The sequence below is a fragment of the Cavia porcellus genome, unplaced genomic scaffold (assembly GCF_034190915.1).
Source record: "Cavia porcellus strain 051 isolate PalLab524CR breed Dunkin Hartley unplaced genomic scaffold, mCavPor4.1 scaffold_3, whole genome shotgun sequence".
Classification (NCBI taxonomy): domain Eukaryota; kingdom Metazoa; phylum Chordata; class Mammalia; order Rodentia; family Caviidae; genus Cavia; species Cavia porcellus.
In genome coordinates this window covers 8,938,027-9,070,180 of record NW_026947486.1, presented here as the reverse complement: position 1 = coordinate 9,070,180, position 132,154 = coordinate 8,938,027, and the positions used below count along the sequence as shown (strand labels likewise).

At 37.8% G+C, this 132,154-nt stretch overlaps 1 protein-coding gene across 2 annotated transcripts; it reads left to right on the top strand.

The window, feature by feature from the left end:
• Nucleotides 1–24,331: 24,331 nt before the first annotated feature.
• On the top strand, nucleotides 24,332–130,426 carry Srpx (sushi repeat containing protein X-linked). 2 transcript variants are annotated; one of them, XM_003469341.5, is made up of 10 exons: nucleotides 24,332–24,572; nucleotides 101,386–101,445; nucleotides 104,768–104,959; nucleotides 106,289–106,465; nucleotides 114,540–114,666; nucleotides 118,427–118,548; nucleotides 119,237–119,416; nucleotides 121,873–122,006; nucleotides 124,342–124,463; nucleotides 129,892–130,426. In XM_003469341.5, exons 1-10 carry the CDS (start codon nucleotides 24,479–24,481, stop codon nucleotides 130,073–130,075), a joined length of 1,392 nt encoding a protein of 463 aa, XP_003469389.3. In that variant the 5' UTR covers nucleotides 24,332–24,478; the 3' UTR covers nucleotides 130,076–130,426. The 2 variants fall into 2 exon arrangements, with proteins under 2 accessions (XP_003469389.3, XP_063101767.1); XM_063245697.1 differs by lacking the exon at nucleotides 101,386–101,445.
• The last annotated feature ends 1,728 nt before the right edge of the window (nucleotides 130,427–132,154 follow it).

Below are 132,154 nucleotides of genomic sequence, written 5' to 3'. Positions count from 1 at the left end.
TTTAGTTTCTTTTGTCACGTGTGTTGTCACAACAGTGGGAAGCTGACTAATACAGTGTGAGATGTCAGACAATGCAATATGATGTACATATTGTTGCTGATATACTGGCTAACTCAGTTGATAAGGAACAGCATCCAGGCCCAAGGATTTCTTTGTTACTTTCTGACCTTCAGTTTCTTTGAGTCACATGCATGTGCAGCTCCATGACAAAAGATGCCAATGTCAAGAAGCCATCCAGGTTATTGAAGATAATTTATTTTTGTCATCATCCACCTCATGTCCAACTGTTCTTTCTATTGGCCATGTTCTCTACAGTGACTTTTTTTTTTTATTTAAAGAAAAGGAAACGAAAAAAAAATACATGGAGATAAAAAAAAGGGTAGAAATAATACAAAATTACAGACAAACAAAAGGTAAGAAATTGCCGGTTGATAAGTTACAAATTGTCATCTTCGAAATAGCTGTTCAGGTTATAGAATTAAAGTATTTAGAATGACATTCAAAAAAGTGACCCTACAAACCATTCTGCTCTATGATCGAACAAAAGCTCAGTAATGTGATTATCAGTCCTACACATTTGTTTTACATCTCAAAGAGGGTAAGATTAACCATATCAAAACAGAACAGAACATTTAAAAAAAAAACAATTTAAAGAAATACAGATTTCAAAGCAAGTCCACTGGAGATCTTCATTATCTAACTGTCTCTAGCTTCTTACAAATAGTTGTCCCTATCTTCACCCACTTTATATACTTATTGCAAATTATAGAACTAATCAAATCATTACAGGATGATGAAGTCTTTTTAGGTCCTCAAGTTCCAAATTAGGGAAGACAATAGCAACTACCATCGCATCTCTCATTCTCTTTGTGATAGCCGTCCCCATCTCTGCATATGCTGAAGTTGAACTGAAGAAACCAGTCCAATGTCATTCTAATCAGCAAACAATAGATTGCTAGTATTTATATTATAATGCTACAAAATAAGCCTCGGGTTTCTCAGCGTCTCTTCCTCAGAGTATTTGTTCCTTACATCTTGCATTATATAATCTGTTCCCATAAATAATTTAAGAAAAAAAAAACCCAAGTGTGAATTTCTACCTATATATCTATCCTCTCTGTATTATAGGGAAAACCAAGTCATAGCAAGACAGCAGAACAATTTCCTAGAAAAACATGCAATGGATAAGACATATAAAACTACAATATAAATGATCTTCCGTAGCTACTATGTTTACTCTTGTTATTTTCAATAGATTTGTCCACAACACTGGCTTATTATAGTTAAACATACTATTACCTATTTTTATAAAAACTTAGCTTTGACTGCATTGTAGAATTTGAGAGCTGTTACTGATTCATACCAGTATGGATATCCTTTACATCTTGTCATGCTCAGAGTAGTTTCCTCTACTTTTAGGGTTGATTCTAACAAGCATACCAATTTCAAATAGAATCAGTCAAGGCCAACCAATAGTCTTATGATTCAGATACAATTAAGATCAGTCATAGTAAGACAATGTAAGTAATACAGGATTTCAGCCTAAGTCAATAGGAAAGTAAGGATAGTTACCATGGTATAACCTGCTATTTTTGGTTCTAGAGGTCTGTGTCCTCAAATCTGACATGAGTGGACATACCTGAACAAATTTAATTCAATCTAAATATGGCACTAGGACTACTGTGTCTTTTAAATCATTATACACCATTAGCAATGACCTCTGCTTTTTTTTAAATATAGTTTCAGAGCTGTCTATACTAAAGACTAGCTTACCGTCTCTGCCTCATGTCTGCTACTCCACTTTTCTGCTATAATTTGTCCACCTTATTCCCTCATTCCATTGTCTGCCCCGTTCACTGAGGCCTCTCTGCCACTGTTGCTGGAATCCTGATATCTCTTCCTCTCTTTCTCTGTAATGTCCTTCAGTGCTCTCTGTAGGGTTGGATTGGTGGCCACGAACTCCCACAGTTCCTCCTTGTCTTGAAAGTATCTTATTTCTTCATTAAGTTTTAGAGAGAGTTTTGACGGATATATGAACTTTGGTTGCATATTTTTTTTCCTTCAGGACTTGGAATATTTCTCCCCACTCCCTTCTTGACTTAAGAGTTTGTGTTGATAAGTCTGCTGTTATTTTGATAGATTTCCCGTTATAGGTAACCTGCATCTTTTCTCTGGCTGCTTTTAATATTCTGGTTTTTTTGGTGGATTTCTGGGATCTCAATTATTATATGTCTAGGCGTAGATCTGTTTTGGTTGTAGGTAGCTGGTGTTCTGTATGCTTCTTTTATCTGGATATCATTTCTTTTTGCTATACATGGGAAATTTTGCTTTAATATATCTGTGAATATTTTTTGTATTTCATTTTTGGATGTTCCTGCTTCCTCACTCACATTCTTTATTCTTAGGTTATGTATCTTTTTGTCATCTTCCAGTTTTAGAATTGCTTTTTTCTGGTTCCTTGTTATTTTTAAGAGGCTTTTTCTTTCACGTTCATATGCCCTAAATCTCTCTTCAAGTTTCAGAAGGCTGTCTTTAGTTTCTGTCAAGGCATTTTGCCAATGTTCAATGGGGTTTTTAGTTTCCTGATATTCTCTTTGGATCTGTTTCATGTATTCTAAGTTATGCTTAAATTCTTCTTCAGATGCTTCTCTTTCTTTTCTGATTTCCTCAGTTCTTCCATCTGTGTTCTCTTGGGCGGGGCTTGTCATTTCTTTAATTAATTTCTTTATATCTTGCCTCACTTGGATCAGGAGTACAGCTTTAAATTCCTCTGTGAGATCATGTAGGTACTTTTTAATTTCGGCTTATGCTGTGTTGAGTAGTGGATGGTTGCTGTGCTTGTTCTCTTCAGTGTTTAGTTCTCCTGGGCTTATTTTCTCCTGTTGAGCAGCTGGAGATTTTTTTTTTTAAATTTTTATCTCTTGTCATGTTTCTGGTTTCTTTCAGACTGTCCTGGAGTTCTCTGGCCCTCTCTGAATTGCTTAGGGCCTTTCAGAAGCGTGCTGGCTTGAGTTTTTGCTGTCCTCCCCAATTTACTGTTATCTGGGGTAGGCTGGGATGCAGGGGCTGTACAGTTAGTTCATAAATTAGGCTGTACTTTCTGGTTGTCACTGAGTTGTGACTATTTTGTATCCGCTTATTGGGCCCCAAGCAGAGGCTTGGTTTAGCCCCAGTAGCTCCTGCCAGTTCTCTTTGTACCAGAAGCAGCTGAGTAACGTCACTATGGCACAGGGTTCTGCCCAAATCCCAGCCGTTCTCTTCCAAACCTCTCTGTGACAGGAGCACCAGAATAGCAGATCCGCCCAAAACCAAGATGTCTCCCACTAAGTTCTCTGTGTGGAGCTGAAGCCAGCAAGTAATCAGGCTCTGCCAGGATTCAAGATGTCTTCCACCAGCCCTCCCTACAGGGGGACCTGGTGATGTCACCACGCTGCAGTTTCTGCCGCCAGGCTAAAATGTCTGCACCAGACTCTGTGTTATTGATTTCCCCGTGGTGGCGGGCCAGCTGTTCTCTGGCCAACCCCAGCAGCCGCGGGGTTCCCAGTACTCACCAGAGTCCAGTGCACGTCCTCATTCCGGGACCACCGCACACCAAGCTGCCCACCTTTCCCGCACTCCCAGCACAGCGCGAAACGGTGCACAGCGTGGGCTCCCGGCACAGCGCTGAACGGTCAGGTATCTGTGCACCGTTTAAATTTGAAACGCCAGAGCTTTGTACATCCGCTCTGGTGCAGCGGTGCAGTCCTGGCTGCTACTTGGAGTCCCGGCCCGGGTCTCAATTTCCCGCAGTCCCCAAATGCAACTCAGCTTTTCCTGCTGGGTCCACGGGTCAGTTTGTTGATTTAAAGGCACGGGATTTGCAGCCTCCCGTTATCAGCGTTTAAGGTCTCAGCGCGACTTTAAACCCTCCAGCTGTACCGTCTTGGTTAATAAGAATCGCTATTGATTTGTCTGGCCCTCTCCATGTTGTCATTTTTTAGCTTCTAGTATGAATTCTCCAGAGAGACTCTTTGCTAGATCCCCTAGCAAGCCGCCATTTTGACCAACTCCCTCTCTACAGTGACTTTAGCTTTATCATACAGAAGCAACAGCTCACATTTCCTCACTGGACTCCACAAGCAGATAAGATCAAATCTTCATCATAATTCTAAATTCCATATCATTTATAGTGGTTCCACTTTCCTTATTAAAACTTAATTGATAACCTAATTCATACAATGATATCAAAGGCTTATGCATTTAGATCTGGAATGACTCCCCTCCAACCCTCATGCATTCAAAGGTGGGGTATGCAGCAGGTGGATGGATTTGTTGGGGACACCTTACTTATTAGTAAATTCATACACCAGTGAGTTCAGCAGCTAAGGGTGCTGTTTGGAAGTGATGCCTACTTTGAGGTGGTGGATCAAAGGTATATCTCCCTCTCCAACCTCCTCCCTTCTTTCTCTGCTTATTGGCCACTGTGATGTGAGCAGCTTTCCTCTCCCAGGGCCTTTCCATCATGCCGATTCTGTTTGAGCTAAACATGGACTGAAATTTCTGGAACTGTTAACCAAAATAAACCTCTTCTGTAAGTTGTGGATTTTGGATATTTTGTTCCAGTGATGAGGAAAGTGACTAAGATACAAATTCACCTCTGATCCAATGGCTTATCATAGTAAGTTTTATTTTGAGCTCAGGATATAAGGCTGTGAGACCCAGTATATGCAGGTCAGCAAGGTGGGTGTTGGGGGTTGCTCTGATTCACATAGTGGCCCAGTAACCTAGACTGATAGAGTTGCTAACATCTCAACACTCAAACTTCATGATTGTTGAAGCAGAGAAAGAGAAGGACTAGAGGGCTCTAAAATTGTTTTGTTTAAAAATGACAAGTGTTACCTCTTTAAGACCTTTGGCTAAATGATCCCATTTGTCTGTAAAGGGACAAAAGTGTGGGGAAACATGTGAATAGCCAATGTAAAGTAAAAATCTTGGGCACAGGCCATACTTCTGTTCACCAAATATCCCATTACTTCTATTTGCCCTGTAGGGGATGCAATTGCTCTCCCACCATGATCCCTTTCACTAGGCAAGTGCACACATCCTCCAGATATTGTGAGTACTGATCAGTAATTCAGATGTTTTTACTTCTGGAATGTTGCCTTTGACCAAAAGGAAGCCACCATGAACAAAAAATAATTCTCTGTTCCTGAAGGTGAACTTCAACTTATAACTCAATGTCAGTGTCACTGGGTTTCAAACGCCATCTCCATTACTCCAAGGTGGAAATAATACTAGTGCTCCAGAACTGTTTCATATATCAAGTTGAAGATTTTTTACCCTACTCCCATATTTTTGCTTAAATATTTTCCTGCTTTTTGTTCCTTCACTAAGTTCTTTTATCTAGAGAAGATTCCCCTAATTCATCACTTAAACAAAAATTTTAGCTTTTATTTCTAGGAAACCTCATCCAAATATCTCCACTCATAAAACAACATGTAACATTCCCCAAAGAAGACCAAACATAGTCTTGAATTCTTAATCAATACATTTAATCTGCACCTATAGGCAGTGTGTGGGAAAATTTACATTGGGGTAGATCTTAAAAGTAGACAGATTTTCTTGGCCTTTCCCTCCAACACACACATAATATACAGTGCTATAAATAATCACTCCCAACTGAATGATTTCATTCATTTTCTTTCATTCTGTTCCTTGCTATACCTAGGTTAGATTTGAAGGATGCATATGCCCTCCTCATATTGATACACCTTTCTCCACTGCCCAGAGAAGACAGGGGATCCACAGATAGTTTGTTTTTTTTTTTAAAATATGTTATTAAGAATTAAAGATTACATATTTTCAAGGTCCGTGGTTTTTTTTTTTACATCTTAAAAACACAGATGGTCATTTTATTTTTTGTTGTTTTACCCAGACTTAAGACTACTTTAAGAGTGCAAATCTCTTAAAAACTTATACCCGTTAATAGATGTACGTATAAAGAGAATGTGGTATATCCATGCAATGCAATATTATTCATCTAGAAAAGTAATGAAATAATACCCCAAAATGCAATGTGAACTACAAGAAGATTATACGTAATGACAGTTTAAACTCAGATGCAAGAATTTAAAGATTGATTCTGCTTGTATATAAATAAGCAAATATGCAGAGGCAGAAAGTAGATTAGTGGTTTCTACAGTTGATACAAAGGAAAAAATGGGAAATGACTGCTAACTGTACATATACTATTTCTTTTTGGGGTGACCAAAGTGTTTTGTTACTGGTGTTATTAGTACAATTTTGGAAATGTACCGAAAACCAGTAAATTATACACCTTAATAATGTCCCAAAACGTTATTATAATGCCTAATATATGAATATTGTCAATTCCATGTAGTGGCCACATGCATAGTTCTTTTGACAAAAAAAGCTTAACAGATCTGACACATTTTTTGCTGTTTGGTTAATTCTTTTTCTCTCAATTTAATAGTGAAGAAATCTAGAAGAGTACAGAGAAAGGTCATAATTTTAATTATATTGTCTTCAACTAATTTTATACAAGTGAGTTTTATTGAGAGTCATACCTTTGATATGATTTTTACTTAATAGCACTTTTAAAAAATTACTTTATTGAGGAGTAACTGAATTACAATATGCAGAAAATATTTAAAGTATGACAAGTTTTAACATGTTTTTATTTACCATCACCATACTTAATATAATGAGCATATCCTTCAGTCCCAACAATTTACTTATACCTCTTTGTACTTACTGTTTCTATTGTATTTCTCTTCATCCTCTCCCCTTTTAATCAGTAAAAGTTTTGCCATTATAGGTTAATTTGTATGTTTTGGAATTTATATAAATGGAATAATACACTATATGCTCTTTTTGCCTAACTTTATTCAGAGATCATAATTATTCTGAGTGGAATAACTTGATCATATGGTAAATGTGTGGTCAATTTTTCAAGAAACTGCTTTTTTGGTTGTATCATTTGATATTACTGCTAACAAGGTATGGAAATTTATTTCTATTTCTCTATATTTCCCCTATACTTAATATATATTGTCAAATATATAAAAAGTACCCATTCTAAATGAGTGGAGTGTAGGTATATAGTGTCATCTCATTATAATTTTGAGTTTCCACCATAATGCTAAGCATTGTTTCTATGCTTCTTTGCCATCGGTGTCCTGTTGTGAAATATCTGTTCAAAATTGTTTGGTTTTTATTTTCTTATGACTGGTTTTGGAGTTCTTTATATACACTACATATGTGAATGCTAATATATTCTCTCTTCCTGTGGTTTGTTGTTTAGTTCTCCTAACACTGTCTTTTGAAGACCAAAATTTTCATTTTGACAGAACCCACTTAATACTATTTTTTTTCTTTCATACCAAAGAATATTTGCCTAGTTCAAAGTCACAAAGATTTCCACTTCTGTTTTGTTCTGGATATGGATTGAAATTATTTTTATTTGCATGTGAATGCTTAAGTGCTTAATCATTATAGTATCATTTGATAAAAAGACTAATCTTTTCTCTATTGCCTTTATATCTTTATCAGAAATCATTTGACCTTACATATGTGGATCATTTCTGGGCTTTCTGTTTTTAGGTCTATTTGTCTACCTTTATGTCAGTACCATCCTGTCTTCATTAATGTAGTTTTTGATAAATTTTGAGGTCACAGAATGTTGCTTTTCCAAGTTTTTATTTTTCAGTTGTTTTTCCTGTTCTATGTCCTTGCTCACTTTAAAATCATTCTATTTATTTCCACAGTAAAAAAAAAACCTACTGAGAGTTAGATTTAAATTGGGTTGAAGGTATATATAGGTATATATATAGAGAGATCAGTTTAAGAACTGGTATCTTAAAAATATTGTGTCTTATCATGAATGAACTTTAATTTCTCTCAACAGTATTTTTTTACTATGCTGATCTTTTGCAAGAGTTACTTGTCTTACTTTCTCATTGCTGAGACAAAATACCTGACATCCAACATTAAAGGAAGAATGGTTTATTTCAGCTCACAATTTGTAGAAGTTTTAGTCCATAGTTGGCTGGCTCCAGGGCAGGGTTTCATGGCCAGGGGGCATGACAGAGGAGAAACAGTTCATGGTATGGCAGTCAAAAGGCAGTCATCAGCTACCTTCCTTCTGTTCCTTTTTATTCCATCCAGGATACAAGCCCACTTATTGGTACCACTCAAACCTAGGGTGGAGTTTCCATTATTCACACCTTTAATCCCAGTATCACACCCTTAATCTCAGTTACACACCCTAAATCCAGCCCCACCTCTGGCCCTATCTAACTGCATGAGGCTTTGGGGGTACATCTAGATACAAACATAACATTCCATAAATCTTTCCTATAATGGATAATATGACAAAGGTATTATTTTAAAAATATGGATTTCTACACATAGAGCTCACTTATTAATTCTAACCACCACTTTTTAGATTTCATTGAGTTTTCTACATAGCCAATCATGCCACCTTTGAATAGTCAGTTTTACTTTTATGTTTTTAGTCTGAATATATCTTATTTCCTTTTTGCCTGATTTTTCCAGCTGGAACTTCCAGTGCAAAACTGCCTGGAAGTGGCAAGAGTGGACATACTGATCTTAAAGGGAAATTATTCCATCTTTACCACTACGTATATTAACTGTGGTTGTTTTGTAATGCTCTTTATCAGGTTGAAGAAGTTTCTTTTTAGACTAAATTTGATGAAAATTTTACATTGAAGTAGACATTGAGTTTTATCAAATGCTGGTTCTGCACCTTTTAAGATGATAATGTACTTTTTCTTTTTTTATTTGTTAATGTGATGTCATGGTTTATGTTTGTGTCCCCCAGGCCTCATGAGTTTGCATTGTTCATATGTGATGGTTCATTGTATAGTGCTTGGATTGATGGTGTCAGTGCTCCACCCACATAGGGGTGGAGCCAGGATGTGATGTAATGGCAGGAAGAAGGTGTGTTTTTCTCTTTGCTGGGTTGAGCTTGCTGTTGGCGGCCGCCATGAACTGCAGCCCAGCCATGCCTGCCTGTCTTGGAGCCAACTGAGTGTGGACTGAAACCTCCAAAAACTGTAAGAAATAAACCTTTCCTTTCCCAACTTTGGACTTCAGGTATTTTGTCTCAGTGATGAGCAAAAAGTAACTAAGACATGTGATAAATTATATTGCTTGAAATTTGAATGTTAAAACTAGTTTCTGTTTCTAGGATAAACTCCATTTCATCATGATGAATTATGTTTTTATATTATATATTTCTTGATTCAATTTGGTAAAATTTAAACAATTTTTGCATCTATTTCCATGAGGAAAATTTGCCATAATTCTTTCTCGCTCTCTCTTTTGTAATGTCTTTCTTATTTTGTTCTCAGAATTATTCTGGGCTCCTAGAATGAGTAGGGATATATTCCTCTTTGGTTTTCTCTAAAGGTTCATGGGAATTAGTATGAATTCTTCATTAGGTGTTAGGTAGAATTAATGAAAGAAGTTGAGTGGGCCTGGTGTTGTCTCTGTGGAAAGGCTTTTTACAACATGAGTTTAGTTGTTCAATGCCTAAGCCTAGGAATGGTATGTGACATTTTCCATGGCCAAAACCAATCACACTGTTGCATAAAGGCTAGGAAATTAGAGAAGCATAGGTTCTTTCTGAAAAGGCATAGAAAATTATGGGCACATGAAGAATTGATCAAATTTTTCTTTGAAGTCTTTAGCTTTAGCTGCAAATAATTTGGCTGTAATTTTCCTTTCCAGCTGCCTCTCTCATGTTACCCCTACATTACCATGTTATTCTATCTTGGTGCATAGCACACACACCAACTGCCTTGTTTATGGTCACATTTTTACCTCTGTTTCCATTTTGCAGAATCTGCTTTAATTCTTACCTACTCTGCAATGGTTTACTTTACCCTCTGGTCCACTTTAACTTCTCATCTACCATACTACCCATAGTGTTACTCAGAAGATGCTTGGCATTCACAAAGACCATATAAATCACCAAGACATTCAATGTACATATAAAAATACCACAACTTTTTAATCTATTCCTCAGTTGATGGACACTTAGGTTGTTTCCAAGATCTGACTGTTACAAATTGTGCTGCTATAAACATGGGTGCACATATATCACTGTGGTATGATGTTTTCAATTCTTCTGGGAATATGCCTAGAAGTAGAATAGGTGAGTCAAATGGGACTTACATTCCCAGATTTCTGAGAAATCTCCAGACTGACCTCCACAATAGTTGCACCAGTCTACACTCCCACCAACAGTGCAAAAGAGTTCCTTTTCCCCCACAGCTTCTCCAGCATTTGTTGTTGGTAGTTTTCTTGATCCTGGCCATTCTTTCAGGAGTGAGATGGGATCTCAGTGTGGTTTTAATTTGCATTTCTCTAATGACTAATGATGATGAACATTTTTTTGTGTATTTATTTGCCATTTGTATTTCTTCATCTGAGAATTGTGTATTCATCTCAGATGCCCATTTTGGATGGCATCTTTGAATTTTGGGTGTCTGATTTTTTTAAAAATTCTTAATATGTTTTAGACAGAAGCACTTTGTCTGAGGGACAGTTCATTAAGATTTTTTCCATTTGTGGGTTTTCTTTTCAATGTGCTAGAGATTTCTTTTGACATGCAGAAACTTTTTAATAAGGGGTGATGCTAGTTGTTGATTCAGGGAGGTATTTCCCGTGCGGTTTGAGTCCTGTTCATGAATTCTCTACCTACTCCTATGTCTTCAAGGTTTTTACCCAATTTGTCTTCTAATAGATTTAGTGTTTCTGTTTTAATATTCAGATCTTTGATCCATTTAGATTTTAATTTATTACATGATTATAGGCATGGATCTAGTTTTAGTTTTCGGCATATGGAGAGTCAATTTTTCCAACACCATTTATTAAAGAGACTGTCGTTCTTCCAGTGAACATGTTTGGCCCCTTTATCAAAGATAAAATGGTTGAGTGTGTTTTTAGTTGTGGTTGTATCTTCTAGTCTGTTCCACTGATCTTCGGCTCTGTTTTGGTTCCAGTACCATGTTGATTTTACTACAGTTGCTTTGTAGTATAACTTCAAGTCAGGGATTGTGATACCTCCTGCCTTGCCTTTGCTGCTTAGAACTGTCTTTGCTATTCTAGGTCTCTTCTGGTTCCAGATGAATTTGAGGAATGATTTCTCAAGATCTGTGAGGTATGTTGATGGTATTTTTATTGAGATTGCATTGAATCTGCATAACAGTTTTTGGAGGATGGCCATTTTCACAATATTTATTATTCCTATTCATGAACAAAAGATGTCTTTTCATTTTCTGAGATCCTCTTCAATTTCTTTTTCTCAGTGTATTATAATTTTCCCTATATTGATCTTTCACTTCTTTCATGAGAATAATTCCTAAATATTTAATTTTGGAGGGGAGTATTGATTTTGTATCCAGCTACATTGCTGAATTTATTTATTATATCTAGGAGTCTTTCAATGGAGTTTTGAGGGTCTTCTATGTAGAGTACCATGTCATCCACAATAAGTATCTTAGCCCATTTAGGCTGCTATAACAAAGTATTATAAAGTGATTGGTGGGCTGGGTATTTAGCTCAGTGGCATAAGTGCCTGCTTGGCAAGCACAAGGTTGTGAGTTCGATCCCAGGTACCGATAAAAACAAAAAAGTGAGTGGTGTCTAAACACAGTCATGTCATTTAACCTACAAGTACCAGTAATCAAGGAGTTTTAAGCTAATGTGAGACAGTTTTCTCTGGCTTAGAATGTAGAGCATAATATAATGAAGATGCTGGAGGCACAGGAGTGAATGTAGAGTATATCTTAAGAGGCCACTGATGGAAGTCTGGTTGGGTAGTGATGGGAGGTAACATTGGCTATAGGTTGCAGTGAAGATAATACGATCTCATGTAATAGAATTCATTTGAGATTAAGTTGGATTTACAGTACCAGATCACTCACTCAAGTGATACATTGCTTTGTGTTCTCATTTTAAAAGAAGCATGAGATAAATGGAGAATGTGCCTATATCTTAGATGTTCAAGAATAATAATAATAATTGGACCTGCACCAAGAGAGACTCAGAGAGACAGAGATAAGAGAGGCAGAGATAGGTGAGGACAGAGATACCAAGTGATGTTGGAAAGCTTCAGGCAGCTGCATGAAAATATTACTGTAGATTTCTGACAGTGAAAGCTCAGAAACTCTATTCAGCTCAGTTGCATTCAACTCTTGTAGGTCTTTGTGCAAATCTTGTAACTTTTCTGTGCATCAAAATTTTTGGCTATTTACTAGGTCAGAGAAAGCGGAATCCTTGGAAAACACTTGGAACAAAAAGTTCAACAGGATTCGACTAAATGAAGCATTTGATTAGCTATCAGCATGACACAAACTCAAGAAGGACTAAGGACTATTAACTCATTGTTTCTGAACTTGGACTGTTTTTCATACTTGGCTGCAGCCCTCAAAGTTCTGACCAAAAAGCAGTGTTTCTGCATGTGCTTAATCCTCCCTTAGGACCTCCAAATGACTGAAAATGTTCAACATCCAAAAGAAGTCTTTAGGAAAAGCAGGAGAAAGGTTATGGGCACAGCCATAGGAAAAGAGAGTGTATATTGGGTGTTCACATAGATGAAACAGAGAGGACAGTTAAACAGGGCTGTGTGTTGGCTGTTCTTATAGCTGGAAGCCCTTCTTTACCCTCTAGGACTAAGTTTCTCATCTAAGTCCTGGCAGTGGTGCTGACTTCTTGGTTTGTTACCAGAGAGTAAATGAAAGTTTTCCTTTCCTCCAACATATCCTTCTCTGACTTGAAACATGTGACAAGACTGTTATCTCCAGCAGATGCTTTCTCAATGAATCAGCGTTTTAAAAGACTGAGGTCCCAAAATATACCAAATCATTCATACAATCAACAAGGATTAGGAACAGAGTGAGAAAAAACAATATAAGTAATGGAGCCTTCTGGCAGCCCAAGATATTGGGAATAAAGGTGAAAGGGCCAGATTATCACCTACCTGAACAGGATCCTAATCAGATCCCACTGGACCTAAAACAGTTGTTTTTTTCAGGAGGGTGTTGTCAATATCATAATGAGTGGCATGTTCTGAGGATAGTGTTTATGCAAAAGCCATTCCAATCCAACACCAGTTATACTCCTTTTCAAATGCATAGCCTCAGGGTTACTAATTGATGACTTTCCATTTACCACACTGAACTATTCTTGCTTCAGAAGTGTTCTGGCCTCCTGCTTCTTTGAGGTAGACAAAGTAATGTCACAAGCCAAATTACAATCTAAGGTAAAGTCTTTGAACTTATGGAGCTCCGTGCTTATAAAAAAAAATGATTTAGTTGCAGAATATAACTAGTGCTTCCCCACTTTGTCTCACTTGCTATCTGCCTCTAGTCTGGATGTATTCCTTTGTAAATAGTACATCAGATCCTATGTAGAACAGAAAAAAATCCTTCTCCCTTGAAACTCAGATATTCCCTCAAAATCCAGAAGCTATTTGCTACAACTTCTTTTGGTCTCTCCTGTTTGAATTTATATCCTATTTCCACCTTTCTTTTTCTATAATATTCTTAAGGATATAATCCACTCCAGTACTTCATCTTTCACTTCCATACAAACACTTTGAATATATGTTTTCTCCTCACTTCTACTAAATTTCAAAGGCCTTATATCTACCCAGTTCCACAGTGTCATTCCATCTATCTTGCAATCTTGACATAATTGAAACCAAACATTGGCTCCTCAACTGTTTCAATTCAGCTTCAGCCAGAGAAGAAAAATCAGTAGGGTATGTATTACCTCAAGATAATACAGATTTGTCACAAGCACAGCCTTTATGCAACTGTAAGAGCTGGCTATGAATTCTCTCTATGGCTGTTGACTCTGATGCTTAGGCTGGAATTCAAATCCCACTGGGCAGGCTCTAGGGGAGGAAAGGCAGATTTGAAGCAGGCACATGAAGAACAGGCTGGAACCAATAAGTATGAGATGCAGCCTCATGAGGAAGAATTGGAACTCATGTTATTGCTTGTTGTTTCTCACCTTGGGGAAGAGGTTATACCGCAGAAGTGGGGCTTTTTGTCATAGAGCTAAATGCATACACTTGACCCAGGGCTCTGAGAAAGTGAAGGATCATCAGGAGAAGGCAGAACAGTCATGGGCCCAGTTGTTGTTTCACACCAATGAAGTGAGTCAGCAGATCATGTGTGAGCTACAGAATGGTCAGTGCTTCCCTTCTAGTCTCCAACTCTCCCCCAAATTTCCCCTGTGGCCATCCTAACTGGAAACAAATGAGAGTGGATTCTGAGAAATATAACTCAGCCTAGGCAAGTTGGTCCATTACAAAGCCATTAAAATTCACCCTTAGTCAATTTGGCATCCATGCACACCTCCTTAAAGCATACTTAATCTCTGAAAAAAGATAATACAAAAGACTAACTTCTACCTAACCTAATACAATTATATTTATATGATTACGAATTGCTAACTCCATCTCCAAAAAAGAATACAAAGTTCATTTTTTAAATCGTTGAGTGATATTCACTCTTTTCTAAGCTGATTCATATACTCCTTTGGTATCCTATAACTTACATACTTAAATACTATTATTAAGACATACTGTGTTAGATGCTAAGGTGGTAAGAAAGGGAAGAATTAAAAGATGTCTGGTTACTATAAGTATAAGCATTTTTAAATTAAAATAAATACTAATAACCATTATCCTTATATTTTCAGTGGTCATTGGTCATAATTGATATGTATAAGTAATTCTTTCCTATACCCTACTTTTGTTACTCTTTTTGCTCTCAACAAGTACTTCAACTGGTCATAGATTTTTGCCTAGAATATTGACACAAATCTTTATTCTTGAAGAGTTTGAGAATCTAGAAATTGTGTCTGAATTGAATATTGTTTTCAGTTGCTTTAAATCTAGGTCATAGGAGTATTAAGAGACAAACCTAAAGATTTTCTACATTCCAAATATGCTGCTTGTTATTCCCATTATGTGATAACTGCTATACAGTTTTTCCTTTATGGTCAAGATAAACACCCTAGCCAGGCAGTCATTCTCTTTTCTGCCTGTCAAATCAATGGCATGAGGTACAAAAAATGCCTACACAGCTGTAACAGCTCCATTAAAAAAAGTTATTTTTGGATTCTCTGTTGGAAAATGCCTCTAGTCCAGCAAAGCCTACATCATAGGGAGGGAGCCATGTTTTGTTAACAAATCACTAGAGCTCAAAGAAAGTGGTGGTAGTCTCACTTTGATGTCAAGGCACTTGGATCTGTGAATAATGACTAAAGGAGAAACAGCACCATATATTGACTCTGGACTCAAAAGTTTCTGGGGGTGGGTATTGTCCTGCTCTGAAACATGTGGCCTAGTTCATGCCATGAGCATATCTTCAAAAGGTCACTGCACCTCTATGAAACCAACTACTTTAGGAGAATGAGGAGCATAGTAAAACCAGTATATTCCATGGGCATGGGTCCATTGCTGCACTTTGCTATGAAATGAGTTCTTTGGAAGGAGTGCTCTGTAGAGTGCTATGATTGTTGATGAGGTACTATTTAAGTCCATGCATAGTGGTTTAGGCAAAGGCATTGTGGACAAAAGTCAAACCCATATCCAGTGGAAGTATTCAGGAAGATGATATGAAGTCCTGACCATCAAGGCATCTGCCTCATTTTAACCTTCGGAGATGTCAGAGTAGTACTTTTCTACTTTCTAGTCTTTCTTTCTTTCTTTCTTTTTTTTTTTTTTTGTACCAGGGCTCAAACTCAAGACCTTGTGTTTGCTAAGCAGGCACTTACACTGCCAAACTAAACCCCCGGCCCAACTTTTCTACTTTCAAGTGATACTTTCAGTGTCATGCAGACCCACCTTTAAATCAGGCCTGAGGTTTTCCTCTGCAGTCAGCTTTTCACATGGAACCCCCCATCAGGCCATTGGTATAGGCCAGAAGAATGAAAATGTTGAAGTAGGGGGCATGTGAGCCACTTCATATAACTTACATATGCTTTCAGGGACTGTTAAAGCCTGAATAATATCCAACTCATGACGGACAGCTTGGGTTACACATTCAGTGTCTGCTGAAGCCCAGAAGTAAGTTAAAAGTAGTTTCTGACAAGTAGAGTAGTTATCTGCAGAGGATGGCAGGCTTTACTATAAAATGTACCAGGCCTGGCTTTACTGCTCCTATAGGGACTAGGCAAAGATTCAAAATTCATCTCTTAACTATCACTGATACTTCATGTACTTCAATATCTTCTGGGATTTATGGCCTGAGTGGCAGAGCAACTTCCATGGAAATTTAGACAAAACTTTTTGTTCTGGTCAGAACAAACTGGCCACTCAGAATTAGCATTCATATTCATACAACGCATAACCAAGGAAGAAAACAATGATTCTCTCAATCTGCTTGGGACCTTTCTTTTCCTCTTTTTTCCTTTTATTTTTTGTATATAGTTCCAGGGTTTGAATCCAGGGACTCTGTACTGAGCTACATCTTCAGGTTTTTATTTATTTATTTATTTTTTAATTTTGAGGCAGAATTTTCTACATCTGTAAGTTATCCAGATGGGATTTAAATTTTCAGTTCTTCTGCCTCAGCCTTCCAGAGTACTGGGGCTGTAGTTAGTTTTTATTCTAAAAATCTCTAAACAGTAATCTGATTAGGATGTGTTCAACCTGTGCTTACTCCTCCAATTCAGTAATGTAGGAACCAAATTTTGTTGACACAGTGCAACTCATGTAATCACACCTCTGAGCAGGGTTTGGAGCTGTTGTTCTGGGAAGATAAATCCATGCCTAACTCACAAAGATTAAGGGTTTCCTCATCTTTACTCTTTTCATTCATAATTGCTGTATGTATTAAAGTCTTTCTCTTACAATTTTTATAATATATGTGTATATATATCATACATTTCTTCTGCAACTTAAACTTTTGTTATCTAGTTATTTTATGTATGTAAGAAAATTATCATTATACATTTTCTACTTGTATACTTCACTGATCTGTAGAAAGCAGAATTTCGAGATGGCCTTCATAATGGTTGCCTCTTGATATCATTGTCATGATTATGTTATGTTACATGGCATTAGGCTTGCACATACAATTAAGGTGACTAGAAAGTTGACCTGAAGTTGGAAACTTCTGGGTGGCCCTAACTTAATCAATAGAGGAATTCAGAGAGATTTAAGTGTGACAGAAATTTAGTGCAAGGAAGATTCTCTGCTGCAGAGATGGAAGGGTCCAACAGGCAAGAACCTGGGAGTGGTGTCTACTTACTGACTGTAGTTGTTAATAATTAGCAAGAAAACTAGACTTCAGTTCTGTAACTACAAAGACCTGACTGCCTCATATTTTGCCTGTGTTTAATGTTTGCCATTGGTACCAGAGTCTTTGAATTCCTACAGGGTCTGTAATTCTCTTTTCTTGACTTTGAACTTCTCAAATATTCCTCCTCAGAGACATGTATGGTTTGCTGCTCCTTCACCTGAAATCCACATGCATTGTGCTGTAGTCCTGTTGATATAATGTTAAGCGATAGGGAGGGGAAATGTTCTATGATTAAAGCTTGGTTTCTTAGTATGCCTGTGTCCTTGGGCCATAGCCTCCACAAATCTTAGTTTTTTATTTCCTTTCTTAGGCATGAGACAGAAAGTGGCTAAGAGACTTAGTCAGAAAAATGTTTTTTCTTAGGTGGGACAAGGCTCTGGTGTTCTTTCCTCTCATAGAGTAGCTTTTTATTATGGATAAGACTGAGAAAGTGTGAGCGATTAATCTTACTTACTTTCCCTCTGGAAGGTCAGGAAGTGTCTGGCTTGGACCTTCATCATGAAAATTTGGTCAGATTCTTAAAGGTAAGGCCTTTATGAGTCCTCACTAGGACTCCAGTTACCAATAGTCTTTCATTCTCATTATTTTACACTAAGCTTCCATCACTTTTTCCAAGTTACCATTTAAATTTATGGCTCCAGAATGTCTTCTGCTTCAGATCTTGGCCGTGATTTTCTGGACTTGCCTGTCTTTCCAGATGGAGAATGATGGCAATTTGCCTTAAAAAACGCAGTTCTCTTTTGAGTCGGAGAAAAACCATCAATTTTCAGTTTGCCCAGTTTTTCCTTTTTGTAAAGATGAGAATGATGGATTATAAGCATGTGACAAAATTTCTTGCCTTTGTCCATTTTCTTTCTGGCCTCCAAGTGCTACTTTATGGAAGTATGTTTTTTGAATATTTTCTGTAAAGATCGCATAGATACTTTATGAACTTGTCTTTCCTTTTTCTGTAGTTTACTTTTAAACAGATCTATTTTATTTGAATCTGTAGAGTAAAAACAGTCATTTTTTCTTGTTCTACAGAATTTTTCCATCCTTAGTGCTTGCATTGTTTCATTCTGAATACTTATCCTAGTAAGAAGTCTCTCTAAACAAAAAAATGTAAACAGATACTATTATTACATTAGTTTTTCTTTAATTTTGACCTTGAGGATTCTGACTTTAACCCTCTAGAGCTAGATTTTTAGTAGATATCAGTGAGCTCTAGTACTAGTCCAATTCAACCTATACTTTGGCATTCATTCAACCTGATTGCAATAGATTCATGTCAAATCACCTGGTTCTTCTATTGTTGAGTTTTTGGAAAGTCTAATATAGTGCATAGGTTGTATAGGTATTGTTATGTTTTATATCTATAATGTCCCTCTAAAAGCCTCATGTTTTCACAGGTGGAGCTTTTGGAAGGTGATTGGATCATGTGGTACCATATTCATCAGTGGATTAACCCACTGAAGCATTCTTAATTTAATATGCAGTTAGAAGGTAGGGCCTGATTGGAAGAAATGAGTCACTGGGAGTGTGATCTGGAAACTTATATCTCCCTTTCCAACTCCTCCCAACTCCTGTGCACATTGATGAGAGCAGCTTTCCGCCACCAGACCTTTTCATCATACTGTTACTTCTTGCAGCCAGCTGACCATGGACTAGAAAGATGAACCAAGATAAACCTCTCTTTCTTTAGTTGGCAGAATTGGCTATTTTGTTTCAGCAATGAAGAATTTAGCTAAGAATGTGCCTTATTTGAAAGACTAAATCCAGTATCATTGCACTGCACAAAGTATGGTACCAAAGTTGGTGCTATCCTCCAAATTATTGGTTCTGTCAACCATGAGATAAATGGAAAAACAGAGAATATAACCTTACAGACTATTATAGCAGTATGATAGAATAATTTGGCTTTTTGGGCTCTAATTTTGGGCTTTTATTTTCTGTGTCACATCAATTGAACAGTTTGTCTTATAGATATATTCATTTGAAGAATTTGTCCCTGGATACTTAGAGTAAAAAATACTAAAATAGAAAGTCAAAATATCATATTAGTTAACAGTAAATTGTTCTTCTATATGGATTCTAAAGGAAATAAAATTATTTTCAATGAATTGTGCTCCATTAATTTGGCCAAATATGAGTCATGTCAAAATCCTCTCCTTGTCTTGTACTTTGCTTTTCATAAGTTCTAGTAGGATTCAGTATTTTGATGTATGCCAAGAGGTGCCACAAACAAAAATTGGGATCATCATAGTTAACCTGAGTATGTTGGAATCTAAGGAGAGGGTATATATCATACAGAACCAAAGAATTGGAGAGAATGCTACAACCAGTCTGAATTATATAATACAAAATAGGCAAAGTTTGAACAATATGATTGTCAATATCTTTTAAATAACAAATAACTGGTTGATAGATAGTATCTCTAGTAATAAAAACCCATATTTCCCTCTCCAAAGTGTGGCTGCAGTGATAGTTGATTTTATAGCTAAAATAAGACATTGATTTCCAAGTAAAGAGCTCAACAATCAAGCTGTGTGGGCTGTATTTCAAAGTAGTGCTCATGTCCTTTGTGACAGATACAGTTCACTTAAAAGTCATTGAAACATTTACTTACAACTGCCTCAAATTTATCCTTCTGTATGGAAGAGAAGTATTCCATTGTGTATCAATACCACATTTTCCTTATCTATTCATTTGTTGATGGACATATAGGCTCTTGGCCAGATTTAGCTATTATATGGATGTACCTTGAGACTATAATGTTCAGTGAAATAAATCAGACACATAAATTTAAATATCACATGGTTTCTCTTAGATTATAAATCTAAAATATAAAGAGCAAAATACAGAATAGCTAATACGAAGCAGGAAAATATTTTTCAAATGGGAAGGGAAATGAGATGGAGAGAGTAAAGGAAGGGGAAAATGATTAAAAATGAGAATAAAAGCAAAAATGGAGAGAACTTGTTCAGATGGGAAAGAGATCGAGAGTTGGAGGAAGCAGGGAAAAATGGGAAGAAAAGGATCACAAAATAATATAAGTATGTTATGTACACATACAAGCTCCCTGAAAATAAATATAATCGTCAAATACTACAAAATTTACTAATAAAAATATGTAACAAGTAAGAGTCTATGCCTTCCCTATGCCCATAGGGACAAATTGTTGAGTTGATCCTGTATAATTTGATTTGTTCTTCATTTTATTTCCCTAGTGAGTCATATTTGTTGACTTTCCAAAAGCCTGGATCCATAATGAATTGGAAATGAAATGTTTTTTTAAAAAGTTGAAGATGAAGTGTTTGGATGCTGTTTGCATTCCTGAGTGTCTCCTTGGCTTTTGCTCTATTCCCAACACAGAGTGAGGCACCTCATTTCTTCTTAAATTGTGAGAATATGTGGAAAGGAAAGAACTCAAGAACTGGTTTGAGACGGTAGGAGAATGAGGATGTGTGGGAGGAAGGAATGGGCATATAGAGCGGTTGGCCTTGACTCTTGACTTTCTCAGAATATGGCTGTTCTTCAGTAGTTGGGTGGTTGCCAGGTACTCCTACAAAGATCAGCAAAGAAAATGGGAATAAATCCTGGGAATTCATTTTCTTCCTTCTTCCCCATGGCTCATTGTGTTGTTGAGTTCGACTTCCTCAGCACCACACAGACTGAAAAGATACCTCCATTTGTCCTGCCAGACTTTGTTATCTATAGTCCCTTCGTTTCCATCCGGGCATTTTGCCTAGCACTTAGAAATTCTTTAGGAGGACATGACAGATGCTGTTCACATGCTCTGGAGTTGCCTGGAAGTCTTTCTTGAGGGTAACTTCACTACACTGTCACAGGTAATACTGTGAAGCTACCTTTTCCCTCCTATGTATCTGTGTGGTTGGGTTTTTATGAATCATTTTCAATAGCTTATTTATTCATTTAATTTAAATAGGAAATATTAGGCTGAGGATATGGCTTAGTGGAACAGTACCTGCCTGACAAGCGAGAGGTCCTGAGTTCAATTCCAGGTTCAAAAACAAGCAAAAAAGGAAATTTCATGCTTATACATTTAAACAGTACAAAGAATTGTATAGTAAAAAATGATTACTCTTTCTCTGCCTTCTCCATGCGCTGGTATGGTACTCCATGCTTTCCCCATATATAATTTTGCTCCTTTTTATTTCATTAAACAAAGTATCTTGGGGTACATAGCAGTATGAATGTGTCTTGTTCATATTTTTAATAGTTACATGGTATTCCATCACATTTGAGATGAACACACACAATTACACATCATATAGCTATTCCTTTATTGTATATATGTGCAGAAATGTCAACATCCTTTTACTACCACACATATTGCTAAATAAACATCTTATACATACCCATTTATACAGATGAGCCTGATGGAGGGAGGAGACTACTTGGTTTTTCAGTAATTCTTAGTCTTCTTGTGTGGTTGATTTTCCAAATCTAACATAGGAGATTATATTTGTCCTTGCTATGTTTTTGGGTTTCAAGTCAGCATAGCATATGTACTTCTAGAGACATTTGGAACTTATTTCTTGCCTTCATAGCTTCATATCTGATGCCCAAAGTGTCTTTTTCCCCTAGTTTATACAGTTATGTCAGTCAGGGCAGGAATAAGTTCATAGATTTCTGGTACTTCCTGTGTTCCTTCCTTTCTATCAAAACTCATGAACCTGTATGTTTTTTAAAAATTATGAATCTACTCAACTATCCTATTGTATCAAGATACTGTAGGATAAATTGATAGCCTCTTTTCTTCACTGTTCCTCTGTCTTCATCCTTTCTATCAGAGAAAGTGCCTGAATAACAAATAAATAGTAAATAAATATCTGATTGTTATTGGCTTAGGGAAGTAAGGAGAGTGGCTTTCAACAGCAAGTCTGATGTTTGTTGTAATTCAGACTCATGTGATAAGAGACAGGTAAATGTTCCTCTCAGCCCAGTAGTAGAGTATGTGCAGGCATTTCTGAGGAGACCTTGTTTTATAAGTGACGTAGGAAAAGAAGGCCACTGGACAGGGAAGACTGGATCTAGAATTTAAGGTTACGTTAACCCTTGTTCATAGACCTAGAATAATGGTTTCCAAGTGAAGACATTTTTTTTCCCTGGGGGACATTTGTCATTGAATGGAGACATTGGTTGTTACAAATGAAGAATGGGAATATAGATTACATGGATACTTCTAATGTGTGGAAGAGTGACAGCACTGGCTCTGGAATTGGATGAGAACTGAATCAAATTCAATGGTTAGGTTCAATATTAACCTTATGGGGAAATTTGCTTCAGTTCTTGTCCAATTTGGTTTGTAACCAGAGTTGTGGAAAGAATTAAATCTATGAATGGAGGTCCTACAGTATTGCCTAGGTTGGGAAATTCTAGTAGTGAATTTATCCCATTCTAAAACTTACACCACTGGACAAAGAGGAGCACAAATACGTATCTTGTCAAACCATAGGTCACAACCATAAGAATTCTGATTTCATTGGTCTAAAGCAGTACCTGTGCTGCAGTGGGATGTTTGTATCACTGAAAGCGCTAAAAGATTTACCATCACTGTTTTTGGATAGAGTCTGAATGTTGTATTTTTATGAAACTCTCCTTCATAAATGACTTTACATGTAGACAGGATTGAAAACTCCCTGTAGAATGGTTTGATGAGAGCCACAGAAGAATCTGACCTCCCATTTTTCTTGCAAAGGTGGTTACAGAAGGGTTGGTTACCCTCAGGAAGTAGTACCTGTGGAAAAAAAAATCCCAGGAGATAGAGCTTCCACTGACCTTCACCTCTCCTAGCACGGTAGAGGGTAAGATAGAAGCTCAAACCGGGGCTTCTGTGACAACCCAGACAACCTTCTGCATAAGCAAATTTGGAATCTTCAGGGCAGGTGCTACCATGGGCTTCACCTTAGCTAAGGAACCATATTACCTGCACAAAGGGAAAGGTGCACTGTTACAGTGGATGTAGCCTCTGTCAAGGCACAGGGCTCTCTAAACCCAGAAGTGACTAGATTTAGGCTTCCACTTGCCCTTTCTTCCAGGTATCTTTGGGCAGTGCAGGAGCCCTGACTAGCATTTGCCTCAGATAAGATCTCCCCAGGACACCAAAGGGACACTAAACTCCCCTATGGCTTTACCAAAAATAAAACAGTGAGAGGCTTTCTCAAATGCCTCAAAGAAACCAGATCCATCCTGGGGGCAGCCTTGGAAACCCTATCCTGATGCCAGCATCTAGTCATGCCAGACCACAGGGTGGAGACTCTGGACTGGCCTTGATGCCTTTGGAAGAGCTGAGAACAGCCTAGAAATTGGGGGTATCTGGCTGCAGAAACTCAAGCTGGATCCTTGAGAGTGTGAGTGAGACAGGGAACTCTCTGTACCTTGTGCTGGGAGGAAAAATCCCATCCTAAACCGCAGTAGAGCAGGCATGCACCCAGCGCAGACTTTGATCCATTTCTTTGCAAAAGAGAAACAGAAAACGGGTGCCTGGATAACTGCACACCTTAGGTGACAGTCTCCACTCTGCCCAAACAAAGTGAACTTGAAAATAAATTCTAAGTGTCTTCTGGCCAAAGTGAGCAATAATGAGAGAACTTGGGGGTGGTCATGAAGGTTAAATCCGCGAACACGGCCATAGTATCCGCTGCAGCGGCCTCTCTAGATCTCTAGGTTGCAGCTTCTCTTTCTGTGCGACTCACAGTTTTCTGCACAGATGGAAGCTTTCTAGGGACCCAGGATCTTTGAGGCAGTTGAGTCACCCGTGTGTATATTAGGGCTAAGAGGGTGTGCAAATGGAGCACAGAAAATTACTGTAGGATATTTTGGATTAATGGAGCAAGTCCCTGGCACTTTACGGTCCTGAGAGGGCAGCCCCTTTCCCAGAAGAAGCGCTGGCACAAAAGGAGGGGGTAGATGGGTGGGTCAGAGCCCCGAAATGTGTTGTGTTCCGGGGAGGCAGAGGAAGGAGGCAGGCTCCAGGAGAGAGGGAAGGAGGGAAAAGAGAGAGGAGGAGTTTTCCAGTCCGGCCTTCACCCGCTGGGAGCGCAGCAGCCCCTCAGTCTCCTTGGTCTCCTCCCGCCCCCCTTGAAGTGCGCTGAGCTGCCCAGTGTAGGGAAGCGCAGCAGCTCGCCATGGGGAGCCTGGTACCCCGGGCCCCGTTGCTGCTGCTGTTGCCATTGGTGCTGCTGCTACTGCTCTACGTCCGGCCGAGCCGCGGCTTCCCAGGTAGGAGCCTAAAGTGGGGATTTCACCCTGGCTAAGCACCAGGAACCCCTGGAGCCGCCTCTGTGACCCTTTGCTTGGGATAGAGGGAGGTACCGAAGAACGCCTTTTGTTTACTCTGAATTGGCTTTTCCCAGTCCGAGGGAGTGGGGCTTGAGTCCGGGCACGTTGAAGGCAGGACAGACCATCCCATCACCATGCTTGGGGCACCTTCACGAAGTCCGGAGTCTAAACCCAAGCCCCTTCTCTGTGTCCTAGGTTTCAGGGTTCAAAGTTCAAAACAAGCCCTCATTGACATCAGAGGCTGCAAAGAGTTCGGCTGCACGCTAGTTTGCTACTTTTACCCCATCCGGCATTTTGCCTAGCACCGTTGCTAAGAGCTGGCGTTCTGGACATGGCAGCTTGTTCAGGAAGGAGCCCCTACCTCTCCCGCACAAAGTTCTATGACCCTTGTCCCCATCCCCCCACCTCCGGGGTGGCAGACACAAGTCACAGCAGAGGGACACTGTGGGATGACATGGGCGGAGCCTCCATAGCATCCTCTAACCCCCCCTGCTGGGGATTCTGAGAAAGCCAGAGCCTCTGAGTGAGAGGTGCCAGCTAAGAGTGGTGACATGTGGCTTGCGCCTTGTTAGACCTCAGGAGAGAGGGAGCCTAGAGAGGCTCTGCTGGACAGCGGGTATGGCTTCTTTTTGCTGGAGGGCGTGGTCTCCAGATCTAAGAGTACCCTGGTGTTTATTGGCGCTCTTGTGAATATGGGCAAAACTTTCCTTACAATTGTCCTTTGAAATGCTCTAGCAAAATTCTTCACATTGAAGTATTCAAGGGGAGAAGGGCAACATGCTACACACCCCATGACCTTGGCACAAAGAGGAAATCCACATACGGGCTTTAATTTAGTGTTTAATGAGAAAATGGGCAATGGGAACTATAGGTTGTGCAAATATTTTGGCTTTGTGTTCAGCAGCACTAGGACAGTTTAAATCTAGAGTGTGAGCAAGAACCTTCCGAATTCTGAGGGATTCCCAGATAGTGCGCTGGGGAGATGGAGGAATGGCTGCACGGAGTCCTATGCACCTTTCCCTGATGAATGAATGAATCAGTGAAACGAATGTGTGAATTAATAAACAAGAATGTTTATGTTTTGAGCTGAGGCTTTCACGTGTTCAACTGTTGTGTAGGAACTGACTGGAGACAAAAGGAAAGGGAGACTCTGTCCTCTAGGCAACTGTCATGCCTATTGGGTGTTAGTTCCCTGGCTCCCACTCCCTTTGGCAAGAGTCAGGTTAAAGTGAACCTAGAGAGGAAGAGGAAGTCACTGAGCGGACAAGGAGTAGTTTAGAGGATGTGAGGAAAACAGGTGAGAAGCTAGAGACTTTCAGGCTGATTTGGGAGGTGCTTGTGAGCCACCTCAGAATCACAACTTGTATTTTAAGCTTCCTGAGGCAAGGGACCTCTTTTCTTGTTTCATTGGCCTCCTTTGTCTGCGTCTCTTTTCTCTCAGTTTCTACCCTTGTATAGTATAGCCTGTGGCCAGAGCACAGCCATCCGTAGGATCATAGATTTGCCAGTTTAGGCACTTACTGCTCCTCATATTTTGGGACTTGTCTCTGGTTTTTCCTGGCTCCCTCTGCGGTCTACAGACACCACTCCCACCCCTTGGCGGGGAGCCACCATGCTCCTCCTTGCCTGATTCCTAACCTGCCTGTGGCTCTGCTCAGACTACAGACAGACAGTTGGAGCCCTCTCTTGGCATGTCTTAATGGGATGTCATACAAATGGAGCTGTACTGGGGCAGTGGAAGTCAGAGGTAGGGATTTCATTCCAAGCCAGACATTTTTAGAAGGCTAAGGAGGGAAAACTCTCTAAATCAAAGGATTTGGAGGCAGATCACATCAGCTGAGTTCTCCCTAAGTGTGGGGTGACAGATTTTTAAAGGCCATTGCAGAGGCAATCCCTCAGTAAAACAGGACACTATGTCTCCAGTAAGAGAAAAAGTAAGAGGCCTTGAATCTGAAACTTCTGAACTAGGGAGATAGGGATCTAGGGCCCCATTTGCACCCTGATTATGTAACCATCTGAGCTTTTATAAGCAAATCTGTCAGACTGAGAATAAATCATTCCCCTTCCCACCCATAGAAGGTCTCTGGAGTTCTTCCATTTTGAATTTGATGCAGCTTTTCTGGTCCTGATTTATTCTTTTGCAGCCTAGCAAAGATGCAGTGCATACAAAGGTTCACAAGAAGTATATGGAGAGTTTCTAGCAAGGTTGTTTGTACTTGACTGTATTTGTATGCTTATAAGAGATAGGAGTTTTTATTGATTCTTTTCTCAGACAAATTTTCAAAGCCTTTAACAGCTGAGATGTTGGGAGATCACCCCACCACTTTTTATGAAGGTGAAGACAGAGAATGAATGTGGTGGTCACTAAGAAAGACTTTGGAAATCTTGTTAAGTCTGGAGAAAACTAGGAAAGTAGTGTGACTTCACTGGCCATAAAACCTGGGGAGGATTGTTAAAAGCCAAACCAGACCACATCAGACAAAGCAGTTTTCTGAACTGCCGCATTTGGAGATATGTATTAGGATCCAAGCACCTGGCTCAGGCTATACAATTAAGGTCTCAACAGGAGCAGGCTAGAAATTTCCATTGGGGTTTAAAACACATAATCAGCTGACAGAATTATTATGCCATATAAAAAGAGATATGCTGGGGACAGCAGACCATTTTTTCTGGCATTTTCTTCACTGGTAATGCTTTTAGCACAGCATATTGGTACTACTTCTCACTGTACAGATTTGGGAGCTGAACGAACACCAGAAACCATCATTGAAGCACTGACTTCCAACCGCCCCACCTTATGTCAGTCATTGAAACAATTAAATTACAGTGCTTCTCCTTTAGATTGTTACCATAATGTTTTCACTTCTAGTCTCTTTCATTCTCACTCATCTACATTCCCTGGCCAGATATTGATCTTTTAATTACCTGTCTGTTAGTACTATTTTTATCGTATCACTCCTTTACTCAGAGCACTCTCTCCCTCTTCTCTGAAATCAAAAGTTATCAGTTGGTTTGGGGGAATCACATAGTTTGCTTCTATTCTAATTTTCCAGTTTCCTAAAATCCAGCCAATGTCAACTACCTGTCCTTATAGAATTTTCATTATGTTTTCCATCTTCTTGGGAGATGCAGCTTCCTGTACCTGAAATCCTTCCCGGTGGCCATGTGTTTGTCCAAATTCTGCCCATTTTTCAGGGACACCCTCAGTTTGATGAAACGTCATTTTTTTTCTAGTGCTGGTAATGGAACCCATAGCTTTACTTAGGCTAATCATGTGTTTTCCCAATGAGCTACAACCTCAGACCCTTGAAACCTTTCCTTGATCTGTGAAGAGGGAACCCTTTTGCCTTTCTTTAAAAACCAAAAATCTTCATGGCTCTCTTGTGCATTTATCACACATGCCATACATTATTATAATAATTTATAGGCTCCTCTTACTTAGATCCTTAACCCTTAAAAACAGGAACTGTGCTGCATCTTGCCCTTATTAATATTTCCCACAGTGCCTAGCAGCACACTTAGTGCCAAATAGATATTTGTGCTTAATGATTTAATGGCTTCCTGCAACTCTGATTATAAGTTATTTGACAGAAAAAAAAACCCTGAAACATGTGCACAGGCAAATAGTGCTTTGCACCACCATGAATTTAGCTATGTAGTACTATAACTTGCTGGCTTTTAAATCCATGAACACTCTCTAAGCAATAACCTTCTCTGTTGGGGACTGTAAAATGAGAGACTGATGCAGCCATAAGCTGGAGTTTGCATTTATTATTTTTATTGGCTGCTTTACACCAGGCCCTTCCAAAGTAGTTGAATGGTTTCCTTAGTAAATGCAAACATGTTTGCTACATCTATTCCTCTTTTAGCAAATACAACTAAAATTGGTAATTGAAAGTGAAGGGAGAGTTTAAACAAATGAAGGTTTACTTTTGGCAGGCTATGGAGTAGTATAAAATTTGTAACACCCAAGTTATGATTAAAAATTAAAAACAAACTTTCAAAATAGTGGTATGAATAATCATCTCTCCTGTGTTTCAGTTTGTAGGGAGATTCACAAACCAGCCTCTCACTTCTTGTGTGATTTTTTGACTTAACTTTTGTAGCACATTTTTCTAGGAAAGGACTTAGTGTTTTAAACCTTCTCTTATTCTAGGGTATCAGTTTCTGGCTTCTCTAAGAAAATCTGAGCTCTAGCCAGAGAGTTGCTTTTTAAAGTGGACATGAATGATGAAGTAGTTGTATGTGTATTTATCTCAGGTAGCAAATGTTGTAGTACAAATAAGTTCATGAGCCCTCGGAGTATGGAGGTGCCATGCAGGAGAATTGGACCTGGATATTGAAGGTTTGTGCTGAGGAATGTTGATGTCAAGATGGCAATGCTAAGAGCTCATGGAAGGTTAATTTAGGGAGTCTGTGGACTTCTCTAAGAATGTTTTGAAATTGGAAATGAAAATCTGTGTGAATAACCTTTTTTGGAGGAAGGAGAAAAGATCCTATCCTAATTCAAAATCACTATCCGTTGATTAGAAATTCTATGAAAAAAATGTGCACTTAATGATTGCAAAAATCAGCACACAAAGTAAGGTGAAATGATGAGGGTAATTACCATAGAAAACTTTGAGCCAATGAACAGGTGACCTTTCCAGGTGTAGACAGTGGGACTGTTTCCAGTTTTCCTCATTTAAAAAGCAACATTGGGCTCAATGGTAAAGCTCATACTTAGCATGCCAAAGCCTCTAGGTTCAATTTTGAGCACCCAAAATGAGTAAAAAATAAGTAATACCAAACAAAACAGACATAGTCATCACTTGTAATTGCTTTCAGGTCTGTGTTGGGACTTATTGTACCTTCATTTAGCACAATATCTTGGATTTGGGGAAAGATTTTACGTGTGTATTTGTGGGCTACTTGACAAAAACAAATCATCCTATTTCACATATTTTATAGGATTTAATCAAAATTACCAAGATAATACTTGCCAAAGGAAAAGGAATTTGAGATAGCAAGATATCAACAGAACTTTATAGTACCATGAATAAAGGGGCCAACTGGACAGGCAACAAGTCAAGGCATAGCTAAATGCTGAGGCTTTTGGATATCAAATCACTCTAGGAAACTATTCTAAGATATTTACACACTCCAGGGAAGTTCTAGGGGGTACATTTTAAAAAGATTTCAGGAAAAAGCTTGTGAAATAAAAAGCTTTGGTAGCATTGCTGAGGTCCTGTTTTCCAGATGATAATTGGTTACACGTGGATCTTATGGCCAGATGGCACACTCTGGCCTTTGAAATCTCTTGGGCACTCATTCCTGAGCTGAATGATTCACTCATCCATAATATTTAGCAAACACTGGATACCTCTTTATGGATTGTTCTCCAGGGAGAAGATAAATGAGTTTGAACAAAATGATTTGGATTATCCCAAAGATTTGGTGTTGTAAGTCGCATGTATTGGTTTTCAAGTATTTTTATGAGTAATAGACAAGTCCAAGTATAGAAACTAAGGGCAAACTTTATGACTTGGCCTTGAAATATCAATGCAATAACTTTTCTATCCTGCTCTTACAGTGATCTGTAGTGTGATGGATCACAGGTACTAGAGACTTCTTTTCCCAAATGTCACTGACTATTTGCAATGTCCACCTAGTTGTGCTTAATGAAATGTCTTCAATGTCAGTTGTAACCCAAGGTCCTCTAATGTCTGATGTTGGCCTGCAACTTATTGTGTGTGTGGTTGAGCTGAATGACACTGCCAGTTCCAGGCATCCAAGGATATTCAAAAACACTGGTTAAATTAGGGCCACAGGATTAGAGCCAAGATTTTCGGGTCCATTGTGGAGTGCCGAGGAAGTGGTGGTGTGGCCACATCTCCCACATCCTGAAACTCTGCTATCTGAGTGGCTATTTCTTGTAGAAACTCTTGACAAATGTGATGCCACTGACTCAGCATTTGTCAGACCAAGGGTCTGATTCCTTTCAATACTCAATGTTGAAATTCTGCTTCCACTTAGATTTTAAACTCAACTTTTCCAGGGGTAGAATATCACTGTTTCACTACTGGACACTCATAGGTCCCATGCCCCTATCCATGTAAGCAGGTTATAGGGCCTTGTTCATGTTTGTGCCCTTATGGCCTAGCAGGAACCTGATTTCTGGGCGATTCTAGAAAGTGTGTGTAATGGCATTTGCTCATTCTGTACCTCTGGGTGGCTGTCTGAAGCTGTCTAGATCCCTTCAGGAGTTTCCCTTCTCCATACCTAGACCCCCTTTCATGGGTTGCCTAATTCATGGAAGTGTGAATCCTCAAAGTGAGAGGATGCCTAAGACAGGAATTGTCTCTGCATTTGAGGAAGGAGTCACTGAGGCTCAGCTGGTTGAAGGGATATATTTGGAGTAACACAGGGAAGTATGAGAGCTCAGAGAAGTAAATTTCTTTACTACCACAAGCCTGTGCTTGAATTCAGTTTTGAATAACTAATACAGTTTAGGCACTCTTCCAGGCCCTCTTCCAGGCCCCTTCCAGGCCCCAGGCTTAGACAGGCAAAAATAAATTACATTGCAGCATTCACCGAGTCCCTGTGTGGCGTATAACTCAGCATTGTTATTTATATTGACACTTGATTGTGCTCTCAGGATCTTATATCTAGGTCTGCTTGGGTGTTTCTCTATGGTTCTGAGAAGTGTCTGCTTGCTCTATGGCCAGTCCTTGCTCCCTTTTGAAGACAACAAGGTCCAAAAGCATCTTACCTGATTTGTGATGACATTGTGTCCACTTTATTGAGATATAATTCACATACTACATAACTTAATCACTTAAACTCAGTGGTTTTATTATATCCCTTGAGTTGTGTATCATAACAATTTTAAAACATTTTTGTTATTCCCCTCAAAAGAAAGTCTGTGCCCCTTAGCCATCATTACCCAGTCTCTCATCATCCCTGCCTAATAGAAAACCACTAGTCTGTTTTTTGTCTCTATTTAGATTTTTCATATCCTTGACATTCCATAGCAATGGAATCATACAGAACTTGTCTTTTGGTGTCTGGCTTCTTTTACTTAGCATCATCCTTGCAACGTTCATCCATATTGTAATATGTGTTAATACTTGATTCTGTCTTAATCAAATAATATTTCGTTCTATCAATACACCACACTTTATCCATTCATTAGTTAATAGACATTTGGGTTGTTTCCACTTTAAGACTTTTAGGAATAATGCTGCCATGAAAATTTGAGTATGTTTTTATGTGAACATACAGTTTTATTTCTCTTGAATAAATACCTAGGAATAAAACTAATGGATCATGTAATAATCTTAAGTTGGACCATTTCAGCAAGCACTAGACTGTTTTCCAAGGTGACTGTACCTTTTGACCATAGTTCTAACATCTTGACCTCCTTTTCAACCCTTATATTTTCTGTCTCCTTTACTTAGTGACATTATTTTACCCTAGCTCAATAATAACTTCCACTCAAGGATTGAAGCCAAAGCAGTCTTTTCTGTTGACTGGGACAAGATACTGGCAGGAGTCAGCCAGTGGTGTCTTTCCCCCTCTTACTGCTGGTTTCTGGTCCACTGCCAGCTAATAATACCTCTGAGTGCATAACAAAAGGATGTCTTGCTGGAAACACATATTTCCTTGGGCACAGGGTTTGGCCAGGAGACAGATTTAGGGGTAACTAAGAAATAGAGAAAGGCAGGCCTAATACTGAAGATGTGGAGGGAGTAGGGCATGGGATGGGCTGGAGCTGAGATCCTGCCTGCCTTTTTGGTGGGTGTGAAAGAGGGTGTTATGGTCCAGGAAACTCCCAAACGATCATATATGTAGTCCCACATGTCAGTAGCACAGTCATAATTTGGACAGAACTTTGGACCCCGTATTATTTTTATAGCCTATGACTGTTTAAAAGAAGAATAAAACAAAAATCTGTTCTTGTATGGCAGAAGAATCTTTGCACCTTTGGATTACCTAGAACCAAGTCAAAAATACAGAAGTTCAGGACCTACTCAAAATGTGCTGAATCAGCACCTACATTTTAACAAAATGTCTCTAGTAATTCTTAGTCACAGTGAAATTTGAGTACTGGTTTGATGAATGAGGTCAGCCCTTTTCCGAGACAGGGTGACTTGCCTGTTTATAACTGCCACACAATGGCTTACTTTCTCTTTTCTTTCTTTTCCTGTTGGATTTCCCTCTGTCACTGAATTTGCTGGATTTCCTTTTCAAAGTGTTCAGCATTCCTGAGATAAGTATGTGCAGCCTTTAAGTTTCTGCTCCCTTCCCTAACTCAAAAATAACCCTAAACTTTGTGGAGTTTTTGACTTTATCTCCTTTTAAGTCTCCCTGCCAGGAGTGCAGCCTCTGCCTGAGCTAAACTAGAGCACCAACAATGTACATCTTCAGATTGCTTGGTTGAAGGGCCCTTTCATGGTTTTACCCCATAGTTTACATGGCCCTTATGAGTAACTTCAGATCATTAAGCAAACCAGGTTAATGTAATCAGGGATGCTGTGCCTCTCTAACAAGACTTTGTTGTGGAAATGAGAGTCATTGGATCTGACCAACCTTTAAAGGCACAGGGGCTGCATATATTCTTAGCAGAAACAATGCCACTGAGGTTAGGGAGAAGGCAGCTCCTTAGAGGATGAGTGAGAGCGATGCAGGAGGAGATATGAGGAGAACACACCCAGTCCCTCACATTAACCTCCTCCAAGCTCCACAAATTAGCCAAGACCGGAAAGCTGAAATCTTAATAGACCAAGAGGTTTCCTGGGGGCTCCCTTTGGTTTTTGATTTGGTAGGTCAGGTGTAGGGAATAGTAATCTAGGATAGGTACCTGAAAACTAGCATGAGAAGACCAAATTTGGCCCACTGCTTATTTTTATGTGGTCAGTTGAGCTAAGAATGGTTTTTATCTTTTTACATGTTCGAAAAAATTTCAAAAGAGAATACTATTTTGTGACATATGAAAATTACATAAAATTTAAATTTCCTTGCATTCAGAACACAGCTGTGTTCATTCATTTTTGTATCTTCTATGGTTACTTGGTAATTTGAAAATACAATTGAGTAGTTGTAAGGGGACTTTGCTACTCAAGGTGTGACTTGAGTTTTGGCATCTCCCAAAGGCCTTATAGAAATGTAAAATTTTGAAGAATGCCTCATACCTATGAAGTCAGAATCGACAGGCTTGGTCTTTGGGACTGCTTCTTTACTGTGAAACTCAGCTCAGAGTTATCTTGCAGATGTAGTCTAGTTCAGTGCGCTAACTATAGCTATACTAACACTGTATACTGTATTGTTAATTTCTCTGACATCTGCCATACTCTTAATGTATCGACAATCATCTGGGTACTGTGTTCTCTAGATTTGAAAGTTTTAGCCTCTGAGTATCTTAAGCCTTTTGAAAATTAGGCCCCTTATTTTTCTTGGCATTCTTCAGCTAAGACCTAGTGTACTAATCCAGACTGGAAATGGACTGGTCTTTGCTACCTGCTGAAAAATGTCCTTGGTGCTGCTTGGATTTTTTGGACAGCAGGCTCTGGTCTCCTCAGATCTGTTGCCCTGCCAGGTTGCTGGTACATAGTATGACCCACTGCCAACTACTGCTTCCTATTCCTTTTCTTGAAACATTGTGTCTTAGAGAGATTCATAGATGTTCTATGGGCAACGTGATGCATTGTTATTAAGTTGGGAAATGCTGGGTACTGTGGTTTGAATATGGTTTTTCACCTCCAAAACTTTTATTGAAATTTGATTGTCATTTTAGGAGTGTTAAAAAGTGGGGTTTTAAAGAAGTGATTAGGTTGTTAGAAGGATTAATTTTTTTCATGAGAATACTTGATCTTGCAAGACTGGACTAGTTACTGTGAAAATGTGTTACTATAAAGTGAGGCCACCTTTCTTGTTTTGCCTCTTTATACATGCATATTTACTTGTCCTTTCTCCACCATGAGTTGCAACAGCAGGAGGTCCACACTAGATGCAGTTTTCCAATCTTGGTCTTTCTGGATTCTAAAACCATAAGTCAGAATAATCCTCTTTTCTTTATAAATAACTCAATCTCAGGTGTACAGTTATAGCAACAGAAAACAACCAAAAACACTAAGTTAAGTTTCTTTATTGCAGCATTTTTCAAGGTCATTGATAATGCGATTGTACCTTGTAACCAACAGGAGAGGAAGTCTTAGTTACTTTTCTCTTGTGGCTAAGAAAAAATACTTGACGCCCAAAGTTAGGAGAAGAAAGGTTTATTTAGCTCACAATTTGTAGATGTTTCAGTCATAATCAGCTGGATCCAAGGTAGGATGGCATAACACAGAGGCAACAGTTCAAAGAAGCAGAAGACAGCAAAAGCAACAAGAGCCAAAAAGGGTGGAATGCAAGCCTCTTTTCCTCCCTTCTATTGTAAGCAGGTTACCCCCTTACCCAGGGCTGGTGTGGTACTCACACCATCTCTGTGCCCTTCTCTTGCAAAAGATGAGGATGTTTATAAAATGAGATCCCTAGCCCTCTGCTGAGTTGCTTAGTTAAACTTCTAAACTTTTCAAGTTGACATGATGAACAACATCCTAGAGGTAAGGGCATGTCCTCTACACACTAAGATGTAGAACTGCAGAATTACTACCTTAAGCTTCTAGACTTCTCAAATTAACACAATATATCGGCCATAACAAAGGACAAGGAGGAATAATGAAGATAACAGAATGGTAAAGTGTGCTCATTGTTACCCCATTGTTACTAAGTCAGAAGTGGGCGTGGGGCAAGTTGGGTCCAGCAATCTGTGTCTTAACAGATGTTTCTGATACACACTCAAGCATGAGAATCACAGTTGTAGACATTTACAAATTGCCTTTTTAGATCATCTCATTAGACTAGTATTTCACATTTTTGCTTTAGTGAGGACTTTATTTTTTAAAATTTCAAAGTAGGGCATTTGGGAATATGACATTGAATTTATAAGTTTTTACTGGAAGCGTTGACCACCACAGGCACTGCAGGTTGTAGAGGGCAAGCTTTGGATAGAACATCTGTCCTAAATCTGTCCCCTGAGACAGTTTGTGAGCATAATTGGTTAGAGAAAATTTTCCCAAGTTGAAAATCACTAGCTTTTTGCAGTTGCAAATATATGTTATTCAAACTGTGTCTTTGTGTATGAGAATGTGAGGAAAGCATGAGAACTGCCTTGGGGATGTTTTCTTCTCCTCCTATGCACATTTATTTTTTTCACAATATTTTCTTCTGATTTCTTTACCCCAAAACCGTCTTTCCAGGCCAGCTAAATCCAAACGTCATAAGGAGTGACCCTCCTCTCTAAAGGACTGCAGATGAGAAATTGTGCTGTCCCTAGGTAATGGCTATCAGCACAGAGCCATTGCTCTTTGCTTCTCAGAGCTCAGCTCATTCCCCCTCATTCCAGAGCTTCTCCTTTGCCATTGTCTGTCAGGGCCAGAGGTATCACAGTTTGGGGTGCATGTGAGCACTTTTCCCTATTGACTCTCAGAGGGTTTCTAACTGCTGTGTTGTTGACTCTCAGAGGGTTTCTAATTGCTGTGTTGTTGCTAAATTTAAAAAGTTCCAGAGTCACCTAATCTTGTGGGTGAGATGGGAGGAACCACTAAATTGTACTTCCTCCATGGCTTGGCTTCTGAGAGCAGCAGAGAGGAGTGAGGAATGAGAAAATCACCCTGACTTTGATTTTCATTGAAAATAGATGAGACAATTGAAAAACTTTCATGTTTGTATTTTTGGGGGAAAAAATAGAACTTTTAAATTGTACTTTACTTTTTTTGGCCGTGTGATCTGAATAGTTATGCTTATTTTTAAAATGGCCCATTTGATATTGCAGGTTTGCTGGAACTCTCCTCTGGTAAATGCACTTTAGCAATGCTTTTAAAAAATTACAAAAGCAAAGCATGTATTACTGTGAAAATATTCAAACAGAGGCATAAAAATTTGAAACCATGCCTCCTCCATTTTTCTCTTGACTCCATTCTCCTTTTCTTTTTCTGAAGCTGCCAGTCTTAATAGTTTGATATAAACTTTGTATGTGTGTGATTTTTAAGGAAATTAAAGAGCTAGGGAAGAAATTATTGCTGTATACAACCAAGATGAATCTCACAAATATAATGCAGAGTAAAAGAAAGCTGGAGACAGAAGAGTTCATATGACACTTTCATTAATACAAAGTTCAACAGTGATGTGCAAACTAAACTGGTCCATTGCATTAGAAAGTCAGAATAGCATTGTCACGGAATGGGCAGCAAGTGAGAGGGGATATAGAACCTTCTAAGGTGCTGGAATGTTTTATATCTTGATCTGGGCTGGATTTGGATTGTATTGAGCTGTATGCTTTTAAGATTTATGCACATAATTCTATATGTCTAATTTGAACTGCTCACAAAGATATATATTGAAGGCATGAGTAGGTTTAAGGGGCTTCTGCAACTTTTTTATTTTAGTGAAAAAAATCTTATTCAAACCTTCATGCTTTTACCAGTCTTCTAGAAACATTCAGAATGGGAATATGTGCTAGTGATTTTAGTTGTCAAAATGATGGTGAATGGGCTCTACTGACTTAGTGGACACAGGCTATGAGACACTTACTAGACACTTGTAAAGTGTGGGACAGACATGAACAATAAAGAATTTGCTCCCTCAAAATGCTATCGGTGCCTGCATTAAAAATCCCTGTTTTAAGTGTTTGCAGTGTCCTGTCCTGTATGTGTTCATAATAGATGTACCTTTGAAATAGTTTTGCATAGATTTTTGCTCTGTCTTTGTTTAAATGAAGATGAAGTCACAAAATGGTGAATGGGTAGGTTCTTGATTTGCTTTTACCTTCTAAACAGAATTGTACATAAATGGAATTATGTCATTTTCCAGGAACAGAAGTGATCTGATGGTCCGCAAATGTGAATGTGATACAAGAGAGTTCTTCAGCTCAGTGTCTCTGGCTCACACTCTGTGGTTCTTGGGTATACCACATGGACTTAATGACTTGGTCTGAAGGCTTGGTCTGGCTGCAGCCTCTTTTCCTTTCTTGCATTTTCACTGTGTCCCAGGTGGCCTCTGTGGAGGACACATAAAAGTTAAGAGGACCGTATGCCACGTTGCAAATTGTTTTTGTTCTGCTGTCTGGTTTTAATTTTTAAGGCTAATCCTCTTTTCTGTCTGTTTGTGTTGAATGGAAACAGTCAGACTCCACTGCTTTGGAAATGCCTTTAGTGAAAACAGCAGTTATCATTCGAATATTAAGGAGCCCTGCTTTGAGCTGACTTCCTCAGATTTAAATGCTTGTCATTCTTTTTCTCCAAATTCTAGGCAATGGACAGGGATACACGTTGGAGCTTCATAATATTAAACAATAGTAATAACATTAAACAACAGAAGACTAAATTGGAAAAATACTATTTTTCCTTTAGATCACAGTATTGACTTCATTTATAAAGCTATCCTTTTAACTTTCCTTTTGTTAGCTCTGTAAAATATGGACTCAATTAAAATTTCACAAGCCACATGTTGTCTCCATTCTCTTTGCTAATTAAAGTCAGAGTGCTTGGGGACTGGCAGTGCCTTCCAATCTGCCTAGACTACTGTATTCTTTTTGGACTCTCAGGCAGAAGAGCTTGAATAGAGGATACAAAATTATCCTAGGTGAAGCAGTTGTAGAAGGCAGGCCAATCCTGAGCATTTGTGTGTGGCAGAGATCAATTTCTCACTAGCCATTGCTACTACTGCCACAATTTTCAGGATGAAATTAAGTTAAAATTGACATTTCAGAGTAACCTTAATGGAGAAAGAAGTTACATAAGGGTGATGGTTGAATGCAAGACAGGGTGGGAGAATCCCCAGTAAGATGGAAATCCAGATGCCCACTGCAGTGATGCACAGCAGTTGCCCAGTAAGCAGTCTGTTTATTACTTTTCCTTCCTTTTCTATCTTTCTTTTCCAACTCATCAATGTGTTTCCTGGGTCTACTTCCCAAATAAACTATTTGAACCTTTCATAGAGCTTGCTTTTGAGTGAGTTCACAAGATAATGACTAAGCTTGAACTGAACCAAGGATTAATTTTTGCTTCTTATCTGAAATTCTTCATACTGGTGAATTATTCATACTGTTGTATAGAGATATCCAGGTCAGTGAGTGAACTGTAAAGGGGTGTATATGATGAAAGCTTAGGAACTGTTTTACTGTTTATTGTAAATACTACCCCTCAAAACTAGTACTTGAAGTCAACAACAATTACTTTTTTATCATGACTGTATTGTTTGGACAAAACTCAGTGAGAATGGCTCATTTCTGATCCACATAGTGTTAGTTGTGGTTCATGTGGAGGTGTAGGACCTGAGATGATATGTTAGTTACTTTTCTCTCATTGCTGGGACAAAATACCCAGCACTCAAAAAGAAAGAAGGGAAGGTTTATTTAACTCACAGTTTGTGGAGGTTTCAGTCCATACTCAAGGCAGAGTGACATGGCACAGGAGCAGCCATTCATGGCAGTGCCATGTACCAAAGATGACAAGAGCAAGAAGGGAAAAGCATGCCTCCTTCTTTCCATTATAATCTGGCTACCCACCTCTGGGCACATACAGGAGTTATACTGCCAATCCCAGCATTAGACAATGAACTAATCACAAACACTAGACTCAGCTTTGAAATCTACCCTCCCCCCATGACTGCATGAGGCTTTGTGAGGACGTTCAAACACAAACCATAACATACGGTTTCACTCACATGTCTAGCTGCTTTAACTGGATAGCTGGGATGTTTCTGTGTGTGTGTGTGTGTGTGTGTGTGTGTGTGTCTGCCTGTCTGTCTCTGTCTCTCTGTCTCTCTCTCCCTCTCCAATATTCCATCATCTGGGCATTCTATAGCTCTATATTTTGCCTTTGTGTCTAGTAGAGTAAATGGATATCTTTATATGTGACAAGCTTCCCAGGGGACAAATGCCAAAGCTTCCAGGATGCTTAATGCATAGGCCCAGAATAGTCACAGTATCACTTTTGTCATGTTCTCTTAGTTGAGGTAAGTTATAGGGCAGGCTAAGATTTGGGGTGGTAATGGTAGTGGGAAGATTCTACTGATTAATGAAGAATTGGTTTGTATGTGAAGGATGGAAAGAATGGAAATGGGTGATGGTCAAATTTGTAGCAATTCATTATAGGGTTGGTGGGGGCAAGCATATTCAAGATATGAGTTTAATTTCTCAGGCTATTTTGTGAGTGTATTCTTATTAAATGCTGGACTCCAGGTAAACTCTTCAAGTGAATTTGTTTAATTAGTGTTAGCATGTGACATGTTTACATTCATTGAAAGTCCATTGAATGATGTCAATATGCAGCGCTGTAAATATACAAGGATCAATTCCCAGTGTTTACTAACACCACCTCCTTCCATGAATCTACCAGACTTCTCTCTCTCTCTTTCATCCAAAGCAAAGAGTTTATTAAATAAAAAATAACTCAAATAATATGCACAAATATGAAATATATAAGTATAAAATTTCTTTATGAAACATGGGTAAATTCTTTGAGAACTTGAGTTATGCAAAATATTTCTTATATATGACACTAAAAAGCAATGTCTATAGAAGGTATAATTGATAAATTTTACTTCAAACAAATTAAAAACTTCTGGTCCTCAAAATACTCTGTTAAGGGAATTAAAAGAGAAACCAAAGACTGGAGAAAATATTTCAAATAACATATCTGATAAAAGATTATTACCTCATATATGAAGAAGTCTTTAAAGTCCATAACAAGAAAGCAAGCAATCCAATTCATAAAGCAAGCACAATATTTGAACAGACACTTAAACCAAAGAAGATATGAAAAGATGCCTAACATCATTATCTTTCTGTGGGCTGGATGAACTTGATCCATGTGGCTTCTGGTTTTCATGTACCACATGTGAACAACATCACCTGCTCTCCTAGTGAAGTGATTTGTAATATACAGTGTAAATATAAGACACGGTTATTACTCAAAAAAAAAAAAAAACAACTTGCATGCATTTCTGATCCTTGTAGATGTTTGACTAGTTGCTCTGTTTGCTTTACTGGACTTTAGGTGACACATATCCACAAATTGCTAGCTGTGATTGTTACAAAACCACTGGCCACTAGCAATTTGAGGCTGATCATTTACTGTAAACTCAAGTGAACGTGGGTGTCATTCACTATGTTTTACCAAAAAGTCTGCTTGTTAGGGCTCTTTAAAAAAAAAAAACACTTCACTGTCTTCTTGTTCTGCGCTCCAGTATTTTAATATCCTTTCATTTCAAAGAATTTGCATCATTGGGATCCTGTAACAAAAGGCTTTAGTGTTGCTTGATGCTATTGACACCTAAGAGATTTACCTTGATCTTGTTGCTTTTTTCTTTGAATTCATTTGTAATCAATAGTAAGGTATGTAATGTGTTGTTTTATAATTTTTTCCTTTGGGACCCAAGGTTAAATTCAACACTAAATGGTTAATAATGCCAGTGATTATGAGAGGAGTAAGTAACAGAACATTCTTCATCTAACTTCTAGATTTAAAACAAGAAGCTTGGATAAACAGCTGCAGTATTCCAAACAGTTTTTCATTTGTGTGAATACAAATGGTCCTCTTTATGCATTTAGCATTCCTAAAATTTCTGGAATGAAAAGTGATAAAAACACACAGGTTTTTTTTTTAAACTTTATACTTGAGGTGTACTTGACACATAATAAACTCTACTGAGTTAACTTTATGACTTTTCAAAAATTAATTGGCATATTTTGTGCAGGTATCTTTCTGGGTTCCTTATTTTGATCCATTGATCTATGCAACTATGCCTTAAGCAATACCAATAATGTCTTGATTACTGCAACTTTGCAATAAGTCTTAAAACTGTATGATTATTCTAATTTTTTTCTTTTACAAAATAATTTTAGTTACAATTTCTATATAAATTTCAGAATCAAGTTGTCTGTATAACTGTAAAAATCTTCTGAGATTCTTATTAGATGATTTTAAATCTGCTGATCAATTTGGAAAAAATGACATCTTTACTATTTTAATTTCCCAATGCATGAACATAGTATAAATTTATTTATCTGGGTATTATTTGATTTATTAACATTTTTTAAGTTTTCAGTGCATAGATCAAGTATATATTTTGTTTTAGATTTATAACTATATCTTTTCTGGCACTATTAGAAATGTGTGCCTGTGTTAAAGTTTCTCTAATGGTTTATTGCTAGCATGTAGCAATCAGCTGACATTTTGTTTTAACTTTGTACGTTGTGATATTTTAATGTCGTGTTGTACTTTGTATATTCTTCAAGATTTTATACGTGGAAGACCATGTCATATATAAAAGAGATAGGTTTATTTCTTTCTTTCTAAAGTTCTTATCTTTTATTTATTTTTCTTTCTTGCCTTATTACATTTGTTAGAATTACTAGTATAATGCTGAATAGGAGTAGTGAGAGTGCTCTTCACTGTATGGTCTTCCCACTCTTAGGGGGAAAACACCTCAATCATTCACCATGAAGTGTGATATTAATTATAGTCTGTGAGCTTACTATGAGTTTTTGTCATGAACTTTATTAAGTGCTTTTTTGTATTAATTGATATGATCATATGAATTTTCTTTAGTCTATTAACATGATAAATTATACTGCTTTTATTTTGCCCCTTGTATCTTTATCTTCATACATGACACAGTTTTAAAATATAGGTGAAATAATACCCACTCATTGTTAAAGAGTGAGCTATGAGGAACTATGTGACTTTCTATGTTGCTTCCTTCTCAGTACAGTCAGGTGATTACTTTCTGCCCTTGGTTCACACAAGCTGTATGATAAGTAGCCCTAACTCAGGTATTTACCTCCAGTTCCTACTCCAGCCAAGCTAGTTCTAATCATATATGAACCAGCCATACATTCTTATTTTGAGCAGACATGTGGAGTTGGGTTCAGCTAAATTGCAAGAATAGCTGAGTTTTAGAAAGCAACACTTGTATTAACATCCAAGTTCCACTCAAAGCATCAATAAAAGTCAGATCCCCTGGATTAATAACATCTTTTGAAGTCTTTTCTTCTGAACCAACAACTTTGGCATGCAATCATCATTAAGTCATGATAATATTTCAGGAATATAAATCATCACTGAAGTTGAAAATCAAGTCAAGAAGAGCATCTAATCCTGGTATCTAAGGTTTTCTCTCCTTTTCTCTAGACAGTCATTTCATTGATTTCATCTCTATCTGCATTTCCATCCGATTCATACTCTTGCTAGCAAGTTTTCCGTTTTAAAAAGGGAATTACGACATAGGCATAATTTTATAATATATATATAAATATATATATAAGATATATAAAAAATTATGACTGTCATAATTTTAAAGATTTTCCATGGAACACAGCAATTCCATGTATAAATAGGCAGAGACTAAACCTCCTGACAGATGGTAGAGGTGGCCAAAATCATATGCCAGCTAGTAGATCAGATAGATAAGAATTCTTAGCATTCTATTGCATTGTTTTATACCAGTCTTCTAGAAAGATTCTTTGTTGTTCCCATAATTTCATCTTTGAAGATAACTCATTAGGTTTTTAATCAAGAGGTATATGAAAGAAAGTCAATTTGTGTTGTTAAAAATCAGGATGGTGGCAGGATTTTGGTTGATTCTGTTTTTTGATATGGGTGCTGCTTACTTTGTAGCAATTCAATGAATTGTGTATTTTTTTTTTATTTAAGAGGAAAAAGAGAAAAACACAAAACAAACCAAAGCGGCGTAAGGGTACACGCAATACAGAACTACAAAACAAAACAAAACAAAACAAAACAAAAAACCATAACAGTAAGAAATTACCTGCTAGTAGATTACACACTATTTTCTTGAAAATAGTTCCTCAAATCACAGTATCAAAGAACACAAGGTGGACATTCAAACAGGGAGACTGCAAACAGCTGTGTTCAATGTTCCAAAAACATTGATAAAGTCAGCTATTTAACACCCCCAAACACACTTGCTGTTATATCCGTTAGAGCTCTTTTTCTTTTTTTTTTCCCTCTCTTTTTTACAACAAAATTTACACATCTTGGATTTTATTACTCCTTAGTGCTTATTACTTTCTTTGGGGGGGGGGAAGAATACAGTCAAATATGGCAAAACAAAGCTGTCAGTCAATACCAAGGATAGACATAGCACATGGTGTAGAACAGAGTACAAGTTTATCAACAATGGTTATCAACGTTGTCCCTTGTTTCCTTAAAAAGAATTGTCTATCTTATTAGATATTATAAAGTTGGACAAAACAGTAGAGAACAAGACCAATAAAACTTAGGCATTGTAAACATTACAGGACTTCCAAAGAAGACAATAGTCAAACCAGAATGGGTATCTTAGTGAATCTTATTGTCTTCAAAGTAGTTGCCTATGTCTTCAAACTTGATACTATCATATAGAATGGAACAGAGTCTAATCAGTCAAAACAAGATCGTGGGAGTACTACAGGACTTCAAAACAAGTTAATAGGAAATCGAAAAGAGTTACTATTTATATATCCTAATTTTTTTGAATTTTTTCTTTAATTAAGACAAACATAAGAAATGACTAAATAATTTTTTTGAAACAATAAGGGAGAGATTGAGATAAAACAGGACATAACAATATAACAATAGAGGTCACAGCATGACTGTTTCAATAACCTAGTACTTCACCACCTTATAACCTGACTTAATAGTAGTTACCATAGTGTCTTTTTCCTTGAAATATTTGGGTAAAACTTCATATACTCTAGCTTCAAATATTTTCATATCAAGAAGCCCAGAATAAAGCCTTTCTAATTAATGAGTGAAAACTTTATAAGGCTTCAAGGCCACCTAATGGGGAATCATGCTTACCACATATTTTTATATATTTGAATCATTACTTACATTAGGGAAACTATTCGGTATTCACACATGCGAGATTGATTTATTTCACTTATGAGTATGGTCTCAAGCTGCGCCCATTTATTGATAAATATCTCAATGTGATCCTTCTTTATAGCTGAATAATACTCCATTGTATAGAAATACCACAACTTTTTTATCCATTCCTCAGTTGATGGGCACTTGGGTTGTTTCCAAGATCTGGCGATTACAAATTGTGCTGCTATAAACATAGGTGCACATATATCACTGTGGTATGATGCTTTCAGTTCTTCTGGGAATATGCCTAGAAGTGGAATAGCTGGAATAAATGGGATTTCCAATCCCAACTTTTTGAGAAATCTCCAGACAGATCTCCACAAAGGCTGTACCAGTCTACACTCCCACCAGCAGTGCAGGAGAGTTCCTTTTTCCCCACAGCCTCTCCAGCATTTGTTGTCGGTTTTCTTGATCCTGGCCATTCTTTCAGGAGTGAGATGGTATCTCAGTGTGGTTTTAATTTGCATTTCTCTAATGACCAATGATGATGAGCATTTTTTCATGTATTTATTTGCCATTTGCATTTCTTCATCTGAGAATTGCATATTCATCTCAGATGCCCATTTTTGGATTGGATCTTTGAATTTCGGAGGTCTGAGTTTCTTTAATTCTTTGTATGTTTTAGACAAGAGGCCCTTGTCTGAGAGAGAGTTCACTAAAATCTTTTCCCAGTTTGTGGGTTTTCTTTTCACTATGCTGGAGATTTCTTTTGACATGCAGAAACTTTTTAATAAGAAGTGGTCCCAGTTATTGATTCTGGGAAGTATTTCCCGTGCGGTTTGAGTCCTGTTCATGAATTCTTTACCTACTCCTATGTCTCCAAGGTTTCTACCTATTTTGTCTTCCAATAGATTTAGTGTTTCTGTTTTAATATTCAGATCTTTGACCCATTTAGATTTTAATTTAGTACATGGTGATAGACATGGGTCTAGCTTTAGTTTTCAGCAAATGGAGAGCCAGTTTTTCCAGCACCATTTATTAAAGAGACTGTCGTTCTTCCAGTGAACCTGCTTGGCTCCTTTATCAAAAATAAGGTGGTTGAGTGTGTTCGTAGTTGTGGTTGTATCTTCTAATCTATTCCACTGATCTTCAGCTCTGTTTTGATTCCAATACCATGTTGATTTTACTACTGTTGCTTTGTAGTATAACTTCAAGTCAGGGATTGTGATGCCTCCTGCTTTGTCTTTGCTGCTTAGAATTGCCTTTGCGATTCTAGGTCTCTTCTGGTTCCAGATGAAATTTAGGAGTGATTTCTCTAGATCTATAAGGTATGTTGATGGTATTTCTATTGGGATTGCATTGAATCTGTATAACAGTTTTGGGAGAATGGCCATTTTCACAATGTTTGTTCTTCCTATCCATGAGCAAGGGATGTCTTTCCATTTTCTGAGATCATCTTCAATTTCCTTTTTCAGTGTATTATAATTTTCACTGTATAAGTCTTTCACTTCTTTTGTAAGAGTAATTCCTAAATATTTCATTTTTTTGCTTGCTAATGTGAATAGTCCAGTTTCTCTTATTTCCCTCTCTGTAATTTTGTTGTTCGTGTATAGGAATGCTATTGATTTCTGAGTATTGATTTTGTATCCAGCCACATTACTGAATTTATTTATTGTATCTAAGAGTATTTCAATGGAGTTTAGGGGGTCTTCTATGTAGAGTATCATGTCATCTGCAAACAATGATAATTTAACTTCTTCTTTTCCTATCTTTACCCCTTTTATTTCTCTTTCTTGCCTAATTGCTCTGGCTAGTACTTCCAGTACTATATTAAATAGGAGTGGTGATAAAGGACATCCTTGTCTTGTACCCGATTTTAAAGTAAAGGCTTTCAATTTTTGGCCATTTAGTATGATGCTGGCTGTTGGTTTGTCATAAATGGCCTTTATTATATTGAGGTATAGACCATTTATTCCAATTTTCTGTAAGGTTCTTATCATGAATAAGTGTTGGACCTTATTGAAGGCTTTTTCTGCATCTATAGAGATGATCATGTGATTCTTATTTTTGGCTTTATTGATATGGTGGATTACATTTATTGATTTGCGTATGTTGAACCATCCTTGCATTCCTGGGATGAATCCCACTTGGTCATGGTGTATAATCTTCTTGATGATTTGCTGGATCCTATTTGCCAATATTTTATTGAGGATTTTTGCATCTGTGTTCATTAGGGAGATCGGTCTATAGTTCTCTTTTATAGTTGGGTCTTTCTCAGGTTTTGGTACTAGAGTAATATTTGCTTCCAGGAATGACTTAGGAAGGATTGCTTCCCTTTCAATTTCATTGAATAGTTTGAGGAGTGTCGGCATTAGGTCTTCTTTATATTTCTTGTAGAATTCTGCAGTGAATCCATCTGGGCCTGGGCTCTTCTTGGTGGGCAAGGACCCAATTACATTCTCAATTTCATTAGCAGAGATTGGGTTATTCAACAGTTTTATATCCTCTTGATCTAGCTTTGGTACTTCATATGCTTCTAAGAATCTGTCTATTTCTTCTGTGTTATCAAACTTTTGAGAGTAGAGGTTTTCGAAATAGGTGTTGATGATCCTCTGTATTTCTATTGGGTCTGTAGTGATTTCTCCTTTTTCATTTCTTATTGCATGAATTTGAGCTTTTTCTTTCCTTTTTTAAATAAGGTTGGCTAGGGGCTTATCGATTTTATTTATTCTTTCAAAGAACCAACTCTTTGATTCGTTGATTCTTTGGATTGTTTTCTTAGTCTCTATTGCATTGATTTCTGCTCTGATTTTTATAATTTCCTCTCTTCTTTTGGCTTTGGGCTTGACTTGCTCTTCTTTTTCTAGCTGTTTGAGGTGTAGCATCAAGTTATTTATTTGTATTCGTTCTGTTTTCCTGATGTGGGAACTCATTGCAATAAATTTTCCTCTCATAACGGCTTTCATTGCATCCCACAGATTCCGGTAAGTTGTATCTGCATTTTCATTTTCTTTTAGGTATTGTTTAATTTCTTCTTTAATTTCTTCTGTGACCCACTGATTACTCAAGAGTGTGTTATTTAGTTTCCATGTGTTTGCGGAATTTTTGCAGTATCCTTTGTCATTAATTTCTAATTTCAGAGCGCTATGATCCGATAATATGCAAGGGATGATTTCAACTCTTTTGCATTTGCTTAAATATGTTCTGTGAGCTAATATATGGTCTATTTTAGAAAATGATCCATGTACTGCTGAGAAGAATGTGTATTCTGATGTTGTTGGGTGGAACATTCTGTATATGTCTATCAAACCCATTTGTTCACAGGTGTGATTCAGTTCTGTTATTTCTTTGCTCATTTTCTGTCTGGTTGATCTGTCCCTTGGTGTCAGTGGTGTATTAAGGTCTCCTGTTACAATTGTGTTACTGATAATTTTAGTTTTCATTTCTGTTAATAATTGTTTTATATAACTGGGTGCTCTGGAGTTTGGTGCGTATATATTTAAGATAGTTATCTCTTCCTCTTGGAGTTTTCCCCTTACGAGTATGTAGTGACCTTCTTTGTCCTTTATGGTCATTGTTGGTTTAAAGTTCACGTTGTCTGCAAACAGAATGGCTACTCCTGCCTTTTTTTGGATTCCTGCTGCATGAAGAATTGTTTTCCATCCTTTGACTTTCAGTCTGTGAGTATCCTTCTGGGTTAGATGGGTTTCCTGTAAACAGCATATGGTTGGATTTTGTTTCTTGATCCATTCTGCTAGTCTGTTTCTTTTGTTTGGTGCATTGAGACCATTTACATTAATGGTTATTACTGTTAAATGCTGGTTAATTGTAGGAATGTTATCTCTCTGCTATTGCATCTTTATCTTTCTGTTCTGTTTAATTATTTGCTTTGCTTAGTGGTTTTTTCCTTTGTGTATCTAAACTGTCTTTCAATATTTTTTGCAGGGTTGGTTTGGTGTTCATGAAGTTCTTCAGCTGTTCTTTGTCATGGAAGTATCGTATTGCACCATCTATTTTGAATGATAGTTTTGCAGGATATATCAGTCTTGGTTGGAAATCATTTTGCTTTAGGATCTAGAATACTTCACTCCATGCTCTTCTTGACTTTATCGTTTGTGCTGAGAAGTCTGCTGTGATTCTGATAGGTTTTCCTTTATAAGTGATTTGTCTTTTCTCCCTGACAGCTTTTAATAATCTATTCTTGTGTTGGATTTCTGGGATGGTGACTATTATATGTCTGGGTGTAGTTTTATTTTGGTTATGACTGTTTGGAGTTCTATATGCTTCACTGATCCTGATGTCAGTTTCTGATCTCATGCTTGGGAAATTTTCAGCTATTACTTCTCTAAATATCCTCCTGACATCCTTCATGTTGTCTCCCTCTCTTTCATTAATCCCTATCATTCTTATGTTATTCTTCTTTGCATCGTCTTGCAGTTGTTGAATTGTTATTTCCTGGTTCCTTGTTATTTTCAAAAGATCTTTCCTTTCCTGTTCACTAACTGCAATCCTGTCTTCAAGGTCTGAAATTCTATCTTCACTTTCATTAAGGCGGTTTTTACAACTTTCAGTGGAGTTTTTTATTTCCTGTATATCTCTGTGCATCTGCATTATGTATTCTGTTTTTTTCTTATATTTCTCGTCTAGGGATTCTATCTTTTTGTTTAGTTCCTCCAATTTTTTATCTGTGTTTTCTTTTTATATATTTAGAATCTCTTTCATTTCTTTTATCATTTCTTCTTTTATCTGGGAGATTATTTCGAGTTTGAATTTCTTTAAAGCTTCCTGGAGTTGCTTGTCAATTTCAGTGGCTATTGTGTCCAATATATGAGGTGGATGGGATATATTTTCTTCTATATACATCGCTCCTAGGGTTTCTTGAGATGGGCTGGAGGTTTGAGGTTGTAATTTGGTCTTTTTTTTTTGTCATTTTCCTATATTTCTGTGTTTCAAGTGTTATTTGAAAGCTTCCTCAGGATCTGTTGAAAATCCCCTTCTATGTTTGGGGCTACTGGGACTCTGGCGCCGCGCTACTCCAAGCCATTAGGCCTACAGAACCAGTGGCCCTCCTCTGCCTGCTCAGAACTCCGCAGTTCCAGACAAGCTGGGCCTCAGGGACACTGTGCGCCCACCTGCCCCTTGGAAGCTCCACAGTTCTTCATTCGCAGCCGGGTTAGGGTACTCACCACAGGCCGCAGTGCTTCAGGAACCTGTGGACCCTCCCTGGTTGCAGAGATATCCACCGTCCTCCAGACACGCAGAGAGGCCGGTGAGGGCAACCCCAGATCTGCCCAGCTCCTCCTCTGCAGACCTATGGCCAGGCGTGGCAGCTAAACAGGCTGGGCTAGGCTGGTAGTGTGGGCCAGCCCACCTATCGGGAGCTCAGCAGGTCTCCAAATGAAGCCGGGAATGGGGAGGCTGATGTGGAAGCCTCAAACCCACCTCTCCCCTTCACTGCACCTGGAAGCCTGAGGGAACTCCAGCAGACTGGGCGCAGAAATCCAGAGTCCTCCAGACACGCAGAGAGGCCAGTGAGGGCACCCCAGATCTGCCCAGCTCCTCCTCTGCAGACCTATGGCCAGGCGCGGCAGCTAAACAGGCTGGGCTAGGCTGGTAGTGTGGGCCAGCCCACCTATCGGGAGCTCAGCAGGTCTCCAAATGTAGCCGGGAATGGGGAGGCTGATGTGGAAGCCTCAAACCCACCTCTCTCCTTCACTGCACCTGGAAGCCTGAGGGAACTCCTGCAGTCTGGGCGCAGAAATCCAGAGACCTCCAGACACGCAGAGAGGCCAGTGAGGGCACCCCAGATCTGCCCAGCTCCTCCTCTGCAGACCTATGGCCAGGCGCGGCAGCTAAACAGGCTGGGCTAGGCTGGTAGTGTGGGCCAGCCCACCTATCGGGAGCTCAGCAGGTCTCCAAATGAAGCCGGGAATGGGGAGGCTGATGTGGAAGCCTCAAACCCACCTCTCTCCTTCACTGCACCTGGAAGCCTGAGGGAACTCCAGCAGTCTGGGCGCAGAAATCCAGAGTCCTCCAGACACACAGAGAGGCCAGTGAGGGCACCCCAGATCTGCCCAGCTCCTCCTCTGCAGACCTCAATTGTGTATTTTTTTTAAAAAAATGGTTTAGGAAAGTATAGAAAAGAGAAATAACTTCAGTAATATACAGGTTAAGAAAAGTTGAGAAAAGAAAAAATAAGAGGTTTGTGGTGTATTCCTCAATTTCACTTGGGCCTCACAACTTAGTATGCTACTGTTCTTATGATTCTACTATTCACCTCTCTCCTCCTCTGAATAATTTATTTTTATTAAAGTTATTTTATTCTGCTCTGCAGGGTACTTCTGCTTCCTGGCTCCTGCCAGGATGTTGATAACATCAGGGCTGCAGAATTCTACTTAAAAGGAGACATTTGCTGCAGCCCAGAATCACAGAGATAATCATGCAGTGATCTTGACCCTCAGTCCAGCCTGCCTACTTATGCTGTATTTACTGTAAGTGCTTCTAACAATCCAGGACACATCTGTATCCATACTTTCCCCATATGTCTGTGTTCCTAGCCTCCAACAAATGTGATTAAGGGCCTGAAACTTATTTTCTAAATGACAATACTGAAACTTCTTGCCGTTTTTTTCCCTTTTTATGTTGAACCGGAGACACATGCCATCAGTATTCTCTGAGGCTTCTCTCCCCCTCCACTTTCTTTTATAGCATGGGAAGGGGCAAGAGCCCACATTTGTAACCAATAAAGAATGGAAAACCATAGATCCTTCTCTCTTCCGCAGGGCTAAGGAAACAGTCTGTCCATCACTCTGCCCTTTTATTATTTTTCTCTCATAATTTTAGATTGTTGTTCCATCCCTTCCTCCACATTTTTGCCTACACTCTATCCACAAAGGATTTTTCCCTAATGTTGAGGTTGATCTGGGGTTTGTATCAGAGAGATATTGTTTAGTATTTCAATTTCACAAGTAGCAGAATCTTAACCTTAGAAAAGGCCTTGCAGTTCCACCTTATCCCCATTGAGGTAATCCCCACATCTCACTTCACTTCTCAGTATCCTCCCAAGTCATGGGCATGCTTCCAGATTCAGTAGTTTGGATGATGTTTCAAGATAGTCTCAAAGCCTTAGAAAACTCTACCTCATATTGGGCTGAAACCATCTCAGCATAACTTCTAGACCTTGTCCTTGTTTCTCATTTTTTAAATTACCTGTGCATTGGATGGCTGTTAAGAAATAAGAAACCAGGCATTCCATTTCTCTTAAATCACATTTTCTTCAAGCTACAAATCTGAAGTTTCTTCAACATTTATTAAACGTTTAATGTATTTGTTTACTTTATTTGTTATGAAAGCTAGTCCACATTGATGACCTGGTGGGGTTTTCTTTGTCTTTGTCAGATAGAATCTTGCCATGTTGCCCAGGCTGACCACAAACTCCAGAGCTTAAGTGGTCTTCCTGCCTCAGCATCCAGGTAGAAGCACATGGGCATGTGTAGCTATCCCTACACCTTGTTTTTGTTTTTGTTGTTGTTCTTTTGTTTTTCTTTTCCCTAGTATATTCCAATGTATTCTGTGTCCTATTTGAGATATAACTCCAAGAATTGACAAAAGTGTCCTGGTGCTTCAGTGTGGTTGTTTCTGTCCAGGACAAGTCTGACTTCTGTGATTTAAGCTCTGTCTTCTTGTAGACCACTGTTGCTTTCTCTCTTTTTTTTTTTTTTTATAAACTGCTTCATATTCCGGCTTATTATATGGGCAACTACCTGGGTCCTCCCCATGCTGGATGTACAGTTTAAAGTAGGAAAAGTAATACAAGATTTCATATTTATAATCTCTATTAGCCATGTAGGTTTCACACTACTGTTTATGAGGACTTCCTCAGCTGTCTTTTTGCCCATCTGTAATCAATGCTTATTGGTTCCCTCTGCCCATCTCTGTATTCAGCTACAGCTGAGGTGGTCACTTCCCAAACATGTTGAGAGCTTCTAACCTCAGATGTCCTCATACGTAACACTATGTGAGCTTGCTCAGCAGGAAGTCTTGGAAGAGTAAGAGATTTATCATGCCAAGAACTAGCCCTTAACCCTAAAGGGGAAAGGATCTGGGGATTAAAACCTGTTTCCATGTGCCTGGGTTGTGGGTTCCCAGAGGGAATGAATCCAAATTGCCCTCCCCGGCAGTAACCTGCTCATGGGCACTCTTTTATTTGCTTTGCTCTTTTTGCTTTCTAATATTCCTTACTTTTTACTGTGTTTTCTAGGATGTTCTACCAACTGAACTTGCATTCAAGTCCTTGTCTCAGGTAGTGCCTGCTTTGGAAGACAAAAAACAAGATCTTGTCCTCTCCAGTTTTCTTTTGCAGATTTAGCTTTCTTAATTCTTTCACTCAGAACTGCACAGAGACATGTAGCACACCTTCTGTGAGGATGCAACCTATTAGTGGGTTGTGAAATTCAGTAATGGGTCATGACCACCACTTTTTAAAAAATAAAACACATGCACACACTAACTTATGTCTTTGTCTTTTTCCTTTCCTTCTTTCTTCCTTTCCCCTATCCCAGTTACTTTCCTCTCTGAGCAGTTTCTTACCCTTATACAATATTTATTGTAGATTTTGGATTGTATTTGCTATTTCAGTTTCTTACACTATGGAGATGATATGGTATTCACATATGAGTGTAGGGGCTCTGTAACAAAGGGTAAAAATGGGTACACATACCCAGGGTCAGCAAAGCGGCTGCCAGCTGGCCAGCATAAGCAAGCAGCTTCTATTGAGATAAAGAACAAAGAAACTCATATAGCACATGCTTAGGTTATATAACTTGTTTGTTTCTTATTCTTACAGGGCCTCATGTTTTTATCATGGGGGGAATGTTTCAAGAATTGCACTTTCTACCAAGACACTGTCAACTGGATGTGTCTGGGACAAAATGGAGTTAGTGTGGTCTCTCTACATCTACCCTGTTTTCCTTTAGTTTAGATATTCTTATCACATTAGAAGCTGATATTTTAGGTATGAACATTTTTTAGGGATAGAATGCATTGTACAAGGTACCCCATACCAATTAAACAGATAAGGAGAGTAACACCAGAAAGAAACATTTGTTTTAGTCAACTGATATCTGGTAACCATCCCATAAGGGAAATCCATAATCCAGTATTGAGTCCCTGGGACCTATGTATCTGTGTGGTAAGTTCTTATAAGTCAAGAAGCTTCTTATTAATAGATTTACTGTCATCAGACAACTTAAAGTAGCACATTCAAGCAATTTAATTGCATCCATGATGATGTAATAGAAGTACATAATCAATTGCCTTGCGATTATCTAAACTTGCTTGCCAGTATTCAGTTTGTTCTTTGTTTAATAATGTCAAAGCTGAGGTGATTAATTTGTTTTCCCATGAGACAGACTAGTACATTAACATTGTGATTGGCCCTGGCTGCTAGGGCATGCATGCCAACAAAAGAAATACCTAAAGCATAATTGTGTGCTTTGGTTAACAGGCTAATAAAAAAAGTCCCCACATAGGTCAGTGTGACTAGTTGTAGACCATTTGGTGCAAGACAGTGCAGATTTAGAAGGCAACAATATAGTAAGGTGGCTAAGGCAACATTTTGTGTTATGAGATAAGTTTGCAGGGATATAATTGAATGCATGCTCTTCACATAAAAAAAAAAAAAACATTCAGCAGGGAAAGGAACATGTCCATTTCCATACAGTAGTGGTTCATAACTAGAATAATTCCAAGTACTATTAGGAATGTAAAGACATTGAGAGGTACAATTTTCAGTATAAGCACATGAGGCATTTGAAGTTGCCACATATGGAGTAAACATTTTAACAGCCTTATCAGGTTTTTTAAAGGTGAAAGTGCCCCAATTTGGAAAGTCAGCATATATCACAATTTTGTTTGGAACAGTGGAGAAAATGGTGTAAATTAGAGAGGCAGGGTCCTTGCATAGCAGAATCAACAAGGACCAGAGAATGTATTTCATTTCTATCTTTTCAGCAAGACAGAAATGAGAGGCATTAGGTATTTTTTCCAATTGAACTAAACTATTGTATTCCAATCTTTCCTTGAGGTCGTGGGGCTTGAAAGTCTCTCTGGTGGGCTACAAAACTCATAGGAACAGAATATAAACAAGCATTAAAGAGTTCATTGTTAATTTGGTAAGTATCATCACAAGAAGCGTTTCAGCTGTGGATTCCTTTTCAGATGCATGAATCAAGTGTTGCGCAGACTGGATCAGCACCTTTATATCACTCCAGGTCACTGGCCAAGCAGTTATCATCCTGAGTGGCTTCCCGGGTAGCTTGGCTTGATTTAGGGAGAGGTGAAACTGTGGAATTGGTGTGCAGCCCATGGTGCCAATTAATTCCATGCAGGACAAAGGAATGAGCAGGAATCCACACAGGGCCTGTTGGGGATAACACAGAAGTTCCTCAGGTCGGCAGGGGTGCCAATCCCTGCCAGACTAGGTCTAGGGCATTTTGAAAGAAATGGAACAAACATAGCCAAAGTAACTTGGAGAGAAACAGTAGAGGACAGCAAAAAGAAGTCAGCCTTGGTAAGTGATAAAACAATATCAGTCAGATCAATTCCAAGCAGTGTAGGTGCTTGAGTAAATTCTCAAGAGATAATAGAGGCAATAGCATTGATAATGGGAAATAAAGTTCTGCCAGGCTAGTGGGGCAAATGTAAACATTTGACAATAAATACCTTGTTGCTCTGGATGGCAACAAGAGCCCTTGTGAGCAAAGGGGCTGAATGAAAAATGAGTAAAGAGAGAAGGCAGTCCTTTGGGACTTGATTCACCGTAACAGTGGAGAATGTGTGAGCAATGTTCTGAAGGCCTTGCTATAAGGAAGGAGGGTCAGAGATCACACCAGCTGGATCTGTGTGACCTTGTAAAGCATGGAATACAGGAGCTAACTGTTGAATGATCAAGGGAAAATACAGCCCTGCCCAATTAAGGGAGAGACAGCAGAAACGACATACCTGGAGGACCTGGAAGTCTGCCATATGGTGTTCTGTTTGCTCACCTGCCAAAAGTTGCAGCAGTATCCTGGCAGGGATGCCAGGTGTGCAGGACAGAGATAGGGGCTCAAGGCTCCACATGAAGCAGTTTACCTATCTTTTCCCAATCCTCCGTAAATGAACATTCCTCTCAGGATACCAAGGACAATAATCATGAATTTCTTGCAAAAATCGTACTAAATTACGCTCAGAGAGCACATGGCCTGCCTTCTTAAGGAGAAAAAGCAGTTCTGTCTTATGTTTCTGTTGAGCTTCAGACAGGGAACTCCCCATGACTTACCCAGGGATTTTCTGAAGAAAATGAAGTAGACATGCATCGGGGCTGTGTTCTACCCCAGGAACACAGCAAAGGCAAGTCAAATTCCACAGAAGACATGTCCACTATCAAGTCCCTGTTCAGGTGCTTGATATAGGGGTTCTGTAGGCAAAAGGAGAATAAAGGGATGCACACACCAAGGGTCAGCAAATGGCTGCTGCCTGGCCAGCATAAACAAGCAGATTTCACTGAGATAAAGAACAAAGAAATTCATATTGTGCATGCTTAGATTATATAACTTGTTCATTTCTTGTCCTTGTGGGACCTTGTGTTTTTATCTTGGGTGGGGAGGATGTTTCAAGACCTGCATTTTCTACCAAGACACTGTCATCTGGATGTATCTGGAACAAAATGGAGTCAGTGTGGTCTCCCTACACATGTAATTTTCATTTATTTCACTTAGGAATATGGCCTCAATTCACATCCATTTACTTATAAAAGCCTCAATGCAATCTTTCTTTATAGCCAAGTAGTACTCCATTGTATAAAAATGCCACATTTTTAAAAATCCATTCATTGATTAATGGGCACTTGGGTTGTTTCCAAGATTAGAATATTACAAATTGTGCTACCATAAACATGAGTATAACATATATCACCATGATATGATGTTTTCAATTTTGCTGGGAAAATGCCCAGAAGCTGGATGCCTGTGTCAAATTAAACCTCTAATCCTAGCTTTTTGAGGAATCTCTACACTGATTTCCACAATGGTTGCACCAGCCTGCACTCTCAGCAAAAGTGCCTAAGAGTTCATTTTTTTCCACAGCCTCTTCAGCATTTGTTATTAGTTGATTTCTTCGCCATTGTTTCTGGAGTGAGATGGAATCTCAGTGTTATTTTAATTTGCATTTCTCAAGTGACCAATGGTGCTGAATATTTTTTCATATATTTATTTTCCATTTGCATTTCTTCATCTGAGAAGATTATATTCATCTTATATGCCCTTTTTTTGATTGGACATTTGAATTTTGGGGCCTGATTTTTAAAAAATTTTTATAAGTACTAGATAGAAGTCCTTTACCTATGGGACAGTTGGCTAAGATATTTTCCCATTTCATGGGTTTTCTTTTCATTCTGTTGGAGATTTCTTTAGGCATGCAAAAACTTTTTACTAGGACAAGATCGCAGTAGTTGATTTTGGGAAGTATTTCCCAGGCAGTTTAATTTTTGCTTGTGAACTTTCTTACTTCCCCTACATCTTCAAGATTTCTATGTACTTTGTATTTCAGCAGAGTTAATGTTTCTGTTTTAATATTTAAATCTTTGATCTGTTTTGACTGTAGTTTAGTGCATGGTGATAGGCATGGGTTTAGTTTTAGTTTTTGGCATATGGAAAGCCAATTTTTCCAGCGTGACCATTAAAGAGTCTATCTTTCTTCTATTGAACATGTTTGGCCCCTTTGTTGAAGAAGAGGTGGCTGTTTGTAGTTGTGGCTGTACTTTCTAACCCATTCCATTGATCTTCAGGTCTGTTTTTATACCAGTATGATGCTGATTTTAACACAGTAGCTTTGTAGCATAGTTTCAAGTTGGGGATCGTGATGCCTCCTCCTTTGCCTTTGTTAGTTGTTACAACGAGAAGTCTTCCAATGGAGTTTGAGGGTTTTCTATGTAGAGTGTCATATCATCTGTAAATAATGATAATTTAACTTCTTCCTTTCCTATAGTTATTGCTTTTATTTCTCTCTTTTGTCTAATTGCTCTGGCTAATGTTTCCAGAACTATATTGAATAGGAGCGACAATAATGGACATTCTTATCTTCCTCATTTTAGGTTGAAAGTTTTCAGTTTTTGTCCATTTAGTAAGATGTTGGCTGTTGGTTTATCATATATAGCTTTTATCAGATTGACGTAAAGACCATTTTGTCCAATTTTCTGTAGAATTTGTATCATGAATGAGTGTTGGGTTTTGTCAAAAGCTTTTTCTGCATCTATTGAGACAATCATGTGGTTCTTGTCATTGGCACTATTGATATTGTATATTGCATTTATTGATTTGCATATATTGAACCACCCTGCATTGCTGGGATGAATATCTCTTGATCATGGTGCATAATCTTCCTGATGGTTTGTTGCGTTCTATTTGACAGTATTTCATTGAGTATTTTTGCATCTGTGTTCATTAGGGAGATTCACTTTTTTGGTTGGATCTTTCTCTGGTTTTGGTTTTAGGGTAATACTTGCTTCCAGGCATTAGTTAGGAAGACTTTCTTCCCTTTCAATTTCATTCAAGATTTTGAGGAGTATTGACATTAATTCTTCCTTAAATTTCTTGTAGAATTCAGCAGTGAGTCCATCAGGACCTGGGCTTTTCTTTACTGTTAAAGTTCTAAATATATTTTCAATTTCATTAACTGAAATTGGGTTATGCAGCAGTTGCATCTTCTTGATCCAGCTTTGGTAATTGTCATGGTTTATGTCGGTGGCCCCCAGGCCTCATGCGTTTGCATTATGCATTTGTGATTGGTTCATTGTCTAGAGCTTGGATTGATGGTGTTGGTGCTACATCCACATAGGGGTGGAGCCAGTATACAATGTAATGGCAGGAAGAAGGTGTGTCTTGCTCTTTTTTGCCTATTTCCTCCTTACTGTTTGCAGCCGCCATGAATTGTGGCCCAGCCATGCCACCCTGCCTTGAAGCCAACTGGGTATGGACTGAAACCTCCCAAAACTGTAAGAAATAAACCTTCCTTTTTCCAAATTTGGGCTTCAGGTATTTTGTCTCAGCAATGAGTAAAAGGTAACTAAGACAGTAATTCATATGTTTCTAGGAATAGGTCTGTTTCTTCTGTTTTATGGATCCTGTGAGAGTAAAGGTTTTCAAAGTAGGTACTGATGATATTCTGTATTTCCACAGGGTCTGTAGTGATTTAAACCTTTTCATATCTTATTACATGTATTTGAGTTTTTTCTTTCCTCTTTTTGATAAGGTTGGCTAAGGAGTTCATCTATTTTATTTATTCTTTCAAAGAACCAACTTTTCGATTCATTATTTCTTTGTATTGTTTTCTTAGTTTCAATTGCGTTGATTTCTGCTGTGATCTTTATAATTTCTTACCTTCTTTGGACTTTGGGCTTGACTTGCTCTTCTTTTTGTAGAAGTTTGAGGTGCAGAATTGGGTTATTTGTGTTCATTGCATGTCCCTGATATGGGAGTGTACTGCTATAAATTTCTACCTCAGGAATATTTTTCATTGTGTTCCACAGGTTCTGGTGATTTGTATTTGCGTTTTTGGTCAATTGTAGATAATGTTTAATTTCTTTTTTAATTTCTTGTGTGACCCAATTTTTTGTTTAGCAGAGTGTTGTTTAATTTCCTTGTGGGTTTTTTTGTCATTAATTTCCAATTTTATTTCACTATGTATGGGATTATTTCAATTCCTTTACATGTACTTAATTATAATATATGGGTTAGTATGTGGTCTGCATTAGAGAATGACCCATGTGCAGCTGAGAAGAATGTGTATTCTATGTTGTTGGGTGGAAAACTTGGTACACATTTACTAGGTCCATTTGTTCATACGTTTGATTCAGTTCTGTTATTTCTTTACTGATTTTTTGTTTAGTTGATCTATCTCTTTGTGGCAATGGGGTATTAAGGTCCCTCACTAGAACTGTATTATTGCTCATTTTATTTTTCATCTCTATTAAGATTTGTCTTACATAGTTGTGTGTGTCCATATTTGGTGCATATATATTTATAATTGTAAACTCTTCAAGTTTTTCCTAACAAGTATGTAGTGACCTTCTTTATCTCTTTTGAACATTTTTGGTTTGAATTTCACATTGTATGCTAACAGAATAGCTACTGCCACTTTTTTCTTGGTTCCTGTCACATAAAGTATTGTTTTCCGTCGTTTGACTTTAAGTCTGTCAATTTCCTTTTGAGCTAAATGTGTTTCTTGTACACAGCATATTGTTGGATTTTGTTTCTAACTCCTCTCTGCCAGTCTGTTTCTTTCTTTCTTTCTTTTTTTTTTTTTTTTTTGGTCTTTTTCGTTTTTATCGGTACCAGGGATTGAACTCATGACTGTCTGCTTGCAAGGCAGGCACTTATGCCACTGAGCTAAATCCCCAGCCCCCAGTCTGTTTCTTTTTATTGATGAGTTGAGATCATTTAAATTGATGGATATAACTGATAAGTACTGACTTATCCCTGTCATGTTATCTTTCTTCTGTTGGTTCCCTACTTTTACCCTTTGTTCAATTACTTGTCCTATTTGTTGGTTTCTTTCTAATGTTGTTCTTGGAATTTTGATCATTTTTATCTCTTTCTAGAATGTCTTTCAGTACTCTCTGTAGAGTTGGTTATGTGGTCATGAAGTTCTCCAGTTACTCTTTGTCATGGAAGTATTTTATTTCTCCATTAATTTTGAAAGATAGTTTTGCAGGGTACATCTATCTGGGTTTGAAGTTCTTTACTTTCAGGATTTGAAATACTTCACTCCAAGATCTTCTTAACTTTAAGGTTGTGTTGAGAAATCTGCCATGATTCTGATAGGCTTTCCTTCATAGGTAATTTGTTTCTTTTCTCTGATGACTTTTAGTACTCTGTTCTCATGCTGAATTTCTGAGATCCTAATTATTATTTTTACAGGGAAGATTTTATTCTGGTTATGGCTAATTGGGGTTCTGTATGCCTCACTTATCTATATATCAGGTTCTTTTCCCATGTTTGAAAAGTGTTCTGCTATTATTTGTAAATAGTCTTATGTCATTATTGACTCCCTGCTTTTTTTGTTGATAGCTATCAGTCTTATATTGTTTCTTTTTGCATCATGTTGCAGCCGTTGAATTGCTGTTTTCTGGTCTCTTATCTTTAAGAGACCTTTTATTTCATGATCATATGCTTCCACCCTGTCTTCAAAGTCTGAGATTCTATCCTCAGCTTTAGTGAAGCAGTTTTTCTAGCTTTCAATGCAATGTTTAATTTCCTGAATATCCCTTTGTATTTGTTTCACTCATTCTAATTCTGTCTTATGTTGTTCATTCAAGGTTTCCTGTGTTTTCTTGTGTTCCTTTATTTTTTAAATTACATCTTTTTTATATACACTCAGCATTTCTTTCACAATGTTTGTCATTTATTTTTTTACCTGGGAGATTATTTCTGATTTCCTCTATAGCTTCATGGAGTTGTTTCTTTACTTCAGTTGCTATCATTTCAGAAATTTCAGTTGTGTCATTTCCAGTGTCTTTCATTTCAATATCTCCTGGGTTTGTTGTTGGTTGAATAGAGGAGTGTGACTGCATCTTGCTGTTTTGTTTTGTCATTTACCTCTTGGACCTGTGCAGCTTGCTATTGGGGTCTGTGCCTAGATCCCCAATCTCCCAAATGAGTGTGTGGCAAACGCCCAAACAAATCAGACAAGTGGTATGGTCTTTAGGGTTCCAGGAATACCAAAACCCTCTGCAGAGTTTTTAACTCTGTAGCTGAGACAGTTAGTGTCTCTCAGTGGCCTGTACTTAGTGAGAATTCAAACAAGGAAGGGGTTAAAATAGAAAATACAAGAAACCTGAGCTGGACCTTGGGAGGGGTTCAAGGATCCCTGCTAGCAACAGATGATGTAATTAAGTAGAACTATCCTGGGAGAAAGTGTCCAGCTGTCTTCAGCTTTGGCCTATCTGAGGCCTGAGGCCTCTCTTCATTCTCAATTCAGGCATGGCCAGGGTATGCCACAGCCCTGCCTGTGTATTCAGCTTCAGTGGCTCCAACAACTGGCTATGCACCCTCCCAATGGATTGCACTGGCATGCTGCACTGGGAAGAGCTTCAATCCTCTAATATCCATGTGGCTAGCTGGAGCACACCCCCAAACTATGGTGCTAGAGCCTTGTGCTGTGACAGGCAGTGCTCTAAATCTTCAGGACTCATCAGCTAGGCTTGTAACTCCCTGATGGATGGCTCTAGGGCTCTTGACTGGGTAGGGCTCCTGTGAGGCTGGCTGGATGTTAACCCTGATGGGTTGCACGGGACACTTAGCTGGGCAGAGCTTGGATCTTCCATGCAGCTATCAGGGATGCACCCTTGTAGTGTGGTGCTGGGGACTTATGCCCGGCTGAGTGGAGTTCAGAGCCTCTGGGACTTGTGGGGCTACCTGGAGCACATCCCTGAAATATGGCCCTGGGGCCTTGTGCTGTGATAGGCAGAGCTTGAAATCTCCAGGACCCATTGACTAGGCTGGTTGCTCCCTAATGAATGGCTCTGGGGCTCTGGGATGTGCAGGGCTTAGTACTTCTGTGACCTGTGAGACTCAAGATTAAATGCTCATTTTTGTGGCTCATAACCAAGAAAAACTATTGCTCCATGCTAAGACAATTCATAAACCAGTACTTACTTAAATCAGCCTCTATGCACAATACCTATGCTGTATCACAGAAAAAAATCTTCCTGAGTAAACCAAGGAAATGAGGTTGTTTTGTTCTGACTTGTCCTTTTGAATTAATGATGGCTTCAAATTGTCACTATTTTAAAATTTCTTCTGATTTTTTTTTTTGGTTAGTAATATGTTCTCAAATTAAAGCTAAGGGTAGAATTAAACCTTTTTGTATCTATATAGTTTTTATAGTCTATGTTTTTTACAGGTTTGAACATGACAATCTAAAATCTTTGACAATCCCTTGATTTCCCTTAAAACTTCAGGGATTATAAAAACTAGTAATTATAATATCTACCCTCTATAATCTTTCAAGTCATAAGGTACAGTTTTCTTGTATCTGGAAGGTTGAACTCAGGCAAAGCAGACTGCTAAGGTCTCACTGCTTTTGAATTTCAAGTCTCTCTCCCTAGTTGATGATTTTTTCATCATCGTGTTTGTTGCTAGCAAACATATTAAAGAAAGGAATATTTCAGTTGTACTTTTTCCTTTGTAGTGTTGAGAATTGAACCCAAGGAGTGCTGAGCTACATCATCAGCCCTTTTTTTTTATTTTGAGATAGAATTTTATTAATTTTCCCAGGCAGGCCTTACCTTTCCTGTCTTAGCCTCCTAAATAACTGGGAATATAGGTTAGTGCCACCGTGACCTGTTACATGGACTTTAAAGAACAAATTTTGACTTTTTTAGGGGCAAAATTTTGAAAATAGCTTTAGAGTAGGCTGAGATGGGTATGTTTCCAAACTCTGAGTTTTCACTGGGACATTCTTAGTCTTTGAGGCTGGTCCCTGCATCAGATGATCTTCCAAAAGCATTTCCAGATTTAAGACTTCCTAATTAAAATGGCAAAGTAAGCCATTTAGTTTTAGTTCCAAATGCTTATTGTTAATAACTTCTAGGAAAAACAAGTTCTGATAATTGCAAACAAATGAGCAGTAAACCTAACAAACAAACTCTTTACAGCAAAGATGTTTTAATTGCTCTGGTTTCAATTTTATAAATTAGACATTGCATAGAACAGAATATCTGCATAATATGGATAAGGTAAAAAACACAATGAACACCACTGTATTTACCTGCTAGTTTAATGAGAACAACATAACCAGAAAGGATCGTAAATACTATCTTTTGGTCTCGCCATTTCCCTCCTGGATTCTATCCTTATCATCTTCGAAGTAACCAAGATCCTAAATTGCATGTTCACTGTTTCATAATTTTTGAAGGTATTTGAGGATTGAATCCAGTGATGTTATACCACTGAGATATATCACCAGTCATTTTTTTATTTTTTAATTTGAGACAGTATCTCACTAAGTTGCTAAGGCTGGACTTGAACTTGTGGTCTTTGTTCCTCAGTCTTCTGAGTGGCCACAATTACAGGCACATGCTACCTTACCAACCTTCTGATTTTCTTTATATTATTACTGGATGTGTTTGTATTTATAGCAACAATATTATTTGCTTTTGCATGCTTTTGACATTTTTATAGGTGGACTCATACTATTTTCTTCCACAACTTGCTTTTTATTCACTCAACTTTCAACTTATGAGATTTGTTCATATTGTTTCATGTGGTTGTGGTTTAAACAAACCACTTTACATTATTATATAGGATCCAAATATGTAAATATGGAATAGTTTATCCTTGCTGCTCATGACATGCATTTGAGTTGCTGCTAGTTTTATATTCTTAAGAACAGTGCTGTTAGTAAGATTCTTGTCCATTTCATTGGATCATTGGAGGACTATGCAGGAATTTCTCTAGAATAAATATCTAATGGTGAATTTGCTGGATCATAGTGCATACACATCTTTGGCTTTGATTAGTAATATCAAATTGTTTACTAAATAGTTTGTATCAATTTCAAATCAAAATATCAAAATGAGTTTTCATTGTTCAATATCCTTGTCAACACTTGATCTTGTTAGATTTTAAGATTTTTGTCCAAATTAATGGGTGTAAAATGATACCATTATGGTATTTATTATTAATGAGATCCTAATAGTAATATAATAGCATTATTCATTCTCAAAAGTTTTTCATCTTTCGCTCTGAATAAGAGTAAAAACTTTTCTTTGTATTTCCCATATAAGGGATGGATTTATTTCCAGTTCACTCTGCTGAAAGTATAGGGTGTGACTGTGGCAAACTTATAAATGGTTATGAGAGGAGGATCTATGCTGTAAAACAGCTGACCTTAATTGGTCCATGGAGTTCATCTTCTGTAATCATATCTCACTAGTGTGTGGAAATGAAAGCTGAGTTCTGGCAGTTGTCTGAATGAAAGACAAGACTTACCTGGCCAGTGTACTGTTTTTGCAGAGGTTTTGGCCTCTACTTCCCCCTGCTCTGGAACACAGCAATCACATTCATTTTATTTCTAGTAAAACTATCCTGCTACTTATGTTTCTTGCTCTTCTGACCTAGAGTCTAACAGAGAAGCTGTTAGCAAGCTTGTTACTATAGGTCCTTCTCCAATGAGGGGCTGAAAAGAGACCAGTTTGCCTGTAGGCTCTTGTATTGACAAGTTGTGGCATCCTTGAGAGCAACTGAGTAAGAAAAATGATAATTTGTATCTGGAATATTTCATCATTAAATTCTTGACTCACACACAGGATTCTCAAAAACAGAAAACAAGACACATAAATATCCATATTCATATCAGCTTCTCTGTTAGACTCTAGGTCAGTAGATCAAGAGAGATAAGTATTAGGATAATTTTACCAGAAATAAAATGAATGTGGTGGTTGTGTTCCAGGCTACAGGGAGGTAGGCATGGGAAGGAGAATATCCTCATTGTTTAGTGGATACAGAGGCACCCCAATCACATCTAGAGTTTGACTGTATTGTAGTTTAAAACATCTCTGATTCAGATATGGTGGCGCACACCTGTAATCCCAGCACTTGGGATGCTGAGGCAGGAGGATCACTGCGAGTTCAAGGCCATCATGGGCTACAAAGTGAGTTCAAAGCCAGTCTGAGCAGCATAGTGAGTCCCTGTCTCAAAAAGATAAAAAGCAAAAACAAAAAACCACCAACCAACCAAACAAATGAAAATAACTCTAACGGACTCTCCAAGGTACCTGATCACCAATGGTAATATGGTGTCCAAGGTGTGTTAGCTTTCCTTAACTGTGACAGATACATGAGATAAATCAACTTAAAAAGAAGAAAATTTATTTTGGCTCATGGTTTCAGAGGTTATAGTCAGTGGTCACTTCACTGTATTAATTGTGGGCTTGTAGTGAATCAATACATGGTGGCAAAACTTGTGACACAAGAGACCCACATCTCAGGGCAGTCAGGAAGCAGATCACCAAGGTCCCAATATAACCTTCAAGAGTATTTTTCCGAAGACCTAACTTTCTTCTACTAGGCCCCACTTCTTTTGCCACATCCTAATAGTGCCATAGGCTGTTAACAAAGCTTTTAACATCTGGCCTTTGGAGAACACATAAAAATCATAGCACAAAGGAAAGCCAATTTCAAGTTTAAGAAACTGATTTGCAGATGCAGTTTTGGAACACTGCCATCTGTAGGTGGCAGGACACCTGACTCATCAGTCATCATTTTTCTGATTCTGGAAAGACTTCAAGCCATTCTGTATCTCACTGTGGACTTATTTTTGGCTGCAGAAGGAGATGCAAGTGAAATTCACTGATGAATTGCAGAAGCCTGTTAATTCAATGTGGTTTCCCTGTGAAGATCTGAAGACTTTCACAATGAAGAGAAAGGCAATTGGGCTATGTAATTAGTGTTAAGACATCATGTAAATATGAGGATGGATACATGCCTTAGCAGATACATACAGCAAACATTGTTCTGATAGTCAAGTTGGGATTCCTAGATAAGTCGTGCAACAAATGTGCTTTCTAATTCTTTTGATTGCTAACTTCAGTTAGAAATATATTTTATGTTATAATCCAGAATACAAACATACATGTGGCCATTGTATCACCAAACTAAAGCTATCAGTTGTCAGTTGTCAGAGTTTTATTTTGGATATCACTAAGAAAAAAAAGTGATGCTAATTAAACTATACCATTCTATTGGTTATAGAGTTTATCCTGAGTACATAGAAATTAAAATGTAAAATTATTTTCCTAAATAATCAGTGAAATATGGAGTGTGTATATCTGAAACAAAACTTTCAAAAACAATGTATTGTTTAATTATGTAAAAGATCACCATGTGAGTTTTACCCCACACAGTATGATATGAGTATTCATTATACTCTTCCAACTCTAATGTATTTTATTAAAAATAAGGCTGGTACCATTAAATCTATGCAACAGTGCATTAATGTATTTTAAGTCTGAGTTACAGTATTGTTTTTAAATAGAGAATTCAAGGTGATATACCAAGAATGATCTCTTATCCTGAACCAGATGTCATAGTGTATGTTTTAGTCATTCATTTTATTCAAATGTCAGTTATAGTCTATTGTTTAAGACAGTTCATGACAGGAACCGATCTTTAAATAGCTTTAGGAAGTAAGGAATTTTGTTATTTTATGGCAAGGGTGTGCTGGTAGGGACCAAGTATTCTAATATTATGGGATCTCTTTCTCATCTTTTATCATCTCTGATGGTTTCATTTTCCTATGTTAGTCGTCTCTTTGAGACTTTTGCCACCGACAACTTCAGGGCTCATATCTTCCTTATTTTACCACCAGAGAAAAATCCTCTGAAGGGTCTGATTGTCCCAGTTTGATTCTGTGACTGTCCCCATGGTCAAGGGGTAAGAAACTCATCTCCACTAAACCACATGAGTGAACTGGATAGTAAGGCAGTTCTCTAAAAGGAGGAGTCTCATTTCCCTAAGAAAATGTCCATCACACCGAGAAAGCTGCAGTACTGGCACTGTGTTAGACTCCATAAACAGATATAGTACAGCCTCTGTAGCTTATCATTTTGAAAGCCAAAATTACCATCAGTTCAGTTTCACTTTTATTCCCCCAGAGCTTCATTTTCACAGTGAAGATCATAACTGACTATAGCTAGTCTGTGATTACAGTCTGAGGGCACTGAATAGAAGACAGATGCTTCCGAAAAACAGAAGTACCCCCAAAATGAACCATCCTACCTTCCGCCACAGGCAGAATTGGCTAAAATAAACTGCTATGAAATACTTGAAATGTCCTAGTTTTCATCCTTGGGAACTGGCTTTCTGTCCTCTGCTGGGGAATCAGAGAATGTTCCAGAAAGAAAATGCACTAAGTTTCAGCTGAGCAGGCTGGAGCATGTTGCAAACATTTAATGCTGTTCATTTCATGACCATTTTCTGGAAATATCTTTGATCACAGACTCCGTTTTCATCTGCCATTTAATCTAATACATTATCAAATTTATTAAATATACTAAACTATTCTATAGCTGGAAATTAAAGCTTTGCTGTCTACCATTTCAGTATACACTACTGTGATTTTATTTTCTTACTATTTCCCTTTTCTTAAATCCAGTTATTGTCAGTTATGCCATGATGTGCCACTATAAATTACACCTCTGACTGACTGCCAAATTCTGTGTACCATTCACAGCTTTATTTAGGCAACTTTTTTGAACCTTAAATACAGTATCTGTTTCTGTAAGTACAGCCTCCACTGAGGAAGATGGATATCCATTCTTGATACTAGGGGAAAAGCTTGAGCAGTTGAGTTGTGTGTAGACCAGGATCTCCATTGTGACAACATGTTTGAAGGTTTCTCTCAGAGAAAAAAGCACATGGTTAGTTTCACCAGGACAAAAAACAGGGAACAACCCCATTATATTCCCTGAAGTGTTTGATGTCTAACCGGGTTGACAGAGCTTAAATATATCTAAATCAATTTTGAAAAATATAAAACCATATTATGATCAATGCTAACGTTAATGTGTGAACAGAGCACATCAAAGTGAATGGAATTTAAAATACTGACTAGAAAAGACAAACCAGAAAGGAGCTAGGAGGAATTAAGCTTTGAAATAATTTTTAAAATAAACAGGAAGTGAGAGGAGGGGAAGGGCGTTCAGTTGGTTCCTGCAAAGTCATAAACAGAAACAAATAAGATATTCCTTGACTTACAGTCAGGATGCATATGAATAAATCCATTGTTAAACTTATAACATTGCAAGTAAAATATATTTAATACACATAGCTTCATTACTATCCCTGTTTATCAACACTGTAGTATGTTGGTTGTTTCCCTTTGTGATCACATGGCTGACTGGCAGCCATGGCTCACTGCCACTGCCCAGCACCACTAGAGAGACAGCCTGTCACTAGCCCTGGAAAAGATGTGAATACCACGTTCCAAGCTTGTTTCCTACTCAATATATTTTGTTTTTGCACCATGGAAAATTGAAAAATGGTAAGTCAAACCATCAGAAGCTGAGGACTTTTTTTAGTTGTGAAATTGTACAAGACTCTGTCAGAATAATTCAATCTTTATTTACACTATAATTATCACTGACTTCATTCTCTGAGCTGAGACTACAATCATGAACAAGATACAAGATTTGCTGCCCTTACATTCTAGTCACTGAATGATTCTTACCAAATGAATGGTGTTGCAATGATGGCTTAGAGGCAAAGAAAATGAAAAAAATCTGATCAATTTTAAAGGTATGTGATGCGCAAATTTTTTATTGCTAGTCAGATAAGGAGGAAAACTTAATTTGCTTAGATTGTAGTTAACCCAATTAGAGACTGAAGGTGAGAGTATTTTGAGGGAACATAATCTGAAACATGTACTATGCAATCCTACCCACTGTCATTCCATTTTATAGTTGAGCAAACTAATGCTCAGGAAAGGAAAGTATTTTCTCCAGTCAGGATCATATACTTGTTGGAATAGGAACTGAATCTCACAGTTTAAGAAAATGCATTCTACCAGAGGAGTTGACCAAGAGCAGTGGAGGAACCACAATACCTGCTTGTTGTTTCATGATATAAAACAACTACTCCCCAAACAATCATGGGAATGCAAAGACTTCAACCAGCAGTACTCTAAAGTCTAAGATACTCAGATTCCTTCACATTGAAGGAAGAGACACTGTTAACTAGACAAAGCTGTAAGTTTCAAAGTGCTCTAAATCATCTTTTTACTAGCATTCATAGGAAAAACTGCATTATGCTGTGAACTATTTTTAGAATAAATGATGACATTGTCAAAACAGGGAAGTTTTAAGTGAAAACGGTAGTGCTATGAGTCACAAGCTGAATGGTAATTCTGTGAGGTGGACATGTTATGGACATATTAGATCTATTGTAATTATTTCACAATGTGTACATATGTCAAAACATTACCTTATGTACCTTAAATATATACAATTTTTGATGATTATACCTTGGGATAGTTGACAAAGGTCATAATGCTGGGGCAGAAGGCATGAGATATACAAAGTATACAAAGTAGGGCCCTCCAACAAAACATATACCTATGTAATTGAAACAAAAAATGCACAAAGTATTATTTATCTTTACTATGTACAGTATACCCTGAAATTTTCAATACTAGTTTATTTCTTCATTCATGTACTTTCCCCTTTTTCCTTGCCTTTGAGTTTTCATCTGTTACTTTGCATCAATTTTGAGAAATAAAGCATCGAAGGAACAGGTTTTCATTTATAGTTCCTGCTTCTCTGAATACTTGTTCTTGGCCTGCATCTTGGAGTTGAAGCTCATGCTCTTAAAATCTGAGTTTTCTGTGCAACTCCTTAAAACACATACACATTTATACACAGTTCCATGTTATCTTGCTTCTGTGTGGAAACTATGATAAGACTTAACAGAATTGGTCTTGCCCATCAATCAGGGTATATGAGACTAGCTCTCAGAGTTCTTCACAAGCTCTTTGTCTTAGTTAATTTTCTCATTACTGGTACAAAATAGCCAATTATTTTAGCTCACCCCACCCAGAGGAACTCAGTGGACAGGCAAGAGTGTGGGTGAATCCCTCCATACCCAAAAGACCTCAGTGGGTTTGGCAGGAGTCTCAGTAACCCCTCCTCTTCACCTGGAGGACTTCGGGAGGGAGGAAACGGAATGGGTGAGTACTCCTCCTACCCAGAAGAACTTGCAGGCCAGCAAGAGTGTGGGTGAGCATTTCTTTCACACAGAAACTCATGATGGACCAGTGAGAGTGCTGGTGGTGCTGCACTCCAGCCAGAAGAATCTGATTGGTACTGCAAGATCCCCGGTGTTATAGTAGGGCCCTGCCTAGGGTCTACGTCATTGTCGGATGGATCTGGTAGCATGGAAGTGTCTGAAGCTACAGTAATAATATGAGCTAAGGGTTGGATCACATCAGTATTCCTAGGCATGTCTGCCCAGGAAGAGTCCAGGACTCACCAAATTGCCTCGCAGGAAGAATTCAGGTGACTGGCCCCTCCCCTTCATTGTGGGATCCAGCAACTGCATGAATGTCAGCCCTACAGTAGGACCCTAAAACACACAATGTGGATAGTTGAGACTAGTAGGATTGAAAACATCAAAATGTTAATCAAGGGATGGAAATGACAAAACAAAAAAGTGAAATGCAGTCTCGGAATCCCAGCCCATCTGAAAGAAGTACAGGAAACATTGACAAAAATTATGTTGGGAGTCACACATCTGAAATTCCTGAAAAGATAGCAAGTAAAGAAACAAATTTATAAGGCTATAGAATAAATCAGAACAGAAATAATCTGAGATAAAAAAGAAATGACAACCTTAATGAAAGAATTGCTCTCTGTAACTAGAGAACATATTGATTTAAAAAAAAAAAACAGTACAGAAGCATGGAAAAATGACGTAAATCTTGAATGAACAATATAGGAAAGAAATCTTGAATGAACAATATAGGAAAGAAATAGAATGCATGAAACAGGTTCAAAGAGATATCTAGGAACTTAAAATTCCATTGAAAGCTGGCAGAATTGCTTGAATGTAAATGAAGATAGATTGCAGCTAGCAAACGTGAAAGAAATTTTAAAAATAATGAGGGACAGGGTAGGGGATACAGCTTAGGATGAGGGATATAGCTCAGTGGCACAAATGCCTGCCTGGCAAGTATGAGGTCATGAGTTCAATCCCGGGTACCAAAATAAATAAATAAATATTTTAAAAAACACAAGGGGCCATAAAATAATAATTCAACAGCTCCAAGACAATGCAAAGAAAAATAATATAAGATTTATTGGTGTCAATGAAGGAGTCAACACAAATAACATTTAAAAAATATTTGCACAAGTAATACCAGAAAATTTCCCAAGTTTAGGAATAGAATCTGATATACAGAGAAGTGAGACATATAGAACTCAAAACAACCATAACCATCACCAAAATAAATACACCCAGACATATAATAATAAAGATTCCAGATATTCAGCATAAAAACGGAGTATAAAAAGCTGTTACAGAAAAGCAACTGATAACCTATCAAGGAAAGCCCACTAGAATCACAGCTGATTTCTCAACACAAACCCTCAAGTCAAGAAGACCTCTGAAGGTCTCTGGTCTAAAGGTTTTCTGAAAGAAAACAACTTCCAAACCAGACTTTTATCCAGAAAACCTACATTTCAAAATTAATGGACACATAAGTTATTTCCATGAAAAAGAACTGAAGAAATTCATGTTCACTAAATGAACCCTAGAAAGAGTACTGAAAGATATTCTACATAGAGATAAAAATGACCACAATTCCTAGAGGAGCAACAGAAAGAAATCACCTGGCAGAGAAAGCAATTAAAGGGGAAAAGCAGGGAACCAACAACAGGAAAATAACATGACAAAGATAAGCCAATACATATCAGTAATAACTATCATTTGTAAGTGACCTCAATTTGCTAATTAAAAGAAACAGATTAGAGCCAGGCGTGGTGGCTCCTGCCTGTAATCCCAGCACTTGGGAGGCTGAGGCAGGAGGATCCTTGTGAGTTCGAGATCAGCCTGGGCTACAAAGTGAGCTCAAGGCCAGCCTGAACTGCATAGCAAGACCCTGTCTCAAAAAGGCCAAAAAAAAAAAAAAATTGGGAGAATGGATCAAGAAACAAGATCCAGCTATACGCTGTGTAAAAGACACAGATTTAGTTCAAAAACAAACTTACAGACTGAAAGTGGCCTCTATCTCAATCTGATAAAAAAAATCTATGACAAGCCAACAGCCAACATCATACTAAACAGAAAATTGAAAGCTCTCGCTTCAAAATCAGGAACAAGACAGGGATATCTACTATCACCACTCCTATTCAACAGAGTTCTGGAAACATTAGCCAGACCAATTAGGCCAGATAGAGAGAAATAAAATAAGGGTAGGAAAGAAAGAAGTTAAATTATCATTATTTCCAGATGACATGATACTCTACATGTAATACTCCAAAAATTTCACCGAAGGTCTACTAGAGTTAATACCAGTTCTGCAATGTAATAGGATACAAAGTCAAAATTCAAAAATCAATAACATTCTTGGACACAAACAACAGGCTCCCTGGGAGAGAAATTATGGAAATAATACCTTTTACAATAGTGAATTCAAAAATGAAATAGTAAATCATTCTAACAAAGGTTGTAATAGATTCATATATTGAACACCATACTCTAAAAAAGATCAAAGAGGATATCAATAAATGAAAATATATTTATTGATCTTGGATAGGAAGAACCAACACTATGAAAATGGCCATACTCCCAAAACTATGACAGATTTAATGCAATTCCAATCACAATATCATGAACATAACTCAGATCTAGAGATAACATTCCTAAAAATCATTTGGAAATGGAACAGACCTAGAATATCAAAGGTAATCCTGGGCAACAAAGGCAAGGTAGGAGGCCTTATAATCCCATACTTGAAATTATATTATTAAGCTACTGTGATAAAATCAGTATGATAATGGAGGAAAAAAAACAGACCTGCAGATCAGTGGAACAGATTAGGAGATGTGGACACAACTACAAAGACACTCAGCCTCCTTGTCTTTGAAAGACAGCCACTTTAATAAATGGTGCTGGGCCAGGTCTGGTGGTGCACACCTTTAATCCCAGCACTTGGAAGGTGAGGCAGGAGGATAGTTGCAAATTCAAGAGTGAGCTCAAGGCCAGTCTGAACTGCATAGTGAGATCCTGTCATAAAAAGACTAAATAAATAAAGCTAGAAAAGCTGAATTCCCATATGCTAAAGACTAAAATTAGACTTATGTCTATCACCATGCAGTAAAATAAAGTCAAAAAGGATCAAAGATATAAATATTAAAATATACACAGAAAATATACTGGAAGACAAGATAGGTAGGAAACTTGAAGTCATGGGGTAGACAAAGAATTCATGTACAAAACACAAACTACACAGGAAGTACTTCAAAGAATCAACAACTAGGATTTAGCTTATTAAAAAGTTTTCCACATCAAAAGTAAACACCAAAAGAATGAAAACAAAACCTACAGAATGGGCAAAACAAATTAGCCAACTGTGCCTCAGACAAAGGATTTACATCTAGAATACATAAAGAATTTAAAAAAATCAGGCCCCCAAATTGAAAGACCCAGTCAAAAAATGGGCATCTCAGATGAGTACACAGTTCTCAGGTGAAGAAATGCATATGACAAACAATGAAGAAATGTTCAACAACACTAGTTATTTGAGAGATATAAATTAAAAGAACACTGAGATTCCATGTCAGTCCAGAAAGAGTGTCTGTCATCAAGAAATCAAATAATAACAAATATTGATGGGGAAGTGGGAAAAAAAGAACCATTTTCCATTGTTAGTGGCAGTGTAGACTGATACAACCACTGTGAAAATCACTGTGAAGATTCTAGGATTTGGGGGTCCCATTCCACCCAGCTATTCCACTTCTGGGGATTTTCTCAGAAGAATTGAAAACATCATGCCACAGTTATATATGTGAACCCATGTTTATAGCAGCACAACTTGTAATATAGCTAAATCTTGAAAGCAATTGAAATGCCTATCAAATGTGAATGGATAAAAAAAGATGTGACATTTTAAATAATGGAGTATTACTCAACTATAAAAAGGATAAATTTGAGGCTTTTATAGGTAAATAGATGCAATTTGAAACCATATTCATAAGTGAATTAGACTCACATATGTATATATCATATCTCTCATGTAAAAAATGGAAAAAGTAACAGTACAAAATACATAATAGATATTATGAAAGTGAATGGGAAAGAAACTGCTCAAAAGGAAAGAGCAACTGGGATGGGAGAAAGAAAATAAAGAAGGTAAAAGATTGGTATATATATTCATATATATATATGTATACAAGATACATATGTATAGTAGTAATCTTTGTTAGTTAATCAAAATAACAGTTTGTGTTTTCATTGTTTGCATGCTTAATCATTTTATGCCTATATCTTGTAATCTGAACAACTATTTTGTAACAGCAGTATTTTTTTTTTTTTGTCTTTTTCCTTTTTATCGGTACTGGGGATCGAACTCACAACTGCCTGCTTGCAAGACAGGCGCTTATGCCGCTGAGCTAAATCCCCAGCCCCTGAACAACTATTTTGAAGATATCAATACAGTATAGTAACCAGTGTTAATTTTTTATTTTTTTGTTTTTAAAATAAAAAATAAAACACATGGAAAGCTTTAGTGCACTAAGATTCTTATTGTATGATTAATGCTTTAAAAATTTTAAAATGTCATGCCAGATATGTTTACCATATTTCTTTTATTTTTACCCAAATTTTATTTATATGTATAAAGCGCATACTAATGGCACCTTCAAAATGTACTCACTGGAAAAAATATTCATTGAAATAAACAGAAAATATAATTATGAACGATGAACCATCAAATTAGAAGCTGGTTAAGCAAAGTAAGAATACAGTATTTTAAAAACCTAGACATTATGCCCGTGAAGTTGTCTTAACCCGGAGAGGCAGAGCCGGTCCGGTTATTTTAGGTTTAGAGAAATTTAGTGACTGTTTTAACTTGGTTCCCTAACAGCAGAGCCTGTGATTTGTTGAGGGAATGCTCTCAGGAAAACCAATTAATGAGAGAGGGAGGCAAAAAAGAGTCAAACAAGGACTGAGTCTCAGGTAAAGTGTATCTCTGTGAGTGCTCAGATACTTCAAGCATGCAGTGCCACACTCTCACCCAGCCTTGCAAGCAAGGAGTCTGATCTATGTCCCTCTATCTCAAACAAATATTGATTGCCTCTGGGAAAGGGTTGTGGAAGGTGAAATGAATCTTATCAGTTGAGGGCAATTATCTGGAGAAGGGGGAAAATAGTGTGCCATTAGAAGTTAAAACTGGGAGATGGGCACATCAATCTGGGCAAAAGGGAGATGGTGGTGGCTAAACAGTATCTACTGCAATGATGACCTAAGTGAAGGCTATGAAATCAAGTCTGAAAAATGCATTAAAATCTAAGTCAGCCAGATGAGTGGGTTGCTGTATACCTGTAATTCCAGCTGCTTGAGAGGGGAGGTTTGAAGGGCCCAAGTTGCAGACAAGTGTGGGTAATTTAGTGAGATCCTGTCTCAAAATTAAAAGTAAATATAAAAGGTCTGGGCTGTAGCTCAGTGATACAACACTTGTGTAAAATATGCCAAGCCGAGTTCCATACTCACTGCAAAAAAACCAAAACCAAAACCAGAACCCTTAAAACTTTTAGCCAAAATATCCTTTCTTCTTTCTTCTGAACTTTCTTCCTCTCTTCTATTTGTTTTTAAAATAAATATCAGTTATTAACATTTTATGTCAAGATTTGAGAGTAGTTTAGTTGGCTCAAGGTATTTCATGAAGGTGACATCAAGGTGCTGGTTTAGCCAGCAGTTTCATTTGGAGATTGTGCTTGTGTGTGTGTGTGTGTGTGTGTGTGTGTGTGTGTGAGAGAGAGAGAGAGAGAGAGAGAGAGAGAGAGAGAGAGAGAGAGAGAGAGAGAGAGAGAGAGAGACAGCGAGCGAGACAGACGGGCAGACAGACAGGCAGACAGACAGGCAGACAGACAGGCAGACAGACAGGCAGAGGAGAAAGGGTGGGAGAGGGAGTGAAAGGGAGGGCAGGAAAGGGAAAAGCAAAGAGAGGGAGAAGGATAGGATGAGGAAAAGCTAATCCAAAATGGAAAACATAGTTCTTTTTAATAACTGTTGTAGTTATGGGTTGTGCAGAGAACAATTAGAATGAGAACATGGAGTTTATAATGGTCACCGGGAGTTAACACAGGAAAATGTAGGAAATCTATCTGCAACACCAAAGACATAGATTATTTAGTCAAGAGCCTAAATCCCACGGCAATGTCCCACATGAGTTCAGATAAAAACCCAGAGCTCAGGACAGTGCCTCCCAGGAGTCCCAAATGGAGGTCCGGAGCCCACAAGAAGGACTCACGCCAGTCTCTTTTACGGATCCATGCTGGGAAGACCCAAGGGTCAGCCGTGGAAGCCAGAAAGTCCATGCCAGCGGGGTGAAGGAGCTGTGCTAGTGGGATGAGGGTTCTAAGCTGGAGCTGAGAAGTCACACTCACAACAAAGACCAGGGCTATCCTGAAAGGTACCACAGTTGTCCTCAGCGACACGGAGGCCCAGAGCTCCTCCAACAACAAGCACAGTCAGGCACATGCCAGAAGCAGCGTGACGAGTTCATCCTGGAGACCAAGCAGCACATGTCTTCCCCTATGGAGCCAGGAACAATGCTCGATGTGAGGACCAGAGCTTCTTCAGGAGCACCAACGGCTCAAACAGCAACTCATAGAAGAACCCACAATGCCGCAATGCACTCCACACCTCCCTCCTTCTCCACCTATTTGTGCTGGCAACTTTCCTCAGGTGGAGCATCTTTGCTCAATGCCATGCTGATGTAATCCAGCTGGCGTTAAGTTGACCACCGGTTCTTAACCCATAACAATAAGTGAACCTCAGGAAAGATGTGGCATCACTTCTACCACATTCTGTTCATTAGCAGCCAGTTAATAAGTTCATCTCACATGCAAAGGGGAAAGTTCCACAAAGGAATGAGTGCCAGGAGATAGGGGTTACTGAAAGCATCTTAAAGATTGCATTTTTTATTTTTTTAATTTTATGGAGAAAAGGTAACACAAAATTTCATAACAAAACAAGAGAATAACAATAAATACATTACATGTTGTTATCTTCAAAGTAGTTGCTCGAGGTACAAGATATGGACATAAAAATTTCCCTAGTTGATATTAGTACAAGCCTTCCTTTTTAATGAACTAAGAGACACTAATACTATAACCAACTTGTAGTTTTTCTCTTTTCCCTACTGTCTTTTCCCCTTTCACTCATCCTAGTTCCTTTTTCCTTTTGAAAAAATTTTCCCATTTCACAATATTTATTACGCATTTTGACTTTATTTACTCTTTCAGTTTCTTATACCAAGGAGACAATATGATATTTACATATGTGAGACTTATTTATTCCTCTTATGAGTATGATCTCAAGTTGCCTCCATTTACTTATAAAAGACTCTTACAGCTGAGTAGTACTGCATTGTATAAAAGCTACATCTTTTAAAAATCCATTCCTTGATTGATAGGCATTTGGGTTGTTTCTAAGATTTAGCTATTACAAGGTGTGCTGCTATAACCATGGGTGCACATATATTATATCACTGTCACATATGATTTCAATTCTCCTGGGAAAATCCCCAGAAGGGGAATAGCTGAGTGGAATGGGACCCCTAATCCTAGTATTTTGAAGAATCTCTACAGTGATTTTCACAGTGGTTGAATGCCACAAACAGTGAAGAATGGTCCTTTTTCCCCACTTCCCCGTCAACATTTGTTATTATTTGATGTCTTGATGATAGCCACTCTTTCTGGCCTGAGATGGAATCTCAGTGTTGTTTTCATTTGCCTTTCTTCAATGACCAGTTATGCTGAATATTTTTCATATATTTATTTGCCATTTGTATTTCTTCATCTAAGACATGTATTCATCTGAGATGTCCATTTTTTGATTGGGTCTTTGAATTTAGGGCATGTGAATTTTTTCAACTATGTTTATATTCTAGATGTAAGTCTTTGTCTGGGGGATCATTGGCTAAAATTTTCCCCACTCTGTGGGTTGTCTTTTCACTCTTTTGGTGCTTTATTTTGCAGTGACAAAAGTTTTTTTTTTTTGATAAAATAAGATCCCAGTTGTTGATTCTTTGCAATATTTCCTGTGCAAATGCTGCATATTATAGTCTCTAGCCTTCAAAGATTCATTTCCTTCTCATATGCAAAATACACTTAACCCTTATCAAAGTCTCTAAAAAAACTCATTGGATTAGATCAGCTCAAAATATAGAATCTCTAATGTAGTTCCTTGTGTGTAACTCCTAAAATGCAATTTTTCCTTATCTGTAGATATATAAAACTCAAGAAGCAAATCATTGCCTCCACTTGAAAGGAAATTTAAAATTTTAAATAAGGGTCTGCCAAGAAAGCCCACCACATATGCCTGCCAAAGTCCAGCATACTTGGCCAGACAAGCTTGGTAACAGAACATTCCTTTGTTTGTGTAACCTCTGATTTACTACCTTTGTGTAACTGATAGCCTTACAATATAGCTAGAAATATTCAAATTCCTTTAGCAACCCAAAGTTGTCCCCTGAGCCTTCCAATCATAATGCACTGAATCTGCTTTTGTACCTTCCTCTTCCTCCCCCATTACAACCACAGAGCCCTGCTGGGCAAAGCTGACTCTTCAGTGAGAAATGTTAGTCAATTAAGCCCACTGGTGTAATAAACTGGCTCCTAAACATTCTCGGTGCTGTTTCTTCCTGTGTTTGGTCTATTTTCCACAATATACTTGCACAAATCCTGTAATGGCAGTGCAGGTAGATTCAGTAATATAACTGCAGTAGAGATTCCTGTTAAAAAGGACTGAGGGGGAAAAGGAATTCATTATTGGTGGGAGTGTAAATTGGTACACCCAATACAGAAATCAGTATGGATATTCTTCAAAAAAACTAAAATTAGAAGTTCCATTTGGCTTGGCTATTCTTCTTGTTATCTTTCCAAAAGAGTTGAAAGAATCATGCCTCAACGATATATGCACATTCATAGCATAGCAATACAATTTGTAATAGCTGAATCTTGGAAACAGCTCAGATGCATAAAGAAAATGCAGCTTTTGTATACAATCGATTACTACTGTGCTATAAAGAAGGAAACACCTGAGACATGTTTTGGTAAATGGATGCACCTTGAGACTATAATTTTAAGTGAAATAAATCAGACACCTGATTAAAGATGACATAGATTTTCTCTTGTGTGAGAAACCAAAAATGTAAATAAGGACCAAAATGGAAGACAGACATTGTGAAGTAGGAAGAAATTGTTTAAATGGGAAGGATAACAAGGGAGGGGGCAGGAGGAAGGGAAAGAATAAAAAAGGAAAAAGAAGAGAATTGAAGGAAACAGAGGAAAGCAAAGCTTATGTGAATGAGGAGGTGGAAAAGCATTGAAGGAACAGGAAATAAATGGAGAAAAAAGAATCAAGATATATTACGTACAGGTACAGATTCTCTATGATAAATGTGATCCATTATGTAAATCAAATGAGTAACAATAATTTAATTTTTAAAAAGCTGTTAAATGAGAGATGTGAAGGAGCCACTGGTCCATAGAAATTCTTCAATCCAAATGGATACATTTTGTTAATTTTTGTTTACGTCTCATAGTCTGGAAAGAATTCTCTCTGATTTTCTACTTTGCCTTCTGGACTTTTGATTACACTCTAAATAATCTTTCTTTTTTCACGTGAGGTAGTGCCTACTCACAGATAAATAGCTCTGTAAGCCTCCTTCCTGATAGTATCATTCTGTCTTCTTCTCATTCTGTGATGTTCCCCTTCAAGTAACCTGATATTATTTCTACATATGTAACTCTTAAAAACTTAGTAAGTCTGTGAATCTTTCTAATTTGCAGTTTTAGGTATAACAGAAAAACTTGCATGAAATTTCTTTTCCTCTTCTCATAATTTTCTGGATAAAAGATTTGTTCTTGCTATAGATCTTAGCAACTATGGCATATGAGTTTTTTATTGGCAAAGTTGAAAACTTTTACTTTTTCACTGAAAGAAAATATTTTACAGCTTCATGGGATATACGAATCACCAGCATAATGATTGGTGTGTTTTGAGGCCATTATTAAGTAAATAAAGATTACTTGGACACAAACATACCGTTCTAATTACAGTTGATCTCATGACCCTTTTGAAGCCCTTCCATCAATTCTGTAGTAGACCGTGATACTCATGTCAAGAATTCTTGCTGCAAAGTGATATTTGCTTTTTCATCAACTTGCAGTAGAAAATTGATGAAGTAATTTCTTTTAAATATGTTGATATTTCATGATATTAAAATTATATTTAAATAACAATGATGAGAAAAACAAAACTTTCTGACAAAATATTAAGAATGAAGAACTGTCATCAAGATAACTTAGCTATTTCAGCTAAAAATATAAATACAGAACTAGTAAATCTGCCTGTCCATCTGTCCATGTTACACACCACAATTGCAAGATATATAGACTTAGCAACTTTCCCTGCCTTACAGTAAAAACCCTTACAAAACACTCTGGCAGCATTCCAAAATCCAGATTCCAATATAGGTCCCATACATAGAATAGATATTACTTAAAAATGGACTTGGCCCTTCAATGAGTTGGCACTTGGCACTATCTGGACATTCAAAATGATGAGATTCAATAGCTCAGGGAAATGCTTCTTTTGGAAAAATGAGACTTTTCTTCAGGGGACTGTTTTGAATTGGAAGATGTTTCTGCAAGGAGAGCAGAATACATAAATGGAATTGGTTCCAGGAATGGCTGAGTGTCAGAATCCTTTATGTGCTTGAGTGACTGCTTTCTGAGCTAATGTAGAATTTGTATTTGTGTAATAGAAACATTGAAGCATTCTTTCCAAAAACTACTAATCTGGGCCATCTGCAGACTGACTGATGGTTATATTATAATAAAACCTCAATTAACTGGATTCTAAAGAAATGGCTTTTGGTAAACAGAACTTACTAGGAAACCTTCCTTCTCCTTCTCTCCTACCACTCTGTGCTTTTTTCCCTTTTATCTCTAATCCTGTGGAAAAATCTTTCTTTAATATCTGTGAGTTTCCTTTGCTGTTTTAAGTAAAGTACAAACATAGTGAATCTGTCTTTGGCTTTATTTTATCCTTCAGGTTGATGCTAGGAAATTAAACCCAGTGTCTTTACACTGGGCTACATCCCCCTTTAAATTTATGTATTTATTTTTGTTTTGAGACAATGTTTCGCTAAATCCATGAGTTTTTGAGACTGGATCTAATCTCATTATACTTCTTACTCAGTCTCTCAGAGTGCTGGGATTATAGACATGTGCCACCATACTCTGATGGCCATATTTTTATATGATGTAAAAATTTATTTTGCATGCAAACTGGAAAATTTCTGGGAGAAGCAGCTAAAACCCACTTTTTTCACCTCCTATTAGTAAGTGGGAAGTTTCCATTTATTTGTTTATCAGTTTTTTATTTAGAAAAAAAGCAAAACAGAAAAAAAACAGTAGAAATAATCCAGAATTTCAAAAAAAAAAACAGTAAGAAATGACTAACAGTGATTTCTTGTTGGTAATTATTTATCAGTTTTGATGCACACAGCTGCAAGTAACATACGATTCTACTCACAGTGTCTTAAAATGAAAGAATATTTACTGTTGACCTAACAAGAAGTAGTTAGTTAAGATATTTAAGGTTGATTAGGTGTCTCTCTGAGGTCATCAAAGACCCAGGTTCTTTTTACTGTACTATGCCCAACTGAAAATATTTTGTTCTGGCACACCTTACCTTATGCTTGCAAAGTGGCTGATACAGTCCAAAACATTCATCCATCCATCCATACGTCCAAACATACATCTCTGAAGTAAGAAGAGAGAAAAGGGGGGAAAGGTTCTCATTCTTGTTGAGTTTTCTCTCTGTCTATGTCTTTGTCTTTTTGTCTCTCTCTCTCTCTCTCTCTCTCTCTCTCTCTCTCTCTCTCTTTCTCTGAGACAGAATCTCACTATGCATTTCAGGTTGGCTTTGAGTTCACTTTGTATCCCAGGATCGTCTTGGACTCTCAGTGATCCTCTTGCCTCAGTCTCCTGAGTGTTAGGATTACAGGCATATGCCATCATGCCCAGCTTCAATTCTCTCTTTTGTTAGAGAAAAATCATTCACATACCCACTATCACCAAAGAAGACTTAATTTTATTGGGTTACATGCTGATTCCTGGAGCAATTATTGACAAAACAGAATCATTTTTTTTAAACTTAGAGTCACCATGATTCACCTCCCAGGCGGGGATAGATTGCTACTGAGCACAGTATAAAGTCTTCTATTAAGCAGCAAGGAGAAAATAACAGTTGGACAGGCAGCCATCAACCTCTGCCATACACAGATTTGTTCATGTTGCTTGTCAGGGCCTGGTCTTCCTTCAGCACACTGGCCATTGCACTGTAGAAGGGAACATTTGCTGTTTTGCTTATCAATAATTCCAAAGCTTTCCATTTGATCAGTGTGAAAATACAGGAGCAGAAGGCAGTAAGAACAGGATAGATTTAGGGATGAGGCAGACTGGACTTAAGTACCTGATTTACTATTTACTAGCTGCATAGCTGCAGACAAGTAGGCTACTCATAAATGTAAGATAGCATTACCCTTACCATGACTATAATGTAGATTAAATAAGATATTGCATAGAAATTATCTCCTAGAGTATATATCTTAAGCAATTAATGTGTGTTATTCTTTTCTCATGTGCATTAGGCTGCTCAGAATCAGCTTCCTACTCAGTGAGGAGTTAGACCAATAAAGAAAAAGGATGAAAAGCTTGATTCTGTCTTCCTCTATTTAGTCACCCATATTCACATAAAAAAACCTTTACAATCTTGTAAAGAGCTGCAGATAAGTACAAGTGGGTCCTTTGTCTGGATAGCGTCCAGGTAGTGAGAAAAAGCTGCTGTGTTAGCTTTCTGTCACTGTGACAAAAATATCTGAGAAAAAGCAACTGAAATGAGGAGAAGTTTCTTTCAGCTCACGGTTTCAGAGGTTTCAGTCTATGGTCCACTGGCTTTCTTGCTTTTGGTCTTATGGCAAAGCAGAGGATCACTGCAGGGATCATGTATTGGAGGAAGCCAAGAGAAAGAGGAAGGAGCAGATGCCTGAAATTCCTAACTTCCTCCCAATAGACCCCACTTTCTAGAGGGTTCACCTCCCAGTTGCACTTCCGTGGAGATGAGACCTTCAATGCATGGGCTTTGAAGGGGGTAGGGACGTTCCAAGATCCAAACTATAATAGCTGCTACATTCATATGCTCGTTTCTTAGTTTGTTTGCTTAAATATCTGTCAAGGTTTAATATAGGAAACAGAATCCCTTGTAAACATTTTAAGTGAAAAGGAGATTTAATGCAGGGAATACGGTACTTACAAAATTGGAAGGGCCAGACCAATGGAGGTCAGGAAGCCTGCATTAAGGATAAGAAGTATCGAAGTATCACAGCTCCGATCTAGATGTTAAAATTACTCTGGTTACGCAGAGGCTGGGATGCTTGCTACTTTGACTACCACCAGTGCCAAGGTTATGTCCTCTCTACTGTACTAAGGTAATAAGGACATGCAATCTCACTGCTGCCTGTACAACCTCTAAAGCCACTTTCAGAGTACACAACATTAATCATCCAAGTCTAAAAAGTAGACTTGTCCACAATCAAAGAGTAAGGTAGTCTAGGTGCTATACTTCTCAGACTTCCAGGCTCTGAAATACAGACAAATAGGGATACAGATGATGCTGGAAATGAGTACCCATATACAATGTTTAACATGCTTATTTAGATATCGATATTTGAATATGATGGTATATTCCACAAAGGATCTGTGGTTGAAAGCTATCCCCTATATTGATTTAAAACACCTCTTTGTGGTTTCTGATTGTACTCTTTGAACAACTGTTTACATTATTTAAACACCTAATATATGCATGACCATGTATGCTCCCTGGAGAAAGTGAAAGTTTTCTGGAGCCAGGATCCTAAACCTAGGCACCAACATGTGATTACTGTTGTCAGCAGAATGTCAATATTAAGTGTTATTGACAGTCGTGCTGTCCCACTGGGGAAGATGAGCTTGCTGCAGAAGAGCTGCCTTGCTCAGCATTCATAGATATGCTGAGAATTGAGAATTGTGGCTTGCTAGTCATTTTGTTGACCTTTGGGCCCTCTTTGACCCTAAGTCACACACTCGTATCATTGCCCAGGCCAGCTCCCACTTCTGTATTGGTCATCCATCCTTTCCCAGAATGTGTACAGGCTGGTGCAGGATCTCTGGTATAGGGAACTATATACTCCCAAGGGGAGGAATAGTATATTGTAAGTACTTTGGGTTATTTTTATTGCTTGAACTCCATATGTATTCCCATTGTTTTTGTGATTCAGAGCCAGTGGAAACATATTAATTTCTCATGAAATTAACTCAGAAATAGATGAACACTTCAAACAGTTAACAAATATTTATACTATCCCTAATCTTTTGTTGGAAGTTTCTTGCCTAACAGTTCTGAGTAATGCAAACAAACATCACCCAAAAGGCATGGTGTTAGAAGTTGTGTGTGTATAACCTGATCTAATTTTACTAGGTGCCAGGTTAGTGAAACAGTGAGTTGTGTAGTTCAGAGTGGGCATGAATTCCTGAGTTTCAAGATGTTTTACACTCCATCTCTGGAGAATGTAGTATAGAGTTTTGTTTAAAAATAAACTTTTATCTTTCAAATAGTTTCATATTTACAGAAAAGCTGAGAAGACAGTACATAAAATTCTCATACATCCCATAGTCAATTTCTTCTATTATCAACATCTTATATTAACATAGCACATTTGTCACATTTCATGCACTAGAATTGACACATTACTATTAATTAAATCTATACTTTATTCAGGCATCCTTTTTCTGTTGCAGAATATCACGTGATATTTAGTGGTTTTGGTTATGAGATTCTCACAATTTCCTTGTCTTTGATGACCTTGACAGTTTTGAGGAGTTCTGGCCATGTGTTTTATAGAATGTCTGTCAATGAGGAACTGACTGATGTTTTTCTCATTAGATTAGGGCTATGTATTTTGGGGAGGAAAATGACAGTGATGAAGTGCTATTCCCGTCATACAACTTGAAGCATGCAGACTGCTAGCATGACTTATCAGTGTTGATGCTGACTTTGATAACCTGGCCAAGGTCATGTTTGTCACGTTTCTTCACTGTAAAGCTACCTCCCTTCACCTTTCCCATATCATATTCTTTGAAAGAAAGTCACTGTGTACAGCCCACACTTCAGGAGTTGGGAGTTATGCTTCAGTACCTTGAAAGTGAAGTTCCTACATACATTATTTGGAAGTCTTCTGCATCGAAGATTTGTCTGTTCTCTTATTTACTTATTTATTCATGTCAGTATGGATTTATAGACATTTGTTTCATGTTTGGGGTTATAATCTAATATTATTTTTTATTCTACTGCTCAAGTTGTTTTAATTTTGACCAGGAGGCTTCAGTGTCACTTTAACATACTTCTATCAGCATGCTCATATTTATGTTTGTGTTTAGTATAATATTTCCTTACTTTCTAACCCTATCAAATGCTGCAGGCTCATCTTGTATAATTCCTGCTCCTGTTCTAGGGTCAGCCGTTGCCCCACGATCTCTGTTTCCTTTTAGTAGAGAGTGTGATTTAGAAACCAATACTTGAATGCTAGAAAGGCTCATTGTTATCAGGATGTTGCTTCTCCAAGATCCTTTCAGTAAACAAGCTTATTTATAAATGTACATTTCTTTCCATATGTATTTTTATATCTATCTTCATATAAATCATATAGAATAATTATGCCTCAAATTATGATGCAATACCATGTAATTTATTTCAGCTTTCTTTTTTTTCTTTTTTTCCCTCCAACAGTGAAAAACCTAATTCCTAATATTCTGAATTTAATTGTCTATCTGATTATCCCCCTATATGTAACAAATCCCTGATCTCCTCTACTATTTTCTCCTACAAGTAAATAAAATTCTCATCCCCCACACAGTCTGAGATACACCACACCAGGATTCTTCCTTGTCCACATGGAAGCCCCTTACTTTTCTTGCTTGTGTCTTTACTGACAGGCTGTCTTTCCATGAAAATTCCCACTTCATGCCTGCTTTTCTTCATTGTTCTGCTTGTGTTCTCACACTCTGCTCTGGTCTGCTATGCTTCCTTGCCTTTTCTGGTACAGATGACTACCACATTCTGACACAGCTAAATGCTTTAAAGTGGAGTTACTCAACAGTAAAAGATTGGGAAAGAATTAAAGGATCCTGTATTTTGATGTTATTTATATTTGCAAGCTCAAACTATTTGGTGTTTAAAATGTTTAAGTGTATGTGGTGGTATGCATTTATAATCTCAAGTACTTGCATGCTGAGAAGAAAGGAATTGCTTGAGCAAAAGGAGCTTAAGACCAACTTGGGGAACACTGTAAGGTATCATCTCAAAAACATTTTTTTTGAATTTAACAAAAATTGGGATATATATATATATATATATATATATAGTACAAAGTCTTTTGTAAATTATTTTATTCACAATATTATTTTAGTTTAATTTATCTATATCATCGCTTTCACAAATAACATTTGCCATGCTTTAAAATCTTATAGCATTTAGTATTCTTTTGATTTCAAGTATTAAAATGTCCACTATTCTATAATAATCATTTTCCCATGTCAATAAAATTTTAAAATGAACATTATCATGTTATACAATCATTTTCCTATGTCAATAAAATTTTTAAATGAACATTATTATATTACATTGGTGGGTCATAGGATGATTAACCGTTTTCTGTTGTAGAATATTTACATGTTCTTATGTTTTCCAGTTACAAAAATATTCTGTATTCAACTTGTCTGTGTACAAATATCTGTCCTTGTTTTAAATTCTTATTTAGGCTATAAACTCTAGGGAATAACTGGGTTAAAGATCTTTAAAGACTTGACACATGACTACAAGCTTATTTTATAGAAAAATCTATCAATTGACCTTCCTTTGATATCAGAGTATCATTCAATAAAAGTAGTATTCTAATTTTTAATTTGATAGCATAATAAGCTTTATATGATGGTATGAGAGTGTTGTCAAGTCTTATTTAGTTTTGGACTTGAAAAATTTTTCTTTTTTTTTTACTGAATTTTTAATATTTATTGAGTGTATATAAAAAGGCATCAAAAAGTTCAACACTAACCTTTTTTTGTACAAAGTCTAAAAAAGAACAACATAAATTCTTATATGAACTACAGTGAAAATACCAATAGCACTTCACAAAAAACGTAATCTTCAGTTATCACACGCAAGGCACAGATGACAACAGCACATTCCATGTACACATATTGCTCACACTGACAGCACATGTGTTTTGTTTTCCTGGCTTTTTGTAGGACATAGTTGACATTTCAGTGATCTCAGTGTTTTTTCAGGAAGTTCTTAATATATTTACAGTGTGCAGTTGACACAAGCACCAAATATCAGTAATATAAAGTATTAAATTCTCAATATTCTGTTTAGAATAGACATCAACATTTTCTTTTTTTTTGCTCTTAAATTTCTTGAGAGACATCAACATTTTCATATCAGCAGCATAACCTGCTTACAAAACCTAAAAGATAACATCAGAAATAAATTTCCGTATGAACTGCAATGCAAATACCAATAGAACTCTATCACAAAGGTTAGCTTTGCTTTAACTGTCACACCCAAGGCTGTCTTCACACCTTGCAACTGCCTGTTCCATATACGTATCTCACACTATAGCACCTGTGCTTAGCTTTCCTTTCTAACATGGCATTCTTGTCACCTCTCCTCTTCCTGTTTTGTTCAAAGCTGCCCACCATATTGTACAACATGCACTGAGTGGGGAAATCAGGTATCAATAAAATAAAAATACAAAATATGTAATAAGTGCTTAGAATAGCATCCATATTTTCACATAAGCTGTTTACTTGCTTAAAAAACTTAAAACATAGCATCAAAAATAAAAACCTACGTGAACTACAAGGTAAACATGAACAAAAGTCTACCACAGAAATCATATTTGTTTCAATGGTCACATCCAAGGCAGTCTTCACACATGACAACTGCATGTTCCATACACAAGTATTGCTTACACTGATAGCATGTATGTTTTGTTTTCTTGTACAGTTTTGTAGGGCACAGCTGACATCTTGTTTTCCTATTGTCATAGTAGGTCTTGTGATGCTGTACCTACCTGTTCGTCTGTCAGCTCACCAATATGTGCCACAACTTTTTTTGTGTGTCTGTCTTTGGGCAGCAACATTTTGATTTTCCTCTGCTATAAATGATCTCTTATGAGTTCCAGTCCCAATTCTCTAGGAAAATTTATCCATGACATTTTTCACTATATATTTTCTTTGTAAATTATCAAAGTATCTATACCACGCGTTTAGGATTGAGTAAAATATAACCGCTGGCCGATGCTATGTGTGTCAAGTAACCTCATAGTTGCTTTCAAACTTATCAACCACATGTACTCTACCTTTGGTATTGTTGTCGAAAGTTTCCATCTCAGCCTTCCATTTTATGAAGGTTTCTCAATAAATATTTCCATCACATGGCAATGTTGACCCTAGCAGCACCAGTATGTTTTTCTTTGCCTATACAAGGCCAATGCTATATCTTTCTGAAATCCAAAATTTGCCCTATACAATTCTCTGTTTTGAAATTGCAGCATTTCATTTGAAATTTCTGTTTTATTCCTGTATACAGTTCCTGCATTTGTCAACCTGTGCTCTGTTAGCAAATGTAGCATCAATTGGAAACTGGCAAACCAGTTGCCCAATGTTATATTCCAATTAGTTTGGGAGACAGGAGGACCAAGTCTGTTCACAACATCATTCAGTTTATTACTGTATGAATAAAGACCAGAGGGCTGATTTCCAGGATAAATGTCTAAATTGAAAGCGTAAGTCTTCATATCTACAGCGGCATAACTTTTTATGTCATATTTTGACCATCACTTTTCCATAAGTCTTTAGATTCCTGTGATTATCATAAGATGAATGCTTTTGGTTCTGCTGGGAAATGTCATAGGAAATAGTTTTGAGTATGGCTATTTGTCATACAGAATGCTTTGCTTGCATTTCAGCCTTTGTTATTTCACAACATCTTGTAACATTTTGCTGTACTCACATTGCTGACTTCTTTGTCATCTGAATCAAGGAGGTCTGCATTCCCTATGTCTGTCTCAGTCGATTCTTGTTCCATTTCACTGTTATAGGAACTTTGGTTCACATGGCTAATATCAAAGTCATCATCATCATCATCAGCAGCAGCAGCAGCATCTTCTTATGCTTGCACCATTCTTCTGTTATGAAACCATGAATTGCACTATAATGGATCATTTCCATTATCCATGAATGAGTAACCTGATAATTCACTTTTGGTCTCCTTTGAAAGTTGTAAATATGATTTTTTATGTGCCATTGTACTGAATTAGGCTACTTCTACTAGAAAAACCATAAGAAAACTTTTTGAAACCAATTCTGGAGTCATGGGTCTATTGGACCATCTAAGATGCTCTTGTAAACATGCACCAAACCAGTTATGTAAAGCATTATGTCAGTGAAACTTTGGGTGTGACACTTTTTGCGTATGTGTACACACCTTGTCTTTCATCATAGCAAGTTGTTAAACACATAGATTGCTTCCTGTATCCCTCAAGGAAAGGTACTGAGACACACAGCCTGCTACTATTATGCTAAAGTAAAAATTTATAGTAGAATAGTAAGGGATGGAACTGCTGGACCCAGTCTTAAATTCAGAGGATTAAGGCACAGGTATAAAATTCAGCAACAATTCCCTTTACTGGGATTTCCACACTTGAATTTGAAAGGTTAGTACAGGTTTCTTAAGCAAACCAAGGAGAGTGGGAATCAGACTGGCATGTAGAAAGATATAGAGATAAGAAAACGTTTCTGAGAAGTACTGAAGAAACACAAACCACAAGGTGCAGAGGAGGCGGAAAATGGATGGAATTTCTGTCTAATGGTCACAGTCTGTTCCTTTGTGAAATAAAAAAGGTAGTATGTTTTTGAGCATTATGGAAGTAGATACTAGGTAGGAAATTTGGAGGGAAACTTAAAAGAGCTACTCTGAATTGTTTATAAAATGGAAGGGATTGGGCCATCAACATGGGGCCAGTTTAACAAATTATATTCTACTCATGCAGTAGCAATGCAGGCAGGGGAAAAATGTACTGATATAAAAAAAAAACTCTGTGATACAAACTGTTCGGTGGAAAAAAGCAACATGTAGAGCTATGTGTTTCAAGGTAGCTTTTGTGTAAAAGGGCAGTAAGAGAAAAATAATATTTCCTTATGTGCATAAAATATCACTGGAAGAATTCATAAGAAAGCAATACCTTTGTCTGCCCTCAGGGAAAGAAACTGGGTGTCTAGGGAACAAGGGGTTGGGGAGGAGAGTTTATATTGCATTGTTGAATTTTGGATCGCAAGGCTTTAATGTTTATTTAAAATAAATGTCTAAAATCTTTTAAATAAAAGTTTGTAAAAGAATAAAATTGAAGGACAATGCAAGGTAAAATAGCTAAATTTAAAGTTAAGGCTATGTTCCTTAGACAACTTGCATTTAAATTCACACCAGGGAAGCATAAAGGAAGTATTTCTTTTAATTAAGTTTCCTATTTGTGAAAGGCTACTTGGTGAATCATGGGAACCAGAGCTAGAAATATATCACAGAAAAATCTTGGCCCATTGTAGGCAGGATCCCCAGCCACATCTCTTTAGAACATTACCAACATTGCTTTGATTAAAATAAAATAGCACCTCAGAAAGGATTCTAATTAATCATGTTATACATTTGTTGGTACAAAGCTGTAGGTACAAGGTGAATTAAAACAGAACTCTGCCCTTTAGAATCTAGAAAGTTCAAAGGCCACTAATTATTACTTAACACATTAACAAGTAACAAGCAAGACTGACTTTCATATGTGGATTTAGATTCATTATCTTCTATTCATATCCCTTTATCTATAAAAAATTATCAGGGCATTTAGCAATAAGCCTGTGATATACTGTGCATGTGCAAAATAATGTTAGTAAATGACATGCTGGACAATTAAACCATAGTTTCCATTGCCTGTGACCTCATAGGGCAGGAGGGAGCCATGAAGAGGAAATTAAAATAAAATGCGATTTCTCAGAGAGGCATGAACAGAATTCTTTGGGAACCCAGAAGAGACGAAGCGTAACTCTTGCTGGAAGCATTAGAAAGGCTTGGGAATTGTAGGGGAAATACCTAAATCAAGATATTTAAGAGAGATGGTCAAGTTGAGGGAGAGTAAGGACCCTCCAGCTGGGAGTGTTTCCCAGTGGTTAAGCACTTGCCCAGTGTTGGAAGGCTCTGGGTCTGACCCCCAGCAACACACATACACACGTGCACATGCACCTGCATCTGCACACATACAAAAGAAACATCACCAGCAAAAAGATCTAATATGCAAAGGCAGTGAAGCTCAACATAACATGGTTATACAAGTGGCACACTGGCTGCTTGATCTGACTTCATCATCGGGTGTTTTCTTTCTTTTTTTTTTTTACTTTATTTGTTAATATTAAGAAGAAAAGGTAAAACAAATTTTCACAACAAAATAATAAAAAAGTAACAATTTTTGATAAATTACACATCATTATCTTTAGTCACTCAAGTACAAAATATAGGCATAAAAATTTCTTCAATCAATATTAGCACAACCTTTCCTATTCAGTGAACTAAGTGACACTAATGGTATAATTAACTAGCATTTTTCTCTTTTCCCTTCTATCCTTTCTCTTTTCCCCTATCTTAGTTTCTTTTTTTTATTGAACAGTTTCCTGCCATTTCACAGTGACTACTGTGTATTTTGAATGTTATGGTTGCACATATGTCACCGTGGTGTGATGTTTTTCGATCCTTCTGGGAAGATACACAGAAGGGGAATACCTCGGTTGATTGGGACCTCTAATCCTAATTTTTTGAGGAATCTCCACACTGATTTCCACAGTGTTTGTACTAGTCTACTCTCTAACCAACAGTTGTAAAGGGTTTCTTTTTCCTTACAGACCCAGCAGCATTTTTTATTGGTTGATATTTTTTAAATTAAATAATTTTTTTAATGAATAAGGGAGAGGATGAGATAAAAGGGGGCATAACAACATAACAATACAGGTTAAAGCATGACACTTTCAGCAACCTAGTGCTTCACTACCAAATAACCCGACTTAATAGTAGTTACCGTAGTGTCTTTTTCTTTGAAATATTTGAATATAACTTCATATACTATAGCATCAAACATATCAAGACGTGTAACACCATTGAAGTGGATGAAAGCATTATAGAGTATTTAGAACCAGCTAACAGAAAAAATGATCAATGGTTTCTATATTATCTCTTTGCCTATAACAATTTTTGTTTATACTACCACATACGATAAAATCCAGCAAGTTACAACATGATAAAATCAATGGAGACAGAAGAGCCATAGTTTGGTGCGGCTTTAAGACAAGATGGTATTAAATCGGCACTAGCTATTATTATGTCTTATTTTCTTCAAAGTAGCTGTTCATTGCATCACAGGCCGTAATATCAAACAGCCCAGAATAAAGCCATTCCAATTAATGAGTGAAAATTTTATAAGGCTTCAAGGCCATATAATGGGGAATCATGGTTATCACGTACTTTTATATATTTGATTCATTTCCTACACTAGGGAAACTGTTTGGAGTTCACAGATGTGAGTTTGATTTAGTTCACTTATGAGTATGGTTTCAAGCTGCGCCCATTTATTGATAAATACCTCAATGTGATCCTTCTTTATAGCTGAGTAGTACTCCATTGTATAGAAGTAACACATCTTTTTTATCCATTCCTCAGTTGATAGACATTTGGGTTGTTTCCAAGATCTGGCAATTACAAATTGTGCTGCTATAAACATAGGTGTGCATATATCACTTTGGTATGATGCTTGCAGTTCTTCTGGGAAGATGCCTAGAAGTGGAATAGCTGGAACAAATGGGACTTCCAATCCCAGCTTTTTGAGAAATCTCCAGACTGACCTCCACAAAGGTTGTACCAGTCTACACTCCCACCAAAAGTATAGGAGAGTTCCTTTTTCCCCACAGCCTCTCCAAGCACTTGTTGTTGCTGGTTTTCTTGATCCTGGCCATCCTTTCAGGAATGAGATGGAATCTCAGTGTGGCTTTAATTTGCATTTCCCTAATAACCAATGATAATGAACATTTTTTCATGTATTTATTTGCCATTTGTATTTCTTCCTCTGAGAAGTGTGTATTCATCTCAGATGCCCATTTTTGGACTGGGTCTTTGAATTTTGGGGGTCTGATTTTTTAATTCTTTATATATTTTAGACAAAAGTCCTTTGTCTGAGGAGGAATTCACTAAGATCTTTTCCCAACTTGTGGGTTTTCTTTTCACTATGCTGGAGATTTTTTTTTTTTTTGACTTACAGAAACTTTTTAATAAGAGGTGGTCCCAGTTATTGATTCTGGGAAGTATTTCCTGTGCAGTTTGAGGCCTGTTCAAGAATTCTCTATCTACCCCTATGTCTTCAAGGTTTCTACCTAATTTGTCTTCCAATAGATTTAGTGTTTCTGTTTTAATATTCAGATCTTTAATCCATTTAGATTTTAATTTAGTACATGGTGATAGGCTTGGGTCGAGTTTTAGTTTTTGGCAAATGTAGAGCCAGTTTTTCCAACACCATTTATTAAAGACTGTCATTTTTCCAGTGAACCTGCTTGGCTCCTTTATTGAAGATTAGGTGGTTGAGTGTGTTTGTAGTTGTGGTTGTATCTTCTAATCTATTCCATTGATCCTCTGCTCTGTTTTGATTCCAGTACCATGTTGATTTTACTACTGTTGGTTTTTAGTATAACTTCAAGTCAGGGATTGTGATGCCCCCTGCCTTGCCTTTGTTGCTTAGAATTGCCTTTGATATTCTAGGTCTCTTCTGGTTCCAGATGAAATTTAGGAGTGATTTCTCTAGATCTATAAGGTATGTTGATAGTATTTTTATTGGGATTGCATTGAATCTCTATAACAGTTTTGGGAGAATGGCCATTTTCACAATGTTTATTCTTCCTATCCATGAACATGGGATGTCTTTCCATTTTCTGAGATCATCTTCAATTTCTTCCTTCAATGTATTATAATTTTCCCTGTATAGGTCTTTCACTTCTTTCATAAGAGTAATTCCTAAATATTTCATTTTTTTGGTTGCTAGTGTGAAGAATGTGGCTTCTCTTATTTCTCTCTCCGTGATTTTGTTGTTAGTGTATAAGAATGCAATTGATTTCTGAGTATTGATTTTTGTACCCAGCTACATTACTGAATTTATTTATTATATCTAAGAGTCTTTCAATGGAGTTTAGGGGGTCTTCTATATAGAGTATCATGTCATCTGCAAATAATGACAATTTAACTTCTTCTTTTCCGATCTTTACCCTTTTTATTTTTCTCTCTTTTCTAATTGCTCTGGCTAGTACTTCCAGTAATATATGAAATAGGAGAGGTGATGAAGGACATCCTCGTCTTGTGATTTTAAAGTAGAGGCTTTCAATTTTTGGCCATTTAGTATGATACTGGCTGTTGGTTTGTCGTAGACAGCCTTTATTATATTGAGGTAAAGACCATCTATTCCAATTTTCTGTAAAGGTCTTATCATGAATGAATGTTGGACCTTATCTAAGGCTTTTTCTGCATCTATGGAAATGATCATGTGATTCTTACTTTTGGCTTTATTGATATGGTGGATTACATTTATTGATTTACGTATGTTGATCCATCCCTGCATGCCTGGGATGAATTCCACTTGGTCATGGTGTATAATATTCTTGATGATTTGCTGCATCCTATTTGCCAATATTTTATTGAGAATTTTTGCATCTGTGTTCTTTAGGGAGACTGGTCTATAGTTCTCTTTTTCGGTTGGGTCTTCCCAGGTTTTGGTACTAAAGTAATATTTGCTTCCAAGAATGACTTGGGAAGGATTGCTTCCCTTTCAATTTCATTGAAGACCTTGAGGAGTGTCGGTATTAGGTCTTGTTTGTATTTCTTGTAGAATTCTGCAGTGAATCCGTCTGGGCCTGGGCTCTTCTTTGTAGGTAAGGAATTAAGTACATGTTCAATTTCATTGATAGAGATTGGGTTTTTCAGCAGTTTTACATCCTCTTGATCTAGCTTTGGCACTTCATATGTTTCTAAGAATCTGTCTATTTCTTCTGTGTTATCAAACCTTTGAGAATAGAGGTTTTCGAAATAGGTGTTGATGATCTTCTGTATTTCTATTGAGTCTGTAGTGACTTCACCTTTTTCATTTCTTATTGCATGGATTTGAGCTCTTTCTTCCCTTTTTTAAATAAGGTTGGCTAGGGGCTTATCAATTTTATTTATTCTTTCAAAGAACCAACTTTTTGATTTGTTGATTTTTTGGATTGTTTTCTTAGTCTCTATTGCGTTAATTTCTGCTCTGATTTTTATAATTTCCTCTCTTCTTTTGGCTTTGGGCTTGACATGCTCTTCTTTTTCTAGCTCTTTGATGTGTAGCATCATGTTGTTTATTTGTATTCGTTTTGTTTTCCTGATGTGGGAGCTCAGTGCAATAAATTTTCCTCTGAGGACGGCTTTCATTGCATCCCATAGATTCTGGTAAGTTGTATCTGTATTTTCATTTGTTTGTAGGTATTGCTTAATTTCTTTTTTAATTTCCTCTGTGACCCACTTATTACTCAGGAGTGTGTTATTCAGTTTCCATGTGTTTGTGGGATTTTTGCAGTATCTTTTATCGTTAATTACTAATTTCATGGCGCTATGGTCCAATAGCATGCAAGGGATAATTTCAACCCTTTTGCATTTATTTAATATGTTCTATTAATTAATATATGGTCTATTTTAGAGAATGACCCATGTACTGTTGAGAAGAATGTGTATTCTGTTGTTGTTGGGTGGAATACTCTGTATATATCTATTAAGTCCATTTGTTCACAGGTGCGATTCAGTTCTTTTATTTCTTTGTTGATTTTCTGTTTGGTTGGTCTGTCCATTGGTGTCTAATGGTGTGTTAAGATCTCCTGTCAGAACTGTGTTACTGCTGATTTGGTTTTTCATTTCTGTTAGTACTTGTTTTATATAACTGGGTGCTCTGGAGTTTGGTGCATATATATTTAAGATAGTTATATCTTCCTCTTGGAGTTTTCCCCTAACCAGTATGTAGTGACCTTCTTTATCCTTTCTAATCATTATTGGCTTGAAGTTGACTTTGTCTGCAAACAGAATAGCTACCCCCGCTTTTTTGGGGGGGGGTTCCTATTGCATGGAATATTGTTTTCCATCCACTGACTTTGAGTCTGTGAGTATCCTTTTGAGTTAGGTGGGTTTCTTGTAAACAGCATATGGTTGGATTTTGTTTCTTGATTCATTCTGCCAGTCTGTTTCTTTTAATTGGTGTATTGAGACCATTTACATTAATAGTAAGAATTGTTATAAATTGGTTTATTGTTGACATATTATCTTTCTGGTGTTGCATGTTTATCTTTCTGCTCTGTTCAACTGTCTGCTTTGTTTAGTGGTTTTTTCCTAAATGTATCTAGGCTGTCTTTCAGTATTCTTTGCAGGGTTGGCTTGGTGATCATGAAGTTTTTCAGCTGATCTTTGTCATGGAAGTATCGTCAAATTTGAAGGACAGTTTTGCAGGGTACATCGGCCTAGGTTGAAAATCATTTTCCTTTAGGATCTGAAATACATCACTCCATGCTCTTCTTGACTTTATTGTTTGTGCTGAGGAGTCTGCTGTAATTCTGATAGGTTTTCCTTTGTAGTTGATCTGTCTTTTCTCTCTGACAGCCTTTAATATTGTATTCTTTTGTTCAATTTCTGAGATGGTCATTATTATATGTCTGGGTGTAGATTTATTTTGCTTGTGACTCTTTGGAGATCTATATGCTTCATTGATCTTGATATCAGTTTCCAATCCCATGTTTCAGAAATTTTCAGCTATTACTTCTCTAAATATCCTCTTGACATCCTTTATGTTGTCCTCTTCTTTTTCATTTATCCCTATCAATCTTATGTTGTTTCTCTTTGCATCATCCTGTAGGTGTTGAATTGTTATTTCCTGATTTCTTGTTATTTTTAAAAGATCTTTTCTTTCCTGTTCACTTGTTGCAATCTTTTCTTCGAGATCTGAGATTCTATCTTCACATTCATTGAGGTGGTTTTTACAACTTTCAACGGAGTTTTTGATTTCCTGTATATCTCTTTGCGTCTGTTTTATGTATTCTGTGTGTTTCTTATATTGCTCATCCATGGATTCTTTTTGTTTAATTCCTCTAATTTTTTAACTGCCTCTTCTTTAGCTATGTTTAGCATCTGCTTCATTTCTTTTATCAATTCTTCTTTTATCTGAGAGATTATTTCTAGTTTGAATTCCTTCAAGGCTTCCCATACTTGCTTCTTTATTTCAGTTACCATTATTTCAGGTATTTCAGTCATGTGGCATGTGTTTTCTTCTATGCACATGGCTCCTGGGCTTTCTTGGGATGGGCTGGATGTTTGAGATGGCACTTTAGACTTTTGTTTTGTCATTTTCCTGTATTTGGAAGCTTCAAGTGTTGTTCCAGGTGTGGGAGAGAGGTCCACCAGCCTGGGATGGGGTACCCTGCGATGGCCCCACTCACTGGACCCAGCAGGGAACTATGGCCTGCTCCTCAGGCCAGGAAGAGTGTCTCAGGCTGGGCAGAGCTCCCAGCCGCTGCTGCCACAGTCTCTGATCTGGCCTGGTCCTGGGGTCTGGTGGGGAACCTGCCTGGGTCCCCAGGTCAGGGCAAAAGTTCCCGCAGGCTGGGCGGAGTTCCCAGCCGCAGCTGTTACTCTTACCCTTCCGGCCTGGTCTCTGGTCCAGTGGTGAGCCGGTCTGGTCCCCCAAGTCAGGGAGAAAGTTCCCGCAGGCTGGGCAGAGCTCCCAGCTGCAGCTGCTACAGTCTCTGAACTGGCCTGGTCCCCGGGTCTGGTGGGAAATCGGCCTGGGTCCCCAGGTCAGGGCAAAAGTTCCCGCAGGCTGGGCGGATCTCCCAGACGCCAAAAATTTTTCCTGTTCTATTCTATTTGTGCCTTGATCCTTCTGTCACTTATCTGTGGAGATTTTTTTTTCTTTAAATGTCTGGGGATCAGGGAATGTATCATAAAAATGACACTTGAAAGAAGAATTTTGATGAGCAGATGTGAGTGGAAAGGTTATTCTGAGGGAAAAACATGCTGCAATAGTAGAGAAATTCTGAAGTCATGAGGTATTTGTGGACCAAGTCTGGATAGCTTAGGACCAGATCAGGACCAATATCACATGAAATGTGATATTGTGGCCTATAGAATTAGTGCCTTAGATACGTACAACCATGAAATGTGTTTCCATAAGTGAATATTATTTAACTCTGAAGGCAATGTCAAGTGTACCTTGTCTTTTCTTTGGGAGGAGAGAAGGAGGGTTTTGGGAGTATAAACATTGGCTAGTAGAGAGAGTTTGAATAGGAAGACCTGCAGTGGGTGAAAAGTTAGATGGGAGGAATAAATGCAAATAATCTATGGGAAATAAAATGACTAGAGTTAACAGTAAAAATTGCTGCAAAATTTAAAATATGTTTTCACTATAAGGAAATATGAATGCCTGAAGTGACTGATATGCTATCTTGATTTGATAATTACTCATTGTATACATGTATCAAAACAGCATATTGTACTCCATTGACCTGTACAATTGGCACACACTTGTTTGAAGTAGAATAAAAACTTTTAGAAAGAAAGACTATTAACTAGACTAAGACAACGACAGTTCAAATGTAGAGTTGGTAATGAAATTGAGAATCCTTTCTGGGTAGATTTGAAAAGCATGGGATATAAGAATGTAATAGGTGAGAAAGATAGCATAAAAGCTTTAGATCAGATGAAAATTGATGTTAATTTGATGAAATGGGAAAAACTGGAGGATGCAGAGATAAGATGGTGAGAATAGAATCCTGGCTTAGGATAGGGTAAATATGAATAGAGAGACATCCATAAAATAGTTGAAAATTGTAGCTTTTAGGAGGAACTATACTCATGGATTTGTCTTCAGTACATGGTGTATAATTTGAGTCAAAAGGGATGTCAGAGGGAAAATAGTCTGGAAATATGCCAAAAACCAAGACTGGACCATTGAGATACACTTATGTCCAAATGTCAGGCTGATGGAGTCTGTTTGGAATGGAGTAAAAGAATCAGGAGTTATCATATGGAATTTAGTGCTGAAGAAAGCTCCATTGAATAGATTGAGGGTCATCCATATGATATATTGTAGATAAGTAAACTAGGAGGAAAGCCGAGAAGAAAATGTGTGTGTGAGAAAGAGACAGAGAGGGAGAGAGAGAACAAGAGTAGGAGAGACTGAGTTTGCTGCTCATACTGCTGATTTTTGTTGGTGAAGTGTGTGTGCGTGTGTGTGTGTGTGTGTGTGTGTGTGTGAAAAAGAGCAACTGAGATTGCTGCTCATACATTTTTTATTGCTTTTGTTGTTGTTGTTGTTGTATATGTGTGTTTATAGAGTCACATGTTTTCCCCCTTAGGATAGATTCCCAGTGGCAAAATAACCAGATCAAGAAACTTGAGTATAGGTTTTTGGCAGCCATTTCTAGTTGCTTTCCTTGTTCATTTTTTTTGGATATATGTGTAACAATGAGTAGCCTGTAGTATTTTTCTTTCTTTTAATGGAATGTATATAGATATTGAGAAAGAAAATATAAAAAACACTCTTTTTACATCTATGAAAAAATGAAAAATTATTAATAAAAATAATTCAAAACTAACAATTGTTAACATTCTGTGTAGCATGATCTTTAAAGAATGGCCAAAATGTTACTCAGAGTACATCATGTAGTTCTTTAAGGGCATGGGTAGTCAGAGATCAAGTGAGGAAGTGTGCAATAATGTCATAATGGTTTCAAAAGCAAGACACAAAACTGGGTTTCTCAGGGAATCCTTTCCAAATGGACATGGTCCAATTGGCATCACTGCCTCACTTTCAGCTTTCACACTCTATATCTTCATCTAGAATACCAGTGGATAGGGACTACTTACTGTCTTCTCATGCTTGGAAATTTGCGTAACTTCTTACTAGAGTGTGTTCTTGTCTTTTATGGTTACAGGTACTTTTAAGTAAATGTGTGGCCAGTATATGCAACCTTGGGGGTCAGTAATTACTCTGAAGTCTAGAGGAAATTTGTCTAAATTTAAGAATACCGTTTTGAATTTGAGAAGCTGTTACCACTTTAAGGATTCAGGATCCACCATTCACTGGAATTCAATGTTTAATATTCTAAGGATGATTCAGATTCAACTTCCAGGAGATAATCTCAAAAAATGATGTGCATACTTTATATCTGAGCCTGTGTTTTGCTATTCTTGGGGAGGGTAGAAAGATTTGTTAACAAATTATATTTTTAAATGGCTTGGTGAGGCGGTTAAAAAACATAGATTGTTCATTTCAATTTTCATTTCCTGCAAATGTACAAAAGCAGTTTTGAAGTTCTGGGTCATTAAGGTAAAACATTTAATTTACATCTTTATCCTCCAACAATATTAATTTCACAAAATGGACAGATTTTCAGGTACCATAAATAATTTTACTGAGTTTTCCTTACCTGCTGAATGAACTGTGGGTTGTATCTGAATCACACACATTTTACTGCCTCTCCCCTGGCATGAGACTCATATACACTGGCATCTTCTCAGAGTGAAGTTGACTTTCTTTCTCCATTACAGAATTTCAGTTGGCATGTAGTGATTCCAAAATGACTCCAAGCTCAATTGGATTGGTTCTGATGATCTCAGTCCAACCAGGTTCACTCTGAGAGGTCGCACCTGTCTTTCATGAATGGCCACAGAAGCTTTTGCTCTTGGCTCTGCATTCTAATATCACTTCTTGCTTGGACTATGCCAAAACAGTGCTTCAAAATATACATCATACCATGTGGCTTTTCTTGCTGCAGTTTCTGTTCTTTTTTATTATAGGATCTGGAGACTCACCGCTAGAAGACGATGAAGTTGAGTATTCACACACTAGATATAAAGGTGAATGCTTTGCTTCTGTGCTAATGAGGACCTGCTGATGCCAGGAGAACTTTCCCTCTTGCCCTGTGGAGCAAACAGTAATAAAGTGACCACGCAATGAATTTAAATTTAAATTACCTGTCCAGTAAAAACATACTTTAAAATAAATCGACATATGCTCCCATTTTAAATAAAAAGAAAGCAGAAGAACAAGAAAGAAAGAAAAGCATTTGGAAATCTCTGAAGTGCTGTCCTTCAGCACCCCAATGGTCATTTTATTCTTTTAACTTTCTTTACTGTCCTCACTTCTGCAAAGTCCAGCTGTAACTGATGAAAATGAAAATCAAGCCACGAATTCAGCCTGATTTGTACACTGCAGCCAGAATCAGCCAGAGTAAGCCATCCAAGGTTAAATTTGAACCCAGTGCTGCTAATTTACTACTCTGAATGGGGAATGAGAAAACTTGATTTTCATAAGCTCATTTCATCATGTTGTTTCTGAGTGGCTCTGAAAATTTTAAGTAAAATGTGTTGCTAAAATAAAACTTAATGATAAAAAACTGCATCTCTGCACATTTTCAGCATTCCACCCTCAACAGGTATAGAAAGCCTAATCAAGAACCTTCTATGAAGGCCCAGGTAAGTATATCCACAAATATTTCTATGGCTAAAACATCTCTCTGAAGCTTTAGAGAGCTTTGGGGAAAAATGAAGGTAAATTTCGATGCATTTTTTCTGAAATTCTTTACTTCTTACAATGAAGAAAGAATTGGAAGAAAGTTGATTAATAAAATTTTGTTGTGGCTTTTGACCAGGAAATGTGTCCACATTCTGGCAAGAGAACACTGCTCTACGGTGATAGGTCTGAGCTGTAGGAGAGTCAGGGTAGTGTTGGTCAGCCTTCAACTAGTGTCCCTCAGTTGTTTTTCACAGAAGCAAGAATTCCTTCTAGATAGCAGGAGATATACCTCAGCAGATAGCACCTGCTTGGTAAGCACAAGGTCCAGAGTTCAATTTCTGGTACCAAAACTAAAGCCAAACCAAACAACAACAACAACAAAAATAATCTTTCTAATGATGACTGGGGTCTGGTTCCTATGCCCAGGTATAATTCCCACCACATAGGACATTTGCTTTAATTTGTGAATGCAAGAACTCATTACTTACTTTATAGCCTAACCAATCAAGCAAAGCACAAATTTCCTAATCAGATGTTTGGCATAAAGAGATGCTCTTATTCATAAAACTTTTTAACTAACTGATTGAGGGTTTTTCAAAAACAAATGTCTTTTGTTTTTATCTTTGAGTCCCTTATTTAAAATTTTAAAACATATATGTGTACAGTGCCCCTTTACATGTAAGTAGGGATTGCCTAGTGTCTTAGGGTCATTTTTCCTGGGACCCACTTTGACTCTATAGGATTGCAAAGTACAAAGTAAACCAGATGGGTAAAATATGTGCCCAGGGAACAAAAAGTCTTTCTAAATAATACCTTTTGTTTTCTACTTAGCAAACTCTGTCTTAACTGAAGCAGCACAAGAAACTTCCTTATTGTAAACATCTATGTTAAACATGCTAATTCACCTTAACTTATTGTTTGTATATACTTTAAAATCAAGTCACTCAGTGACATTTTAATTACAGTCACTGTAGAGCTGTTAAACTGTCAAAATACATCCAAAAGATTTATTTATGGAAGACTTCCAAAAGAAATTCCTTTTGCAAATAAATGAAAACTGTACCCCTCAGCCCATATGTTGACAATGGCAAAGGTGTCTCGAACTGTAGGGAGCACTTTTAGGACAATTTAAAGACTCAGGATAGAGAGCACAATCTGCTGACTGCACGTTTAATGGAAGCATATAAATTTAGAATGTATGTCTATGCAGCTCTTATATACATATATTTAGAAAAATATATATAGTGCATACAAATTGTGTATGTAAACCCTTGGAGGAAGAACACTTCTTCAAGGAAGGTCTTCAGGATTGGTGTGAGTTTCTGTAAGTCTGTATACATATGAATTTGATAAGATTTAAGGTAAGCTGTGAAGACATCATATTTATCCTGAAAATCTAGAGAGTATTACTTCAGTTTTGAGAGTAGGACTGTCTGCTTGTCAAAATCAATCAATCAATCAATCAATCAATAAATAAATAAATAAAAAAAGCATAAGGGAATGTTACATCACAAAAGTAAAAAAAAGTGCTGCATTCAGAAGACCTGGACAGGACCACCAGTTTTCATAGCTGAGATGCATTTATAAGTTATATCCTCAGAAGAGAATTTCTAACAAAGTGACACAGGGTCTGTCCCCCTTCCTGACCACATGATGGCGCACGGATCCCACTCACTGACAACCAGGTCCTGGAGTGAGTGAAGAGCCAGCAGCTGCAAGGAAATGGCTCTTGTTCACTGCACTGCTAGCCTTGCAGATTTAAGGAAGTTCATCTATGTCCCCATCGACTGTAGAATATTGTTGAGGTAGCCATGTGGAAAGTTCCCCATGAATAAGCTAGTTTTGCCCTCATGTTTTATGAGTCTCAGAGAACACCTTTCAGAGGTGCAGGGGATAGGTTCTGATTTATTAATGTCATCCTGGCTATGCTCTGGGCAGCTATGAGACTGAAGTCAGAACACTGTGCAACATTGCAATTCTGGAAGAGTTTACTCTCCTACCTAAATGAGGACATCTGAAGAAGGGGGCTACTTCCCTATGAAAAGCAATTGTTCTGTGATTTTAAACCAAAATTATCTGCTACTGCAACAACCTGGAAATTGTAGGATAGTTCAATTTAGTAAATAAGAGTATTGTGATTTTTTAATGTAGAATATTGGCACAGCTGGGAAGCAATCCAAATTAACCATTATTGAGCCCCGCATACTATGCATGGATGGCTAAAATTACAGTACAGAGTGATATCAATAGCTACCAAGAGATTTAAGGATCTCTTTAGAGAAAATACTTCTAGATTAAGCATTCATTGACCATTTCCTATGTGCTAGGCATTGTATTAGGTGCTTGATATGCATTTTTATTTAGTACAAATAAGATCCCTGTGGCATAGGTATAATTATTAAGTCAGAGAGGTGAGGTAACTTGTCCAAGATCACTCATTTGGTTACAGAGGCACTTGGATTCATATTCAGCTGTGTCTGACACCTAGTCCCTATATCATAGCTTTCTTATGCAGAGACATCTAAGGAAAAACAGGGTACTACTGGAGGTCCAATATCTGGAAGCAGCCATCCTGGAAGCATCTTCCCTACAAGAAGTAGGGTAACATGTTTTGTGTCTATCTCGTTTTTTATTGCTTCCCTCCATTGTTTTCACTACCTATAGACACTCCGTGGTGCTCTTCCATCAAGGTGAAGTATGGGGATGTATACTGTAGGGCCCCTCCAGGTGGATACTACAAAACAGCACTGGGAACCAGGTGCGACATTCGATGCAAGAAGGGATATGAGCTGCATGGCCCTTCCCAGCTGATCTGCCAGTCAAACAAGCAGTGGTCCCACAAGGTCATTTGCAAACGTGAGTAGCCTGGCCTTGTTCCAGATCCTTGAGGACAATCAGAGCAAAAGTCCTTTGGTTCTGAGACTGGGGCTTTTCTTTTCACTGAACATTGATGAGAAAAACTCTCCTGTGAACTGGGTTTCTAAAATATGGTTGAAGTGTGATGGCTCCTTTCAGAGAGAAGGATGTAACCAACACAAAAGAGATTTGTTCAGCAAATAGGTGATGTTTGCTTACTAAATGCTAGATCCTGAAGAGGTGCTGGGGATTTAAAGACAAATAAGACACACAAGGCTCTGCCATGAAGAGTCTCACAGAACAGCACACAGCTGAGAAAAGGTGTAAACCATGAGGTAGTACAAGAAGGGCCTTAAGCCAAGGACCTATGGTAGCAAATTAAAGAAAAATGTAACAATATAAAAGAAGTGGTCTCCTAAAGAGTAAGGCTTAGAGAGGCAGGAATGAGTCACTGAAGAAGTGATCCATAATGCATGAATGGAGTGTTTCTCAAGAGAGCATTTTAGGGGCTGGCTTCCAGACAAGTATTCTCTCATTTGAAAAGCTACACATGGTACAGCACTCTTAAAGCACATTTTACATGTCTTTGTTATTCGAAACAGCCAACACTTTGAGAACTAGTACATTTCTCAAAGTATTTCACACACTCAAAGTTTGCAAAATGCTCTCCATATGAGTGTCATTGCTTTAACTTCATTGTTGGGGAAACAGAGGCTCAAGTTTGAAGGCATGTGATTCAAAGCATGCGGTCTATACAGCTAGGTGACTACACTGGACACTCAAACAAAATTTTCCCCAAATCTCCCTGGTGTCCTTTGAGCAGTTGCAGGTATCTAGCCCCTAGCTTCTGACTGCCTTTAAAGAATCTCCCTGGGAACCCTTTAGCTGTCCAAGGGCTGAGTGTTAAAGGATTAAGAAAGGCCCAGTCTTTCATCCTCCAGAGACAGAGCTCCCCAACAAGAGTTGTGACTGAGGCTGACAGCCTCAGATCCCCCTTTGGCTCCCTCTTTTTCTTCTTTGACTTCATCATCTCCTCACTGGTCTCCCTGGGAGACTTATTTACTAAACCACTGGCACCCAAATCCCCATCTCAGAGTCTGCTTCTGCGAAACTCAGCCTAAAACAGTCACTCTAAGCCTGTCTGGCATGAAATTCTGTGTCTGTTTTGTGTGGTGTACATATATCCAACCACCGTTTCTCTAATTCTTCTACCTGTTAGATTTCAATGAACTTCTCTTTGTATAATTACCGTTTCTGGATTCTGAAATTCAATGGACAAAAATAAAGAAATACTAAATATCTGATTTTCTTTTCTTTTCCTTTTTTCAGAAAAGCGATGTCCTACCCTTGCCATGCCAACAAATGGAGGCTTTAAGTGTGTAGATGGTGCTTACTTTAACTCTCGGTGTGAGTATTTTTGTTCACCAGGGTACACATTGAAAGGAGAGCGAACAGTCACATGTATGGACAACAAGGCCTGGAGTGGCCGACCAGCCACCTGTGTGGGTAAGAAAATGCCATGGTTCTCAGTACAGTGCTTTGGGAGGAGCAGGGGGTATTCACATGGTAGATTTTAAAGCTAGTATCAATATTCTGCATGTGAACCATTAAGCACTCAGCTGTGTTTTCAGTAGCTCTCTTCATCCCTGGCTCCCAGGTTTAGCCTTAGATCTAACTTCAGTCTCTTATCTTAGAGCTGACTTCAAAGCTTATGGCTTCTGTAAGGTTTTTGTTTCTTTCTTGGATTGCTTCTGAGGCAACTGCAGGTTGGCAGAATTATAGCACATGTCTGATAGGTCAGTTGGAGTTTCTGCCCTGTAGCATTGAGCAGATTTATTGACATTTGCAGAGAGAATCCTGCAGAGAACATGTGTAGGCATTTCAATTGACAGATACAATTTCTTTGTTGTTAACTGGTGGTCAGCAAGCGCTCAGTTTGCTTAGTAGGAAGGAATTTGAATATATTTAACCTTATTCTGGGTTTGTTGGGCATTGATTTGTTCTCATGATGTGGTGTGGCCCTGAAAGCAACATCAGCAGCAGGGACAACAGAAAACACCTGGGAACTTATTAGCAATGCAAATTCTCACATCCTCTTCCACCCACTGAATCAGAAAGGCCCGTATACTGGTATTTTTTAAATTACTCCAAGTGGTTACGACCCTGTCATAGGGGGGCCATTTACTCATAATAAACTGAGAGCTGCCAGGATCTACTCTTACAGAATAGTCTAGTCCACCCACCCATTCTATAAATGACCTGAAAGGTCACTTGATTTTCTTGAGCTTGCCTAGAGGCAAGCCTGTGACTATATCTCCAGGTCCTTTCAGGCCTGAAGTTTTTGGAGATAGCTCAGGTCCTAAGGTGCCAAGACAGCTGGCCATGTGAGCATGGATCTTCCCTGCTTGTGTCTGTCCATCTTCCAGAGAAGCTTTTAGCCCAATCTGCTAATGTGCTTTATCCTAAAGACTCCTTCCTAACTGCTCAGTGTCTGCACATTTCACTTCAAGTGTAAGATAAATGTGATGCTAACTCATGGAGGCTGATACCACATAATTCTCCTGGTCTGAGGTGTCTTAATAAGTGGCAATCCTACCCACTGTCTTTGCCCACTGCCTTTGCTAGTGATATTAACTCGCCTCATTCTGAAGTTAGCTGCCAAGGAGCTATTGCCAAGGAATCAGCCTGAAGATGAGATCCAAACTCTTTTGTATCAAATTTACAGCCTGCACCACACTTTGGATCCATTTGGCAAGAGCAATAGGTCCAAATAACAGACTCAGATTTATTCTACTCGTCTCTTCTTCTGGTATTTAGTAGGCATTTTTATGGATCAGTAACACTGGCAACAGAAACCACATTAGTTATTTCAAACGCAGAGGAATTTATTGTAGGAACTTTGGTTATAAAAGTATAGGGAAAGCTGAAGGAGGACAAATATGATATAGTTATTACAACTGAAAGTCATTACTGACCAAGGGTCAGAGCAGCGAAAGTGGGAGAGTAGTGCACCCCTAAGCCCATGAGTCCACCCTGACGCTGACATTTCTTTATCCGCCATTATTTATGAGAAATCAGGAACCCAGGAAACACCCATGGAAGCTCCTAGGGAATAATGGCATGTGTGTCCTTTTGGTCTTCTAATCTCATGAGAAGGCCTCCCATTAATGGACGTATATGGCAACTATTCCTCCTGACAGTGGAATCTGTGACGTTCATGCTGTCAGTAATAAAGAGACATTATAGCAAAACTGATTGTTAGCAGAATGTGTGTCATAACCCCTTTCTCTGAGGATTTGGATTTCTGAATCCTACAGTACTCATTGAAAAGAAGCCCACCCAGTAGTCCTGCTTAATAGGTGCAGACGGACTATCTTGAGTGATATAAACTCTGCACATGTTCTTCTTGAAGGACACTGTCTAAGATCAGGTGTTCTGATCAGAAGAGCACCTCACAGATGTTGTTCTCTGTATCTCCCTGTACTTTAGTATGTGCAAGGTGTTCTTAAAAACAAACCAAAGGGGGACTGGGGATTTCACTCAGCGGCATAAGCACCTGCCTTGCAAGCACGCAGTCATATGTTCGATCCCCGGTACTGATTGAAAAAAAAAAAAAAAAAACAAAGGAGAAAAACTTTAATTTGTTCCTTCATATAGGAAGGGAGGGACAGAGGTAATGGTAGGAAAGGAGAAACTCAAAGACCTTTGTGCTAAAAAGTTTTGGCAGAACATTCTACAGATCATACCATTCAGATTTCCAGATTGTGTGCAACAATGGAAAGAAATGCTGATTGTTCTGAAAACGTAGCAAGCATGTATAAACCCGTACCAGATGGTGCTGGGACCTTCCCAGAGAGACACAGGCAGGGAGACAGAAACAAGAGAGGGAAACTGCACCCCAACTTCGGAAGATTTATATTACTCTTTGCCAAGACATTGTTCAAGGAAGTTTTGGGGGCACGGGGAATTGTGCATGAATTGGGTAAGAGTGATGAAAGGGGTGAAGCCAGCCACAAGAGAGTTTAAAGCTCGCACGGAAAATAAAAAGGAACAGACAAAGCAAGTGGGCAGTGCTTTTGTTTTTTATTTTGGTGACAAGCAAGCTGGAGTTTGTCACCCATGAATTTTACTCAGAAAGTATCATTTACTTCTTTGACTTTGCGTTAAATTATTTTTTACGTATGTTTGTGTGTTGCCAAGGATAGGTGGTCCTTGAGCATAACTCAGAGCCTCAACCTATTTTCAGAGCTGACATATGGTGACTTATTAGCAGGTTTCCATAAAACTTCGAGTAGCACATCTTGGCCAGCACTGTGCTGAGTGCTAAGAAAATCAGAAGCAGTTCTCTTCGAGGCTGAGTGGAAAGAAGGAACACTGGGGCTTCTTTGACTCCTAGGGGTTGCTTCAGTGGGCTAGCTAATTTAAAAATGCAGTAAGTTAAAATTAATTATCCTATTCTGACTGCATTCTGCTAGATTTAAGTTCATGGTCATTTCATAAATGAATATAAATAAATGTAAGAGCCAAAAACAAAACAAAAAAACCAATGAAACAAACAAAGACCACCCTGAAAATGGCAGAAGATAACATATGTAAAGAACCACAACTTCCATTGATACAAAAATAAAGTTTTTTGGAATGGAACCACTATTGTTTGGGGCTGATACTATTTCTAGTTTTAGTTGTTTTTGGTTATATAGAACATTGAACAGTTGAAATTACAAGTCCTCATTTAAAGACTGGGTTTTGAATAGACACATGAACTCTCCTCTAGCAAAACAAAGTTGTCTAGCCAGGAAGAGAAGAAAACATTAAAAAAAAGATTTTAAAACCATGGATGAGCCAGGGGTGGTGACACACCCCTGTAATCCCAGTACTTGGGAGGCTGAGGCAGGACCAGCCTGGACTACACAGTGAGTTCAAGGCTAGCCTGAACTACATAGTGAGACCCTCTCTCAAAAAATAAAATTAAAAATAAATAAATAAATAAAAACCCACAGATGAAAGGCCAAGGATTTAGCTCAGTGTCATAAGCATCTGCCTGGAAAGTATGAGGTCATCATTTTGATCCCCAGTACAAAAAATCAACCAACCAACCAACCAACCAAACAAACAAAAACACCAGAAAGCACAGATGAGAAAATCCAGCTAAGGTCTTTTGCAATGCAAGTATCCATTTTGTTGCTTTACCAGAGGACAGTACATAAGCCAACTTGAGTTTTTGAATTGCTTACTTATTTTGTGTTTCCTATAGACTAGATGGAGATTTATTAATATTAGAAAAGTTCTAGAATAAAATATCTCTGAAACTTGCAATATACAAATTGGTGGTATATTTTCCTTGTTTCCCAACTGTCTAACAAATGGCTTTACCTAGTGACCCATAGGAACAGTTGGACTGCCATGCATGATTCAATTGATAACAAATTATCACTGGGGCTAAAAATAAAACTATCAGATAATCATAAATTATGCTGATTTTGGGAGGGACTGACAAATACACATTCTTTTGCAAACTTTCAGGAATCTAATTACAGTTTTGAAAGAATCTGATAGGCATATTGATCCAGTTTTTACTTTACATGATTTGCCAGTGCAAACTAAACAAGTAAACTTTTAATGGTCTACTATGATATAAAGGTATGACCAGTGAATTTTTAGTTGGGCTCCTTTCAGATGAATGTGCTGACTTCTAATTGTGGATTTAATTACTTCCCTTCCTGCTTCTTTGGTTTTTTTCTGGAAAGTTCTCAGAAATCTTATGGTGCCAAAGAAATGGAACCACTTTCCAGAGCCATCCACAGGGATTGTGCTGTGACTAGGGAAAGCAAACAACTGGATAAATTTTCAGTGGCTAAATTTGCTCTGCCTTTGGCAGTCGTTTACTTCCTGTGCCCCATAAAATGAATTCTCCTATCTCCACTGTCAACCTCAAACTCATTTATATTTATTTTAATGACCTATTTCTGCACAATAGACCACAGTGGTTTCAAAGAACTACATTATTGCTCACAGATTCTCTGAATTGGAATCTTGGGCAAGGCTCCATGAGGATGGCTTATCTCTGCTATCTTTGGTAATAACTGAGATAGCTGACTAGGGCTGGAGGATCCAAGATGGCTTCCCTCAGATATCAGGTGCTTCAGTTGAGGAAACTATTGGCTGAAGTCTATCTGAGTCTGCCTACTTTATTCTCACTCTTGTTCTTATGCTTTTTACATGACTTCTTTATTCAATTGTACTGCTTTACATGGCAGCTGGCTTCCAAGCTAGTGAAAACTAAAGGTGCCAGACTCTTGAAGACCATAGAATTGGAACTGGCATAGCATAACTTCCCTTGATTTTATTGTTAGTTGTTGGGCAATACTAGTCCTTTTGAACTTCCTTCCTGTTTTCACCACCTACCTTGTCAGACATGTTAAAGATTCCCAGATGAACAGTTCAGCTTCAGTAGTTGAAACATTTTAGAATATTTGTTTCTCCCATTTTATATGCAGACAGTGAAATGGATCACATAAAAAGGACACAGCTTGTCAGAATTCTCCAGTGTATTGAGCATAGAGCAGAAGCCATGATTTTCACTGAGATTTCAGGGTTTCTACACAATAATTGGCCCTGCAGGCATTCTGACTGGACAGGGAATAGTAATTATGTTTCTATAGTAACTTTTCACTTCATTCATGGAGATGGATTATAACATGTAAAAGCTATGGTGGTCATGATTAGGGAACAATAGGCCAGACTCTGGAGCATTGGCTGATGGACAGGCCAGCTGGTCTCATCAGCTGAGAGGTACAACAGCTGCTTGCGAATGCATTAGAATCAAGTCTGGTTGGGAATCTTCAAAGATTTATAGGAAAGGGAATCCCAAAACACTAAGTGAACAGTAGGCAGACACACAGAAGCATTTGTCTTATTAAGATAAATTGAAAATATGTAGTAGTGTTTTTATAATGTGATACCACAAAGAAATTCCAAAAGAGAGGAAATGGTTCCCACTCTATAAATGGGAATGATATAGAGTAACATTATTCAGTCTAATGAATAATGAAATAATAGAATGAGCACATAGGAAAAATTCAACAAATGTTATCTATTATTTGTGGTGATTTGTTTTTCCTTGTCTCTGATTTGGCAGAGTAAGACATCTGAAAAGTAGGCCGGTTTTGACTGTTCACTGTTAGCCAGACTACAGCTAGCTGTGAGAAGCAGTGAGATTCTGCCAAGATAACCTATTTTGGAGTATGTTTCCTCACATTGTCAGTACATACTGTTGGTACAGAAAAGTGAAACAGTATGCTATGCACATGTTTAGTTTACCTGACTCAGAAACTCAGAGATTCTCTTGTTTCTGATAGTATCTTTTCTAAGAAAATATGGTCATTTACGTAGTGTAATTGTATATGGGAATTCATGTGCTCTCCTCAGCTCCACTTCTTTTGCTTAAAGTGTTTTCATATGTGTATTGGGAGTTGTACTGGGGGTCGACCCTGGGGCCTTTTTTTTTTCTTTTTTCTGGTACTGGGGATCGAACTCACGACCACCTGCTTGCAAGGCAGGTACTTATGCCACTGAGCTAAATCCCCAGCCCCTGACCCTGGGGCCTTTACAATGAGTTATATCCCCAGCCCATTTTTATTTTGAGGCAAGGTCTTGCTAAGTCATTAAATTGCCCATTGCTCAAACTTCCAATCTTTCTGTCTCAGTCTCCCAGAATGCTGGGATTATAGATGTGTGCCATCAATACTTGCTAATAAATAGGTATTTTTTAAATAAAGGAATTTCCAGCTTTATTTAGCCACCAGACAGGAGGCATTGTATAATTGTCTTTTTGATTCAACCAACGCTGTGAAAAGCTCATCTGAATTATGAAAGTCTATCATCTATCACCTATCATAGTGAAAAAATGGAGTTTAAAAAAAGTAACAATTGAAAATGGACACCTTCAGTGCAATTCAAGCACCTTCCATTTCATCATTACACTTATAGTATCAATTCTATGAGGCATATTTTTTCACATTTTAATATCTCTGAAATTGGGATGCATCTCACAGTCAGTAGTGACTTGGATTCAATAGTGTGGTAGTTATTCAATTTAGAATTAATGGATTATGACTGTTAATTCACACTTCATTGAAGCATGGCATAGATTGAAAATGAATTTCGATAGCTAAAGGTAAAATTGGTTAACAAATTTTTCATAATTTCTAACCTTAAATAAAATGATAAGTTATTAGATAAGATGCGGAAGAAAGCATATGAAGAATTTTACTTGATCCAGTTAACTCTCAAAGACATTTGTGATTCAGGATCAAAAAGATATTTAATTTTCATTCACACTGTAATAGCGCTAAGATAATCACTGGTTGATAGGTAAAGCAATGCAGAACTGAAGGTCATACGCTCTCTTTAAACATATTCTCTACCTGCTCAGAATCATCAAGTAGAATTTGCAAAAGTTTGAATTTCCTCTTGTGATTTCATTTCAGCTACAAGATGAGATACAGCCTAGTGCAGAATTGACATTTTAAAAAATTTCTAGCCCTTGTCATCAAATCATGCTCATAGTGAGAGGCAGAATTTCTACTCCTACGTAGAAAAAGTAGTAGAGAAACTGGGGAGGTCTTTGAAGGGCTGTAGCCCAGGTAACCCTGCTATCTCAGAACCCCAAACCATAAGTGTGTTCCAGCGGCAGATGGAGAAGCGGACAGGTACAGATATTTAGTGCTATTTTGGGACCCAACATAACAGAAAGAAAGAGAACTTGCTACAGTGCTAAGTGCTCTGGTCTGTGCTATAATTCATATTGCCACTGTCAGCATGCATAGTTTTAAATAAATCATCTAAGCTCTCTGAGACTCAGCGTGCACATCATAAAATGGGAGTTGGGGGCTCCTTTATACCTCCACTGCATTTACTTTTACCTCACCTGGGGCAGGGCCATTTTCCTTCATAGACTAAACTCTAACAAATTGGGGACACCTGCTTTTCTTGCACCTACAATCTGAGCAATTGGAATGAGGCTTTGGGTAAATAGACACTTGTGAAGATTTGTTGCCTTGAATTCACTCAACTAGATGACACCTAGGGTACATGTTTTTGTAATATGCTGTGACATTAGTATCCCAGGCTGGGCTGGAACTGGTGATCCTGCTCCCTCAGCCTCCCAGACTACTTGGGTTACAGGTGTGCAACATCACACACAGTTCTGTGATGTTGTTTTTAAAGCAGGAGGGACTTGTTAAAGTTGAATGACTTCTGGCTTTAGTTGAATGACTACAGTGTTGCCAAGTTATTAGGCAGAGTTTGGAAGCATGGGAAAGAAGAAGTTGTACCTAATGCTTTACCCCACAAAATACAGTAATTAGCAAGGCGAGATGATTGCAAGTTTAATCCTGTGCATATGAGTACTTAAACAACTTTCAGAACTCAGCAGGACTGAAAGAGGTTGATGAAGGGTGGAAGAGAAATAGAGTGAGCAAATTCTTCAAAACTGGAGAGTACCCAGAGGTTGAGTTGAGCTCCAATTTGTTAAGTTATATCATACTGACGGTGACAATGTTTTGGGTTATATTTGCAGATATAGAACCTCCTAGAATCAAATGTCCAAGTGTGAAGGAACGCATTGCAGAGCCCAATAAGTTGACAGTTCGGGTGTCCTGGGAGACCCCAGAAGGAAGAGACACAGCAGATGGCATTCTTACTGAGTAAGCAAAACTTGGCAGCTGGAGTGATGTTATCTGTTTTATGTAAGACATTTATGACACAGAGTGAGGAAGTATATCTATTCTTGTCTATTTATGTTTTTAGACATGGTTTCCCTGGTCATCATCTAACACATTCTTTATTCTACTTAGAAAATTGCCTGTGTTTGCTGTAGTATGTTCACTTCCATATCCCTAAATGCCAGAGCAATATCTGACATATACTTAGCACTCAGTAAATATTTTCAGAAGGAAGAAGGGAAGAGGAAAAGCAGAAGGGGAAACAGAAAGCCAGTTTGTAAATTAGAGGATAGAATCACTCCCATTGCTTGCCTAGAGGCCCACCTTTTGAAGGTATCTCCTGCACTGAGAAGCCTTCTGTGTCTTCCAGATAGGGCTAGCAGTGGTCCACCTTGTGCTTTCTGGGTATGGTTGAAGAGATGGTAAACCTTTTTAAAGCTTTCAGTGATAAGAAACAGCCTGCTGTGGCACATGTGCCATAGGTTTGACACCACTAGTTTAGTGCAAAACTTTCCCACATCCCCTTTTTTTAAAAAAATAATTTTGATTTTCAATTTATTCTTTAAACTTTTGACATCAAACACTTACAGAAGCTTATAAGAAAGAAACCGTGTCTTCTGTTTCTTCCCCACCTCTATCCTGTTCTCTAGGACTCATTGCACTGATGGTTTGATATTTCTCTGAGATGTTTTAAAAACAAGTAGTTTCCTTTGATGAAGTTCAACTGCATCTTCTAATTTATCATTTGGCCTCTACTTCAGCACAATTTTTCATAGAGGGCTCTATGCATGCTGCTATTTCTTCCTTGAAGTACATAGCCCAACTAGACCACCCCAGGTTCCATCTCTGGACAAAAGGATGCCTCTGATTCATCCTCTAGTCCACTATAGAGAAAGACTTACTAGAATCCTGTCACTCCAGACCACATAAAACCAAACAGTTCTGTGCAATTGTTAGCAATGACAGGCATCTCCTGTGAAAGGAGATCATGTCTCTCATTCCTAGAATTTTGTTTATAATTGAGATGTGATCAAAAACAGTAAATGTTTAAGTTTTAAAGAATTATTACAGTAAAGGACATTTTGCCACAAATCCTCCTCAAAATATTTCCCTTTTTTTTTTCAAACTCACTTATTCCATCATTCTTGCCACTTTCTGAAGTAGTTGTGGAAAATGTTTTCTGTAAGTATCTTTAGGAGGTGTGATCAAAAATAAGGTGAATGCTAATGCTATGTGCCATCTATTGGAAAGGCAGGTTCATAGAAAACTTCTTATGATCCGGGCGTGGTGGCTCAAGCCTGTAATCCCAGCACTTGGGAGGCTGAGGCAGGAGGATCACTGTGAGTTCAAAACAAGCCTAGGCTACAAAGTGAGCTCAAGGCCAGCCTGAGCTGCTTAAAGAGACCCTGTCTCAAAAAGACAAAAAAAAAAAAAAAAAAAAAAAAAAAAAAAAAAAAGAAGAAAACTTATGATGAGTCTTTGCGCACCGGACCTGGCAATATGTCACTTTTGACTCACTCCCTAAAGTCAAACCAATCATGAAAGATAAACATTTTCAATCAATTTAGGACATTGAGGCACCTATGGCAGTCCAGTGAAAGATACTCAGTATAAAAGGACTTCCAGAACTGCTTTAGAAAGTGACAAGAATAATGGGATAAGTATGTTGGAGTTGAGAGAAAATTGTTTGAGGGGCATTAATGATATAAAGATGTATTAATCAGTATATCTTTTACTGTAATATTTTTAAATTTAAATATTTACTATAGTTTTTGACTATATGCCATATTTTGTTAATATATCTTTCCCAAGTATATCATCTAGTTAAAAAATGATACTAGTTGTGTTTCTCATTGTAACTTTGTAAAAATAAAGTTTGACTATTTGCTGCTTTTGATGGTGCACATCTATAATTCCAGGTAGTCAGGAGGCTGAGCCAGGAGAATCTTGATCTCAAAATCAGCCTGGGAAACATAGAACCTGACTTTTTAAAGAAAAAGTTTCTTGCTATCACATGCACATGGCATAAATCCCTTAGGAGAAACTTAGGGTGATTGAGATAAAAAAGCAGGCCACTAAACACACCCCCCCTCCACACACAAATGGAAAAATAGTAAGTCAGTTGACATCATCAGGGATTGGATTTTATGTATCTTTGGGATCTAGTGCAATATCTTCCCACCTCTTAACACATAGTTATACTTTTGAAACTGTTCTTGTTGCTGAAATCCTATACAATAAACACAAAATATAGTTACTAAATACCTCCACTTGTCTAAAAATTTTGTAAAGATATTCACCTTGGCATTTTGTGGGTAACCTACTTATTATGGTTAGAAATGTAACATTTTAAAAGAGCAACTTAGTAGCCCTCTGCCCTTTCCTCTGGTCAGGGCAAACTGTCTGCCTCCAGAGTTCTGCAGCCCAGAGCCCTCACAGGCTCAAAGTGGATGCCATAGGGAAGGTGAGCCAGCCTGATGATGAGGTCACAGAAGGCTGCCGTGGCCCCTTTCTCATTTCTGCCTAGATCCTTGCTTTCCTGGCATTTCTTCTGTGACTCCTTTTCCTCATGCTTAATCTCAGCTCTACTTCTAAAGAGAAGGCTCTTGTGTGGAGCTCTGAGACAGGTACTTCTTTTGAATTCCCTTGTCAACTCCTTCTATTAATTATGTGTCACAGATGCAGTCTCAGAAAGGACAGCAGCCACTCATGTTTGAAATATTATTCCCTTTAGGTTTATCTGAATTTACATTGTGCTTCCTAAGGGTCTGAAAATATCTAAAGCTAGGAGTGACATATCTCTAAATAGTGGGCTTTGTGACACTTTTCCAAGACACCTTACTTCATAACGTGTAAATGGTCACCTCACCCACCTATATGTAAGGCTTTTCTCAGTAGTGACAGTGATAACTACATTTCCACATTTCCACTATTAACAAATATTGTCATCATTTTTAAGTACTTAGTAAGAAGTGGAATTATCTAAATATGGCAAAACAAAGATTTGATTAGGTTGTAGCTATTGGCTTTCTTCTCAGATAGCAAAAAGAAAAGCCCTGGAGTCACCCCAGCTATGTGATCTTGGCAAGTTCCTTAACCTTTTGGTGCTTCAATTTCTTCATTTGTGGAGACAATCTGACTTAATGGAGTTTTTGTGAGGATTAAAAAACCTAATATATGTATAATGCCTGGAATCATGCCTGACATATGTAAGCTTTATATAAGTACAAATAAATATTTGTATCATTATATTATTAGAATAAATGAGGGAATCAAATAACTTGGCTTTTGCTCAAGACAGGTCTCCACTGATCTAGACAGAAAAAAGGAAAGAATATTCTAGTAACCCTGGCAGGTCCAAATTGCCAGTAACTGCTTTGACTATAGCTCTCATTTGTTTGCTCATAAAAATTCCCTTGTCCTTCCCATAGTGAGGCAATTCAGGTTCACCCTGGAACAAAGGTAGGATTGGAAGATGATTGCCCGCCCCCTTTTAGTGATACTCTTCAGCAAGAAAAAGTACTCTAAACTTCCTGGAAGGTTGCAGCCTTCCATTCATGGATCTCAAGCTGCTTTTCTGAAATAGAAGAAAGCTCAGGAAATTCTGTTCAACACAAAATATTTTTTTCTGGTCAAAATGTCCCCATGTCTCCCCTTCAGTATGCCTACATTTTATGCAGAGTAGGGCTTTTTTGGTCTGTAAGAATCATCTTTGGCATTTTTGTTTTTTGTTCCTTCTAAGTGTTATTCTAAAAGGCCTTCCCCCAGGCTCAAATTTTCCAGAAGGAGACCACAAGATCCAGTATACGGTCTATGACAGAGCTGAGAACAAGGGCATTTGCAAATTTCGAGTTAAAGTAAGAGGTAAGAGTACTTTATGAGATTCTCCCCCTCCAGAAAAGAGTGAAGGGAAAAGTGTAGCAGGCTCTCATGCAAGAACCCTGAGTGCCCTGCATAGGGATCCTTGCCAGTTTGGGATCAGTGTCTTATCTTAATGTCTGGATTTCACTGATAGGGATCAGCACTGACAGATTATATAAGACATTCCACAGTTCTGTTTTTTCAAGAGCCCACAGCTGCCTGTCCCAGGAGAACATTACTCAATAACTTTTCCATCCCTGAATGTGGGTGACCATCTAAAGCCTGTGAGTCCTTCTAAAACCAGCATGCTTAAATTTGGGCTACCACAAGACCATGTATTTCATGTTCCAAACCATTGATGTACTTGCAAAAAAAGTGTTTTCTAAGGATTGTTTTATGCCTCATGGTTTGTATAGCTAATTGCTAATCATCTTTACCCTTTACTGTTCTGGGCTCAGCCTCCTCAATTATAATACATAGAACTAAATTAATTGATTGTAGTACTGTTGGTGTGGATAGCTGCCATTCTAAGGTCCATTCAATGACAAAATTGTCATCACTGTCCCCTCACTTATTTCACAGGAGAATATAAAAGCCTTGTTGCAAAACTGAGGCCTCTGAGTCCTCATCTTTCCTGATTATTCTGTAGAAGAGAGCTCAGCACTAAGACTCTTATCTTGTGTTCCTACAGTTAGACGCTGTGGCAAACTCAATGTCCCAGAGAATGGTTACATGAAGTGTTCCAGTGATGGTGACAATTACGGAGCCACCTGTGAATTCTCCTGCATTGGTGGCTATGAGCTTCAGGGTAGCCCTGCCCGAGTATGTCAGTCCAACCTGGCTTGGTCTGGCACAGAACCCACCTGTGCAGGTATGTGTGCAGCCCTCTCTCCAGCCTGCAGGACAACTTGGAGATTTCTTGATTTTAGATTTCAGTACAGGGAAAGAAGGTTTCATTTCATGCACTTTGAAATGATCTTTGCTGTCCCTTATCACCCAAGTGGGCAAACATAGTTTCTGCTAAATCTCATTTTGCTAATTCTTCTCCTTTTGCCTCTGTCTTCTGATTTCCCTGTCCTGTCTTTTAAGTATAAAGCTAGGGGTGGTAACTGAGTGCCAGCCTTTGGTGACATTACAAATCAAAAAAGTGTGCTCTAGTTACCTTTGTTGATCTCTTCTGCAGATGCATAATCTCACCTAGCCAGTATGCTGCTGAGTATAGACAATATAATGCTTGCTTTGCAGTACTAGCTTGACAGTCACACAGACTCTTAACACTTGGAATCTTTATGCCTATTTAAAATAAAGAAAGGAATACCTCACTTACCTCTCTAGTGGCTGGAAGGATTGAATGAATTAAGTGAATAGAGCAGTGCCGGGCACAGGGTAAGCCCTCATTCTACACCAGCTATTCTCACTGGGCAAAGTGTCAAAAGTAGTGTAAAATCTAGGCTACCTAGTAAATTTTGGAGATTCTTATTTATATACCTCTCTTTTTACTTATTCCCTGGTAGCTTTTCATCTTTATCCTTTCCTTTTAATCCTAGTTATTCTGTATGTGGGATATATATATATATTCTAAATGCCTAAAGATCTTTAATATCAATCATTGCAGTAAAAAGAACATACAAGTCCCCTACTCCCCAGCTAATAATTCCATGGCCATCATGCTAATATTAATGGGCCTGGGGATCCTAGGCCTACGTGTTTGAATATGGGAGACCCTAACCACACGTGGCTCTGTAGCACTTGAAATGAGTTTAGTCTAAACTGAGATGGACTAAGTATAAAATATATACCTATTTCAAAATCTTAATACAAAGAGGTTATAAAACATCCTTACTTTTTATATTGCTTAAATGAAGTATTTTGGATGTATTGGGTTAAGTAAAATATATTATAAAATTATTTTATTTATATCTGTTTAATGAAGCTACTAGGAAAATTAAAAGTAATAGAGAGTTTCATTTCATTTCTGTTGAGCAGGTTTGTCCTATACTATGAGTGCCTGAGGCAAGGACTGTGTTATTCAGTATGATATCCTAGTACCTGGAATAGAGTTTGACATATAACAGGCTTTTACTGTATTTTGGCTGAATAAATGAATATGCAAATTAACAAACACTTTGGTGCAGATTTAAGGTCTGAAATGGGAATGTAAAGATTATAAATCATTTGTATAACTTCCTCATTTTTCCTCCTCTATTTCTTCTCTAGGGCCAGGCCTATTTGCTGACCTAAGTATTAAATGCACTTCATTGACCTTGATTAATCATTCAATTGGGACTGGTTGTCATTTATTTGTTTAATTACCTATCCATCTTTAAAATGCATTTTACCATGTTCTCTGTGGCCATGGCTCATGTACCTTTGACATTTCTATCTGTGTTCAAAGACTATTTTCTGCAAGAACCTAGATTATTATCTGTGAGTTCTTTTTTTCTGGCTTGGCCCATGAACAGTACTAGCTGGAAGTGACAGAGAATTAATGCATCCATAAGGAGTCATCAGGTGGTGATGGAGCAGTTGGTATATAAACACTCCAGTTCTCTCATTCTTCCAGTGGGATAACTGTGAAGTGCATGGGTTTGTTGTTTCCCACAGTAACTGAGTGGAATTGACTTCCAGTTCCCCAGAGCCATGACTTGCTTGATAACCCACTCAATGTTGCTTACTTCCCTTCCTTGTTTCATTTCCAGAGGTAGGCAAAATAATGATGCTCCAAAGATGTCTGTATCTCAATTGCCTAAATCTGTGGATATATTATCTTACATGGACTTTGCAGATATGATTAAGTTAGGGCTTTTAAGATGGGCAGAATATTTTGGAGCATCCATTAATTCCAAAGTAATCACAAGAGTCCGTATATAAGGTAGTAGAAATGTCAAAAGATTCAGATAGAAATGATGGAGGGAGAGAGCAGAGAGAAGACAAATTTAAAGATATTACATGGGTGTCTCTGAAGATTCCTTTTGAACCAAGGAATGAAGGTGGCCACTAGATGCTGAAAGGAAAGCCCGGTGACACCTTGAATTTTAATTCATTGAAACTCATTTTGGATTTCTGAACTCGAGGACTGAAGAGAATGAATTTGTGTTATATTGAGTCAATGCATTTGAGGCGATTTGTTATAGCAGCAAGAGGAAAATAATAGTTTCTCACTCTTGTACCAGTGCTTCTTGGACCACTTCCCAAATAAACTACTTACGCTTGAATCCTTCTCTCAGTATCTGCTTCTCATATACATGGCTGTGTGTATCATTGCAAACTATGCTAAAGCCAGACATGCAGCAGTTTTCTGATTCATATAGCTACTTCTAATTATAGCCATGAATGTCAACGTGGGTGTCAGGTCCGCGGCTGCACTTCTTGACCAGTTTTATGAGAAGAGAAGACTCCTCATTGTGTCCACACCCACAGCACGAAACCTCCTCTACAGGCTACAGCTGGGAATGCTGCAGGTGAGTCCTTGAGTGGGGCCAAAATGAGAGTGATCTCTACCAGGAAAGGCTGAAGCATTGCACTGAAAGTAAAGTCTATGCTCAGTGACTAATCCTTTTAGGGTGAGTTTCAGGAACCAGCAATTTAGAGGTAACTTCATTTCTGGTACTAGAGGACAACCTGATTGACAATGACTCCCCAGAGCTAACCCAATTGTTTTCCAACCAATGAGACTTGTCACTAATAAGCCTAATTGACAGACTGACCAGGCCCTGGGACAACTGTCTTTGCTCAACCTACCCAGGATATGCCTAGGCTGGAGGTGTTTAATCAGTTGTCTGCCCAAATGGCTGACCCAGGCTTAGGCCTTAAGCTCCACATTCTTCACCATGGAATTTTGCCAACTCTTACAGTGTTTCCAACCATCTCTTAGAATAGTGATTCTCGAAGTGCTGTCCTTGGATCAGCAGTAATAGCATACCTAGGTACTTCTTAGAAATGCACATCTCTAGGACCCTCCCTGAGATTTCCTGGATCAGAATCTACATTTTAATAAAATACTCCAGGTGATTTCTAAGCATTTTAAAGCTTGAGGAATACTTTTCCAGGAAATGTTCTCTTTTGCACTGTGTAAATTTTTCAACTTCTAAATGAGGCTACCAGCATTCTTTTCCTGGGGTTTGTTGAACCAAAAACTATAAGGATCAGACCAGAATTTGCCTGATTTTGTTCTGAAGCTGGCTTTGCCTGGGAGTAGCCAACCTTACTGAAAGCTAAACAGGCAGGATGTGTGCTGTGTCATGGACACAGTTGTGCTGCACATATTTTTGAGAATCATTTCTTTATTACTGTGACTAGAACTAAGTGTTTAGAACAATTTTGGTTTAATCAAAGACTACAATTTACTACTCATGTGTGCATTGTCTTAATGAATAATAAGTCTTTCTTCACTATTACACAAATTTGATAATCTTCCCAGGAACTCTACAGAGCCAAATAAAAGTTTCTGGGCTTCCTTGATAGGAACCAAAGTTATTACATCTACACTCCCAATCTCTGTCACCTGATCTCTCCTTCAATCACCTCTCAGGTGCTTGCTCTTCAGAAAACACATGTTCAACCCTCTTAAATTGGTGGGTAATTGGCATTGCAGCGTATTCCAGTATTCCATGGACACAGATTTCCTGAACTCTTCTATTCCACAGAAAAATTAATAAGCGAAGCATCTTGTTTTCTTTATCAGTATACTAAGGTTCATGGGCCAAATTTTTCCCATTGCTTGGTTTTGTAAGTTAAACTTTATTGGACACAACACACATTCATTCATTTTTTTAATAATTTAAGGCTGCTTTTGCACTATATTGGCAGAGTTTGATACTTGAGATACGGGCCATCCAGCCTGTGGAAACCTAAAATATTTACTCTTTAGGCTTTTGCAGAAAATATTTGCTATACTCTGCCTTGCTTTGTCCTTTTTCCTTCAGGTACTTGCTGAGTTACTTAAGTTAGTAGTTAGATATGCTTTGGATCAAGATGTTTTTATATGTGACCTCTTCTCAATTAAAATTTGCATTTTAATAAGAGCCTTCTAGAAAGACTAGATTGGCTTATTCATTTCAGTTAGAATAATAGAAAAGTACATTTTTGTATTTTATAACTTTTTCACTGATTTTTCCACTGTATATAGGAAGTTTCTGTGGAATTATGGTAAAAATCATGTAGTTTTCAATAATTTAAGACTTTAAAATTTACTTTTCCCTTCAGTCAGATTCAGCTAATGGCTAAATATTTGTCCCTTTTTGCCACTGCTACTCCTAGTAAAATTTCCTGCCACACAAATAGTTTGGCTACATTCTTGAGGCTTTTGGCAACAGCCAGCTTCAAGGGCTGGAACTTTTAACCTTGTTTCGCCTCTGGTGTCAATATGGAAACACTTAGCAGAGGGATATAGAGGGTGGGAACGAGGTCAAAGGAGATTCCGGAAATAGTCTTTTTTCCTAGCAAAGACAAAGTTAGAATCTTTGAGGGTGGTCTTGGACACTTTTTAGGAAATTTGACTCATGCAAGGTGCTACTCTTTCTGGAAATATCATCAACTGCCATTTTGCTTAGATTTTCAAAATTCCATTGCCAGGTCATTTCTGAATGATTCCTTTAGGGATGTATTTATGTTTTATAGCAACTAGCTTAACTCCAGTTTCTCAACTGTTTTGGGAGATGGTTTGGCGTGGGCAAAGAACCTTCCACAAACAGAGTATTACTGCTTCTGTTAGTCACAGTTTGATGTGGAAGTTTTTTTTTTTTTTTTTTTTTTTTTAGCTGTACTTACACTTTTCCTGTTGGTTCCCTCCTACAGCAAGCACAGTGTGGCCTGGATCTTCGACACATCACAGTGGTGGAGTTGGTGGGTGTTTACCCAACCCTCATTGGAAGAATAAGGGCAAAGATTATGCCTACACCCCTAGCTCTGCAGCTCAGGTAGGGGGAAGGTCTGCTGTTAAATTTGGTCCTCTGCAAGTTCCTTTGTGTCTTTGAATCTCACAGTGTTCCATGACTTAGAGTACTGAGTTCAGGCAATATTTAATTGCTTTTATTCTGGGAAATCATAATCACATTAATTGGCATGTTGTTGCTGCTCCAAGTAAATTATGCAGTGGGTAATTACCAGTGTTCTTGTCTTTCTCCCTGTGACCGAGTAACTGTTTTTGCTTTGTCTATGTGCATGTATGTGTGTGTGTATGCATGTGTGTTGGACTGATAATGGAGAAGGATCTGTAGAAAGGACCTAAACAACCCTGGGTCTTATTAGGAGTACAGTCATCCAGTTAGCCTCTCCAGACTTGGCCTCCTTTTCCCCTCTGTGCTTTCTGAGCACTTGTCCACACCCCTATTTAACATTTGTACTTTATTTTGGCCACATTTTTAAAGCTAGAACCATAGTGTTCAGTCTCTGAGTATTGATGTATTAAGTAAGCAGAATTTGACAGCCAAAATGTAATTTCAGTATAGCCAAAATTTTTACTTGCATCTCTAGAGCACTATGAAATGGGTAATTAGGTTAAAGTAATGCTCTTTAAAATCTGTCTTGCCTAGCGTTTTCTCTCACACTGCAGAAGAGGTACAGATCTCTGTTCTGAGAGTCCCAGATGGCTACAGTGTTTTGTACATCAAAATCCCTTCCCAGGTTTCTGCAAAAAGGGAAGAGAGAAAATGAAAACAAACTACAGCCAGTGGTGGTGAACCTATGGTAGTGGGCACAGAGAGCCCTCCTAGTCAGCACAGGAGCCAAGTCATTCCAGTAGCTGTGCATCAGATAACAGTTGTTTTTTCTAAACTAAAACCTCAGTATTCAAGTTAAATTGCAGTGTTGGTAGTTTGCGATAAATGTGTTTTGGATTGCAGTTTGGACACTTGGTCACTAAAAGTTTTGTCATCACTGAACTACAGTGTATTAATCGGCTGCATGTTACTATAATGAAATATCCAAAGCAGTTAACTTATAAAATAAAAATGTGTTTAGCTCATGGTTCCAAATGTTCCAGCCTGAGATCAGGCAGTTCCATCACTTTATGCCTCTAGGAAGGATGACATACCATTGTGGAAGCACATGGTGAGAAAGCTGCTTACAATAAGAGCCAGGGACCAAAGAAAGACTGAGTTGAGGGTCCGTAAATCCATTTGCAATGCACACCTACAAATGTCCTAAGGTTATCCAATTAGACCTCACCTCTCAAGAGGTCCAGTATCTCCCAAAAGTGCCATCTCAGGATGAAACTTTTAATACCTGGGCCTTTGGAAGGCTTTCAACATCTGAGCCATAACACAAACCTACTTTTTAGTTTTCATCTTGGAAGTGTCACACATTGGTCGCTCTTTCAATCCATTAGCCGAAATTAGTCACATAATGGCAATTAAACTTCAATAGAGGCTAGGAAATTGGATTTTTCTCAATTCCCAGGAAGAAAATAAAATGACATTTGATAAGCCATATCACAGGTGTTCAGAAATGTCCACAAAAATTCCTTAAGTAATTAAGTAATGGAACCATTCTTAACAAATAATGGTCTTATAGTTGGGAACAATACCTTGTATCTCTAACTTTCCTACTTTCTAGCTGCCTTTGACCAATTCCATGTCTGAGTACTACTTCTTTCCAACCAAAAAGAATCATCCTCGTCTCTTTCAATACCAAATCTCAGAGTAGTAGGGATGGGAAAACAAAAAAAAGAGGATACCTGAATTTTCTCTTGTTGTCTGAGAACAAGAAGAGGCTGAGTACAATTATAAGCTTTTGTATTTTTTAACCCTACAAACTTTGAATATTATCATTACAGGGTATAACAGTTGAGGGTAGTACCAGAATTTTTCTAGTATTTCCTATTTAGTATCTAACAGAGTGATAGGTAACATGTTGGTGCTAAGTATGTGTAATAAATGCCTCCAAATTTGATGGAAACAGCTTTTCTACTTGCAGATGGATATAGACTTTAAAAATGTATTTACAATTGCTAATATTTTAAGTTAAAGTTTGCATACTCAAGACAAGGATTGTGTTTTCATCTACAAACTTACAACAAGTGTATAGGTTTTACAAAACTGTTGCTTTGCAGAGCACAGTGGCACATGCTAGTAATCCCAGCTAGCCAGGAGGCTGAGACAGGGAGGATCACAAATTTGAGGCAATCATGGGCAACTTACTGAGACTCTGTCTTGAAATACACTTTTTAAGACCTGGCTGGGGATATAGGTCAATTGTAGAGCTGTCGCTTATCATTCTTATGGCCATGAGTTCAGTCTCCAGTACTACAACACACACAAACACACACACACACACACACACACACACACTAAAAAGCAAAAAACAAAAGCAAAAACAAAAGCTCTTGTTTATTTAGAATTACCTGCTCATACCCTGTGTCAATGTTTTATAAAATGTCTAATACAGAAATTGCTAAATGATCTTCTTTAAATAGCAGATCTCTCTCTCTCTCTTTCTCATATATATATATATAATCCAAATCCAAAGATATATAATCTTTGTAAAATTTTAATGGGATTTTCAACTTTTTAACTTCGAAGAACAGAAAAATCTGATTTATGAAAAAAAACCCTTTCTCATTCAATTTGTATATATTGGATCTACTGTAGACCTTTGTGGGCTAAAAACTATTTTGGTAAAAATTTGCTTAAATGAATTATGCAGTGATACTCAAACTTAAGAATGTATCAGACTCCTCTGGGGGAACTTGTTGAAATGAATTGTTAGTCTCTACCCCCAGGGATTCTGATTTAGTAGATCTAGGATAGGGCTCAAGATTTTGTATTTTTAGCAGATGCCTAGAAGACCACACAGTGAGAACCACTGGCTTAGTGTTTGTCCAAAAGTGTCATACTTTTGAAACAGAAATTGTGCCAAGCAGCTTTTAAGAGATCAATGTTTGGTCTAGGTAAGCATCACACAGTGATGACCACTGGGGTGCATTACCTGATGGATTTGCTGTCAGGCTGCATGGCCTTGTTATTAGACACATCACTGTGGCACATAGAACGTAGCAGATATACTTTTTTTCTTCCTTTCCATTCTGGCCTAGGGTCTAGCACAAATGAAAACAAATGATTTAGACAAAGAATTGAAAGCAAGGACGAAGAAAAAGAGAGGCAGAATGCTTAGACCATCAGAAAATCTCTTGTTGGATTTAGTGTACCTTTCAAATAATATGGAGGCCATGATAAAACTATTGAAGGGAATCAGGAGAAAAGGAAGTTCAATATGTGGTGTGGCCAAATGATTACTTCACCTGCCTTCTTTTTGCTCTTATTTCTTTTTTCTTTGATTCTTATACTAGAGATTACATACAAGACCTTCACACCAGGCTATATTTCCAGCCCTTTTTACACTTTTATTTTAAGGCAGGATCTCAGTGAGTCCCTAAATTGCTTAGATTGAACTTGAACTTGAATTTGTGATCCTCCTGCCTGAGCCTCCCAGGATGCTGGGTTTACAGGTAGGTGACACTGTGGCCAGTCACCCTCATTTCTTTTGGATCTGGATTTATTCATATTCCCTAGAGTAATTTTGCACAAATTCTAATCATGACTTCAATACATTGTTCTTTGAATCTACAAAGTTCTTGAGAAGCTTCTCTAGGAGGAACTCTTTCTAATCACACAACAGGCATTTGTGCTGACAGCACGTCTCACTGTGTGATTTGGAAGCTATTCAGTCCTCCATTGCTTAGAGTTCTGTTGTTTCCAGGCCCCAGTGGGATGCATCTCTGAGGCTGTTGACTGCTTGCTGATCTGACCACTCATCCCCTCCCATGGAATTTGTCTTTCTTTACATTTTTAGTCAACCAAGGCACAAGTCCACATGAGGAATGTGTGTAGTAGCCACTGTGGTAGCTCCATCTAGCCTCATAAGGACTGTAAAAACCAGTGCTCCAGTGTCTTATCAGTCACCCTTTCCCACAGTCTCTCTCCACTACTTTGCTTGGCCCTTTTATCCTTCCAGTCCTGCTTACTTTCCTACTCCTTTCTTTTCCTGGAATTTTCTGTTTAGAATTTCAGTCTTGAAACTCAGTAGCCTTCAATTTAAACATATAGACTGGCTTAACTGTTCATTTCCACCTTGCTTCCTTATTTGTGCCTTAACTACACAGCTTACATTCATATGCTCTGACTCACTAATGCGTTTTTACTCCTAAACTCTTAGAGCCATAGGACATCTGACAAAGAGTGTGATGTCATCTTTCTTTTATTTCCATTCATTAGAAGTGGATTAGCAATTCAAGTTTCTATTAGGATAAAATATAAATTACTCCATCCTTCTCTAAATCTCATTCTTAAAAGGAAGAAAAAGTACAATGAATTTGTGTTTTATGTAATGATCTTTTAAAAACTTTGATCCATTTGTAAGATGGAAGATATTTCACTTTATATCCATATGGAAATTTAGATTCTACTGCATATACAATCTCAAAATATCTCAACTATAAAAGAAATTGCAGAGAAGAGACCACGTGGTATTATTATTTAACTGGGCTCAGTTTATCTGTTTGTTTTCACTGACTGTTCTCATCTAAACATGTTGGCATTGATGTAAAACATCGGCATTGATTAAATTCCAGTGCAGTAGAGTACAAAGAACTCCAGATATCTGAAACCATATCAATTTATTAAATGTGCAGCCCTGAATAGGCAGGCCATAACTATAATTTTCAGAAAGTTATTTCAATCAACTTCACCTATCCCAGGTTCCTCAGCCTTATTCCTTTTAATATTTGGGGTGAGATTTGTTTGATGAAGAATTTACTCTGTGCATTGTACAATGTTTGTCAGCATTCCTGACATATATACAGTAGATACAAGTAGCATCTCCACCCATTCCCCACTATGATCAAAAATGTTTTTAGACTCAGTGAAAAGTTCCCTGCTATTGATAACCACTGATATGTATACACTTAATATGTATGCATATAAAAGTAGACTACAAACTTGGATTGATTCTGGATTTAATGTCCCCCAAATCTATCAGCCTTATTGCATGTGCTTTGTAGCAACTATTGGTACATAGCACAGTTGCAGGCCTGAAGTCCTCCTGACTGTGATCAAAAGCATAGCTTCTCAAAGTTTAGTGTTTACACTGGTCATCCTAATATCTTGCTTAATAATGCAGATATTAATGTGTTAGTTTTGGGATGGGATGTAAAAGTCCTCTGGAACAAGTTTCCATGTGATGGTGTTGGTCCAAGGACCACATTTTGAGTAGCAAGGCTCTAAAGAGTGAATCAGTCCTTCATGGTCTCAACCTTTTCTCTGGACACAGTGTCACTATGGGGCCCTGATTGGTCCACCAGAACCCTGTGAGTTGTGGTTTGATACTGCCTTGTTTTTCCTTTTATTCCAGGCTGTTATTACGAATCCCGCTCTACTCCTTCAGTATGGTGCTAGTGGATAAGCATGGCATGGACAAGGAGCGCTTTGTTTCCCTGGTGACACCTGTGACCCTCTTCAACCTGGTTGACACTTTCCCCTTGAGAAAAGAGGAGATGGTCCTGCAAGCTGAAATGGGCCAGAGCTGTACCACCTGATGTAATGTTCATTTTTCAGCAGTTTCTTTCCTTTCACTACATAGTGCCACATGCTTGGCAAGACCTTAAAAAGTCTTTGATGTACAGATTTTTATTTGTAATTTTAAAAGTCTATTTTATTATAAGCTTTCTTTGCCATTAAAAATGGTACAATGCTATTTTTTACTTTGAAATATTTCAAAAATTATGCAGACATATTTCCTCTTTTTAATCCTCCTAACTCCATCATGGCTGGTCAATTTTGTAGGGAAATTAGAAACCATAGCCATACACATGCTTTCAACATGTTATACCTTTCTGCTGTTGTGTTGTTTATATAAAACTTTTATTAATAAAATATTTTGGAGCAAATTTATTAAACCTCATTTTATTTATAAAGCAATAGCCATATTCCCTCAATGTAGTCAATGATTTAGATACTTTAGGAAAGGGAAAATGTAGTCTTGTTAGCTTATTTGAGCTGGAAGGGAGCTGTGCTTTTTCCAGTGGAAGAATAGCCAACTAAAGAAACAAGCCAAAAATGAAAGCATGAAGCCTTAATCATAGCAGTGGTTTAAACAGGAGATCAAAACTAAAGAAAGCACCAACTGCCCCTGTTCTGCTTTCCCCATGGAATAGCACACTGGATGGGAGTGCTGCATATGTATGGTCACTGTGTTTTTGAGGGAGCCCCCCAAAAAAGTCTCTGATAGGCTTATAGACCCTGGAGTTAGGCAGAAGACAAAGAGTGCAAAGGTACTGAGGAGTCAGATCAAGAAAAAGTGTGTTCAAATTTTTCCCATTTCTCCCCAGCTCCCTACAAGGGGATATCAACAGAGGTGCATAAAGAAGAGTCTTGACCAGGGCAAGAGTCTTGACCAGACAAAGAGTCTAGAAATGAAGGCAGTAAGGAATGCAGCAAGTACAGGCAGCCTTCCTTAGTTAGCCATAGCTCCACGTGTGTGGTTCAATCAATTGGGGTTCAGAATATTCAGAAAACAAGATGGCATCTGTGTTGAACACTTATACACACTTTTCTTCTTGTTCCCAAAAGTATACAGTAAAACAACTATTTATATAACATTTGTGTTGTATTAAATATTGTAATTTAGAGATGATTTAAGGCATATGGAAAGATATACATAGATTATATTCCAATGCTTTACCATTTTGTGCAATGGAGTTCATTATCTACAAATTTTTGTACCTCTTCAAAGACTTTGGGACCAAACATTTGTGGAAACTATGTGAAAAAGCATGAACTGGGTGCAGTGGCACACATCTGTAATTACAGCACTCTGGGAGACTGAGGTAGGAGAATCAAACTGAGTTCAGCCTGGGAAACTTAACAAATTAGTGTGACCCTGTCTTAAAAGTAAAAAATAAAGGTCCTGAGTTGTACTTCAGTTAAAAGACCCTAAGTTTACTCCTCAGGACTACACACACAAACAAAAAGCATGATTTGTGAGAAGGCCTAACTCTTGACTACAGCTTCCCAGCAAGAGTTCAGCGAACTGCTTGGGTACCAGTTATCCTTACATTGCTGTCATCTTACATTGCTGTTTTCAGGGTTTAATGTTGATGAGACAGTGGCAGAGAGAGAGAGAGAGAGAGAGAGAGAGAGAGAGAGAGAGAGAGAGAGAAAGAGATCTATCATCTACGTAAATCTATCTACCTATCTATCTATATCATCTATCATCTTTGAGATATAACTTTGAGACCAAAATTTGTAGATAATCAACTGATATAAAGCAGTAGCTAAGTTGGTCAAGACACTTATAATCCTTTCCATACATTGTTTGTTTTTAATTAGCTAGGAGCTATACTTCTCAACTTACCAAGGCAAATCTTTCCCTCTATTATCAGAATATCAGTATGGCTCACAATCTATTCTAAACAAACAAAATAGCTGTATTAATGGTAGAAAGTCCAAATTTCAACATATAATGGTATAAAACGAGAAACAGATTTGTCACTATTCTTTTGAATATTTTGTATATAGGCTTATGCCTTATAAATACTTTGTTCATCAAGTATACTAAAAGTTACTCCTTCACTTATGTCTTCTTCAGATGTATCAGATAAAGATCGATGTCATGA

What these genes read in the sequence shown, in the direction of transcription:
- Srpx (XM_003469341.5), top strand. Translation starts at nt 24,479, where the DNA reads ATGGGGAGCCTGGTACCCCGGGCCCCGTTGCTGCTGCTGTTGCCATTG. An exon ending in TTCACACACTAGATATAAAG is followed by an intron (nt 101,446 to 104,767) that starts GTGAATGCTTTG and finishes CACTACCTATAG; the next exon opens with ACACTCCGTGGTGCTCTTCC. An exon ending in CCCCTAGCTCTGCAGCTCAG is followed by an intron (nt 124,464 to 129,891) that starts GTAGGGGGAAGG and finishes CTTTTATTCCAG; the next exon opens with GCTGTTATTACGAATCCCGC.